This window comes from Myotis yumanensis, unplaced genomic scaffold, assembly GCF_028538775.1.
Source record: "Myotis yumanensis isolate MYYU_CA2020_CCGP unplaced genomic scaffold, mMyoYum1.0.hap1 SCAF_17, whole genome shotgun sequence".
In the NCBI taxonomy this organism is placed as follows: domain Eukaryota; kingdom Metazoa; phylum Chordata; class Mammalia; order Chiroptera; family Vespertilionidae; genus Myotis; species Myotis yumanensis.
This window is the reverse complement of record NW_027223768.1, coordinates 16,626,901-16,771,079: the sequence shown is the minus strand read 5'-3', so window position 1 is coordinate 16,771,079 and position 144,179 is coordinate 16,626,901. Positions and strand designations below refer to the sequence as shown.

Here is a 144,179-nt window from a genome sequence, read left to right as displayed (position 1 = left end):
GATCCTGTTCCCTGACTTTCATGCACTCCTTCTGGAACACTGAGTCCTCAAGTTACAAGGACCCTTCAAAGCCATCTGAACCACCCACACTCCTTTCATCAGTACAGTGTTGCCCAAATCATCTCATAAAGATGGATATGTGTTTCCCATTTTTGAAGGGTCTTCAAGAGACACAGTTATATGAAAGCCTGTTTTGATATTAAATACCCTTCTGTCAGCAAACCTAGCTTGCTCTAAACAACACCATGTCAGGGAAGCCTGTTCCTTTCTATCTGCCTATTGTGGATGTGATTTCCCTCCTAAGTGCTCATTTGGTCTCTGGTCTGGGTATCTTCTGATTGTCCCTCCAGATCCACCCCCAGTCTCCCCACAGTACTGTGTGCCCCAGAGGCTGACCTATATTGACAACATCAGTGGACTCTCTTGCCCTCTGGCTTCTGGTTGGTTTCATCCCATGGGCAGTGCCTGCAGGAGCTTAAAGGATCATGAATAAACTATTTATCCCCCTGACACTTTCCCTGTGGAGATGCTAGAGGCTAACTGCTTCAGATGGTGGAAAGTCATAGCTCCTATCTAGGCATCTTCCCCTCTGATTCCAATAGCTGCTCCCTCCTCTTACTGTTTCAGGCTTTGAGTTAGTGATGCACCAGGCTGTTGCAAACCTTCGAGAAAACCACTACTCCTTGTAATTTCCCTATTTCCCCGCCCTTTATAAACAGTCCCTTTATTAAACTAACTTAAATTCTCAGTTTGTGAATGCCATTCTGTTTCCTAGAAAGACAATGACTACCTTATTACCTGTTTAATTTTCCTAACAAGAAAATCCATAAGAACTCAATATCTATTGGCCCCATCCCATGTGCAACCACTGACCATCCCTTGCCCCAAATACACACACACGCACACACACACACACACACACACACATTATAGTAGACAGTTCTAAAATGGCCCCTAAAGATCACTACCTCCAGCCTCATATGCATGTCTTTGTGTAATCTCCTTTCCTGAATGTGGGCAAGACTTACTGACTCCCTTCTAAACAATAAAATATGGCAAAAGTGATAGATGTCATGTCCAAGATTAGGTCATGAAAAGACTGTCTTGGGCGACTTCTTTTGCTCTTTTGCCTGCGTGCTCTGAGGAAAACCACCTTCCTGTTCTGAGCTCCCCTATGAAGAAGCCCCATGCCAAGGAACTGAAGTCCTTAGTACAACAACCTGGAGGAATTAATTCTTCCACCAACCCTGAGTGAGCTTGGAAGAAGATCCTTCCCCAGTCGAGTTGATAAAAGACCTTGAGCCAGCTAAGCCACACCCAGGTCACTGACCCACAGAAATTAATGTTTGTTCTTTTGTGCAACTGTTGGTGGGAATGCAGGCTGGTGCAGCCTCTATAGAAAACTGTATGGAGTTTCCTCGAAATATTAAAAATGGAACTCCCATTTGATCCAGTGATCCCACTTCTAGGAATATATCCTAAGAAATCAGAAACACTCATCAGAAATAATATACGCACCCCTATGTTCATAGCAGCACAATTCACAATAGCTAAGATTTGGAAACAACCTAAGTGCCCAACAGCAGATGAGTGAATTAAAATAGAATACTATGCAGCCGTAAAAAAAAAAAAAAAAAAAAGAAAGAACTCTTATTATTTGCAACAGCATGGATGGACCTGGAGAGCATTGTGCTAAGCAAAATAAGCCACTCAGAGAAAGCTAAGTATCACATGATCTAGCTCATACGTGGAATCTAATGAGCAGCATAAACTGATGAACAAAAATAGACCCAGAGACATGGAAGCACCAAACAGACTATCAAACATCAGAGGGAAGGCTGGGGAGGGTGGGAAAGAGATCAACCAATGAGCCCAAATGCGTATATGCACAACCCATGGACACAGACAATAGGGTGGTGAAAAACTGGGGTGGAGGGTGGGGGCAGGGTGGTAGAGGTCAATGGGGAAAAAGGGGGCATATGTAATACTTTGAATAATAAAGATTTTTTGAAAAAAAAGAAAATTTTAAATAGTTTGTTACAATGCAGCATAGGATAGCTAATTCACACATATCAGTAAAATATTTTTAAGATGTGGAATCTAACCATGACCTTTAATTTTAATTTGTGTGTTAAATCTTTTACTGGGACAGGATGCCAGGGTTCCATTTGCTTGACTATGACTTATTTACCCATGCTTCTCTTTCCCCATTTCCCCTCTGCCCACCTCCAGGGACAGCCATTTAATTGAGGGTAGGTGGGGATTGCTTCCATCCATGCCTCCAAGAACTGCCCAGATTGCAACCTGAGCTATCCATTTTTTTTTCTTGCCCCAAAAGTGTGTGGTTGATTGATGAGTGCTTCATCCAGTCTTGAGCCAATCCATACATTGGCGTTCCTCCAGCTCCAGAGTTCATTTGAGAGTGGGCACATTATCCAGATCTGTTATTGTTAATGCCAGCTTGAGTTTGGTTTTCTGTGCTAGCAGCATAGAGTCTTATCTAACATAAATACCATCTTGCCTCATTTTTACTCAGTAAATTCTCACAAGGATGGGGATAATGTAGATGATATCAAACAGAACGGGAAAGTTCAAGTTTTTGAATATTTCATGGTGTCAAGAAGGAAGGCCCTTAGCTGGAATATAGAAGATTTGACTGAGAAACTCATTTCTACCGCTCACACACTGGGAACTTTGACAAATTCCCAGACTCTCCGAGCTTCCTTCTTCTGTAGTATGATGATGATAATAGTATACACCTCATGACTGTTACGAGAACTAAATGTATTCTATGTAAAACAGCACAGTACACATTCAATAAATGCTACCTATTAGCATTGTAATCTTTGGGAAAAAGTTGATTAGTTATAGGTCTTGAAAATATTTTGTGTCTCTCTGTCTTGTTGGGTTATATTCAGTGTGAGACTGTCTTTTATGCAACTTTAACATTGCAGATTCCACATACTTAGAAGATTATTTGTACTTCATGCATTTAAGAGTTGAAAGGAAAAGGAATTCAAATGAAATGTGCTTTTAGGGCTCATTCATCTGTTGTTCAGAAATTTCTGTTGCTGTAAGGGAAACTAAGCAGCAGAAGAAGAAAACTAAGGGATCTTCTTTGTTACTTTTATTCATCAATACACCTAACAGGAGGCAGGTTCTTAACCCCAACATTTTAGTGATGTTTAGATAACCTCCCATCTGCTGAGAAGGTCAGGGTGTTAGCTCTGAGGAGAGAAACTGGCAATCGCTGACTCCAGCTACTCAGTATTCGTTATTTGGCGATTGATATTGGCAAGTTTCTCAGTTTTTACAGAACTAATTTTCTTTCATTGTAAAATGGACATTAATTACTTGTTTGGAGATGGATTATTAAGTGATCTGAGATTTCTGTATTTCAGAGCCCTAATTTCTGAGTGGGGAGGAAAGACCGATTGGTTTATACAAAATGCCTTTGTGAGCTTTTGTTTATCTCTATGAGTCAGTTTAGATTTTGTGACTATGTCTTCTTCTGGTGTAGCTTGCATCAGTTTCTGGCTCATTGCATTTGTTTCCTTATGTGAATCATTTTTCTCTCACAGCTGAAATGCTCTATTTGCTACCACCTCATACCACTCTTGACTATATTCATACTGAGTGAATGAGGTTATGCAGTAGATCTCAAGTCTACCACGGGCATCCCTTTTCAAGGCAGGAAAGGAAAACAGTGAAGGTAGAGGAAAGAAATATGACTATAGCAAAAGAAGGTGGACACTCTAAGTTTATCCAGGTTGGTTTGTCTTCTCACAAGGGATCCTTTGGTGAGGAGTAAACTGTTAAAAAATAAATTAGCATGGATAGACACTCAGAAATAAGAATGATAAAGGAATTACAAGAGCCCTATAAAATATGCGTATTCAGTAGTGTGGTAAGCTAAATATTTAGGAAAATCCACTCAATATAAAATATCTATCAAATTGAAATTTCATGATATCGTGAACTGAGGTCAAGAAGATTCCTAGGTAAGCCACTATTTATCTACAATTTATATTACTCAAGACATTTTTCCCTCAAAGAACACTTTTTTAAGTGATCATGATGTGCCTGCTTTTCAGTTCAACAAACAATTGTGCAATACTCTCTTCTACAAGGCAGTGTGTTAGACTCTTGATACAAAATTAAATGTTATTTTCCTGCTGAGAGTAGCATTAACTTGCTGATACTTCTAATGGTAATAGCTAAGTCCTTAAAATAGTAATGCCTACTTAATTCTTTTTTTTAAAATATATTTTATTGATTTTTTACAGAGAAGAAGGGAGAGAGATAGAGAGTTAGAAACATCGATGAGAGAGAAACATCGATCAGCTGCCTCCTGCACATCTCCCACTGGGGATGTGCCCACAACCAAGGTACATGCCCTTGACCGGAATCGAACCCGGGACCCTTCAGTCCGCAGGCCGACGCTCTCTCCACTTAGCCAAACCAGTTTCGGCAGCCAAACCGGTTTCGGCCTTAATTCTTATAACAACCCTAGGAGGTCAGTGATATGCCCATTTTACAAGTGCAGAAAGTGAGGCTTAGAAAGATTAGAATGAATGCAACATCACACAGCAAATATATTCATATTCTAGTTCAAATTTGAATTAGAATCTGAATACTAGTGTGTGTGTGTGTGTGTGTGTGCGCGCGCGCGCGCGCGCGCATGTGTGTGTATAAATTTGGTGGCTGGAATAAAAGTAATATGTCAACAGCTGACTCAGGATTTCCCAGCTCCCAACTCAGGGAGAAAATGAGGTTGAAGCGACCCCGGTGGGATAGGGACGGCCCCAGTGAGGTTGAAACGGCCCTGGTGAGGTCAGGACGGCCAGTGAGGTTGAAACGGCCCCGGTGAGGCTGAGACGGCCCCAGTGAGGTTGGGACTGCTCCAGTGAGGTTGGGACAGATAATGGGGACCAGTATAGACTGATGAACAGGGGTAGATGCAGAGGCAGAGCAACATTGAACAGACTGTCAAACTACAGTGGGAAGCCTGGGGAGGGTTTGGGGGGGGGGGGGATTAAGAGATCAACCGAAGGACTTATATGCATGCATATAAGAATAACCAATGGACACAAGACACCGGGGGGTAGGGGCCGGGGGAATGTCAAGGGGCGGGGGGGGTGGGGAGAGGAGACATATGTTATACTCTTTGTAATACTTTAAGAAATAAAAATTAGAAAAAAAATAAAATGGAGTAAAAAATCAAAATAAATAAAAATACTATATATATATATTGTTTTTTCACTTTTTTAAGATAATAAATTTGTGTTGCTTTATTTAAAAAAAGAAAGAGCTGAAAGAAGAAAGATATAGAGAGAGAGGGAATAGGCCAAAATCAGCATAATTACTGGTAACCTTCAGATAAAATTATCAATGTATGTTCTGATATATAGGTTTTACAGAAAATTAATGGTGAGAATACAGAAAAGATCATTCTTGCCTGAAAAACTTAATGTGTATTTGTGCTAAAATTGACATTTAAGTAGACTTAAAGCTTGGAATGAGATATTAGTATGCAAACTTGTGCAAACAGGCTTCACTGTATGACTCTTAACACAGACCACCAGGCTTACTTCACCCTATGCTGGTCCAACCTGACCTTTGCCTCTTTCTTTCTCACACTTTGTTTAAGAAACAGGCACCTAATCGAAGTTGGCCCTGATTATAATTTGGAAGTCATTAACAAAGCCCATTACCATCATGTGCTTGGAATATATGGTGCAAGAGGAAGTTGAGATGACTGTTTTCACCCACTCGTAGTGCCTCATGGAGAACAGAAAGTCCGTCCATTTGGTATCTGAACCAATCAGATTCAAGGTCAGCAGTCAGGTCTCAACATAACAGTCATTATTAAATGAAAACGGGGCTTGAGATAAATGACCCTTTGCAGCTGAAGAAATACTTAAACCCATAATTTTCAGGTTAAGTCATTCAATTTAACAGACGGAAAGGCTGGAGTGACCCTTGAAGGACTTTTCCTGTCTTATTGAGGAGGGGAGGAATTCAACTGGGCTGCTTGGCTCTCATTAGGGGGTTTGACTTCCCAAGCATTTAGAGTTTTTTAAAAAAATGCATTCACATATTCAATAAGGGGAGTAATGTCCCTGTCTAAAACATCTGTTTGGGATGTGTGTATGTATACTTTTCTCATTTCCTTCATTTATGTTAATTGAAGAAATTATAAAACATGCAAGTTCATTTCAAACATTCTCCTTTAAAATACAACAGTGCTTGATTTCACATACTTTAATATTTCAATATGACTTCAGGTTGGTACAAGTGCATAGAACACTAACTAGGCAAATTAATCTTTGTACATTTTCCCTAACCAAACGACATTAGATAATTATTAATAAAAAAAAATGAAATTATACTTCTTTTTTTCTTTATTTTATTTTCCCATCACCATTTATCCCCTTTATACCCTCCTATAAAATGGGAAAAATTAGTAAGAAAAAAATCTGTTCTGTTATCAGTAAAGTAGCAAGAGAGTCTGATTGTTGCAAAATTTCCACCTCAAATTATTTTGATCGGGTGCTTCTGTAAAGATGAAAAATATACGTATATCGTCAATTAAGCAAGCTGCACCAGGCCCTGGGAAAGCAGACATGAAATGGTGGAGATGGCCGAAGGTTGTCACTGGAGACTAGGGATTAGAACCTGGTCAAAGCAGCAAATAAAAAAAAATTTAAAAAGCTCTTAAAAGAACCTGACAAGGGAAGCTTAAATCTTATTTAAAGGGCTGGGTTGTACTAAGCCTTGAAAAATTCAATCCTCCGGAGGACTATATCTCACTAAGAAAGCTCCATGTAAGTTTATCATGTATCCAACACCTAGACATTGGGCCTCGGAGACCACTAGGATAATATTTCCTCTGGATTAGCACTGAAGCTTGGAAGTGACATTTGTAAGAGGCAGGCTTTAAACTCCAGGGCTTTTCCAATTACAAAATGATCATTCTGGAGGGGGAAAGTGCTTACTGCAGAGAGAAGTTGCTGTGATTTACGTCTTGTAGAATCTTCCTTTTGCACACCAAGTTACTTACTAGAACAGGTATGTTTTGCTTTTCCTTTTGTGCTTTAACTAAAGTTGCCTTTTGATTGATAATAAGGGCGGGGTGTATTTGTTTCAGTGTGTTTTTATTTTTTCAGTCCCGCCGTGTCCAAAAGAATGATGGTGCGAATCCTAGTTACAGGTTATATCAGCAAGTAAACTGTGCACATCATGGGAAATATCATGAAATGCCAACACTGGGCCAATACGGCCTCTGAAGCTTTACTGACAGATCCTTCCCTGTGCAGACTCAGTGGACCTCTCTCCAACGGCTCTCTCTGATGAAAGCCAGACAACAACGAGGTGAGACTGAAAAGTTGTCCCTCCTCTACTTTTGGTCCATCTGTCAATGTCTCTGGGATCTCTGTAAAGTCTCCTATTGTTCCACGTATAAAGGGTACTTTGGATGAATAATATCTAGTGACAGCCAGTGTGATAAACTGCCTGACTCCCCTGGGTCATTTTCCTGGGCTGGTTGTCATAGCTCGTTGGCCAGGATGTATGTTTTGTGCAGTTGCAAACATGGACAGGTTTGGGGAAATACTTTAAAATAGTGTATCTCTTTATTTACGTTTGTGTGCACACATCCAGGGCATCTAGAGAATAAGTAGACAGATTCGCATTTGAAGCCAAAGGAAGTTGGCTAACTTTGGTTTCACTTCAGAACTGCAGGCTGCATACTAATTGACTCATCTATTTTACAAATCTGTAAGACCTGCCGGTAGTGGGACTGAGGAGCAGATCATGGCTGAATCACAGCAAATCCATCACCCCTGGTAGAAAAACAACTCTTAGATTTACTGAGTAGGTCAGTAGAATGAGTGTTACACAGAGAATTCTTCCCTCTCAAAAATAAAATAAATCTTGAAGCCAAATGTCATAAGCCAAATATGAAAAAACAATAATTTTTTTTACATTTCCACATATTTTATAGAATAAGGATTAGAAACCTGGCATGAAGAAATTCCTGGCTTCAACTCACATATCCACTCAGTCCTCACCTCACTTTTTCTTTTTCCATCCTTCATTTCCTGTTCCTATCCTCGTCTCCTGCACTTTTTTCCTCTGGATTCTGAAAGTTTTTATTGAAACCTGAGAGTCATAGTCAGTTCTGGAGTTGTAGGAAACTTCTGCATACACTCAGAGCACTTTTACCAAATTTTACAAAAATGTAGGATATACACATTTTTAGAAAACTGAAAATTGGTGGTTCTTAGGCAACTCTCGAATCACATTTAAAATCAGCATTAACCTAAGTGATAACAGAATTATATAAAATTAATATTAAGAATGGTGATTGAGCCCTGGCCGGTTTGGCTCGGTGGATAGAGCGTCGGCCTGCGGACTGAAAGGTCCCAGGTTTGATTCCGGTCAAGGGCATGTACCTTGGTTGCGAGCACATCCCCACTAGGAGGTGTGCAGGAGGCAGCTGATCGATGTTTCTCTCTCATCGATGTTTCTAACTCTCTATCCCTCTCCCTTCCTCTCTGTAAAAAAATTAATAAAATATATATTTTTTAAAATGGTGATTGAAATAAAATTCCAAATCTGAAGAGCCAGCCACATGAGGCAGCTATTAAGAACAAGAGGAGGACAAACAGAATAGAGGGTATGCAGATCAGCTCTGACTTTATAGAATTTATTGCATCTCATCTAATGGCAGTTGGGAGGGGGGAACACACAAAATTTAAAACACAAACAGTTTGGGGGAACCATGGAACATTAGTGGTGGAATAGATCTAATATAGAATGAAAGCTGATGCCTAAAAACTATACATCCGTTTAACAATAGTCTTTTTTTCCTAATTTTTTATTTTTCAACTACAGTTGATATTGAATATTATTTTGTATTTGTTTCAGGTGTGCAACTTAGTGGTTAGACAATCACCCTACAAAGTGGTCCCCCCAATATTTCACATACCCATCTGCCACCATACATACTTATTACAATATTATTGACCATATTCCTTATGCTGTACTTTACATCCAATGACTATTTTGTAACTACCAAGTTGTAGTTCTTAATCCCTTTATCTTATTTATTCATCCCCTCAACCCCCCACCCTTCTGGCAGTCATCAGTCTGTTCTCTGTCTAAAAGAGTTGTGGTACATATATACAATGGAGTATTATTCAGCCATAAGAAAGAATGAAATTTTAACTATTTGCGACAGCATGGATGGACCTAGAGGGTATTATGCTAAGTGAAATAAGTCAGACAGAGAATGGCAAATACCATATGATTTCATTTATAGGTGGAATCTAAATACCAATATGAATAAACAAAATAGAAACAGGCTCATAGATACAGAGAACACCTACCATGACAGACACTGTACTAAGCACTAGGGGTCAAATAGTGAACAAAACTAATCTCAGTCCCTTACCAACATGAAGCTGACAGTCCAGTTGGGGGAATTAGCAAGCTGACATACTTGGGAAAGCATGCGTCTCTGTGATGAGTGCCAAGGAGAGGCTCACAAGCCATGAGAGCCCGTCAAAGGTGGATAGGCCCTGCTCAGGGAACACTTTCCTGAGAAAGTCAGCCTTGAGCTGAACGAGATTGAGGAATAAGCAGGAGTTAACTAAATCATAATTAGAAGGGAAGAAGGCTGCTCTCTATTAAAGTAAAATTTTGGCAGTGTTTCTGTTGTGTTGTTTTTTCATTAACATAACTCATCGACTTAATAGTTGTTAGGACTAAGATTAAAGGATATTAGAAGCAGCAGTGTGAATGGGTGATAACTTTTTCTTCTGCCCCCAGCTCAGTTGAGGTATAAGTGACCAATAAAAATTGCATATTTTCAAGGTATACAACGTGATGTTTTGGTATTTGTATACATTGTGAAATGTTTACTCGTTGACATAGCAATCATCTCACAGTTTCTTTTTTTGGAGGGGGTGAGAACAGTTCAGATCTAGTCTCTTCACAAATTTCAAGTATACAATACACTGTTATTAACTATAGTCACCCTGCTATACATTAGTTCTCCAGAATTTATTCATCCTGCATATCTAACACTTTGAAATGTTGCCTGTTCACTCCTCTGTTCAAAGGGGCCTGCTCAAGCCGCTTGCAGGGTTTGGTTTCCAGGCTCTCTCCCACTCTTAGGATGTTGCTTTGACCCTAAAGCTTATTAAGCAATGAAAGGATGGAAGAGCATTCCAAGCAGAGAGAACAGCTTGTGCAAAGGCCCTCTGGTTTAGGCAAGAAGCAATCTGTGCTAAGTTTTATAGATTGTGTCAAAGGATTCTGTCTTAATTCTCAAAACACAGAAAGCCATTTAGGGCTTCTGAAGCAGAGGTCAAGAAGACTGACGTCACCAGGCTTGCACTTTGAAAAGATTCTTCTATCTACAATATGGAAAACAGATGGAAGGATGAAAAGTTTGATTGTGAACATAACCTTTGCCTCAGAGATGTTACTAAAATGAAGGCTTCTGTCACATTATTTGGAAGAAAGAGACAATAATCACTTCTCAGTTTATTTATTCAAATGACATTTATTGGGCACCTATGTACTGATTTGGTACTGAGGCTAGATCAGTGACAAAATAAAGTTCTCTGCCCTCCTAGAGCTTACACGATAGACAAAATATAAAAGTAAGTAATATAACTGGGATGATCAAGATAGTCCTCTTTGAGAAGGTGTGTTTTAAGTAAAGACTTGAAAGAAGGAAGGTGTAGCCTTGCAGATGTCTAGGTGAAGAGACTTCCTGGCCAAGGAGCAGTCAGTGCAAAGTTGCTCAGGTGGGAGCCTACCTGGCATGTATGTGGGACAGCTGGGAGGTCAGTAATGGTGGTTCAGATCATCATCTTCTATGCCCTTTCCATGAAGCTTCCCAGAATTAGGCATCTTTGAAACAAGGCAGGATATGGAACAGACAGCACTACTTCAGGTTGTAGCCAAGTATTTAAGACTCTGAGGCAATCTTGGTCTAACTGGTGCCCTATGCACAGATATGAGTAGGATGAAAGGTGAAAAGCCTTAGAATCAAGACCCAACATGAAATAGTAAGAACAAAGTCTTGCATTTGCATAGGAAGTGTTAGTTTACAAAATGTGTTTATAGACAGTTCCCAACTTAGGATGGTTCAACGTAAGACTTTTTGACTTTAAGATGGTGCAGAAGTGATATGCATTCAGTAGAAACCATACTTCACATTTTGAATTCTGCTCTTTTCCCAGGCTAGTTGGGAAATCTGGGCAAAGGGGTGAGCTGCAGCTCCCAGGGAAATACTCCAGAGTGAACAACCAATACTCCACAGTGGACTGTGTTCCCAGTGGTTTTGTATACTGAGCACGTTTAAGGTAGGCTAAGCTAAGCTGTGACATTCAGTATTTTGCATGTATTGTATGAATTTTTTATTTCTGATATTTTCAACTTATGATTAGGTTTATTGGGACATAATCCCATCGTAAGTCAAGAGCCCCTATATATTTATTATCCCAATTCACTACTTCAACAATTGTGTGAGATAAGTAAGACAGAAGTATAGATTTAAAAATTTACAATATGGATAGTGTCTTTAAAAATGTTTTAGCAACAATGTTTGACAGATTTTTTCTTTTATTTCTTCTCCTCTATATTTAGATACCCCAAAGTGACTTTCACCTAAACAGAATTTGAAAGAATTATACATAGTGACATTTCACTATTTACACATTGAGGTCTCATTTAAGCCTAAGGTATACATACACTTGAAAATATTTATATACAAGTAAAGCTAACATAATAAGAAGAAAATATTGTATACCCAATCTTTCTCAAGATTAGTATCAAATCTGCTTACTTCAGAGCTTCCCTACTCTATCTTTTCTAACTTCTTACTATAAGTATTAACACTATGCTTGGAAGCAAAAATTTATCCAGTATGTAAACTTGAGGATGAATGTCTACACAGTAAATCAACTATTTTCCCAGGAGAGGTGGCAGACTTTGAAAGGCAGATCAGCAAGAGAGGAAAAATCCAGAGAAAGCAGAATGTGTGAGCTAAGTTACAGTGAGCATCGTGCCTCTCACGAATTCTTATTGGTACTTGTATCTTGATTTGGTTGGCAGCGCCTTAATTTTATGAAATCATACATAGTACTCCCACAAGGAGTTGTGATGAGAGAATGACAGATACTACACTCACACTTTAAGTTCCTGAAAAAAAATTAAATGATTCATGAATGATGTACTTCAGTCTACTCTGTGTTGAGAAGCACTAGTTAGTACTGGTAAGTGTAATGGGCATTAATAGCATTATAGATATAGAGAGGTACATGTTAAAATATAATCTTTGAAATAAAGTTGTGCTAGACTTGCACTGATTTGGTTTTTATGATGATGTATAAGACCATATGGCTATGACATCATCACCTGAAATTTAAATCTTCAGCACCATGGCCAGCATCTATTTTGCTCATAAACTTCTGTATATGCTAACATTTAATGTCAACGGTTAGGAACTCCTTTGGTCAACCAGTCAACCATCCATTTATTCCCTGAATTTTTTCTTCTTTCATCCAGACTCTGGTTTGAATGATCAACATAATCCTATATTTATAGTAATACTATATGCAATTCACTTTGTGTGTGTGACATGCTATTGATTTGGCCCAACTCCTGGCAACCCTATGAATGAGTGATGCCCACAATGTCCTTTCCTCAATAACCCTGTTTGGTTCCTGTAGACTCATGCCTATGGCTTCTTTTATGGAATCAATCCATCCTGTATTGTCCACTTTGCTAAGCCATTAACATAAAAAAAAACCAAGGTTGATGCAGTCCTATAGTTCAGAAAGAAATGTTTATTCTAAATATGTACCTTTATTTTAGTGTCCAGTATATGCTAGTTTACTTGATTTACTTACTTTACTTATTACAATAACCCTCCATTGAGTGTAAGACAAGCTGCTTTAGGTTTATAGGTACTGAAATGGGCTGAGAAGGAAGAAACAAATGTGAGAAAGACACAATTCTGTATCTCAAAGAATTCATACTCTACTGGGTGATAAATACAAGGGTACAGCAAGCTATAGCACTGTAATTCAGTCTAAACAAAAGTGCTGGGGGAGCCTAGAAAAAGAAGAAATTCATTCTATTTTGAAAATCAATAACTATTTTCCCAGGAAAGGTGACACTAAAAGATAAGTCAAACTTTGAAAGGGAGATAAGCAAGAGAAGAAAAATCCAGAGAAAGCAGACTGTGTGAGCTAAGTTACAGAATAGTGAGAATGCACAGTAATTTGGTATTTTTGAAGCAGTCTTATATGACTTGAAAAGAGAAGTAGTGGCCCGGGCTAAATTGATTCAGTGGATAGGCCTACGGACTGAAAGTCCCAGGTTCAATTTTGGTCAAGGGCACATGCCCAGGTTGTGGGCTGGATCCCCAGTGTAGGATGTGCAGGAGCTAGCCAGTCAATAATTCTCTCCCATCATTGATGTTTCTGTCTCTCTCTCTCTCTCTCTCTTCCTCTCTGAAGTCAATAAAAATATATTTAAAAAAGAGAGAGAGAAGTTGTGGTGGGTAGACTGACAAGATAATGAGGAGAGAGATTGGAAAAGTCCCCCGGTGGCATGCTAACATCTAGCAACCCAATTCGTATTCTGATGAGATTGTGTCCTTGCGAGGATGGGCACCGGAGAGCTCTCTTTCCACATGCATATGCCTTGGACGGGCCATGTGAAAGTGCAGTGAGAAAGTGGCTGTTTACAAACCAGAAAGAGAGTCCTTACAAAGAGCTGACCCTGCCTGACCCTGGTCTGGACCTTAAGCATGGTGAAAATACATTTCTGTTGTTATGAAAATACAACTTCTCTGACTCCAAATTCCAAGCTTTTCTTGTAGTACCAAGTATTTTTAAATCTAGTGATCTAACTGAATAAGAAAAATACACATGAAACAGAGAGGAAAAGACAACAAGTGATAAAATGTTCAACTAATTATAATGAAATGTAAAAGAAGGGGTATTATTAGAGATTTCAGAAGATTAAAGGATTGGTATGACTTTGGCTAGCTAGATGGTAAGGAGATGGTTGGGTGGAAATGGTAGAGAAAATATAGTATAAAAATAGCAGAAATTAGCCTGCAGGTTTGGGCAGAAGGCGCTCATATTTCACAGGAGAACTGGGGTCTGAAGCACGATTAGGGAGGTAAGAGACAAGCTGTGGGCTTGGATGACAGCAGAGCCTAGGGGCCAGCAGGAGAAGTACATCACAGTGGGAATCACCTCCACCCTGAGGAACAGTGGAGATTGGGTTACCCCTAGTAGGATGGAGCGCCTTTACCTCAAGAGCCAACCCTACTTCAAGAGGCTCCTCTGGGACAGGCGTTTTACCAGGGGATACTTCACTGAAAAGGAATGTCTAGCAACGATAGCCATGGCCCAGAGTGAGGAAGCTCTTTAGGAATTAGGAAGCAGAAAGAACTAGAGAGGCTAGGAGCTTACAATAGGGATGGGTGCCACAGTGCATTAAAATGGACCAGGATTTGTTCTAATCAGGTATGGTGAGGCCAGCAGATCAGGAGATGACTGCCATTGAGAAGACAGATTATTCCCTACCATGCCCTAGAAGAGGGGTACTCCCCGGCTTGCAGGGTCCCATGGAGGAAATAAACCAGGAGGTGAAGGAGAAAAGGGAAACTAGAGGAATGAGTGAGGATAAATACACTTAGCTTAGTATCAGATAGTTTGAGTAATTTTGGTGGGCTTGGGCTATAGGGGTGGTCCCTGGTTGTCTGGTCCCTGGCCCTGGGTGACTTAGAGCAGAAAGACTATTGGCTTAATGTATGAGAATATGATCAAGAAAGTGATTGAAGGTATGGGCAAGTATGCTCATAGGCAAGTATGCTATCTCTAGGAACTAGGTAACCCTGGGAGAGGCAGTCCCTCTCTGAGTCCTCAGGACCCCCAAAATGTCAAATGTGGAAAATAAAAAAATATGATTAATATACAAAATACTATCCAAAATGTGCAGGATCAAAGGGTAAACTGAAACAATAGGTAAAGAGTCAGGAGCCAATGTGAGCCTGATATCTGGGTCTTGAAACAGTTGATTTAGCCACTTGGATTCCGACAGATAGATAGATAGGTAGTCCCCCCCCCCCCCCCCCCGCCCGCTTTTATCTTAAAGGGACCATAGCATTCTCAAACTAAGTTTGAGGACAGCCCATAGGTCAGTGGTTGTCAACCTGTGGGTTGCAACCCCTTTGGCGGTCGAACGACCCTTTCACAGGGGTCGCCTAAGACCATCCTGCATATCAGATATTTACATTACGATTCATAACAGTAGTAACATTACAGTTATGAAGTAGCAACGACAATAATTTTATGGTTGGGTCACAACATGAGGAACTGTATTTAAAGGGCCAGAAGGTTGAGAACCACTGCCATAGGTGGTTATGTAAATTTATGAATACATTCAAATAACTGTATTTTCAGAAATTTATGAAGTTATTTAGGCCTAAGGAGGGTGTCATACGTCACCAAATCATCCCTTCGTGGGTTGAAACAATGTGCTTCCAAATTTATAGTTATATTCAGGTATCGACTTACTTAACGTTAATTTCAGTCTCTGGCCCAGTATCTTTTAATTCTGAGCATATATTTAAAACAGATACGATTTTAAACCACATTTTATTAATGGGCTCTGTTTTCAATGAGTTTCTTTGTTTAAGTAATGCTACTTTGTGCTTTACTTGGTTAAAAGCTGTTTAAAATCCCTTGAACCTCGAATGTAGTATTATGTCTTAATGCCATTCTCATTTATGGAAATATATGTGAAATATATTTAACAGAAATATATTTAGCAGAAATATTTATTCCCATTCTTTTTTCTTTTTCTGTTTGGTCCCCCAAAGAGAGCGAATTGCGCTTCTTTAAAGCAAAGTGACAATTTTTGATACAGATTTATTTAATTTTTTTTTAATTACATAGAATAATCAAACATGAGCGTTAACGAGAAACATATGTGAGGCTTCAAATATTCTGGAAATGAATGCAAAGCAACGTTCCAATCAACACGGGTCAGGTTTCCTGGCCTGTTTCTGCACATGCGAAATCAGAGAGCCGAGCGGTGAGCGTAGGTGTGTGACCGTTCATGCCTGAGGGTATATCTGTGTTGTGTTGTGAAAGGCCTCCTTCTGCTGCAGCTCCCAGCAGCCTCGAGAATCAATCTTTTACATGGAGCAAGACACACTCCAGGATATTAACACTCTACCCGTTTCCAAGAGCCTCTGTTCACACCAGCTCCAGAGGAAACACCATGAAAGAAGGAGCCTCAAGCTGCTAAAAAGCACACAAAGCAACAAGGAAAAACAGTTCCAAATCTCATAAAAAGTGGAAAAGTCCTCAAGAACAACTGCCCATTTGTTCCGAGAGCGCCCACAGAGCAGGAGGGTAAATAAAACTCAGTACCTGTTAGATTTATGGGCAAATAATCATTATCTACTACGTGTAGATGAGTGAAGGATAATTTTATGCAAACCACATAAGTAAATTCAAACAGTGCGAACTAAGCCTGCACAGTGAGAGCAGGAAGTTCAGGGAGGGGAAAAAAATAAGGAAATGGCATTTTCCGTGTGGTGTATCACCAACCTGGGAAATCCATTATAGAGCCAAAACCTGGAACAGGATTTTATAAAGGCACTGGTTTGAAATAGAGCTATGCATCCCCTAGGACTTGTACGGTGATTTCATACCTTCAGCAGAAACTCTGCTCCCCAAGATCTAATTACTAATTGGCCTTACGTAGAGGATTATGCAGAATTAGTAAATTGGAGTTTTTACATGACAAGTGTACAGTCCAAATTCCTTGGGGGCCTTCATGGCACATTCAATTTTTCAATGAATCCGTTTCTGTCAAGTATCAGGAGCCAAGCACCCTACCCAATGGAGCTGGGATTTTATGGACTTGTGTCTCAGAACTGTATAGCTTTCTAATCAAAATAGTGGTTTTATACGATTTTTTCAAAAGCAGGACATTTGATTTTAGCCAAGTTTAAAATCTCTTTAAATTTGGTGGGTTTTAAATTGGAAAGTGAAACCAGGGTTTTTCAGGTTTAGATTTCATTTACTCCTTATCGAATGTGGTTCCCTGGGTGGTAGTGGAGATGAAAAGAAGGCTTTTAAAGGATTATATAATGCCTATAAATAGATTCATTAAAATAAGGGCATCAGTTTACCTGATTCCATTTGAAAAGCATGTGAGTATTAAAACACTGAGGGAAATGTTCTTAGAGCAGGACGAGTGTAGGTTTTACTGAAACTAATTTTGTTTAAATGGTTTTGCTGAATTATAAAAACTCCAGTGACTTCACACTTTGGCATAGTAACATAGCATATTAAATGAGATTGCAGAAGCTTTGAAATCACAACAAGTGGGTTTAAATGTAGGCTCTGGAGGAAATAAGGGAGAATCAAAGAAAGGAAAGAAGGGAAGAAGAGAGGGGAGAGGGAGGAAGGATGGAAAGAGCACAAACTCTCTATCCCTCTCCCTTCCTCTCTGTAAAAAATCAATAAAATATATTATTTAAAAAAGAGTATATCTGTGCCAGGCACTTACCAAGGTGCTTTCATGTGTATTTATCTCCTGCTGCTAGCTGTGTGATCTTAGGCAAATAACTTCATTTCCGTGGGCCTCAGGTTCCATATATGCATACATATATATACATATTTGTGTGTGTGTGTGTGTGTATATATATATATATATATATCTATATATATATATATAATCATGATGTTGGCAATAGAACTTTTTGGGCCCTCCAAAATCACCACATTAAATAGGTAGTATCAAAATAATTTTAAAAATTTTAAAAAGAATAAAATTAACTTTTTTTGGTGCTGTTTGCACCAAGAGGGCAAAAATAAAAATCCAACAAAACTGGACAGCAAGGAACAGTGCAAATCTCAAAATACAAGCAGGTAGAGACAAATTACCAATAGCCATAGACTTGCTTGTTATTGGCACCTGGGAGAGAAAAAGCAGGGGGGAATAACAAAGGCATTTGATGATTCTAAGGATAAGGGAACCAAAAAGCACCCAACAGATAATACCTGAATAGTATCACCGGTCAATTTAAGAAGATTGGCTGAATCTGAGAAAGTATTGCTCTCCAGCAGCATACTATATAGTAAAAGGCTAATATGCAAATTGTCCCCTCAACCAAGAGTTCGACCAGGGGGCAGGGCCAGCTGGCCAACCTCCCTTGTCCCCTCCCCCCAGCCAGCCAGGCCCTATCTGCCCAATTGGAGCAGGCGAGCCGGACCCCACCCATGCACAAATTCATGTACCGGGCCTCTAGTGTGAATATAAAGCCCATGTTGTCAGCTCTACTAGGTGAAGCAGTCTACTGTCTAGGAACTCTCAAACCTGACCCATCAGAACAGGGCTCCATAATTTAGCAAGAAAAAGACAATAGAAGTCAAGGAAAGAAGACATAGATAAAAGTGGAGAAGGGGAAGAGAGGTAGGAAATCTCAGGAAACAAGATGCTATATTTTAAACACTGTAGGCAAACAGCAGAAGAGGAATGTCTGTGAAGTGAGAAATGCTACTGTTAATAGTGGAGTTTAACTTTGCTTCTTCCGTTTGGCTAATCAAAAATTCAGAGCCAAGAACTCTAACTCAAGCAGTTTATTTAGAAAATCGAGAGGTAAAAGAAGGACCCTTGGAGCTTAGGAGGAAGAAAACAAAGGTATACCCCAGAGAAAAAAAGGTGTGGGTTTGCTAGAGAGAGAGAAAGAGTGATGAAGAACTTGCCTTAAAGGTTTTTATCTGTATGTTTGTTTTTAATTTTTTAATATATCTTATTTATTTTTTACAGAGAGGAAAAGAGAGGGATAGAGAGTTAGAAACATCGATGAGAGAGAAACATCGATCAGCTGCCTCCTGCACACCCCCTACTGGGGATGTGCCTGCAACCAAGGTACATGCCCTTGACCAGAATCGAACTTGGGACCCTTCAGTCCCCAGGCTAACTCTCTATCCACCGAGCCAAACCAGTTAGGGCTTTATCTGTTTTTTAAAAGCGAGAATTCTACGGGCGGTCTCAGGAGAGGATCTCAATAGAATATTCATCAGCTTTCCAGGTGTGCCTCCTCAGGGTCTTAGTCTCTACTGATTGGTCGGTGGGGTGATTGGTCATTGCATCTGGTCCTGATGTTAGCCATGGCATGACTTCGTCTGGTGTTGCTGCTTTTCTGAGCCTGGAGCTGAAACACAACTGAGGCCTAGGTGTTATCTCTAGTTTGACCAAAACTCTTTCTCTGTGGCTAACAGACCCAAGGTTTTGATCCTAAGATTATTTAATGTTGATTGAACCTCGTTGTCCTGAGGGCTTATTGCTCAAGGTAGTGGTCACACCAGGCCGCATATATATACAAGGGCTTGTATGGGATTCCAGTGAGGCTTGTTCTTCCTCTAAGCAGGAGTTCTAAACTAACAACATGCTAAGGGAAGAAAGGTCACCCTGGAGGTGAGGTCCTAGCCCAGTGATGGCGAACCTATGACACATGTGTCAGAGGTGACACGCGAACTCATTTTTTTGGTTGATTTTTCTTTGTTAAATGGCATTTATATAAAATAAATATCAAAAATATAAATCTTTGTATTACTATGGTTGCAAATATCAAAACATTTCTATATGTGACACAGTACCAGAGTTAAGTTAGGGTTTTTCAGAATGCTGACACGCCGAGCTCAAAAGGTTCGCCATCACTGTACCTAGCCTATAATAGCTGTTTTCTCAAATTTTGCCCATTGCTAGGCATCTGGGACTTTCCACCCTGGCGACATTCTGAACTGAGCCCATGGTTCCTGCTCTGTTCATGCTAACTGTCTACTCTATCACTACTACTTTCTAAACGTTCGGGGGAGCTAATTTCATAAAAAATTAACAATAAAAAAATGTATTGAGCTCAAATCCCATACAATTACAATGAAGTTACACTAGGAAGACATGAAAGAGACAAAAACTGTAACTTATTTTGAAAGAACCCAAACTATATTAATGATATAAACATGAAATAATAACATAAATCCCAAGTAGTAAAGTCAGAAATAAGCCGTTATGAATAGCTTCCCATGACCTGTTTTGCTTTTTCTTTGCTCTGAGTAAACTGACCAGCAAAATGAAATAAGGTCAGAATGGTTGAGTAGAGTGTGTGTCCCTTTAGTTTATATTTGACTTTCCAGTTCAGGCTTTTCATGTTTGTTCAACTTTAATGATATTATAAACTCAAATGTACTGGCAACAGAATAACCTTGGAATCAATCCCAGCCCAACATCTCAAGATTAAAAACAAAAGGTATTCTGGGAGCCATGAAGATATTTACTATGGCAAAATAAAGCCAATCTCACTAAAAATGTTTAAGCTGTCTGTTAATACTTCCTGAACTCAGATGGAGGAATTTTCACCAGCAGATCCTCTTAGTTATGGTGGAGATTATTTGGTAGGGTCCAGTCAAGAGAACATTTAAAAGAAAATGCATATCACTTGAAGAAGAAAAAAAATGTAGTAAATGGACACTCAGCATTTTGTGTACTTTGTTTTGTTTTGGTGATGGTGTTCTAGCGCCCTTTATTCAGAGCAATGTTGATATCCTCTCAACTGACTCCTTTGGAAAGAAAAAAGTTCATGTGCCAGTGAAGGGGAGAGGCAGGAAGAGGATTGTTTTGGGAGAAATATTTTACAATTTGTCAAACTTGGAGTAGCATCATATTTTTCACCTCTCCCTCTTAAAAATAAAAGGCACTGTGAACAAGATATTGATGTAGGAATGAAAACAAAATGAATTTTGAATGTTTTCTCATTAACGCACGCAGGAAAGATTCTGACCTTATTTCAACCATTGCTCAGGGTCTTTGATATACATCTAGTTCCTCTCCTGATATAATAATGACTACCTTGAAGAGACATGGATCTGGCAGGAAATTTCCAAAGTTAGAAGCAATTCTGTTTCCAATATGCGGATATTTTTATGACATAGTGCTGTCTACTCATAAAAAAATGAAAAAAGGAAGGAAAGAAGGAAGAGATGGGTGGGAAAGAGAAAGGAAAGAAAAAAAAAGTTTTAAAATCAAACAACATATGATTTAATTCCTGCCCCGCATATAAAAGGCTGAGATTATATCATCCATTGGAATATAATCTATTTCAACTCTGGGGACACAAACTCATTTCCCACCCACCTTCAAAGTTATTATTATAACTGGCAGTTGTTAGGAAGTGGTCTGGAATGCACTGGCAGTTCTGGTTCTGTTCTTCATGACTCAGAGGGTATGTCACAATGCTTATGTTATGGCTCTATCTTTCTTGAAGAGGTGAGGAGAGACGCTTCTTGGTGACCAAATAGCTGTCAACTCATTCCAGCAGAGGTGTGTATGGCAGTAGTTGCCCTGTGCTTTCCAACTCTAAAAAAAAATTCAAATTCTGCTATTAATGTTTCATAGAAGACACCTGGTTGTTAATTTGGCAATTGCCTGAATTGATCCCATCTAGACTGCTTCTTAGCTCTGAATTGTGCCTGGAACATATAATGTGCACTAAACAAATGTGTGTGGAACAAGAGATTGGGTTTACTTAATATCTCTATCTCAAATGAACAGAACTGAAACTTCTATTATTGTGAGAGTTTATGGATCTGAAGCAATACATTGAAAAGAGATGGTGTGGCAACTTCTTTACAAGAACAAGATCAATAGATTGCCATTATGACAGTCATCAATGTTCATTATTTGTTTACATCCTAGTGACTTTGTGTTCCTTGAAGGCTAAATTAATACCTGTAAAATTATTAAAGAATGATAACGACTTCTGAACTTTTCTTAAGCCTATGCTCAAGTTTAAAGTAACAGAGAAAACACTTGACTTGATATATAGATGTGTGGAAATATGGCTGAGTTACCAATTATTTGTTCTCTGACTGCCTGTTTATGGACTTGAACTACTTTAGGTCAAGGTCTGTGTGTCATTCTCTTATAGCCTAAATTCTCGGATGAGTGCCTTGTGCAGAATAGGCATTAAGTGTCCACATTCATCTCTACAGGAATACATTATAGCTCTATCCAGAATGTATTGTTTCAAATTTCATTTATATATTCACTTTGTGTGTATGACTTTAAGGATCATCAGGTTGGCATATCACACAACTATCTTCTCAAAGTATGGTTCAGGCTGTAAAATAACCTGGGGAAGGAGAAAAGCCCCGAGATCACTTATTCATTTTCCTAGTGGGCCACCCTCTGTCCTGACCTTTGGAGTAACCCAATAATGTTACTATCGTCTTATGTTTTATTAGTTGAAAATAGAGGTTACCACCATCAAGAAGAGGTTGTATTTTAAAGGATCCTTTTAACTGAAATCTCCTTTGTTTTATTAGGATGTGCAGCGTGAACTACAATTAATTTGGAGAGTGAGAAGATGAGTGCGTTACTAGCCAGTGGATGTGGACTCTTTGGACCACAATGGCCATTTGATGACATCCCAAAGGCAGTCACAAGGTAAGAAAGGACTTCCTGAGAACTCTTGAAGCAAATCAGGGTTAACATTTCAAAACAATGCATTTGGAGAATAAAAAACGTAATTCTTACACCTCTGCTCTATGTTGGTGTGTGAATAAAATATAGAACAATCAATATTGCTAAAAGTAATAAATTTCAACATACATCTTTCCTGTATTAAAACACTTCCATGGCTCCTGATGCCTGGAGAAAATTTCCAAATATCACACTTACGTATAGCAAGCCCCCCCACAATTTTGCTCCTCCTGGCTTTTCTAAACTAATTTTTCACTGCTCTCCCACTCAAACCTAATTCTCTAACCATCTCAAATAAATATACAGTGGTGTTTTGTGCATTTGTGTCTTTGTATATACTATTTTCCTCGCCCTAGAATTTCACTGTTGTGCTCTCTACTAAGCAGATTTCTATTCATCCTCTGGAAGCCCTTCTCTGAGCCTCTATCCACCATGACAAGTGGATTATTTCCTCCTTTGTGCCAACATTCTACTTGCTTCATGCGGCCATTATAACAATCATCAGTATGGCCATTATTTGTGTACATACCTGGTGGTTTTGTGTTCCTTGAAGGCTGTCATTGCGTCTGATATAGCAGCAGGTACCAATTATTAGCTTTTACTACGTGCCAAGCACTATGATTAGAAATGTAATTGGAAATCCACAATTTTATACCTTTTGAATCACTCTTACTGGAGAAGATAGAGCTATAAAAAATCATGTCCGTAAAGGACAGTAAGTACAGTAGGAGAACAGAGAAGGCACTTTAAGTGTGGAGCTTAGGGAAAGCTTCCAAGAGGAACAGATTTTGCAGAACAAGCAAACTGTGGAATCAACAGGAAGGCTTCCCAAAGCAGTGCAGCCTGAATCCTATAGCTCCAAAGCTATATTGGTGCATTGCTGGGATTATCTGTATTTAAATTATTCTGTCATAGGTGGTTCTATAACCACTCTGTATTCCTTCTATCCTCATGTTAAATTATAAGATCATGAAGCAATAATAACTTTTCTCAGCATTTTATTTTTTTAATCCTCACCCAAGGATATTTTTTCCTTTGGGGAGGAACGAGGGGAGGGAGGGAAGGAGAAACATTGATGTGAGAGACACGTGGATTGTTTGCCTCCCACAATCTGCCCCTACCTGGGCCAGGGATGGAGCCGGAAACCGAGGTACATACCCTTGACTGGGAATTGAACCCACGACCCTTGGTCCATGGGCCAGCGCTCTAACTACTGAGAAAACTGGCCAGGGCTCTCAGTACTTTTAAACTCCTCACTGCTGCTATCAGATTTTAAAATAAAAGTTGACAAAGTTAAGGATGAAGTTGAAATAATAACTTCTACCATTTTCGTGTAATTGTACAGCCTACAATAGTCTCACAAAATATTAACTCACTTTTTCTTCACCTCCATCTTTTACAGTGGGTATTTATCCCAGTTTTTCCGAATGAAGACACAGAGAGCTTAATTGACTTGTCCAGAGTTACATGATTAATAAACGGTTTTCAAACACCTAGTTGATAACAATTACTAGCATTTAAGTGATAATCACACTGGTATAAATTTATATATGCCCTGTCATTTGACATTGCAATAACTCTAATACCTATGAATTATTATCCTTATTTTATAGATGATAAAACTGAGGCTTATAATGTTTAGCTTGCTCAAGATCAAGAGTAAGTAAATGGTGGATCAGGTACTCTCACACAATTCTGATTCCAGAATTTAGACTCCTAGCCACCACCAAGACTGTTCCAAGTGTTGAATAGGTTGATTTCTTCATTCAAACAATTTATAACCCATTGGGAAGGAGTGGGAAGAAGAAAGAAATGCTAAATTAATACCCATAAAATTATTAAAGAATGATAATGTCTTCTGAACTTTTCAGTTTACGTTTGCAGTTATTTAATTTCATTATACTATATCTAAGCATGAATTTCTCTTGTTTATCCTGCTTAGGATTCATGTCATTGATTAACTCAGGACATTACTCAGTCCTTAAAGTACTGTCTTATCTCTATTCTATTTTTTTTTCTAGAAGGCTTATGGCCCCTTAAATGTTATCCTTTCTATCCCTTAACATCTTCTATTTATAGTCTTTTTCTCTTTATCTCTTTGTGTTATTTCCTCATATTATTCACAAATTTTCTCTTCAATGATATTTAACTTGATATTTAATTCACCCACTTAATTTACTACTTTTTTGCCTTGTTTGTTATAGTCTTTAAAACAACCACATTGAGGAATAATTTACATACAAAAAATGAGTGTGTTTAAGTATATAGCTTGATCAGCTTTGACAAATGTGTCCAAGTCCCCCCACCCCCCACCCAGCCTGACTTCAGTCTCTCCTCCATCTGTGCCAGGAACAAGCCACCACTGTCTGCTCTCTGTCCTAATAGATTAGTTTTTATATTCAAGAACTTCTTATATGAGGAATCAAACCATGATTCCTTTATCATATTTTTTAGATTCATTCATGTTGTTGCATACATCAGTAGTTTGGGATTTATTTTTTTAATGCTGAGTAGTATCCATTATGTGGATATCCCACAATTTGTATCAACTGACTTTGATGTACATTTGGGTTGTTTCCAGTGTTTTGTTATTATGCCTAAAGTTGCCATGAACATTTGTGAACACCAGTGTTTGCGGATGTATGTTTTCATTTCTCTTAGGTAAATATCTAGGGTCATGTGGCAAATGCATGTTTAGCTGCTAAAGAAACTGCCCAACTATTTTCCAAGATGGTTGCATCATTTGCATTCTCACAAGAAATGCAGAACTCTAGTTGCTCCACATTCTTGCCAACATTTGGAATTGTCTGATGTTTTAATAGTAATCATTATAGTGAGTGTTGTGGTAGAAAAAATAAGGAACTCCCCTCCCCCCAAGAAAGATGTTCACATCCCAATCCCTCCTACCCTCTTGCTACAGACTGACAGCCTCTCTAGTTCAGTCCCAGTTTCAGTTTATCTCTTTGTTGCTCTAGTTTTCAGTTCTTTCTTTCTGACTCTGGCATTGCCTCTAAATTACTTGTTGTTGTTGTTTTAAGCTCAGGTATGCTTTTTCTTTTATTCCAAATGTTTATTCAGTACCAACTATAGGAAGGATGCTGTTCTAGGCATATAGAAGTGAACAAAACAAAATCTCCAATCTCAGGGAGCTTACATTGCAAGAATGCTTGTTATCTGATCTGTGCATTTTAATGGATATTGTGGTCTGGCAACTTTAGGTATTGTGGGAGTTTTACAGCAACCTAGCCATGCATGATAATTTCTAAAATGTTATTATCAGTTTTAAGAATGAATATTTGGGAATAAACATAAAATAGGAAGGACAGTTAGGGAAGAACTGCAGTATTCCAAGTAAGGTGTAATTAGACTAGTAGGTAGAAGTGGGGATGAGGAAGAAAAGCTGGATTGCAGGAATATTTTGAAGGAAGAAATGGTAGGATTTTGTCATAGTTAATAAGAGGGCATGATGCCAGGGAAGATGTCAAAGTTAGCTCCAATTATTCTTCCCTGGAAGACTGAAAGAATGACTACAACACTGACATAAATAGTGCTGCTGGTGGGAATGGATGGGCAGTTAAAATAATATATCTTAGTGGGTGTCTATATATTTAGTATTACATGTAGGTCATTGCAGTAACTTACTGTATTTGAAAAAGGCAGTGGAATAACTATGTAGGCATGGTCGTAAGTGACTGAAAATAAAGAACTAGAAGAGAGTGACAGGATTACAGGTGAGGAGAGGGAGTGGAGGTACCTTCTTTGTATCCATAGAGAGCTTGGTTTGGTGTTTGGCACAAAGCTGGGCTTCAATATTTATTGAATAAATTAACATGAGTCATTTGCATAGATGTGACAGCTGAGCGCATAGGATTAGATGTAAAAGCAGACATTTACTTGCTAAGGTTCAAGGACATTCTTTCTTCCCTTTGGTTTGCACTGCCAACAGTTGCCTGCCTAAAAGGAAACAATTCTCAAAGTACCTTGACTTAGGGACAATTACTGGAAGAGGTGGAGTTTCACGCGCTTTTTTGGGGGGTGGGGGTGGAGGGGATGAAAGGGGGGTCATTCTAGATCTAAGATACCAAAGTGGAATGTAAAGATTTGACTCTGAATCAAAGTTGCTGTTCATTTTGCACAAGTGTCAGACTATCTGCATTAGTTAGAGCTTCTCAGTGCAGTCCCTTTTCCACAATGTCCCCCCCAAAATACAAACCTCACTTGACAGGTTATTAACCGAGGGCCGACTGCTCTATAGCATTCTCTAAAGAAAAGGTTAGTGGATTCCCTTTCCCTCTTTTCAAGCTGAGGACCTGAAATTCTAATTTGAATAACTGGGATGATTCTTTTTCATTCCCATCTTCAAGGGGGCGGTGACCAGGACGCCACACCTTAACCATTGACGCCCAAATCTGCTGCAAAAATCTTCACGCTCTGCTCCGGGGTGCGTCAGATTAGTCCCAGGGTCCAGCAGCTCTCACTGCGCCTGCGCCTAATGGCGCTGCAGAGCGGGCGCAGGCGCCTTGAGGCGGAGCTGGGTGAGGCGGGGCTGACTGCGGCGTCTACGAGCCGGCCTGGGCGGCTCCAGTGTTTTGGGGCCTGGGAACTGTGGGAGGAGCCGGCGGCCTCACCTTGGTAACCACATCACTGCCCCGGCTCGGTCTTGCAGGCCTCGGCACTGTCATCGCCTTTGGGGGCCCGGGGACTTTGGCCACCGTTTCCGGAAGTAGCTCTGCAGGCCTCTTTGAGGCACCCCCATCCTCCCCAGGCCGTCGCCGCCGCCGCCGCCATGCAGGGGGAGGACGCCAGATACCTCAAAAGGTGACTCCCCAAGGCACAGCCCCGCCCTCCTGGCCGGGGACCCTGAGACATTCTTAGAGGTTTGGGGGTTGGCCTTGAGGTGTCACTGGGCAAAGCGAGACCTACGCTTCGCAGAGAGGTGGACACGGGAGGAGTCCCAGGAAGGGAAGGGAAGGTGCATTGGGTGAGGGGTTCTGCAGCCGCCCACCTGCCTCCGAGGGGCCGGGAGGACCTCGCGGTAGCTCTGGCGGCGTCCCCGATTTCGGGGGGACGGGGGGGGGGGGGGGCTCAGGACAAGGAACCCGGTTTCCCGTGCCCCCCTCCCCCTTTCCCATTCCAGTTCGGCATTTCCCCTAACAGGGCAATCCCGTGGGGGCCTGGAGATGAGGTCTCCTGGCGCTTATGCCCTCCGCCTCCAGTTTGGGGTTCCCTGCCCCCGGGTTCTCACATGATGAAGGGGAGACAAGTGGTGGCTTTTCACTGACGGAAGGCTGGACTGAGATGTTGCTCTCCAGCCTGTGTCTGCTTTCCTCCTCTGCTTCATCCCTTTGACTGCCATGCATGTGTACAGTGTCCTTTTTATAGGATCGTAATTATCAAGAGGTTCGTCCAGGAGCTTGGCATGGAACAGGCCGTGATTATCTTAATTTCAAAATATTTGTGGTATCAGTGACTCTTTAAAGAACACTGTAAATCTGTGGGATTATTTGTTTGACTCCTGTCAAAGATAAGATCATCCCTGATGAATAGGATACCTCTCAGTGGAACAAGAGTTACTAGTGATCCAATAGAAAAAAAAAAGAAACACCTTATTTAGGACGCTCCATTCTTAAAGTCCCTGTCACATGTATTCTTTTGGACACAGTTTCCTTATATAAAAACGGAAAGCAGGGCAAATATTACCTTATGAGAGGACCAAATGTGAAAATGCTTTTAAGAGATAAAACATGCATGTAAGGTGGTGGTATTGTTATAAGTGACAACATGCTTTTACTGAGTATATTTACCCTGGCATGGCAGGGCCCTTATCATTACAGAAAGATCTCATCTTAAAAGGGATTCAAACAGTTGTATAGTCAACCAACCAATCAGCTAACTGTACTGTCTTTGCAGGACTGGGGCATCTATTACCTGCCCTTCTCATTTTTTAAAAGGATATGTAGTCATAACAAGTATTTATTTCCTCATTGATTACATTGATCTTTTCAATTGAAAATTTGGTGACAGAAGAAAACAAATTCTTTCAACTTTAATATAAGATTGTTCTAGAGCAGTGGTTCTCAACCTTTCTAATGCCGCGACCCTTTATACAGTTCCTCATGTTGTGGTGACCCCCAACCATAAAATTATTTTCGTTGCTACTTCATAACTGTAATGTTGCTACTGTTATGAATCGTCATGTAAATATCTGATATGCAGGATGTATTTTCATTGTTACAAATTGAACATAATTAAAGCATAGTGATTAATCACAAAAACAATATGTAATTATATATGTGTTTTCTGATGGTCTTAGGCGACCCCTGTGAAAGGGTTGATCGACCCACAAAGGGGTCGAGACCCACAGGTTGAGAACCGCTGTTCTAGAGCTAAGAGCCACTGTTACAGCATTAGCTTATTTTCATGTAATAATACCGTTGTGCCAGAAGGTAGTTTTTTTTAAGCATACTTACTAGTATAATTCCACATCAGGGCACATGCCCCGGTTGCAGGCTCCAATCCCCAGTCGAGGGTGTGCAGGAGGCAGCTGGTCAATGATTCTCTCTCATCATTGATGTTTCTCTCTCCCTCTCCTTTCCTCTCTGAAATAAAATATATATATATATGTATATATATATATATATATATATATATATGAATTTTAAAGTATTAGATGAATGAGACATACTTTCCCTGCCTTTATGGTGCTTAAAATGTAGCAGAGAATACATATTTTAAACTGTATATTACCAGAAGTAATTATTTTATTGTATTTATGAGAAGTGATATAAGTATATGATAAATATGTGGTCTGTGTAAAGCTTTTTTCACACAGCATAAATACTCAGCATTTATCCATGTTTCGCATTCATCAATACAGTACTTCATTTCTTTTAATAGCTGAATAATAACATATTTTATGGATACAGCATATTTTGTTTATCCATTCATCTGTTGATGGACATTTAGTCTGTTTCCATCTATTGGCTATTATGAATAAAGCTACTATGAACATTCCAGTACTAGTTTTTGTTTAAACATCTGTTTTCACTCTTTCGGTATATATTCAGTTGTTGCTGGGTCATATGCTAATTACATGTTTAACTTCTTGAGGAACTACTGAACTGTTTTTCACAGTGGCTGCACCATTTTACTTTCCCACCAGCAATGTATGCGGGTTCCAATTCTTCACATCCTTGCTAGCATTTAACTTATTTTTAAAAATGTGGCTATTCTGATGGATGTGAAGTGATATTGTAGTTTTGGTTTACATTTCCCTAATTACTAGTGACATCGAACATCTTCTCATATACTTCTTGGCCATTCTCTGCATTCTTTGGAGAAAAAAATCTTTATATTTTCTGGAAATTGGTTCCCTATCATATCAATGATTTGCAAATATTTTATCCCACTCTGTGGATTGTGTTTTCACTCTCTTCATAGTGTCCGTTCATATGCAAAAGTTTTAAATTCATATTTTGTTTAGTTGCTTTTGCTTTTTTAAAAAGCTTTACATGATCATTGATTTTTAAATTCTAGTCCCTCCCTCCCCTTTGTCAACCCATCAACTCATTCTCTATATCTATGGGTCTGTTTCTGTTTTTGTTTTGTTTTTTTACTTATTTTGCATTTTTAGATTTTTATTGCTGATATGTACCACATCTTCTTTATCCATTCATCTATTGATGGAAACCTAGGTTGCTTCCATATCTTGGATATTGTACATAATGCTGCAGTGAACATAGGGGTGCATATATCTAGTGTTTTTGTTTTCTTCAGACAAATACCCAGAAGTGGAATTGCTGGAAAATATAGCAGTTCTATTTTTTAAGTTTTTGAGGAATTACCATACTATTTTCCATAGTAGCTGCACTAATTTACAATCCCGCCAACAGTGTATGAGGGTTTCCTTTTCTCCTCATCCTTGTCAGCACTTGTTATTTGTTGATAGCACTCTGACAGGTGTGAGGTGATACCTCATTGTAAAGTTTTGATTTGAATTTCCCTGATGATTAGTGATGTTTAGCATCTTTTCATGTCTGTTGGCCATCTGTATGTCCTCTTTGGAGAAATGTCTATTCCAGTCCTCTACCCATTTTTTAAATTGGATTGTTTGTTTTTTGGTGTTCAGTTGTATGAGTTCCTTATATATTTTGGATATTAACCCCTTGTTGGTGTATCATTTGTGAATGTCTTCTCCCATTTAGTAGGTTGTCTTTTTTTTTTTCTTCCCTAGAATGCAAAACCAGCTTTAATAGGTTGTAGAAAAGGAGTTCAAAGATAAGGAGGTTTATTCAGTTCAACCCCATAACATTCGAAAAAGTAAATAGGATTTCAAGATCATTTTATTCTTCCAATTTTTATTTATTTTTATTTTTAATTTTTGAAACATCTTTATTTTTCAAAGTATTACATATGTCCCCCTTTTTCCCCCATTGACCCCTTCTAGCCCACCCCCGAGCTCCACCCCAGGCCTTCACCACCCTATTGTCTGTATCCATGCATTATTGATAGATTCATGCAAGTTCTTTGGTTGATCTTTTCCCACCCACCCTCCTCCACCTTCCCTCTGAGGTTTAACAGTCTGTTCCATGCTTCTATGTCTCTGGATCTATTTTGTTCTTCGATTTCTTTTGTTTATTAGATTCCACATGAGTGAGATCATGTGCTGTTTATCTTTATGACTGTCTTATTTCACTTAGCATAATACTCTTCAAGTCCATCCATGCTGTTGCAAATGGTGTCTTTTCATTTTGTTGATGGTTTTCTTCACTGTACAAAGCTTTAGTTTAATGTAGTTCCATTTGTTTATTGTTTATTTTTTGTTTCCCTTGCCCAAGGAGACATATCCAAAAAGATATTGCTAAGAGCGATGTTGAAGACTTTACTGCCCATGTTTTCTTCTAGGAGTTTTATGATATTAGGTGTTACATTTAAGTCTTTAATCCATTCTGAGTTTATTTTTGTGTAAGGTATAAGGAAGTGGTCCAATTTAATTTTTATCATGTATCTGTCCAGTTTTTCTAACATCACTTATTGAAGAGACTGTCTTTACCCCATTGTATGTTCTTGCCTCCTTTGTCATAGATAAATTGACCTTATAAGTGAGAATTTTCTATTCTCTGGGCTCTGTATTCTATTCCATATATCTATATGTCTGCTTTTATGCCAGTACCATATTGTTTTGATTCTAATAAATGAGCAAGGTATAACCTTCCATTTATTTGTGTTTCGGTTCTTCAGTGTCTTATAATTTTCAAAGTATAAGTTTTTCACCTCTGTGGTTAAATTTATTCCTAGGTATTTTATGCTTTTTGATGCAGTTGTAAATAGAATTGTTTTCTTAAATTCTCCTTCTGATAGGTCATTATTGATATATAGAAACACAATATATTTCTGTATATTGATTCTGTATCCTACAATTTTACTGAATTTATTCATTAGTTCTAATACGGTATTATTGGTTTTTTTGGGGGGAAGGGAGGTCTTTAGGGTTTTGGTTGCTTTTGATGTCATTATTTAAGAAACCATTCTCAAATTCAAGGTCATGAAGTTTTGCCCCTATGTTTTCTTCTAAGAGTTTTTTAGGTTTGGATTTTAAATTTATGTGATCCATTTTGAGTTAATTATGTGCTGTGCAGCAAGGGTTTAATTTCATTATTTTATATGCCCAGTGTCTTGGCACATTTGTTAAAGAGATTGTTCTTTCCCCCAATGAAAGGTTGTCACCTTTGTTGAAATCAATTGATTATATATATAGGAGTTTATTTCTGGGCTCAGTTCTATTCCATTGATCTGTGTGTCTACCTTTCTACTAGTACTTCACTGTTTTGATTACTGTAGCCTTTGTAGTACATTTTGAAATTGGAAAATGTGAGTCTTCCAACTTTGTTTTTCTTTTACAAGATTGTTTTGGCTACTCAGTATCCCTTGTGTTTCCACATGGATTTTATTATCTCTTTTCCATTTCTGTAAAAAAAGCTTTGAGAATTTGATAGTGGTTATATTGAATCTGTAGATCACTTTGGGAATGTTGCCATTTTATGTGAACCTGATTTAAATGCATGTTAACCCAGCTCACTTGTTTTTGGAACTAGAACCTAGATAAGAACCATGGGCATTTTATGAGTTTTTAATCTATCTATGCCTATTTTTATTTTACATTGCAGGAAAGTTAAAGGAGGAAATATTGATGTACATCCATCAGAAAAAGCACTCATTGTTCAATATGAAGTGGAAGCTACCATTCTTGGAGAAATGGGGGATCCCATGTTGGGAGAACGAAAAGAATGCCAAAAAATGTAAGTTTTCTTTCTTTGTGTACATTTTGAAAGTAGTGAACCTTATACAAACTTTGTAGAAATCTGATACTATTTAAATCTGCATAGATGATAAATCTTTATGGCATTCTTCTAGACATACTTCATTTTAGTGAAGCAGAGACAACATTAAACTATAGATGCAGATATATTTAGAGAAAATCATGTCTATGTACATAATGGGAACCTACTAAAAAATACCTATTCTGATTTATTCCATTTAGTAAATGCATATAATAGAATATAAGCTACAACTTGTGAAATCAATTTTAAGATATGCTTATGTGGGACTTTTTAGCTTAATTTAGGAAATTTGTATTTTCAGAGATCCTGTGTTCTTCCTTCTTCCCTGGAATTGCTGAAAGTAGTATGACTTCCAAAATTTCCAAATGGGGCATGCACCTTGAATTCATCCCTTAAAAATCTAGCCCTCTAGAAGATCCTAATAAGACAAGCATTTGCTGACTCAACATATTGAGCTTAAATCTTACAATATCCTACACCCTTTTCTTTCTGCATTTGTAATTCTTTGAGGACCTCCTGGGGAACTGGCCTCTTTCATCAGTCTGCAGTTGTGCTGGTAATGATCTTGAATTCCTTCCATAGTTTTGTGGAAGTAAAGAAGGTCTGAGATTACCTAGTTTTCTCTCCCAGTCTTTTTCCCTCCATAAAAAATTTGGTTTGGGAAGTAGTTAAAAAGAATTTTAGTGTGTTTTGGTGGTATTAAGTGTATTCAGACTGCTAGGAGTGCGTGTGATAGTATTTATAACACTGAAAAGCACTGCATTTTTTCTGTATAGCAGTGGTTCTCAACTGGTTCTGATCCACCCCCCCACCTTCCCACCCCCGTTCCTGAGGTGACATTTGGCAATACCTGAAGACATTTGGGTTGTCATAACTAGAGGGGTGCTAAGGGAATTTAAAGGCTAGAGGCCTGGGTGCTGCTAAGGATCCTATAATGCACAAAATAGCAACCTACAAACAAAGAACTATTTGGCCCAAAACTTTGATATGCTGTAATTGGGAAACTTTGGTGTATAACAGCCCAAAGAGTAGCTGCCTAGTCTATTAATGTTCCTAATTTGTCTTCTTCTTGGGTTAGAAGGAGACTAAATCACACACTGAATTCATTAAAAATAACTGAGTCTTTGGATAATCTGCTAGATTGAAGAGATACACACTTGCATACACACATACACTGTAAATCCTAACTCACATGCTCATACGTTTTTCTGTTTTCTTACACCTTTTCTCTTCCATTTGTGTGCCTGTGATTGCTGCCTGAGTTTTGTACATTGTGAAAAATCCTTTGAGATCTTATTAATTTGCCAAAGACAAGCAAACAGAGCAGAGTTTTTGTCTTTAGAACCTCCTACATCTGCATTTCATGAGAGAAATTTAGATTTTAGTTCTTGAGAATGCAGTCAGTAACCTTATCTACACTAATAAAAGCAAAACATGCAAATTGGTGTCACTCTGCTACGCCCACCAGCCCATCAGGATGAGTATGCAAATTAACCCAACAAAGATGATGGTTGATTTGCATATTCAGGTAAGGAGCGAAGACTGAAGATGACTGAAGACTGAAGAGGCTTGGCTTTTCTGCTGCGGTCAGAGCGGAGAAGCCTCACGGTTTGCCTTCTCTGCTGCGGCCAGAGCTAAGGCCTGGGTCCTGGGTCCCGGGTGCCAGAGGAAAACCGGTGCCAGCAGCAAGGGGAAGGAAGGCCTATTGCACGAATCTCTTCGTGCAATGGGCCTCTAGTTCAACTATAATTAAATGAGAATGTTGTGTTTGAAAATCCAAAGTTTTTCTAGACAAGGGATGCATTCACTAGGGACTCAGCCAGCTGGAAAGAATACTACCTACTGTTGTTGGAGTAAGTGAATTTAAACATCCTTAAGGGGAAGACACAAGGTCCTCAATTTTGGAATACTCCACCCTGGTGCACACGATTTGGAGAGGAATCATGTTGTAGGACCAAAAGCAGAATGTGGACTGTTGATAACTCAAGAGTTTTTATCAATGGCAACAGCTGGGGTGGAGGGGACACTCATAAAGATTGAGATAGGTATGAAGTGAAAATGTCGTTAAATTTGGGTAGTCAGTGCTATGGCCCAGGTCAAGAAGACTTGTATTTCAATCTTCTTTATTTGGCAAAGGAGTGTATAAGCCCATCTTTAAGAGAGTCCCAGTTTTCTGAAAATTTCTTTATGAGAAACTGATGGTTATAGTCCAGAAATAATATGGGTATTTTTCTTGTGAGTTTTTGGTATTATTAATAGATATGGCTGCCTATGAAGATTCTAGTTTTTTATTATAGGAATAATCAGTAAACATACAGGTAACATTTTCTAAAAATTCTACCCCTATCTATTTTTTTCTTTGTCTTTTATAATAAGGAAAGGATTTAGGAGAGACCTATACACTAAAAGAAGAAAACCTGTCTATTACTTTAATGGAAAGAAGATGAATCAAATTACTAATATATGTGTTGGTAAAAAATAGATCTAAAAAGAAATAGAAAAATCTGCTTTATTAGATCAAGATACCACTGTACAATTATTAGAATGGGTAAAATCCAAAACACTGACAGGACCAAATGCTGGTGAGGATGTAAAGCAATAGGAACTCATTCATTGCTGGTAGAAGTATAAAGTGGTACTTTGGAAGACAATTTGGCAGTTTCTTCTAAAGCTAAACATAAACTTACCATATGATCCAACAGTTTTGCTCCTAGATATTAACCCACATGAGTTAGAAATTTATGTATACAAAAACCTGCACATGAATGTGTATAACAGTTTTATTTATAATTGTCAACAGTTGGAGGCAACCAACATGTTTTTCAATTGACAAACAGGTAAGCAAACACTGGTGTGTCCATACAATCAAGTATTATTCAGCACTAAAAAGAAACCGACTATCAAGTTATGAACAGACATGGGGGGATTTAAATGCATATTACTAAGTAAAAGAAGTCAGGCTTGAAAAGCTACATTCTGTATGATTCCAACTACATAACATTCTAGAAACGGAAAAACTAAAGTAAAAAAATTGAGTTTATCAGGGTTTCAGGGGGTGGGAGAGGAAAGAATAGGTGGAGCATGGAGCATGTTTAGGGCAATAAAACTATGCTTTATGATACTATAATGGTGGACACAGGATGCATTTCTCAAAGCCCATAGAACTATACAACACAGTAAATCCTAATGTAAACTGTAGACCTAAATTGATAATGTATCAATATCAGTTCATCAGTTGTAACAAAGGTGGTAATAACAGAAAAAAAACCAAAACTGTATTGGGGTGGTAGTGGGTGTATATATGGGAACTCTGTAATTTATGCACAATTTTTCTGTAAACCTGAAACTGCTCTAAAAAACTAGTAAGAAATTTTAAAAACATGTTTGTAGTGTTTCTATTGTGCCTCATCTTTATTGGATTTCTAGAAACAATCAAGATTTCGAAGTTCCTGATAAAATTAAACATGGAGAGATCTTTTGGGAGTTTTTCTCTTAATGGACTCTCCTTTCTTTCTCTGTCTTCTGGTGTGCAGTAAAATTATACAAAAATAGAATCAAGAATTTAAAAGGTAGGAATATAAACAACCAAAAATTTAAAAATAAAGGAACAGAGTACTTGTTTCTAATGTTGCAAACATTAGAAACCATTGTAGCAAATTTAAATACAGAAGGAATTTATTTAAAGCTATTAGGTAGTTTGTAGAATCTCAAGAGGACCAGACTTAGGGATGACTATATAGCTGTGAGTAATTTCTAAATCACTCTACTGGACTTATTTCTAGAGAGATCATCTTCACCTGAATGATGATTGCACAGATGCTTAGTACAGAACCTTTTTCTGAGATTTCTGTCCCTGCTGCCTTCTAACACCTTGATGTCTCTCCAAATGTCAGCGGTCTTTACCAAGAAATAATTCTATATAATGGCTACTTTCTTATGTTTCTCTTTTTTTTTTAATATATTTTATTGATTTTTCTACAGAGAGGAAGGGAGAGAGGCAGAGAGTTAGGAAACATCGATGAGAGGGAAACATCGATCAGCTGCCTCCTACACACCCCTACTGGGGATGTGCCCACAACCAAGGTACATGCCCTTGACTTTCAGTCCGCAGGCCGATGCTCTATCCACTGAGCCAAACCGGTCGGGGCTATTTCTCTTTTTTAATCTGAGCCTTGTGTGAACATATCTGCTTGAGTCTTCACCCTGCACCTAATTTTATGTTTCCATAGTTCTCCTTGGTGCCATAAATTCATGTAAACGGGCAATTGTTTCCAGACTCTGAATAACCTTTTTTACTTATCTTCCAATGAATCTCCTGGACTAAATTAAAAAGGAGAGAAAAGCTGGTTTATTTATTTTTATTAACATACTAACAAGTATAAAATGTTCTTCAGAATTCCTCATATAGGTCTTAAAATGCATCCTGCTTTTTTTCTTCTTCCTTCTACTATATAATTTCCACGAGAAAAACTGAATCCAAAATAACCAATATTATGTCTTGTTCCTAACTGAAAAACATAAGTGATTTCGTGACTATGGTCAGAAAGTGATTCACTCCTGGTAATATGGATTCTCACATCCAATGACTAGAGACTTCATATGTATTACGTCAGAAGATTGTTTTAAAATTAGGTCTTCCAATATGCTCTTCTGCCTGGAAAGGCTGATGTAGGCTTTATGTTCCTTTTGTTATCTCATTTATCCAGCTCAAAGAAAATCATTGTTTTGCATTGTTCTAAGCCTAATTATACCTAACACTTCATTATATAAGAGTCTATGTAAGGTACATTTAAATGTTTTATAAGTTACTTAATGAAATATTATTTAAGTTACCACTTACTTTAATAATACTTGAATTGGAAAATTCTGATATGCTTGCAGCATTCGTCTTAAGAGTCTCAATGCCAACACAGATATAACTTCCCTGGCACGGAAGGTGGTTGAAGAATGTAAACTCATTCATCCCTCAAAACTAAATGAGGTAGAGCAGCTCTTGTACTATCTCCAGAACCGCCGAGATTCCTTGTCAGGAAAGGGTAAGTAGAAACTTCTGACTTTTTAATGCAAACTGGACTTGTTTGACTGTAGTTTGAGCTTTACATAAATGTGGAGGTTTTTTATTTTGTTTTGTGTTTTGTTTTGCCAGTACTGTGAATAAGTAAACGAAAGAATAGACAAACATATTCGTTTTATACGTGTTGAGCTTTATATTAGGCTAGAGACCCGGTGCATGGCATTCATTCACTGTGGGGGAGGGGGTCGTTCCTCAGCCTGGCCTGTGCCCTCTCGAAGTCCGGAACCCCTCGCTCCTTACCACCTGCCTGCAGTGGAGGCGGGAGAGGCTCTTGCCACTGCCGCTGCACTCACCAGCCATGAGCCCGGCTTCTGGCTGAGCAGCACTCTCCCTGTGGGAGCACACTGACCACCAGGGGGCAGTTCCTGCATTGAACGTCTGCCCCCTGGTGGTCAGTGTGCATCATAGCAACTGGTCCTTCCACCGTTTGGTTGATTTGCATATTAGGGTTTTATTATATAGGACAGTTCTACACAAAATGATGTTTCTATTTCATACTGTGCGTGTGTATGTGCATGTCCACACAAATGCTAAAATAAGAAATAAAAAACAGATATCTGTCATATTGACTCTAGAATAACAATAGGAGAGAATTAGGGGCAGAAAACCTATTTTCTCTACTCCAACTAGATTTATGTTTTCTAAATTTCTCATTGACATTTAGTTTATTATTTGAATGGGTGACTTAATTATTTAAATGTTAAATATATGTCATATGCATTAGACTATCCTAATGTTATGTTTTATGAATCTTTCTTAGGAAAATACTTCCTTTTCATTCCTCAGTGTCTCTATTGTTAACATGCTTCTATTTTCAGTCCCTCAATAAGAACTAAGCCATTAAAATATTAGAACTAAGTGACTGATTATTTATAGAAGGCATTTTCAAATAATCTAAACCAAAAATGAAACAAAATAAAAATACAGACATTTTAATGCAAAATCATCTCAGATTATTGAATGGTTAGTTATTTCATTTCATAGTGTTACATTTACATATCTTTCATCATGGGTAAGTTCCAAAATATGATGCCTTTGAAATGACTTACAAAGGCTTAAGTTTTGATTATACTAAGTAAAACAAATGAAATAGAAAATTTGTTTAAGCCTTTTCAAGTTCGTCTTGTCTTTCTATGAACAGGAAATAAACTGCCTTGTGCCTAATGTATACTTTTATTAGTTAGCCCTAAATAGAGTTACTAACTCACATTGTATAATCAATAGGTATTTGTTGAGTGAATTGGATGCCTATGAACTTATTTAAAAGCAAAATTAAGCTTAACTAATCAGCTGCTGAGAATAAAAATTACTCAGAAATGCTAAAAACCTAGTTCTTCTCATTTAAAAAAAAACACAACTTTTTTTTTTACAGAAAAAAAAGAAAAAACAAGCAAACCTAAAGATCCACCTCCTTTTGAAGGAATGGAGGTAAGACTACATTCTGATCTAACAGAAATATGATTGTAAGGTGTTGCCTTTTACCATCAGTAATTCATACAATCAACATTAAACATATGTATAATTTTTAAAAAGTGATTGAACTTAGAAGTGCCTGAAAAAGGTAGAAAGTCAGTATTTAATTGATAAAGGCAAAAATTATTGGGTATGTTTTTTAGACAATTTATTTTGATAGAAAAATAAGTTGTGAAGTGGTTTAAATATTTTTATTGCAATATGTTTTGAAATATTTATTATAGTGATACAAATTACTTTGAATTATATTTAAAATATTTTATAATTGATAGACCAAGTTTAGAGCTTATATACATCCCATTTTATCATATGGTTTATAATTACTTTTGTATTGAAGTCCTAGCACCCAAAGGTCTAATTTCCCCCTCTATGAGTCCTTTGAAAAACTTATCTATTATTATAAAAGGCAATATATTGATCACAAAATATCATTCCTTTGACAGTGGCTCTGTTAAGCATTATTATTATTTTGGAATACTTTCTTCTTCTTCCTTTGTTTCAGATTGATGAAGTTGCTAACATTAATGATATGGATGAATACATTGAGTTATTGTATGAAGATATACCTGACAAGGTTCGGGGTTCTGCTTTGATCCTGCAACTTGCTCGAAATCCTGATAACTTGGAAGAACTACTATTAAATGGTAACTTATAGTTATAAATATTAAAATTAGAAAAATTATTGTAAAATATTATTTTTAAATTATTATATTAGAGAGTTAAGTTAAAATTATTTATGCTAAACTTAAAAATATACTTTTTCCAGCTCTTTATTACCTTTCTTCAAATTTTTAACATGGGAGCATAACATCTAAATGTTCTCTGGAAAAGTCATCAATCATTTAATAAGGGAAATCAAGCATTATTGGTACTGTATCTTTTCTTCTAATTCGGAATACTTTTTTAAAATATATATTTTTCTTGATTTCAGAGAGGAAGGGAGAGAGAGAGAGAGAGAGAGAGAGAAGAGAGAAAGAAACATCAATGATAAGAGAGAATCATTGATTGGCTGTCTCCTACACACTTCCTACTGGGCATCAAAGCCACAACCCAAGCATGTGCCATGACTGGGAATTGAACTGTGACGGACCTCCTGGTTCATAGATCGACACTCAACCATGGATCCACACCAGCCAGGCTGGAACACTTTTTTATTTTTTCAATTAAGAGGCAATATGAAGCTTTTGACATTTGTATACGTGTCAGCCTGAAGGACTTCCTTTAGTATTTGTCATAGGGGAGTTCTACTATCTTAAGTTTTTGTTTTCCTTCGTGTTTGAAGGATAGTTTTGCTGGATAGAGAATTGTTCGTTGATTGTCTTTCTTTTAGCATTTTGAATATGTCATGCCACTGCTTTCATGTCTCCATGGTTTCTGATGTGAAATCTGCTGTTAATTTTATTGAGGATCCTGTGAACATGTTGAATTGTTTTTCTCTTTCTGCTTTCAACATTTTCTTTGTCTTTGGCTATTACCAGTTTGACTATGATGTGTTTAAGTGTTGATATCTTTGAATTTATCTTACTTGGAATTTGTGGATCTTCTTGGATGTGCAGATTAATGTTTTTCAGCAAACTTGGGAAGTTGTTAGCCATTATTTGTTAAATATTCATTTTGCTCTTTTGTCTTCTTTCCTCTTGGAACTCCCATTTTGTTTATGTTAGTATGCTTGATGTTCCCCAGGTCTTTGAGACTCTGTTTGTTTATTTTTCATTTTTTTCTTTCTGTTCCTGAAACTAGATAATCTTAATTGACCTGCCTTTACATTTGTTCATTCTTTCTTTTTCTAGCTTATATCTGCTGTTAATATTATTAATGAATTTTCATTTCAGATATTGTAATTTGCAATTGCAGAATTTCCACTTGGTTCATTTTTAAATAATATGTATCTCTTTATGATATTTTTTGTTTGTTGAGACATCATTCTCCTACCTTCTCATACTTTTCTTTAATTCTTTCAGTTCTTTTAGTTCTTTTTTTAAAAGATATATTTTTATTGATTTCAGAGAAGAAGGGAGAGGGAGAGAGAGATAGATCAATGATGAGAGAGAATCATTGATTGGCTGTCTCCTGCACACCCCCGACTAGGGATGGAGCCCACAACCCGGGCATGTGCCCTGACCAGGAACCCAACCATGACCTCCAGATTTATAGGTCGCCGCTTAACCACTGAGCCAAACCGGCCGGGCCAGTTCTTTTAGTTCTTTGAATATATTTACAATAGATGATTTTAAATCTCTGTCTCCTAAATTCAACATCTGAGCTTCCTCATGGACAGTTTCTATTGACTCTGTATTTCCTGATTACGAGATATCCTGTCCTGTTTCTTTGCATATCTTTCTATTTTTTATTGTTATTTTGAAATAATTTTGTGGAAACTTTGAAAATCTGATTTCCACTCCCTCCAGGGCCTGTTATTTTTGCTGTTCATTTGTTTAATGAGTTTCCTGGATTATTTCTGTAAAGTCTATATTCTTTGTGCAGCCACTGAATCCTCTGCTCAGTTAGTTTAGTAGTAGCTGATGATTGTATAGAGATTTCCTTAAATGCCTGGCACTACGTGTCCCAACCTTTGCTGAGGGAGCTCTGTGTGTGTGTTTATGTGTGTGTGTGTGTGTGTGGAGGAGGGAGGCTTGTCTTCAGTGCTCAAGCTGGTAGTTTAGAGCCTTATCTTCACTTCCTGCTTGCACATTGCCTTAAGGCAGCTGTTCTCAACCTGTGGGTCGCGACCCCTTTGGCGGTCGAACGACCCTTTCACAGGGGTCACCTAAGACGATCCTGCATATCAGATATTTACATTATGATTCATAACAGTAGCAACATTTCAGTTATGAAGTAGCAACGAAAATAATTTTATGATTGGGTCACAACATGAGGAATTGTATTTAAAGGCCAGAAGGTTGAGAACCACTGCCTTAAGGTTTTCCAGAGATGAGAGATTAGGTCCTTCTCTGGTCTTTCTCTGGCATGTGCATATCCCTGCACATGGAATCCTGGGAATGTGTTGGAGCTTTTCAAAGACCCTGTGAATATCTTTTTCCAGTTATTCCTCTTAAAGATTTAGGTCAGCCTCTTGTTAACTCCAACTGGCAAGGCTGCTGCACATTACTGCCACATCTCAACAAGTAGTTTTCAACAAATGCCCTGGGTGTAAGGCTGCATGGAGCAAGCTCTGAGTCAGGACAAGTAAAGAAAACCCTGGGAATGGAGCTTTTCAGCAAGCATCCAGGTGGATTAGAGAGTGACAGTTCTTTGAGGAGGGATTTGGGAAGCAAGCACCAAACTGTTCTGCCTCCTCCAGTTGCTGTTAGGCTGCTGTTTTTCGCAGATACCATAGTTGTGATTTCCTTGTATATTTTGTACATTTTCGTATGTATTATTTTGAGATCACTTTTGTATATTCTTTAAAAAATTATAATGGAATTTTAATTTTGCCTTCTGTAAACTCTTTAATTTTCTTTGGGCTATTTCTTGATAACGTATGTATAATTCTTGTAGCTGCAATTTCATTGAGATATTTCTCTGTTCTATACTAAAAGAGAAAAATGAAATAAAATTTGAAAAGTGGGTCACTAAACCTTTGCCTAAATCATGGTATTATAGTATATCACTTCCAAAGTATATTCTATGATACCCTATTTCCTCTGGATTATAGTGATGAAATGTCCAGATTCTTTGTTAAGTAGGACTTTTTGGAGCTTTTGCTCTTAATATACTTTGTCTGTCTAATTACTTAATTCTAGAATGATTTTGGAGACCAGTATATATTATACTAGTATGTGCTCTGCATTGTGAATATGAAAAACATGAAATGCCCTTATATGATTGTTTAGTTTGTTAAAAATAATTCTTTCAAAGTGGATTAATATCATAGTGAATTCTTATTGTTTCATAATCTGAATAGCCTGGAAGCTCAAATAAATTGAACACTTCCATTACAATGATAAATACTGATAATGCAGTCCATGGAGTATAATAGATCCTGGGTGCCAAAGAAAGTTAAATGATAAATTATATATAATACACAGATATTCTATTTAATATTTATTATATTAAGAATTGGTAGGCCATATAGCAACACTAATTTGAAAATAGTCTCATTACTTTATGTTTACTTAATATGTGGTAATTCGCATTAATCAATTCATTAATTTCACCTTTCTCATGATAAAAATCTAGCATGGATATTTATTAAACTACCCTGAAGCTAATTTTGCGAAAAATTTTTGTTTTATTTATGTCTATTGGCATCAATTTAACATGATATTAAAATATTAGATTTATTATTTTGTGTATAACTTTTATTTGGTTATTAATTTGCTTTAATGGAGCTAGTGTTAGCCTGCTAAACTGCTCATTATTTTTTTTAGAATTGTTCTAGTTTTTTTTACTTATTCACAAACACCTTAAATCACATGTTAAAAAAGAAAAAAAGGATACTACTGTAGCAAGTGGAAATTCAACTCAAGATATAAATGGTCTTATTATTTTATTGTCACGCAAAATATATTTATATTACTTTATCTAAGTCATATTTTATTTTTCTGTATACAGGAATAGACTTAAAGTTGCATGTTATGAGTTTTTAAGTAAAAGTTGGATTCCAATTTTAAAAATGGCTTTCTGTGTTGGAAAGAAGCATCCTACTTTGTTGTCCCAGTTCTATCTTAGCTTTGTTATTTATTTATAAGCAGACATTTAAAACCAATCACCCTTTATACTAGAGGCAAGACGAATGATTATATTTGCATGTCCCATTTTTATCTAGAAACTGCCCTTGGTGCATTAGCAAGAGTCCTGAGAGAAGACTGGAAGCAAAGTGTTGAGTTAGCCACAAACATAATTTACATCTTTTTCTGTTTTTCCAGGTAAGTATTAAAATTAGGTAATAAAAGCAATAGTCTATCTGTATTTCTCCTTGTGTATGACATTGGTTTAGATTGTAGATCACTGGTTCACTTAGTCCTCTGTGTGTCTGCCCATACTCTATTCTGAACTCTTATTCTGTTTTCTATCCTCTGTCCTCTCCGTTGTTCTGTTTTAATTTAGTCTGTACTCACCCAAGCATGTACATGTGTGCATGCGCATGAATGTGTGCACACCCACCCATTCATGCACCCACCGTTTAAGAGTATGAACTCTTGACGTAGACTGACTGGATTTGAATTTAAGTCCTGCTATTTATTAGCTGTTTGATCTTGGCTCTATTACTTAACTTCTCTGTGCCGTGGTTTCCTCATCTGTAAGCTGTGGATAGTAATAGTAGCACCTTTTAGGTAGCTGTTAGAATAAAGCCTGACCCAGACTAAGTGCAGTAAATGTTATTGTTTACATACACACCTGTTATGTATTCACATGTATTATTTTACACGTGTATTCTTTAGAAAGATGTTTTTTGAGACATTATAAAAAATCTCTAGCTAATTTCTGAAGAATTGCCTTTCTCTAATCTAAAAATGTGTCTAGAATTAGCAAATAAATATTTACTGAATAAGTACTTGGATCATGAATTGTCTAGGACAGTGATGGCGAACCTTTTGAGCTCGGTGTGTCAGCATTTTGAAAACCCTAACTTAACTCTGGTGCCGTGTCACATATAGAAATTTTTTGATATTTGCAACCATAGTAAAACAAAGACTTATATTTTTGATATTTATTTTATATATTTAAATGCCATTTAACAAAGAAAAATCAACCAAAAAAATGAGTTTGCGTGTCACCTCTAACACGCGTGTCATAGGTTCGCCATCACTGGTCTAGGAAACATGCAAAAAACACGATTACTAATAATTATTTTTAATTTTTTTATTGATTGATTTGAGAGAGAGAGAGAGAGAGAGAGAGAGAGAGACATTGATTTGTTGTTCCACTTATTTATGCATTTATTGGTTGATTTTTGCATGGGCACTGACCAAGGATTAAAACCGTAATCTTGACATATCAGGTTGATGCTCTAACCAACTGAGCTGCTGGCCAGGATATGATTGCTAATACTTTACTAGTTTATTCTTTGGTATTAGTTTTATTTAATAACAGTATTGTTATAGTATTGGTTTTGTTAGATGATAGTCTGAAGATTTATTTTGAGGGTATCTGAATAGTTTAAATGGTTTTTAATTATAAATGTGTTTTGTTTAATTTCTAACTTAAAAATAATTTCATTTCAGGTAATAGTAATATCTTAAAATATAATTAAAGGAATCTCAGAATTTCAAGTTTTTCTAGTAAGCTCTATATTTATTTATTGATATGTGTATATCAAATTTATTTTCTATGTTGTTTGTACCAGCGTTTATCCCAAACAATTTCCTGAACCCACAAAATATATTACTTATCACATACTAAAATCTCTTCTTTGAAGCTTTTCTCAGTTTCATGGACTTATCACTCACTATAAAATTGGAGCTTTGTGTATGAATATCATTGATCATGAATTAAAAAGACATGAGCTTTGGCAAGAAGAACTTTCTAAGAAGAAGAAAGCTGATATCCTTTTAGAGTGGCATTTCACCCCACTGTTGTTGGCTATTGCTATGAGCTTTGGATGAATGGGATTTTTTTTTCTCCATTCACAGTACATGAAAAATGCAAGAGTGTTTTAAAGGTTAAGATGAAGATTGAAACTGTCAGAATGAATATAGTTTGACATATACTTTTTATCTCATCTAACTTTGATTAGTTGATGAGATAGAGGGACTTAAATTAGTGGTCTGGATACTGAATTGGTGAATCTCTAAGTAGCTACACGTATGCCTCCTAAGATCCTTTGGTTAGCAGAAGTCTGGCTCACCACTGTTTCCTATGCAGTTCGTTGTGATTTTATTGGAATGGGTGTGGATTTGGTGATTAACCTAGCTTTAAATTATATTTTTCTAATTAAGCACAATAATTCCTTTCTTAGTACATACAAATTTGAGAGGCCTGCAGAATGATAGAACTTATGAAAAGAACCTTAAAAATTATCTATTTTAACCTATCTTTCAACAGAGGAGTCTTTTCTGCAACTTCCCTTACAAATGGGTTATTTAGTCTCTTCTTTAACAATGTCACTGCTTAATGATTTAGCTCATTTTGTGATGTGGTATTCTATTTATTATAATGTTCTTTGCTTACTGCCCTAAAGTCTACTCCTCAATAACTTCTGTCCCTGGGTTGTAATCTTGCATACTGAAGCAATATAGAATAGGATATTTTTTTCAACATCACATTTCTTATATGTAAGGATATTTATCATATTACCTCTACAACTAATTCTTCTAGATCAGTGATGGTGAACCTATGACACACGTGTCAGAGGTGACACGCAAACTCATTTTTTTGGTTGATTTTTCTTTGTTAAATGGCATTTAAATATATAAAATATCAAAAATATAAATCTTCCGAAACCGGTTTGGCTCAGTGGATAGAGCGTCGGCCTGCGGACTGAAAGGTCCCAGGTTCGATTCCGGTCAAGGGCATGTACCTGGGTTGCAGGCACATCCCCAGTGGGAGATGCGCAGAAGGCAGCTGATCGATGTTTCTCTCTCATCGATGTTTCTAACTCTCTATCTCTCTCCCTTCCTCTCTGTAAAAAATCAATAAAATATATAAAAAAAATAAATATAAATCTTTGTTTTACTATGGTTGCAAATATCAACAAATTTCTATATGTGACATGGCACCAGAGTTAAGTTAGGGTTTTTCAAAATGCTGACACGCCGAGCTCAAAAGCTTCGCCATCACTGTTCTAGATTGAGGTCCTGATTTATTCATGTTTGTCCTTATATGACTTCTTTTGCAGATCAACAACCCATTCTGGCGGCTTTTTTTTTCCAACCCAAAATTTATTGATTTCTTTTAAAAAGTTAAAATATGATTCCTATTATGCAGAGTGTTATATGTTTCTTATGTCCCCATCATGGAATCCCTAAGACACTATAAAAATGCACCCTCACACATAAGCTTTGATTTTACTTAGGATCTTTCAAGGTTTAGAAATTTTCTGTGTGTGCTATAAACTTCTGACATCTAGATAAATGTTGCCTTAAACCACATGGACAACTCAAAAATCCTGAATATTTTAGATTATTTCTCGAGTCCCAAGTCTCCTGAATGCACCCAAAATTTATTTAAACTGCAGGGATGCGAAGAGGACCACTAATGGGACTTTTAGCAACCATTAAGTTATACATTTTGATTGGTGATAAGAACTGATATTTTAGGACATATTATATTCCTGTAAGTATCAGATACCATTGATTGTAAGATGTACCATTATTTACAAATAACCAATGAAGAAAAAAATGCTTCCAATTAAACTATGGCACATCATGGATTATAAAACACATCCCAAATTCTGGAGATGTTACCATGTGGGCAAATGTGTCTTAGAATCACTGGATTATAATAACTGAAGGAATATAAAATGACCTATCAGAATTCTGGCCATTTCTCCTAAAATATTGCTATTTTATTAAGTTTTAAGTTTTTGATGCAAGTAGCATTCAATAGAGAATTATTTTTAAGTGCTTAGGGATTTGAAGTCTGACTAAAGTAACTGTTTTCTGCAGGTGTCCAGGGGACTGTTTTGAGGGCCATAAGATGTGATTTTTTAAAAATATTTTTTATTGCTTTTAGAGAGAGGAAGGGAGAGGAATAGAGAGGTAGAAACATTGATGAAAAACATAGATCAGCTGCCTCCTGCACGCCCCTCACCAGGGATTGAGCCCTCAGCTGGGGCATAGGAATCAAACTGTGACCTGGTTCACAGGCCGATATTCAACCACTGAGCAACACCAACTGGGCCATAAGATGTAATTTTTAAATTTCGTTTACCTTTAACTTTGGTATATTTCTTTTTTGACATCTATTCTGAAGAGGGTGCTAAAAAGTTTAAACCTAATAGACATTCTTTGACTATTCTGGGCATCTGTCTGAAGTAGAATCTAGTAGTCTTATTAACAAAATTATTTTTAAGGCAGTAATCATTTTGGTACATGACCTACTTGCTAATCTGTTGAAAGTTAGAGACTTGTGTACATACATAAAATATTTGCTTATGATTTCTGGGGATTCAAGTATTTGGTGAAGCCCAAAAATGTGTTCACCCAAGCACTCGAAGCACATCCTGAACCCTTGGTTAAGAAGTCCTGTTATGACACAATTATTATGCAGAGAATACTATTTTAGTTAAACTATTAGAGAAAATAACTGGATAATATTGCACATACAGTTTAATAGCGCTGTTCTTCATAGTGTTTTTCAGTAGAGTTTCTTCTTTGCTTCAATGAGTATGGAAGATCCTTAACTTGTTTACTTGATGAAGACCCTGAAAACCAAACTTTGAGAAAAGAGTATGAAAAAACCTTTAAAAAATACCAGGGGCTTGTGGTAAAACAGGAACAGCTTTTACGAGGTACGAATTCTTAAACACTAAGAAATACAGCAAAATGCTTACTCTACATTTAGTTTGTTCTATTTTTTGGTAAAGGAAATAGAATAATTGAGAGTTTTATACATTTTAATATGCTACAAATTTTGTGTCTTTTTTTTTTTTTTTTTAAATATATTTTATTGATTTTTTACAGAGAGGAAGGGAGAGAGACAGAGAGTTAGAAACATCGATGAGAGAGAAACATCGATCAGCTGCTTCCTGCACACCTCCTACTGGGGATGTGCCCGCAACCCAGGTACTTGCCCTTGACCGGAATGGAACCTGGGACCCTTCAGTCCGCAGGCCGACGCTCTATCCACTGAGCCAAACCGGTTCTGGCCAAATTTTGTGTCTTTAGCATGGGTAATAATGTTTTAAATTTTACTCTACTATTTTCCAACAAAAAACCCACTCAGTTTTTAAGTGTGTAGATACTTATTTATTTACACAGAGATGACTTTAATCCATTTTGTAACCTTTTCATTAATAAGAATCTTGTCTTTCAATCCCTAATAAACTTAGTGAATTATTTTGTTGCTTTCATAGAAGATTCATATAAAAAATTTTGTAACTTTTCTCTTTAATGAAATAGAGTCTTCTCTGGGGTTATTGAGAGATTTACATGTTCACTAATATGGTTTCTCATTCATAAGATGCAAAATGAGAATGATCTGGGGCTTTCAAGTGTACAATCAATTTCTGCTTTGTAGCTGACTATTGAGGTACAATTGACATATAATAGTGTAAGTTTAAGGTATCAATAGGATAATTTGATTCATGTATATATTGCAAAATGTTTATCACTGTAACTTTAATTAACACATCCTTTACCTCAAGTAATTATGATTTTGTTGTTATTGTTATGGTAATAACATTTAAGTTCTCTCATAGCAACCTTCAACTATACAATACAATAATGTTAACCCTGGTCATCATGGTGTACATTAAATCCCTAGAATTTATTCATCTTATAACTGAAAATTTGCACCATTTGACTAATGTCTTCCCATTCCTCCTGCCCCCACACCCCCCCCACACACACACAACTCAGCTCCTGGTAACCATCAGTCTACTCTCTATTTCTATGAATTCAGTTATTGTAGATTCTACATATAAGCGAGAACTTACAGCATTTGTCTTTCTCTGTCTGACTTATTTCATTTAGCATAATGCCCTCAAAGTCCATCTATGTTGTCACAAATGGCAGATATCCTTCTTTCTTTATAGATAAATAATACTCCATATATATATGATGGTTACCAGAGGGGAAGGGGGAATGGGGGAGAGATAGTAAAGAGTAAAGGGGGCCCTAGCCAGTGTGGCTCAGTGGATAGAGCGTCTGCCTGCGCCATGAAAGGTCCCAGGTTTGATTCTGGTCAAGGGCACATGCCCGGGTTGCAGGCTCGATCCCCAGTAGGGGGCATGCAGGAGGCAACCAATCAGTGATTCTCATCATTGATGTTTCTATCTCTCTCTCCCTCTCCCTTCTCCTCAGAAATCAATAAATATATATATATATTTTTTTAAAAAGATTAAAGGGGGGTCAAATATATGGTGACGGAAGGAGATTTGACTTTGGTGGTAAACACACAATGCAACATACAGATGATGTATTATAGAACTGTATACTTAAAATCTATATAACTTTATTAACCAATGTCACCCTAATCAATTTAATTAAAAAATAAAACAAATGATAATATGTTAGATATAAACCCAAATATATCAGTTATTATATTGCATGTAAGTGGACTAAATACAATTTGGATGCCACTTTAAGAAAAAAAAAATGGGTTACTATTTATATATCAACTAGTATCATCGCTTCTCGGCCTTTTGGCTAAGATCAAGTGTATATATCAACTAGTATAGTGCCTGGCATACAGCCAGTACTTAATTATTGTGAATTACCTTTCCAACTCAAATGTTTGTTAAATAAATTTAATGTTTATGTATATATTTCAATATATTTCATACTTATACATACATTTTTTTCTATTCATAAAGGTTTAGAGATGGTTTATAAGAATACATGAAATTAAATACTAAAAAAAGGATCAAATCAAGGCTATAGGAGAGCCAAAAGATCATATTGACCATAATAGCCTACATAATTCTGGCAGAAAGTGTTCAAGTCTTAACTCTGAAGCTTTCTGTCCATCAAGGCAAAATGTAAAACATTATCTGTTACATAATTCTCACTGTCAAAAGGGAACAATTATATGAGTTATGACAACCTAGTCACTTTTATAACAGATATTTAAAAGAAATTTTACTTAGAACTAGTCGACAGTGACTTCAACTTTGTCTAGTATAACAATTATATTACTGAATTTCATACACATTATTTCCTGTAGTGACTGTCAGAAAATCAGTTTGAAAATGAAAAAGGTTTTAGAATCCTTAGATTCAGCTCAGTTGTACAATACATTTTGGATTATAGCTCTTTTTAACATAGCAGCCCCTAGTTGTTGAAGTTTTACCTTGTTTTCTACATGTAGAAAATTATTTTTCCCCACCTGCCTATTTTATTATTTGCTAACATATTTCTTTAATTTCCATTTGATTACCGTTAAATGCTAAGCTCCAAGAGGGTATGAATCATTGTCTTATTATGGTTATTGTGTCCTTCATAGATAATGTTATTTTATATATGTATATGTGTGTGTGTGTGTGTGTGTGTGTGTGTGTGTGTTTTATATAACACAGCATTTAATAACAATAAATGTTTTCTAATGAATAAATTAATAACTAGTTAAAATTTTCAAAATAATATATTCTCTTCTAAGAACTATGTCTGTTACTTTAGTGAGTAGGAATGATTTATTAAATTACTGATTCAATATGCCAATCTCATCTATTTTACTTTTCTAGTTGCTCTTTATTTGCTTCTGAATCTTGCTGAGGATACGCGCACAGAACTGAAGATGAGGAATAAGAACATAGTTCACATGCTGGTGAAGGCTCTTGATCGGGACAATTTTGAGCTGCTTATTCTAGTTGTGTCATTCTTGAAGAAACTCAGCATTTTTATGGAGAACAAAAATGATATGGTAACTTACATGGAAACAGTCCATATTTGCCATTTTCAAGTTAGAATATTTTGATAAAAAGTAAACACATTATCCCTCTACTGAGATAATGCTGAATGAAAATTAAATAATAACAATAACTCCCTTAAATAGCTTTATTGGGAAATACATTTCAGATTACTTAATACTCCAGATAATTGAAGCTTATAGAAAAATATAAAAATCTTTTTTAATATTATATGGAATGAATGTCTTCATATTAAACAGTATATATATAGAAAGTAATTTAAACTTAAGATTGTGCTTCAGAGTTATCTACCCTTATATTATTTTCCCCTAAAGTATTTTTTTCTCCTGCATTTCAGATATTGTGTGTGGAATTTCAATTTAGCCCAATCTCTTCTGTCTCACTTACTATTCCAGTTGGTAGGCGTAAGCTATTGATTCTGTTCCTTAATATCCCTTCTTTCTATTCCAGGTGCTATTGTACCAGTTCATGCCCACTTTCTTTATACCCTCTTCATTTCTTGTTTGAATTATTGCAGTGGTCTTTGAGGCATACAAATTAATTGTATATTATTTCTCCTTCTGAAAATATGCTTAAGCTTGCCAAAAAGTTTTTAAAAAAACAACAACATAAAATAAAGACAAAAAATACAGAAATATATAAAGATAGAATAAAATTACCTGCCTTTGCTATGTTATTTAAAAGTCTTTGTTAGAACAATGTTACATTTAAAATAGATCAGACATTAACCTTACCTTGATTTCCAATATTTAAGTTTATAATTTTAGCTATTATAAATAACTTCAGTGGACACATTTGTACATGTGTCTTTGTCCATATTTCTGATTATTTTCTTGTGATATAGTTCTAAAAATGGAATTATTGGTTCATTGGTCTGAACTCTGTTGAGAACCATTTTAAAACTATATGCTAATAGAAGTCATTATGTTACTATGTATTATTGGTATAAATGAATTCTTCTTCAGATAGTCTAAATATACAATATTTCTTCCTACTCTTTTTTTCTTCTTTTAAAACAAATGAATTAGGAAGTAGCTTATGTTTATCAAATGACACACCTCTTTGAAAACCTGACTGATTTATCAAATTTATTAAGTGCCTTCAATTCTGATACTTGAAATATAAGAAATTTTATTTTACCCACAGATGTTTAGTATCTGTCATCTTTATCAGTATTAATTATTGATGATCACTGTATGCCTGATATTGCTTTAAGACTGAGTTTACTTAAGAGAAATTAATCAAAAACATTTTTAAACTTATTAACCTTATATTTAAGAAGAATATGATGACATGGTGATGTGTATACTCCTGAGAAATTTGAATGTGGTAAATAGTTGCTTTCCATTGCTCTAAATTGAAGTATAGTCTTCCATTTATGTATTTAGATTAAGTTCACAAAATTTAAATTGATTTATCATCAGTGTGTATCTAGTTTTTGTTGATTAAATTAATATTTATATGTTTATTCAATCAAAAATTACCTCAAGAATATTATTAAAATTATTTTCTGGTAAGATCATAGATTCAGAATATAAATGGTCTCATCAAACCTCATTTTTTATTAAAGAGGAAAAACAAGGTTTAGGAAAGGTAATCCATGCATAAGAATGATTAGCCAGATTTTTGCTGTAGATGATATGCATGTCATCTTTTATTGTGGAAGAAGTGCATTTTATTTAAGGGCATTGTATAGCATCAGGATTTTTAGAGCTTGACCGGACCTTACCTCCATGTTTAGATTTAGTGAATTACCTCCTAATTTTGCAGATGAAGTAGCAGAGGATTGGAGAGGTTAAGTAATTTGCTCAAATATCTCCAGGTCATGTTTCTTGCTCTTTCTCTCTGCCTTTAAGGCAAAAATTTTTTGTCTTTATTTTATGTTGTTGTTTTTTTAAAAACTTTTTGGCAAGCTTAAGTATAAGCAATTTTTAAATAGCTGCCCAGAAACACTAAAAAGAATTACTTAAAGGCTGAAAGAAATTTTCTGATTGTTGATAAGCTGACACTTTACATAGAACATTTAATAAAACAATTACCGTACAGTCCATTTTATAGATATATAATTAAGAGGGCATTTCATGTTGAGACAGTTACTAAATTTAGCTTTAGGGATTGAGCTTTTATAAACCTGAAAGACATGATTAGAAGGCTGTGTCTAGTTTAACTATCTGGTTGGACTACCTGGCAATTTTACATTCCATTTTCTGCAATGGAAATACAAATTAATTTTTTTAAAAAACTCTCCAGATTACATTATTATTAAGTTTTCTATAACACCAGTGTGTAGTGTTGCTTTTTCAAAAGAACAATATTACTTAATATAATTAGTAACAGATGAAGCCTGTGGCAATTTTATTTAAAAGGGGTGGTGGGAGGGATGGCTGATCTATTTGTGAGGTTGTATTATTTATTTAAATAACGTATTTATTTTAGTGTTGATGTGAACTAATACTGACCTTGCTTTTTAGAGTTATATATTTTGAAATTTAGTTTACTTTAAAAATATTTTAATTAATAATTTAAATTGAGATTTTATATTTTAATACAGTATAACAGCCCTAGCCAGTTTGGCTCAGTGGATAGAGAGCCTGCGGACTGAAGGGTCCCGGGTTCGATTCCAGTCAAGGGCATGTACCTTGGTTGCAGGCACATCCCCAGTGGAGGGTGTGCAGGAGGCAGCTGATCGATGTTTCTCTCTCATCGATGTTTCTCTCTCATCAATGTTTCTAACTCTCTATCCCTCTTCCTTCCTCTCTGTAAAAAATCAATAAAATATATATTTTAAAAAATACAGTATAACAAGAAGGTAATAAGTCATATTAGAATATGATTTTAATAGTAACAACATAGAGGATATATATTCCTTGGGTTGCTTTTTTTCTTATTAAATTTTGAGTTTTTTTGTCATATTTTGAATATGTCTTTTATCAATAGTCATGTTTTGCAGATATTTTCTCCTAGTTTCTGTGACTTGTTTTTTCATTCTTCTATGAAGAGCAGAAGGCGGGTTTTGTTTTGTTTTGTTTTGTTTTTATTGATTTCAGAGAGGAAGGGGGAGGGAGAGAGAGATAAAAACATCAATAATGAGAGAGAATCATTGATCAGCTGCCTCCTGCATGCCCCGCATTGGGGATTGAGCCTGCAACCCAGGCATGTGCCCCAACTGGGAATTGAACCGTGACCTCCTGGTTCATAGGTCAACACTCAACCACTTGAGCCACGCAGGCTGGGTGAGAGCAGAAGGTTTTAATTATTATAATGTCCAGTTTTTAAAGAATTTTGTAATGGTTGGTATTTTGGTGTTGTATTTAAGAAATCTTTGCCTAACTTAGGTCACAAAGATGTCTTCCTACTTTCTCTTCAAGTAGGCTTTGTGTTGTTGCTCTTTTGTTTATTAGTCTGTGATCCATCCATCCTTAGTTAATTTTGTATATGGGTCAAGGTATGCATCAAGATTCATGTTTTGAAATGGATATCCAATTGTTCCAGTACCATTTGTTGAAAATACTATTCTTTCTCCACTGAATTGCCTTTACACCATGTTAAAATTGCCTTTGTACCTTTGTTGAAAATCAGTCGGCTATATATGTGTGGTTCTGTTTTTGAACTCTCTCTTTTCTGTTCCATTTACCATGTGTTTGTCTCGATTATTGTAGCTTTACAGTAAGTTTTGAAATTAGGTGGTACATGGCTTCAAATGTTGTTATTCTTTTTTTTAATTATTCTGGCTATTTCATATTCTTTACTTTTTCATGCCCATTTAGAATCATACCCAATCTATTTCTTTAAAAAAATCTTAGAATCTTGATTGGGATTGCATTGAATCTATTGTTAATAATAATATATATTCAATATATTAGCCACATTGGATTTTCCAATCCATGAACATAGTATAGCTCTCCATTTGTTTAGGTCTTTCTTGATTTCTTCCATTATTTCAGTTTTTAGCAAAAAAAAAAAAAAATGTAGCTTAAAAATTGTAGTTTTTATAAAAGAAATTAGTTTTCCATTGTTGATCTGTTATTGAAATATAATTAATATATCCTATTAGTTTCTTTGTACATCATAGAAATTTGATACTTATGTATGTTACAAAATGATCACTGCAGTAAGTCTAGTTACCATCTGTTGTGATTGATAGTATATAGAAATATAGTTGATTCTTGTATATTTGTGCCCTGTGACCTTGCTAAATTCACTTTTTAGTTGTAGTTACTCTTTGTATGTTCTTGGGTTTTTCTAAGTAGAAAATTGTGTTATCTGTAAATAGAAAGTTTTTCTTGTTCCATTCTAATTTGCATGCCTTTTTGTTTTCCTATGCTACTAGAGAGGGGCTCTTTAATATGATGTTAAAACGGAATTCTGTGAATGGACTTTTCTGCCTGGTTACTAATCTTAGTAGGAAAGCAATGTTTTTTACTATTAAGTATAATGTTATCTAGGTTTTTCGTAGATACTCTATCAGTTTAAGTTCTGTTCTATTCCTAGTTTATTGAGACTTAATTATGAATGAATGTTGGATTTTGTCAGATGCTTTTCCTGCATTGGTTGAAATGATAATAGTTTTTCTTCTTGAGACTGTTGGTACAGGGATTTGTATTGATTGACTTTCACATGTTGAGCTGGTCACATTCACGGGGTAAACACCACTTGATCATGATGTATTTTTTATACATGACTATATTTTGTTAGGTAATATATTAGGAGGATTTTTGTATCTATGTTTATGAGGGATTTCTAGTTGATGGTGTTGTACTTAAGAAATCTTTGCCTAACTTAGGTCACAAAAATATCTTATGCCATGGGCTGGTTTTGCTATTATGATAAATGTGGCCTCATAGGATGAATTGGGAAGCATTTTCTTTCCAATTTTTCTGCAAGGGTTTTGTGTAGAGTTGGCATTATTTATACTTGAATGTTTAATAGACTTCACCAGTGAAAAAGTCATCTGGGCCTGGAGTTTTCTTTCTTTAAACTTCTTTAATATCATTAAGACTATTTACGTTATCTATTTCTTTTTGAGTGGTAATGTTGTAGTTTGTGTTTTTCAAGGAATTTATGCATTTCATCTATGCTATCAAATGTATGAGTACAGAATTCTAGGTTGATATATACCTCAGATAATATCAGTTCGTCTTGAAGATTATTTTTCCTCTGAGAAGCCTTCTTTGACAACAACTCACACTGAGATGATCTCAGGTTCAATCTCACAGTACTCTTTTTTTTCTCGTACATAATAGTTATACAATTACAATTAAATAATTGTATAATTGTTGTGGTTTTTTGCTGTATTTCACACCCTCTGGTGTATAAAATCCATGAAGTCAGGAACTGTTTCTTTCCTGTTCATATATATGCATACATATATATCCAGGGCTTATTTAAGAAATATTCGTTGGACGAATAAAGAAATAAATCTGGAAAAGAATGTATTTACTGTAATCAATGAAGCTAGTGACAGAGCCACAGTTTCCTATAAATGTGACAAGTATTTGTCACTGGCCTCTGTGGAAATTGTTTTTGGCAGTTAACAAATGAATGATTGACCCACCCTCTTTAACAGACTAAACTAGGAAAAAGAGAGACCCTAATTAGTGAGTCTTTGGAGATGGATTTGTCCTTTGTAATGAAGAGCTCTCAGATATAACAGCAGTGAGACCATGGAGAGTAGATAGAGTTCTGAAGGCAAAATTGTTGTTTGGTCAATTTAGCATTTTAAAAATTTTAGGTTACTCCCTGGGATGGAATGAAAGGGGAAAAGTATATCTAGGGCTCAATTATTAATGTGGCATTTACAAGGTCAGTGAACAGTTGCAATAAAGATATGGAAAAGGTGGTATAAATAAATGCTTGCTTTATACCTCTACTAAAAGAAAAAGTGCAGCAAGATTTTTCATAAACATTTTGGTAATAATAAAAAATTATGTAGTTATATAGAATTGCTCTCATTTTTAGCCATTGCTTTGTAATAAAGATACGAGATATTTTTATAACCAAATTTTTCTGATTGCTACCTTAAGAAATGTGAATACAGGGCTTACATTACCAAATCAGGTCTGTCCTCTGTGATTTCACACTCTAAAACAAGCTCCCTTGATGCAATTTTATAATCTTCTATGGTTGGGAGGTTAACAAACCTTTTCTGTAAATGACCAGGTAGTCAATATTTTAGGCTTGCAGTTCAATATAGCCTCTGTCCATAACTACTCAGCCCTACTGGTGGAGCATGATAGCAGTCATGGGTAGTCCATAAACAAACTAGAGACCCAGTGCACGAATTCGGGTCCCTCAGCCTGTCCTGCAGGATCAAGCCGAAACCAGCTCTCCAACATCCCTCAAGAGGTCCCGGATTGCGAGAGGGCGCAGGTCAGGCCAAGAGACCCCACCAGTGCACGATCAGGGCCTGGGAGGAACACGAGAGGTTGGCCAGCCGGGGAGGGACCGCGGGAGGGCTCCAGGGCGTGTCCGGCCCATCTCGCTAAGTCCCGATCAGCCGGACCAGCAGCAAGCTAACCTATCAGCCGGAGCGTCTGCCTCCTGGTGGTCAGTGCACATCATAGCGAGTGGTTGAGTGTCCTTGGCTATCATTAGCATATTATACTTTGATTGGTTGAACGGACCAATAATAAAAGCATATTAGGCTTTTATTATATAGGATGAGCATGGCAGTTTTCCCATAAAACTTTATTTATGGAAACTGTAATATTTGAATTTCAAATAATTTTTATGTGTCAAGAAATACTCTTAATTTTTTCAACCATTTAAAAAGGTAAAAGTCGAAAATTAGCTTTAGCTCTTGGGTTTAATTAAATGACCTGTCAGGCCAAATTAGACACACTAGCCATGGTTTTCTGACCCCTGTCCTAAGGTTTCAAATATTACTCGTAAACCAGGCTCTTGAATTTTACAAGATTTCCCAAGATCCACTGAATAGTCATCTAAAATTAAAGATGACAAAAATTAAAATAATTTTGCTCTTCTTGTCATACGCCTATTTTTCAACTTATAAAGCTTAGTTAGTGGCACCTACATCCTCTTTATTGACCGTGTGGAAAAGGGGCCTGAGACTGCTCTTATATAGGCCCTCTCACAAGGTTGGCCATCACTGGTGTCTAGGAACTTGGATTTATGGGGTGTTTTCACTGTTTCCTAACTCATCAGGCTGGTTTACTGTCCCTAAATTGTTTGCTCAAGCAATGTGGTTTATGCTGAACACCTGCTTTCCTTTTGGGAGTCTGGAATTTTAGTCTGAGCTAGGTAGAAGGTACCTATGTGACTTGCCCCCAGTAAAAATCTTGGGCACCAAATCTCAATCTCACTGCAACACTGGAGCACATCCTGTATTCGTCTGTGGGGAGAGGATTCTAGGAAGCTTACACCTGATTTTCTCTGGACTTTGCCTCCATAGGCCTTTTTTCTTTTCTAATTTTACGTTGCATCCTTTCATTGTAATGAATCACAGTCATAAATGTGACTATATGCTGAGTCTTGTGAGTCCTCCTAGCAAATCACCGAACACATTGACGTGTATGCTGATACGCATAACCCATGGGCACAAGCCAGAAACCTGAAAGTCATCTTCAGCGCCTCTTCTTCATTGCTCATTCATGTGATTTGACTATATCTCTTAAATACCTCTCAAATGAGTCTTTCCTCTTCAATCTTTATGTTCTTTTTTTGATTCAAACCCTAATCACAAGGCAATATATTCTTCAGCACTTACCTTCAATCTCTACCTATACAGTGTACCATAAGCACTTGTTTGTATCTTTGTGTGTGTGTGTGTGTGTGTGTGTGTGTGTGTACTGATATGTTTGTTTGTATATTACTCAGTCTGACCATATCACCCTCTGAACCAAAAACCATTCTGGGCACTTTACTGCCTATAGGACAATTTAAACCTCTTCACAGAGCATTAAAAGCTTTTTGTGATCTGTCCAGTGTCTGTCCTGGGCACCTGCCACTCTCCAGCATATACTTTGTATTGTAGTCATCCAAAGCACAGCCATCTCTCAACAAGCTTTTATGCCCTAGTGCCTGACCACTGGCTTTCTCTTCTCTTAACCAGAGAGCAAATTATTACACATTTTAAAGAACTTTGTTTCTAATTTAAAGTCTTTTCTTCTAGGTAGCTTAGTGCTTCCTTCCATGTTGCTTCCAGAGCACTTTATGCATTCCATTTCATCACATTGTATTTAATTATTTGTTCCATTTCTCTGTCCTCTTTCTAGACTGCAATCCTTGAAGGCCAGGACTAGATCTTGTTTGCTCTAGCACAGGGCTGGCACTTAGTAGGTGGCGACCCATGTATTTTCAAGAAACTGGTGTAACTTGTCCTCTAGTTGATTCTATTATGTAAAGGAAGGAAGGGATGATGTGGCAATGTATATTTTCGCCTCAAAAGTTTGCTTTCATGCCAATCAGAAATAATATATGCACCTCTATGTTCACATCAGTGCAATTTGCAATAGCTAAGATCTGGAAATAGCCCAAGTGCCCATCAGTAGATGAGAGGATGAAAAAAGCTCGAGTACATTTACACCATGGGATACTATGCAGCAGTAAAAAAGAAGGATCTCACTCTTTGAGACAGCATGGAGGGACCTGGAGAGTATTATGCAAAGTGAAATAAGCCAATTAGAGAAAGACAAGTATCACATGATCTCACTCATGTGGAATCTAAAGAACAAAATAAACTGATGAACATAATAGATCCAGAGACATAGAAGCATGGAACAGAGGAAAGGCGGTGGTGGATGGGTGGGAAGAGATTAACCAAATAACGTGTATGCTGATATGCATAACCCACGGGCACAAGCAATGGTGTGGTGAAGGCCTGGGGTGGGGGGAACGTAGGGGCCAGAAGAGGTCAATGGGGAATAAAAGAGGACATCTGTAATACTTTGAACAATAAAGATAAAAATAAATAAATTTTTTTAAAGTGTGCTTTTAGAGAAGTTTGTGGATTAAAATGAGTATATAGCTTAACATAATTAGGATACAATGAAAAATTATAGTCTTTTTTTTTGTCTTATTGTGCAACAGAACCTCACTGCATTTGTATTATTATTTTACATAGGTGGAAATGGATATTGTTGAAAAACTGGTAAAAATGGTACCTTGTGAACATGAAGACCTGCTGAATATCACCCTCCGACTTTTATTAAACCTGTCCTTTGACACAGGACTGAGGAATAAGATGGTACAAGTTGGACTGCTCCCCAAACTCACTGCACTCCTAGGTATGCTTTTTAAAAATTCATGATAGTGTTGCTTGGAATTTCCAACATCATTAGAAAATTGAGCAGTGTGTTGAAAAGTCAGCTGAATATATAATCTTTGATTAGGAACTTAAAAATGAACAATGAATGAAAAATGACACATGCCAGGATTCCTTTGGTGCTGTAGAATGCACTGGAATGTTAACTCTGACTTCATTTACCCATGTGAAAGTTAAATCTATGTGCAACTACACAGGGAAGCAAGAGGGAAAATTATTTTCTCTTCATTTTTTTTAAAAGCAGGTATCATTTAAGTTCTTGTATGCTGCCATACTTTTAAAATACTCCTGACAACTACACAAATTTGGTGAGCCTTTTTGTCATTAAGTAAAAAAAAAGGGCATTTTTATATAGTGTGAGTTAGAAAATATTGTATGGGAGGATTCAGTTGATGATACATTTTTCCTTTTAGCTGTTAGAAAGAGATCTACATAGCAAGGATGGATTCAGGTGCTAACGCTTCTGTGTTTTTACATAATGCTTCTTAGCAGGGTATTATTCACCCTTGATCTTCGTCTGTTCAGTGTCTGTCTTTACAGGCAACTACTACTTCCCAGCACATGCTGTATACTGTGTCCTTGCTGAGCCCTCAGAGTTCCCTAAACAAGCTCTTTTTATGCCTATGTGCCTGTTCATCTGCTTTTTCCTTCTACCAGGGATGCCACTGCCTTTACTAACCAGAAAGCTAATTCTCACTTGTCTTTTAAGACTGTTCCTTTGTTTCAGTACCGAAGTTTCATTCTTGTTTTGTAGTGTTCTCCATAGAGTCAAATATTTTGTAACTGTTTCCCATAGTAGTGGGATAGTAGTGGAATGATTTAAAAATATGTTTATTCTTTGCTATCTAATATCTCTTAATGCAATCTCTTGTTGACATCATTATTTTCTTTGTAATACTATTATTAACATTTATTGAACATTTACTGTGCCAGTCATTTAGCTCTGTGCTTTAATTACATTATCTCATGGAATCCATGTCTGAGATCTGTACTCAGGATTACATAGCTGATAAAAAGCAGAGCTCAAATTCCAACTCAGGGCTACCTGCTGCCAAAGTTGGCTTTATTAACTACTATTGTAAACTACTATGTATAGTGATATTAAGTGGGCAATGATTAAATAGACTATGCAGAGCTATAATTTAAAAATCCAGTTCTCCAAGTCTGCTTTAAAAAAAAAGTTGTTTTGGGGTTGTTGTTTTTTGTTTTGGTTTTCTTATAATCCTCACCTGAGGAGTGAGAATATATTTTCCATTGATTCTTCAGAGTAGAAGGAAGATGTAAGAGGAGAGAGAAAGAGAGAGAGACACACACATTGAATGGTTGCCTCCAACACGCACCTTGATCAGGCCCAGGGATTGCACCTTTAATCCAGGTATATACCTTTGACTGGGAATCAAACCTGAGACCTTCCAGTGTACAGGCCGATTCTCTAACCACTGAACATACCAGCCAGGGCTTAGAAATAAGTTTTAACTTATTTCTTGCTCTTTTCTCAGAATAGGAAACTTTTAATCTATTAGTCAATCCAAAAATATTTGGTTAATTGGTAAATCCACAAATATTGCACAGGACTTTTATTACACGTTTTAGAAGAAATTACGTTGAGGAGTACTTTCAAGATTTGCTTTTGGGGAACCAATACAAACATTAGTGAAGAAACAGAAAAACTTTAAAAGTGAAATTGTGTGGCTCAGTGGTTGAGCATTGGCCCATGAACCAGGAGGTTACAATTCAATTCTCTGTCAGGGTACAACCCAGGTTGAGGGTTCGATCCCCAGAAGGGGGCATACAGGAGGCAGCCAATCAATGATTCTCTCTCATCATTGATGTTTCTCTCTCTCTCCCTTCCTCTCTTAAATCAATAAAAAAATATATTTTTTGAAGTGAAATTGATGGGTCTTGCATTTAATGATGTGACCCTCCATTTATCATAATCTAGCAGAATTATATATCAAATGTTATGTCAGATTCTCAGTGTATGAAGATGAATAAATTATAGTCCTTATCCTGAAAGAATTCATAATCTCTTTGGTTTGTTCAATATTCAGTCACCTACCTTTATGAAACACGATTTTAAAGAAATTTTTGGGAAATTACAGAATACTCATTTCATATCTTATTAACAAGTATCCCTCTATTTTATTTCTCACAAATCAGTGAATTTAACTTAAGCAGTTTCTTTTTTTTCAAATATTCATATATCTTTTGCTTAATAACTTTCTTTTTTTATTAAATGTATTGAGATGACATTGGTCAAAATGAACATGTAGGTTTCAGGTGTGGGTTTCTGTGGTACAAAATCTATATATTGTACCATGTGCCCACCACCCAAAGTCAGCTCTTCTCCTGTCACTTAATAACTTTCTTTAGTTCTTCCTTTTCATTCCACTTACAAGCCATGGAAGCAATGGTAGTCATTCATAAGCAGAGAGAGTATCTACTGATCTTCCAGGGTCAAGGAAAGGGAGAAAATGACCATACTGAACAAAAAATCAATACACACTAGAGAAGGAATAGTGCGTTCAACATCTGTGAAGTGCTTCAAAATGTCTACAAGTTTACATCTATTACTTAGTTCTTTTAATTTAATTATTTTAATGGCACTGTTATTTTCTACCCTTTTTTCTTTAAATTATGGGTTTTAATAAGCTTCTGTAAGATATTTATAAGGTGAGCCTATAAAAAAAAATGTTCCAAATTCCAAGTAACTGATTCAATATGAACTTTTGGAACATAAAACCATGTTGTAAACTTTATTTTATCATGTCCCCAAGATGGCCCCTTTTATCCATCACTTCCTAGGAAAAATCTATCTAATAAATATATCAGGAGGACAAGGCTATGATGATTAATAAACAACCCTCAGATCTTAGTAGCTTAAAAAACAACAGTTGTTTATTTCTTGCTCAAATTGCATGAATGAGTGGAAAGTGCTGGTCCATGTTAGCATCAGTCAAGGACACAGTCTGGTAGAACAAGAAAATGGAGAACTGCAAACTTTTCTTAAAGGCTTCCACTTGGAGTGATAAATATTTTTATTTACATTTCTATTGATGAAATTAAGTCACGTGGCCATGCTGTACTTTAAGGGGCTGGATAAGTGCTTGCAAAGATTAGAACTGGAACATTGGTAACAAGCAGCCTAATGATCGTAAAAGGTGTGGTTTCTTTTAATTTTTGGAATTTTAGCTGGGTTTCCAGGATTAACTAGAATCTCTTAAAAAATACACTGTGAGACATTTTAGCAAATACTGCCGTATGTACTATAACTAGCAACTGTAGGTAACACAGCATACTAATTAAAAGCTAGAATTATGGAGCCAGACTATATGACTTTGAATATTGTTGTTATCACTTACTTGCTATGTGATATTTTGCAAATTACTTAACCCATATGATAGTTTTCTCATCTCCAGTATATAGATAATAATTGTACATATTAATAGGGAAAGGTTAATGAGATAATGCAGTAAATGTTAGGGAATTATACATATGTTAAATTACTATAGAAATATGCAGAATACAAATAATAGCTAGAAATGGGTCTTTTTTAAAGTTTTCCAGCTTATACGATTTTATATGCAGGTCTTTTCAAATTGATTACATCCTTTTGTTAAATATATTCTTAAATTTTCCTTAATGACATGAACATAATTTAAATTTTTATTGAGAAGAGTATAGTATACTAGATAAAACTATAGGCTTTGGAGCCAGAGGGCCTGGGTTCAAGTGCTCTATATTAGCTGTTGCTTTTGTTATCATTGATTCAGGTTTGCAATTCTGGAGATAATTTATTATACAAGGCTACAGATGTTACTGTGCTCAAGTATTTCCCCTTGTTGAATGGCCCGTGAATGCCATGTATTTTAATTTTTATATGCAGTTTTCCTGTTTCCCCTCTTGTCCTTGGCTGTCACTTCTCATTTCTTCTGCACTAGCAGCAATTTCATAGCAGCAATTTTCCTCTCCTCTAAAAATACAGTTCTAATCTCCTGTGGTCTTGGAAACCAACAGCTGAACTTATTTGAAGTGTATACTTTGTTAAAAATGAATTCCAAATGAATGCCCGAAGGGTTCTCTTCCTAATGTTCTCTTCCTAGTGATGTTTATTGCATGGACTTTGCAACATTTCTTTTGACTGTGAAGAAACCCATTTTGCTTGATTGTGCTCTCTGCTATGTTCAAAGAAATATTATTCAGTGTATAAATGATTTTCTGATAAGTAATTATTAGGATGGTCATTTTTACATTTGTCAATGTAAATGTTACTTGTGTGGAAAATTAAATCATTAACTCCTAACACAGTAAACTAAGCCTCTCAATTGAGTAATAATATGTTTAATATATCTAATCTTTTACCATTAGGATTATATAGATGTTGTAGTCAGGAAGCATTATAGAGAACAGATTTTAAAGGAATAGGAAATAATTCATCTAGAGCAGAGACTTTCAAACATCTTTTACCCCAGTCTATAGTAAGATACATTTTACATTACACCTGAATACTCACACGTTTATGTGATGTGATGTGTATATGTATGTGCATATATCCATATGTGTATATTAATATACATATTTTAATTATCTATATTATATATTTAGTTTAACAGTGTAATTTTTACACTTGATCTTAGTCAAAAGGCCGAGAAGCGATAACAGTGTAATTTTTAAGTGTTCACAAAGACATATTTACCATTTCTATGTGTAATGCGCTATATTTTCTATTTTTTAATTCTACTTATGACTTACTCATTGATTTTATGTTCTCTGATTGATTTCTATGTTCAGTTGAAAAACATTGAACTAAGGGAGTGATTAGACTTCTTTCCCTTTAAATCTTCAGAACTATTACTGTCTCTGCTGGACTTTTAATGTGTTGATCAGTTGATCATCTAAATTGTTCCAGGTTATTCTTTGACAAATACTTGGAGTTATTACATGGGAATGAAATTTTTTTTGAAGTGGAAAAAATCTTCTGTAAATCAAATAGTTAAAGAATTCGGGCTGCATTTTCTTCACTGTAGTCATGGAGAAGGAATTAAAGAGCAGGCAGTAGAATATGAGTGGCCATTTATTTCATTAGAAATAAATGCATTGTTTAACATATGTTCATGTTGACAGGTGACTGAATTAAAGAATTACCCATTTTATATATAGAAATTACTTATTTTTTTAAAAGATGCAAAAAATGCAAAAGCACTGTTGTAGGGCTATATATGTGGTAGAACTTGTCACAAGTGACTTTTAAGGGATGCTGTTTCAACTGGAAATGCTATCAGATTTTAAGTAGGTTTTTTAGTATTATTTGGGGACCCCATAACTGAAAAATCTTTTTATACTTAATAATAGATTACTTTAACTAGAGTACAATGAATCATGAATCTTTCAGGTTCCAATAAAGCTGTGCTGTGTGAACATTTAATCTCCTTCTCTTGTATCCTGAAACATTTAACTAGTACATTGCGACCCCTGCTGTTGTGAGAATTGCTGAATAACTGAAAAATATATATATGTAATGGAGGAAGGTTTTGAGATCTGAATAATTATTACAGGCAAAGGAGAATTTGTTATGGCTTAGCTCTTTGGCCGTGTGAGGCTCTGAGTGAACAGTAATTCAATATTGCCAAAATTTATTTTAATATTATTTTATCATATAAAGCATTTCATTTAAGAATTTTTATTCCTTTGACATCAGGGACACAAAGAGAAATAAGAAATTTTAGAAATTATTATGTAAATTTTTCTTTCTCAGACTTAATCTTGAAATTGGTTGATTTGAAGAGTTTTTATGTTTTCTGAGACATAGAGAATGGTATTCTCTCTTGAAATGTTTCAAAAATTATATTTGAATTTATAGAAAACCTTTATTGAAATATTCCTTTGTTTTTCTTTTCTTAAATACCACCAAAATTACTCATTTCTTATTTTATTTTTTGATATGTTATTCATAAGGATCCTAAAGTTATCTCTGCCTAGTTCAGTTACAAATCTTTTCGGTTCTTTTCATAGTTACTTATACCTAATAACTTTATGATTTCATTTGGAACACCTATCGTAGCCAATGGTTTATGTCATAGCAAATGTAATTATATGCAAATTGAATTGGACCTAGAAACCTTGGCTTTAACCTATCCAATTGATAGACAGTTTGTTCAGGTTTTTATGATATTGAATTCACTTTTTTAAAGTGCTTAAAGACTTTTTTGGCTCATCTAAGAATCAGATCATTTAAAAATACATTTTCTTGTCATAAGTCCTAAAGCCATTTGACCTTGATGTATCTCAGGAGTGCTTCCTTATGTCAGAGTATTCTGGGTTGGGAGATGGCAAGGAAATTCCTTGTCACACTGTATTCTTCAGTTCCCTGGAGAATGCACTGATAGTGTTTCAAAAGCAGCTTGAAAACTAAATCTTTTTAGCATTTTGTCTGATGCACTAGGCAAATAATGTTTTTGCAACTCTCAGTTGCTTTAGCTGGATATTTCTTAAGCTGAGTATTGTTTGATGTGCTTGGAAATGATTAGCATAGAAGCAAGCATAAATAAACGTACAGTAGAAATGTGTTCTTTGCAACAATCTATTTCATCATGACATTGGTGCATGCATAAAGTGTAAATATCACACAATAGAGACAGTGTATTACAGAGTGTATATTTAATTTTATTTTAAAACTACCAGATTTCACTGGTGAACTCTTTTAGACAATTTTGAGTTTGTTTACATTTTTTTCTTTGTGAATGATAATTGTTTTTTAAATTGAGTAATGTTCCGAGTTTTCATGCCAGCTTTTTAATTTTTAACTTGATTTCAAAGAGATTTAAAAGCCTTATAAAATATACATGTTTCATCAGACATATGTGAATTTTATCATTTGTTAAACTAAAAATTGAATAGGCACAGCCAACCTCATGTTTAGGAATTAGATAGTTGCCTGCAAATTACAGACAGTGACCACTTTCCACAATTTTGCTGCTATTTTCTAAGTCTCCCCTGTTTATGAAGAGATGGTAGGAATTCAGTGGTTAGCACATCCATTTTCAAACTTTTGGTCTCAGGATGCCCCTTCACACTCTTAAAAATTATTGAGGATCCCCCAAGAGCTTTTAATTATGAGGAGTTATATCTATGAATATTTATGGTCTTCAAAATTGAAACTGATAAAAAATTAATACTTACTCATTTAAAAATAACCTGCTACAAGTGGACATAAATATTTTTATGAAAAGTAATTTTTTTTCTAAAAAGAAAGTGAGACTTAATAGACAACAGCTGGCTCGAATATCTTCTTAGCAATCTGTTGTGATATCATATATCATTATGTCATGTATAGCATGTCGTGTAGCTTCTTATTTTAAAAAAATGAGAGTTTTAAAAAGGAAAATAATATATTAGTGTTGTGTTAAAATGGTGTGACTTCGTGGCTCTCCTTCAGGAGTCCTCAGAGCACACTTTGAATTAGAGCGTTCCTTTAAAGCTTTTAATTCCTATTAAATGAAAACACTCCTGGTAATAATAATTCACAAGGAGTCTTAAATTAGCTTCTTAAATGCAGCTAGAGGACATACTTGGTTTTGCCAAACTATATTTTCTTAATCTTCTTTTTGGATTTCTAGGCATTACCCAAGTACTCCCATTACCCTAGGATAACCCTTATTTTCTCTTAATTCTAGACATTTAGTTACATTTCTTACCTTGCTCTTTGGACATCTGCATATTCAGCAACTCACATCTTAGAGTCATTTTTTTGGTGCTTTTTGAAGGGGTTGGAGAGTGCATGACATGGTGTAGGATTGTGAAGATGGAAGACCCTGAGCTCAGAGGGATGGCTGCATACAATAAATTCTGGATAATTAACAATACTAGACTTTTAATGCTGCCCAACAGTCATATTACATTTTCTTTGTCTGGTCATTCCCCCACTCTTTTACATGAGAATTTCATTTCTCTACTTTCTCCTCACAAATCCAACCTCATCCTCATCCTTGTTCTCAGTTCATTACCTTTTTTTGCTTCCCATTTCACTGAGAGGGTAGATGCAGTCAGAAGAGTATGTCCATGAGTTTCTGCTGCCAAACTGTATCTGTCTATACTTTGCTTCCACCCCATTCGCTCTCACCTACTCCAGTTCCTTTCTCCAGAAATTCCACTCTCTTCTCGTTTCATTAATTTTTCCCCACTCTAGTAGATCATTCCCATTCACATACAAATATGCTGTTCCTCTATCTTAATAAAAATTCCTCTTGACTCTCACTGTACTCTTTTACCTTCCAGCTATCATCACATTTCCTTTCTTTCTATCATTACAAGGTGCCTCAAAAGAGTTGTCTTCATTTCCTGTCTCCATTTCTCTTTTTACATACATTTATATCCTTTTCTGTTTGCTGTCTGCTCTCCTCTTCCTCTCTCCCTGTCTCCTGTTCCCTTTCTCTCTCAGTTCCCTCCCTCAGTGTTCTATACTCTTTTTAATCTTTTTTAAAAGTCCTTTTTTTAAAAAAAATTATCTATGGATTTTAGAGAGAGAGAAATATCGATTTGTTGTTCCATTTATTCATGCACTCATTGGTTGCTTCTTTGTATGTGCCCTGACCAGGGATCAAACCTGCAACCTTGGCATATCGGGACCATGCTCTAACAAACCAACTGAGCTACCTAGCTAGTGCTCTTTTTAATCTTCTGCAATCAGGCTTTATACCCATTTTCCCCTATCCTCCCCTCCCCCAAACACACACACACAGCCGATCACACTACTATGATCAAGTTCCAGTGACTTCCACATTACTAAACCCAGTTCACAACATTCACATTCAACTTATGAACAGCATTTGATACAGTTCTCTTCTTTAACCTTTTTCGTTGATTTTCCAGAACACAGGACTCTCTGGTATTCTTCCCAAATAACCATTCCTTCTCAGTCTTCCCTCTGCCTCCACCTCATCTCCCCAATCTCTAAGCATAGAATACCCCCTAAGGCTTCATCCTTAGGCTTTTTCTTTATCTGTACTTACTCCTTTGGTGACTTTATCCATTCCACTTAAATATCCTGCCTTTGCTGAATAAAGATAATTTCAGCCCCTTCTCTGTTTTCTTATTCCAAACATTACCACTTGGATGCCTTATAAGTACATGAGATTCAACACATTCAAAATTATGCTACTGACCCTCCCACCCCCAATCCTCCTTAAAACCTTATTTTCACAGTCTTTTCCATCTTTATAAGTGGAAACTTCCTCTTTCAAGTTAACTGCCCAAAATGGGGGAAGTTTTATCCTTGAATCCTCACTTTTCCTCTGTCCCTACATCTAATCTGTCAGATCAGTCAGCTCTACCTTCAAAATACAGCTGCTTACCACCCTGATCCCAGCCGCTATCATCTCTTTCCTGTTTTAATGCAGTAGCATCCTAACGGGTCTTTGTGCTTCCTCCCTGGCCTTAGTCTTTCTTTAACATAGCACACAGAGTGATCCTATTAAACTTTAAATGAAATAATGTCATTTCTCTGCACAAAACTTTCCATGACTTCCCATCTCAGAGGAAGAACCAAACTCCTTATAAAGGCCAGTAAGAGTTATAGGTTCTCTCCCATCTCCTTACCTCTGAAACTACATCTTGTAGCATTCTCTCTCTTGTTCTTTCTGCTAACGGCACATTGGCCTCTTTGCTATTCCTTAAACCTAGTAGACACTCCTACCTCAGAACTTTTGCACTTCCTGTTCCTGCTGCCTAGAATGTTCTTTCCTAGTTTTTTGCATTGTTTTTCTCACCTCCTTCAGGCTTTGCTTTCAAGTGGCTGTACTTAAAATTTCAATCCCTGGCTCCTGATTCTCTCTCATTTTTTATTTTTCTCTACAACACTTAATCACCACATAATCTATCTGTCATATAATTATCTTATTTCTTGTGTCACTATCCACCCACCATCACCACCATGCCCCAGGCCCCAAAAACTACAAGCTCCATGAAAATGTAGAGTTGTGCCTGGCATAGTGTAGGTTCTCAATAAATATTGCTGGGTGGGTGGATGGATTAGTGTATGAAAGGAACACATGAAAGGAGTGAACTTCAAAAGAGCTGAGCTTGAGTCTTCTTCCTTCCCTTCACTCTTTCTCGAAGTGGCCTTAGGAAAGTAAATTAATCTTCACTGAGCTTTCTGTCTTGTTCAGAAAACAAGGGAATAAAATAAGACCGAGGTCATAGGACTGTTATGTGAAGCAGATGAGAGAATTCATAGAAAGCCTTGTGTAAATGTTAGTTACAACAAGGAGGAAGAAAAGGAAGGGGAAGGCTTTACAGGCTAATGGTTGCTGAATGAAAAGTGTCAGGAGCACAGAAAAAGTCTTCTTGCTTCGTAGTTTTGACTATTTCTAGGGGTTTGTTTCAAACATTGCTGTAATTTCACTTTTATTATTTGACGTAGATATCTTGAGTGAATTGAGGAATCTTCTAATAGAGTGATACTCAAAGTATCACTGGCCTGCAATGAGTAAATCCAGAAATTGAGAATAAGCATTCAGACACCTATAGCAACTTAAATAAAAGTATCTCTTCTGAATATCATAATACAAATTTTGAACTTCTATTTTGCATATCTTTTATTTAATTACATTTTTATTATACTTTACAAAAGTATTGGTCTTTGACACATTTAGAGGAAAAATAAAAAACTGGCCCTACACCACAGATAGTTTGAGAAGCACTATTTAGATGAAATGGTAGGTTTGATCTTGGATTAGCATACTGTTCTTTTAAAGTATTCAAAAGTCTGTGTAATGTTGAAGCCAGCATCACAAATGACCATGCCTTGCCAGACTTGCTTAGTTTATTTATGAGCAGAGATCAGAATGTTTCTAAAAATTGAGGAATTAGTAATGTTACCTAGAGATGTTGCTAAGCTTTTCAGTATTTATAAAGATTGTAATAGCTAAAGGTCAAACTCATACTCAATAAATATTCATCAAGTGCTTAACTTGTATTAGGCACTTTAGCATATAATTTATGAATCTGTGTGCAGGTTAGCTACCAAAGTTAACTATCTCAGACAACTTTGTTAAAGTTGCCCTTTCCTCAGCAGAGCCACACGGTCAGTGTTTATGTATGGCACTGGATATACAGGTATGAACATTTGAGCCACAGTTCAGATCTTGATTCAAATCCCTATCTGTATAAATTTTGACTCTTCTCCATTTGAGGTGTGTCCATACTAATTTGCATGGCTGGTTTTTGCTTCAACCAGTGTTATTGGTGATTGGCAAGAAAATGAGGATTCCCGGGTTCAATAGCACACCGTTATGCCTGCTTCAGAATTCCACATAAATCATTTCGCAAAGGATCCAGACTTTAGTCAGAGTAATAATAGGCTGTATTCTCCTCACTGAAAAATAAATGAGAGTTTCCGAGGTTTTCTAAATTCACATAAATGTTGCTATATTCTGGGATGGGACCCAGCGGGGTTTTGAGAGGAGGAGTGGCACCTGATACACCTTAGACAATCTGGGTTTCAGGACATTTCCACGGCTGTAGAAAGGTTTTGTCGGCATGTCAGGAGTCAGACCAGGTCAAGAGTTAAGTGATAAATGTTTTATTTCTTCCGATTAAGACAAGTCTGATTTCCCTTATTGTTGGAGATGGCCAGAGCTGGACTCTAAACTTAAAAATGAAGGGTTATTTTCTTTGACCATTCTGTCATAGGTCCTTAAAAGAAAATTGGAAAAGTTAAGTTCTGAACATCTTTGCAATTCCTCCATAATGTGAAATTCGCTTTTTTCATTACATATCAGTATGACTTAATTTTTAATTTATCAGAACCATCATAAAATGAAGAAATAAAGCTTACCTTTATTTTGTGAAGAGAGCAATATTTTATAAGTGGCCTTTTCTGACTTGATTATTAAAAACTCTTTGGAAATGGTCAGAATAATGTTTTCCAAATAGGAGGTGTTTTCTTTTTTTAAAAAAACTAGGTTGCCTTTATGAAGGTTTCTTTAAGAAACTTAAAGTAGGTTTTGTTTAATAACTTCATTTAGCCTGTTTATTACAAAACTGTTATGGAATTTCACACATCTGTTTTGGAACGCAGGTCCTCATAGACTACTGCACTGTTTCTCAATTTTAATAGGCCTCATTATCCTATAAATAAACCTACATTTTCTTACCTGATCAAGTGAGCAAACAATAGGGGTTAGATGTGGCAAACGCTTTAACAAAAAGCACATGTCTAGCCGTCAGGGTGAGGTAGAGTCATATCAAGATTGCTTGAAGTTATTAATGGCAGTAAAATTTATGCTTCCTCCTGTTTTCCCAATTAAATCAAGAAGCCTTTTTTCTTAAGATTCTTCTATCACCAGCTGGTTCCAATACTCAGTGTGTGAATATTGCCTGGGGTGTCTCCATTTCTAGATGGTAAAGGCTGACCAAAGCACATTAAGTCAATGATGGGGACCTGTAAAGTAGAAAGCAGGCATTGTTAAGGGCTTTATTTTGGTCCTTATCATTTGTACCACAAGCATGCATATTTTGTAGGATGTATTATAAAGAAGTTGTTGTGGTATGCTCTGGGTGTAATTAAAGAATATTACAGACAAGGTAATAAAATAACTGAAAATATTTTAAAAATAAGCTACATGGCAAAATGTACAGTTTTACATACTAAACAGGAATGAAAATGCATCAAAAGTGTTGGATTTAGAGCACTTATTAAGTGAATGCCTATTAATGTAATAGCTATTGAGCTTAATGGTAGATTTACAATTTCAGTTTCTTAATACTTTTTAAATTAAATCATTGGACACAAAATCATTTATCCATGAATCATTGTTTCACAAAACTATTGTTACACTTGTTTTCATACTGATCATTGTAACCTATAAATTGTCACTCCCCACACCACCTCAACTTATGGTTAAAAATACTTGGTTTTTATCTATTTACCTCAAACCTTTACTAGATTTGATTGTGAACAAGTATATTATAAAATAGGAGACTATCCATATAGTTGCATTCTTAAAAATTGGTCTCTCCAATTTCAAGTTTTAATAGGTAAAACATAAAATTATGTGGACACATGTACCAAAGTTGTTCTAATGTACCTTCAGTATATTTTTAAGTATATTTCACTGTGTTCAATATATATGTTCAATAATTGTTGCAATTATCTTTTAAGTGGTGTTTTTGCCTGTGGCATTTTCACTATATTGATAAAGCTTTAAGGGCTCTGACTCTATAGGAAACTTAAAGACACATGTGATTTTTGAACTATGTTGTATTCACATAGACTTTCTAGGAGTAAAATATGGCCTTGATGCTACTCTATTCTAATAGAAGGGTGCTTATATTGCCACTTCTTTTACCTTTTCATGGAGCTTTGTGACTTCAAAGGGAGTTTTCTACTTTGAATGAAGACATGGAGTGTAGAAGGGAATAAGAATCTGGCTAATGATGTTGCCCATAACTTGTGTTCTCACTCTGTTTTTACAAAGTGTTGGGCTGGGTCTACTGCAGAAGCGGAAATTTGGCCTCGAGTTCTGGTGTTCAGAACTCATATTTCTGCATGACTGAACTGTGAATGGAAAATCCCAAGTGTCTTACAAAATTAGTGGCTAAATGGTGTTTTTACTAATCACTTCAGAGATGAAAAAACTGAAGACATTTTAAAATTCAAAACCCATCAGCATGCGTTTGCCCTTTAATTGGCAGAATATTGATCGTGAGAGCAGCCCGGAGAGCTGATTTTTTCCTCCTTCAGCTGTTCCAGCTGAACTACAGCTGCAATTTCTTTAAAAAGAAAGAAAGAAAGACAAAACCTCTTGACTGTATTTTATAAGAGCAGTAATTCCCACAAAGTCAGTTACTGGAGTTAATGACCAGTTTGTTAAGGCATTAACTGCCCTCAGCTGGGAATGACCAATTTTGGAGGAATGGCTGCACAACTGCTAAGATAATTCAGGAACACTTTCAAATAATGATCCAGCTAATTAACGGTGAATTCCTGTGGAAATCCTATCGAAGTACTTATGACCTCTGCATTTAATAGCCAGTGAGTTCATCATGATTCATGTTTATTACCATAAATACCAAAAGAAGTGTAATGACGAGGCCATTTTTTTTTCCAGCCAGGCCTTATTACTTGAACAGATTTGCCTAATCCACCTCTACTCATTAAGGCCTAGTTCTCAAAATACTCAGTCTTTTCACTGCTCGGCTCAGAACTCACAGGGCCTTTGGTGCTCTGCCAGCATACTATTGGCAGCCTGTTTTTACTTGGGATGCTGTTAGGGAATAATTGATGTCTATAAGTCTTAAAGGAGCCCTTTTGAAATGCCTGCCATTTGTAGGATGTGGAGGAATCATAGCTAGTTAGCTGGAGTTTATAGTTCTCCGTCATGAATTCTTAGGAGAAAATCATCCTTCAGCCCCTCGAATTCATTTAGGATATATAAGATTGTTGGGTGGTGGTTTGTTTGTTGGTGTTTTGTGTTTTGTTTTTGTTATTTTTTGGTTGTTGGTTTTGTTTTGTTTTTAGGTTTTAGGAACTAAGATATCCTTTCTTTCAATAAATAAAGATTATTTACTTATAATAAAGGATAAGCTCTTATTTTACTCGGACCATTTAATCTCTCTTAATGGCTGTTTATTGCTATATGATCTGAAAATTAGCCTTTAAGTAATAATAAGTGTTGGCAGCCAGAAAGCCTCTATTTTCTGTATGCAGCTGTGTTTGAAGAAATGAATTCAGGTTATTTCCAGGTATTCACTCTTCTCTCTCCAGGTATTCATTTTTCTCCTAAAATACTTTGTCTTTTGTTGCAGCTGTCAAATATCTACTAGGCTGTTTTTTATCAAGTTAATCATTTATATAATTATTGAATCAATGAATAAGGTACCTGTGGTTTACATGCTGTAATCGTCACTCATATATTGCAATTCTTTTTTTTTAATATATTTTATTGATTTTTTACAGAGAGGAAGGGAGAGGGATAGAAAGTTAGAAACATCCATGAGAGAGAAACATCCATCCATCAGCTGCCTCCTGCACACCCCCTACTGGGGATGTGCCCGCAACCAAGGTACATGCCCTTGACCGGAATCGAACCTGGGACTCTTCAGTCCACAGGCCGACTCTCTAGCCACTGAGCCAAACTTGTCAGGGCATATATTGCAATTCTTTAGAGGATAAAGGAAATATGTGGCATGTAACAAGATTGAATTAGAATCACCAAGGTAACATCTGGGTAACAATACCATTTATGAATTATTTACATTTTTTTCCTGAATAAAAGGGCAAGTGTCAGTTGAGTCTTTTTTCATTTCTTAAATAAATATAAAAAGAGATGAAAATCAGATTTATAGATATTTGCAAATCGATTGATTAACTTCTAGGGAACCTTTACCCAGACAAAATCTAGAAGACATATCAGCAGCTTGGGTTATATAGACTTCCGAGTACAGTATTGTAGTCCCTTAGGTCTGTCATCACCTCCTTTCACACTTTCCTCAAGGAAAAAATATCTCTGGTGTAGTGCTGGTCATATTCCAGTTTCTTTTGTTCGATTGTGCTCAGCCCAAACAAGGGGGAAACTCCTGTAGGTTTTATTTGCCTGGCACGTGCTACTCGAAGATATATGAAGTAATATAGCTAGTTGGGAGGTTTGTCTTCAGTATTTTCAGACTTCTCTCTCTGTGTCCTTTCATTTTCCTAATAGGCCATCCCCTCCAAGACCATTCCCCACTCTAGGAGAGAAGTTAAGTTCTATTACACCAGGGGTCCTCAAACTTTTTAACGTGGGGGCCAGTTCACTGTCCCTCAGACCGTTGGAGAGCCGGACTATAGTTTAAAAAAAAACTATGAACAAATTCCTATGCACACTGCACATATCTTATTTTGAAGTAAAAAAACAAAACGGGAACAAATACAATGTTTGTATTTGCATGTGGCCCGCGGGCCGTAGTTTGAGGACCCCTGTATTACACCCAAGAAAATTTGAAAGAAGGAAGAGATTCTCATTGTTTGTGGTGGTGGTAGAGGAACATACATTGATGACAATAATCTGTACTGTAATGATTTCCTTTTCTCAAGTTTATTTTTGTTAAGGAGTTTATAACCTGTTGAGAATGAGAGAATAATGAAGAGTTCTTATCAGAACCGAGCCTTGTAATATGGGGTGATTCTCCTAAGCCTGTGCTTCTGGGACAGCAGATCCTTATAGGAAAGTGTTAACATATTTTGATTTAAAAAATAAGGATGAGGTGGTCAACTTTATAGTGGGCTACTGAAAATTATTAATTTTTAGGTTTGGGCCTCATGTTTTATCCAAAAATATATCTTTTAAAATATACATTATCTCTTGGAAGTTTATAATATTTCACAGATAGTTTGTTCCAGACTTGGGAATTGAAATAGGGAGCTTGAAATATTTTCTAGAAGAGCTTGGAGTCAGTAGTTTAAAATTTTTAATCCATTAATTGGAGTGAGTTATACCAAAAAATTTAATCATATAATTATCAATCACCATTTCTATGATTTCTTATTCCCAGGCAATGAAAACTACAAACAGATAGCAATGTGTGTACTTTACCACATAAGCATGGATGACCGCTTTAAATCAATGTTCGCATATACTGACTGTATACCACAGGTAGGTCGTTTCAGTGTTCTTAAAAACTACACTCAAAAAATTTTTTTTCATTTTTCTCTTATTTCCAAGATGCCCTTTTCCTAAAAATAAATTTTTAATCCATTATAATATAAATTTGGTATAAGTACAGAAGAGTATAAAATGAAAATAACTGTTATCCCAAATGCAGAGATAATCATTTAATATTTTGGTACATTTCCTTTACATTGTTAAAAAATAATATATTGGGATTATATGCTCTATATAATTACACATTGTTTTATTTACCGAACAGACTATAAGTATTCTCCCGTGTTATTGAATGTTCTTCAAAATTTTCTAATAGTTGTATAACATTGTTGCATAAATGTGCCATAATTTAAATATTGTTAAATTGTATGTTTAGTTTTTTTCTATTTTATCACATAAAAACAGAAGTAAAGGTGTGTAAGCAACTGAAAAAATGTGGGATAAATATTATAGTATACAAATGTTTATTCATATCTCTGATTTTTCTTTAGTTTAAATTCCTAAAAGTAGAATTACTAGGTCAAAAAGCATGAACACTTTTGTATTTGACGTATTGTGGCTAAATTACCTTCTAAAAAGACATAAATTTATATTTCCAGCTAACATTTCACTTTTAGTAACACTGGGTATTATCATTTCTCTAAAAATGAAGTGTCTTTTTATTTACATTTCTATGATGAGATTGAACATTTTTTATGTTTTGTATCCATATTATGTTATAAATTATTCCTTCATGTCTCTTGCCAGTTTTTTCATTGTCGTGTTAATATTTTCATGATTAGTAAATAAGATATAGATACATAGATAACTATTTGAACTCTGTCATATTACAAACATTTCCCAACTTTGCCAATTGCCCTTAATTCTATTATGGTTGATGGTTTTAAGTGCTTTGCATTCGCTGATGGGAAAGTGCTTCATAAAAATTATTTTTATAGCACTGTTCTCAGTTGCTTGATGCATTTCATTTCATATGTTAAAGTCTACTTGAAAGAGTTTAATGATTTTTTTTTTGTTTGCATGGACTGTAAGGGTAGAGATTCTATACATATGATTTTACTCTTAGGGAATTTACATTCATAGAATAACTAGTGTTCCATTAATCTTTATTAAACTGAGCTCCAGTAATTTGATTATCTGTTTTAAAACACTGGTTGGGCTGATTTTAATATTACATTATTTTCTATAAAATGTTTTTCTAAAATAGATAAAGGAAAATTATAGGATATATAATGCACAATAAAATAACACTTTTAAAAGCACTTTAGAATATGAATAATAGTTTATACTTATTAAAAGTAATTGCTCTTAAGCCTCCTAAAAGGCACTTTCTCGTTAGCATAATGTAAGTTATTAACTTTGTATTATTAGGAAAGTAATAAATAATAAAAATAAACCATAATTTCTTTGTTCATTAATTGAACGTCCTTCTGTTCATCCCAAATCAGTAAGAAAATTCTAAAATTGAATTTTATATTCCAGAATTTTAACACTTTATCTACATACAATTAAAAACTGATAAACTCTCAAGGATAACTTCTTAGCCTTTTATGTCAGGAGATAAGCTAGTTATGTGTGTTTATAGGAAATAGACTTCCTTTAAAGAATATATAGCATATTTTATCTAACAAGGCAAGACTTCTTACAAAGATAACGCATGTCAGACTGTAGCCAATGCGAAGTGTAATCAAGCTTTTTGTCAAACAAGTTTTCAATAAAAGAGTAGCCATGTCAGAGGGAGATTACAGGTGATTTACTACAGTTTCACTCCACATGTTCCCAGGGTCTCTGCTTTGCAGTTTCAAAGGGTGTTCCTTTTTCAATCCCATTTAGTGTCAGAACTTCATTGACTACAGGATATGAATTGGAAAGCAGCCAAAAAAGAATAATATTCATGCCTAGATTGACTTTTTATCCAGATTATAGTTTTTAAAAAAAATAAAATTAAATAAAGGAGAGAAATCTAAACTAAAAGGGGATGGAAAAGTTATTTTGTTGAATCTTGAATTTGGAGTTACCCTTCTCTCTTAGAATGTATAATCTCAGACATAAAATATAAAACTTTCTTTTAAATAAAGAATCATAAATAAAAGCCTATTTTGTTCACCTTGGAGACATTTTATTATCTATTTGTTGACAACTTTATGTGTAGAAAATTCTCTCAGACCTTTTAGAACAATATTGATGCATGTTTTCTTGCCAGATAATTTCCTAACATCAAACATTTTTGCAATAAGGTTTTCAGAACATTTATGATGTATATTTTATTAACAGAATCTTCTTAAACTCACTTAGTATTTAACATTTTATCTTTTTAAAACTTCAATCCTAATAGGGTTAGGTGAGGTTACATTATCAAATTATGTCATAAACATCCTGAAGCTTTTTAGTATGAGGTCACATTATGAGAAACCAAATGATACTCTAGAATATACTTGTTCCTAAAGTGCTATCCAGCCTATAACTTGTACTTTTACAGGACTCAGTTTTGACATATTTAGGGAAAAGTTGACATGGCTTGATATGCCACCCAGTTCCAGGTTCATTATAAAATAAAAGAATCATCGGAAGCATATCTGGAATTCAATTTAATTCCTCCAGGAGTCAAAAAGATAGTCCTTTCATAGTTATTGGCTTTTTGAATTAATGTTTAAAACACCAGTAAAGCTTTAAGCTTCTTTGTGACAACAAATTTATTATTTATTTAAATAAAATTATATCTGAGGTTCAGAATATTTTAGAGTTAATACAATACTCTATTCACTTTGAGATTATGCATATTTTTTATTTAGTGAAGATGGTAAAAAAAAAAAAAGAAGATGGTCAAGTATTGCAAATAAATTTTTCAAAGAGAAGGCTAAAATCACTTTGAAAATGGGAAAGCAAAGATTCAGTACTCATTCATATCAGTGATTACAGTATGTAGTATGTCATATTCTTTCATTAAACTAGAGATATATTAAGGAGCTTTTCTAAGCTGTAAAACACTAAGTAAGGTATTATTAGTAAAATAGCCGATCTTTTTCTCATTATTTTGGATCCATTCATAGTCCAATTGAAATACTGCTCTTTTTATATGTGTTTTATAGGTTAAACCTATAATTAGATTAGAGTTCACTTTTGAAAATTAACATTCAGCGTAGTTGATTATATATACAGTGTGTCCTATAATGTCTTTCAATATTATGTTGCTTTGCTTCTTTTGTACTTTTTTACTGCCTCTAATTATCCAATATATTCTAATTTTTTTCCTATTATGTCAGTATTCTGCAAAATTTTGGGGCCAGGGCAAGTCTTTTCTTTACGTATGATCTTAATGGTCTCAGTGGGTAAATTGTCTTAGGTCAGCATACTTGGATAACCAGGAGTTAATAGTTGTATTCTAATAATAGTTAAAAGTACACATTAACAGTTCATTGTTATTTAGACCTCTGAGATGCATGTTTTGTTTAAATAGGTGCAAATGCCAACCAGATGCTTATAAAAGTATTTATTGGTAATAGAGTGGCCAATCAAAGTACATGTTTAGGTAATGATGTCATGGTGTTATTTAATATTTTACCCTAGAACAGTGTTCAGGGATCTTCATAGTGATCCACATGTTTTCCACCACAGTTGTCCTGTTTGGCCCCTCTTTGATCTACATGCTTCTTTTTAGCTGAATGCTGGTAAACGTCCTTTCTGACAGCCCCCTTTGCTCCTGCCTGCCATTATCTGCTGAAGTTCAGAAACCAGAGCATCACTTCAAACAGCAGAGCTAGGGAGTAGCCAGTCAGAAGAGATTCCTGAGGCATGCAAAGTTCTGCCATAATCATTCAAAGATGTTTGGGCAGGGGGTTGGGGCTGGTAGAGGTGTATGTGAATACAGAGAGCTGTGGGGGTTGGCCTCTGGTCACTGGTAAATAAGTAAAGTCAGGTGCCAGAGAGTCTAGACACAGTGATTTCAGTCGTGGGTCTTTGGTATCTGATACTCAATATGGGACTTGTCTGATTGAGCACTATTGCCTCTTCATTGCACAGGCTGAAGCCCTTATAGTGCCTTCTAGTTAAATTAGTAAAAGATGACAATGGACATAGTTAAAGCAGAACAAATCTAGTTTTAATATTTCCTAGTTGTCAGCAATTACACTTACTTTTGAAGTGCCATGGGTAGCAATCAAATTAAAGACATCATATTGCACATGGAGTTTGAACTAAACTATTATTTTAAAATGTGAGTGCTTTAATTAAAATTGAAGTGTTTCTCTTTCTTATTATGAAAAACTAATTCTATATCATGATACATTTAATTCACATTTAGTCCTGATTTCTCTTGATCTTGGGGGGTGGGTGTTGGATAAGATTTCAAATCATACCTTATTTTTTTTAAATCTAGCTCCTGATTATTTCACCACAGGATGTAACATGGAAATTACAAAAATTAAAAACCCTCAATTTCTAAACATATCACCTGTAACTCCATTTTCTAAGGGCAGTTTTCATACCGCAAGGTTAATTTCAAGAAGATAACAACAGATATTTTGCCTTCTTAAAGATTTGCTTTGATATAACATATTTTGTTATTACAAAAAGCTTCTTATATCAGTAAAAGTTTAGAAAAAAAATCTATAGTAGGTTCTTAATGAATATGACAAACATAGTAATTTCATTAACTAGAGGATTGTCACCTATATTTTTATTAAATTATAATGTAATTTTAATTGGCAGTTAATTTATAGAAAAGTTGCAAAATCTGTTAAATGTATATTCAATAAATTTAGATTACTTTATTTTTGCCATAGAATTTTTTTAGCCTATAACATTATTAAGTGTTTAATGATTTTTTTTACCCAAAGATTCCAGTAGCAGTATTTGGGTTAAAGAGTTGCCCTCTGGGAAAAGGCATGATACATGCCAACCTGCTTTAGTATTTTGTAGTTTCCAGTGTATAGCAAATTATATTTACATAGAGTTTTGTTAGAATTATACATAAGTATTTTATTTTTGGAGTAATTATAAGTGGATTTGTGTTTTTTATTTTGCTCTCCAATTGTTCATTGCTCGCACATAGAAACACATGATTTTGTGTGTTGACTGTGTATCCTTCTTACAACTTAGACATTATCTGGAACTAACATAGAGAATAACCAAAACAAGATTTAACAGAATAGGGTCTAACCCAGGGGTCCTCAAACTACTGCCCGCGGGCCACATGCAAATACAAATATTGTATTTGTTCCTGTTTTTTTTTTTACTTCAAAATAAGATATGTGCAGTATGCATAGGAATTTGTTCATAGTTTTTTTTTAAACTATAGTCCGGCCCTCCAACGGTCTGAGGGACAGTGAACTGGCCCCCTGTTTAAAAAGTTTGAGGACCCCTGGTCTAACCAGTCAACAAATAGTTAATATTCACTTATCCTATATAATAAAGAGGTAATATGCAAATTGACCATCACTCCAACACAAGATGGCCGCCCCCATGTGGACACAAATGGTCAGCAGGGGCGGGCAGTTGTGGGTGATCAGGTCACAGGGGAGGGCAGTTGGGAGGGACCAGGCCTTCAGGGGAGGGCAGTTAGAGGTGACTGGACTGGCAGAGGAGGGCAGTTGGGGGTGACCAGGCCTGCAGGGGAGGACAGTTGGGGGGGACCAGGCCTGTAGGGGAGGGCAGTTGGGGGCGACCGTGCTGGCAGGGGAGGGCAGTTGGGGGCGACCAGGCTGGCAAGGGAGGGCAGTTGGGGGCAACTGGGCTGGCAGGGGAGGGCAGTTGGGGGCGATCGGGCCGGCAGGGGAGCAGTTAGGCGTCAGTCGGGCTGCCATGGGAATGGTTAAGGGGTGATCAGGCTGGCAGGCAGAAATGATTAGAGGCAATCAGGCAGGTAGGCGAGTGGTTGGGAGCTAGCAGTCCCGGATTGTGAGAGGGATGTTCAACCCCGAGAGGTCCCAGATTGGAGAGGGTGCAGCCTGGGCTGAGGGACACCCCCCCACAAGTGCACGAATTTTGTGCACCAGGCTTCTAGTAGAATAATAAAAGCCTAATATGCTAAGTGCCCAGTTGTCCATTTGGCCGTTCAACCAGTCAAAGCATAATGTGCTAATGATATGCTAAGGCCGCTCAACCGCTCACTGAGATGTGCACTGACCACCAGGGGGCAGACAGTCAACGCAGAAGCTGCCCCCTGATGGTCAATGCGCTCCCACAGGGAAACGCTGCTTGCACCCGCTCCTAGTGCCAGCTGGGCTCAGGGCTGGGAGCACAATGCTAAGGATGTCCGACTGCTGGCTTAGGCCTGCTCCCCCATTTGTTTTAGCTGGCAGAGAGCTCCTGAACTGTGAGAGGGCGCAGGCCAGGCTGAGGGACTGCCTTGAGTGCTCAAATTTCGTGCACCAGGTCTCTAGTATATAGATAATATACACTAACTTAATTTTCTGATTTACTAATAATAGAAGACTAGCTTTTCAAAACTACAACACAAAGTTTGTTCATTTCTCCTTTATGATAGCCTCTATCTCTTATGAAAAATCTAGATTACTGCTGAATGGCATAGGTAGCCTACCTTTTCCTTTCTACTTTTCTGTCTGCTGCTTCTCTGACCCTCTCCCTTTTTTCTTAACCTTAAATAGAATTCTTTTCTTATTTTATACCCATGCCCAAATAGTTGGATCCAGCCTGTAGCTTCAGTTATCAAGAATACTAGAGGCCCAGTGCACGAAATTGGTGCATGGGTAGGGTTCCTAGGTCTGGCCGGCAATCAAGGCTGATTGGGGCCTTCCGGCTGCCGGCCAGGGCCTTCCTTCCCCAGCTGCTGGCTTCCAGCCCGGGCCTTCCTTCGTTTCGCGCCACCCCCTGGTGGTCAGCACACATCATAGTGAGCGATCAAACTCCTGGTCAAACTCCCGAGGGGACAATTTGCATATTAGGCTTTTATATAGAGATGTGGCAGTTCCTATAATTATACCTCCAGTCCAAACATTTCTTCTAAATTCAGGCTTGCCGTTATTATCTTCATTGAATAGCTGTACTAGACTCTTAAATTGGCTGCTTAAACTCAACATATCTAAAACCAAAATTACTATCTTCCCTTTAACGTGCCTACTTTAGTTTCTCTTTTTTGGTAAATGTTGGCACCACCATCCATGTTGATGCAGAAACCAGGAGTCATCTTTGACCCTTCCTCTCCAATAATCCCAACATCTAGTCAGTTATTCAATCCCATTTTGATTCTTTTTCCTAAATATAGATCTAGCCTTCCTTTTACCTCTATCTCCCCTACTCTCCCTAGTCCAAGAAGCCATCATCTACCTGCATGTTTCCTCTAGCCTTCTAGCTGATTTTCCTGTGGTTTTCTTACCCTGTTTCAGTCTATTTTCTACACTGGCCAGATATTTTTAAAACCCGGATCTTATCCTGACACTTTCCTTATTTAGAATCTTTTAATGGCTTTCCATTATCTTTAGAAGCCCTAAATCCTTAACATGTACTTCAAGACCCTGTGATCTGGCTTTTACCATCTTATCTCTCAACACTGTTTCCCTCACTCCAACCATGCTTTATCTTCTTTTAGTTCTTCAGTGGAATCATGTTCTTTCCTGTCTTGTAAATTTGGCCAAGGTGTTTTCTTTGCTCAGAATGCTCTATGTCTGCACAATTTTAAATTCCTTAAATGCATAGGCTTTATTTAATATTTCTTCTGTATCCTCCACTTTACTTGGAAGTTTATATTTAATGCAGTTGTTCATTAACCATTTATTCATTTAGTTATTCAATAGTCAGTGTGCCACAGCTATGTACTGAAAATGTAATTGTGTTATATTATTTCCAACATGCAATCTAAGTTAACACATTGTGATAAAATGGTGATTCGGGGTTTTTTTCTATCTTTTTGAGTAAAAATATTCCCTGTGCTTCTTAATAGTTAATGAAGATGCTCTTTGAATGTTCAGATGAACGAATTGACTTGGAACTGATTTCTTTCTGCATTAATCTTGCTGCTAATAAAAGGAATGTACAACTTATCTGTGAAGGTTAGTGCCTTTGAGCTTCATAGATAACCTCTATCATATGGCAATTGGCATATGATAGAAAATAGGTAATAAGGAAGTAAAATTATAGCTATAACCCTAAAAGGTCAGATAGACTCAGAATATTCTGATAATCATGAGTAGAAAAACCCTTCAGTAATAAGGTCAGTTACCCTTAATTGAAATTTGATTTTTAAAAATACTTTCTATATGAAAAAAAAACTTTTAATTTGCAGAGTAATTCATTGCAATGTAAGATAGTATAATACAAAAGTGTTAGGTATTTGTTTCTATAGAATCTTTGCAAAATTGCTTGTCATGCATTATGATATTGCAGAGTCCCCTTGATAGTTTTTTTCTTATTTGAAAAGTATACATGTTTGTTACAAAAAATACAAATAAGCAGATAGGAAAAAATTAAGTGTTTACTCTCCCTATTTAGAGGTAATCATAGGTAAAATTTTGATGCAATGCTTCTATATATTTTTAATTTTTTGTATATTTTTATTGATTTCAAAGAGAAAGGGAGAATCAGAGAGAGAGAAATATTAATAATGAGAGAATCATCAATCGGCCGCCTCCTGCACGTCCCACACTGGGGATCGAGCCCACAACCTGGGCATATGCCCTGACCGGGAATCAAGCCGTGACCTTCTGGTTTATAGGTCTATGCTCAACCACTCAGCCATGCCAGCTAGGCTGCTTCTATATATTTTTAAATTAAAATGGGGTTCTTCTCTATGTATGGTGATAGTCTTTAAGTTAATAATATATGAAATATCATTCCATGTGGTTAAATACTTTTATAAAACATACTTACCAATAGCTACAAAATAATCCATTGAATGATTTTCCATAGTTTAATCTGCTAATTTGGTTGTTTAATTTGCTACCACTTCTTTTCTGTGACAAACAACAATGCAGTGATTTTCCCTTTTCTGAGGTTTTCCACATTTTCATTTGTATATTCTTAGGATGAATTCCTAGAAGTAGTTTTTCTAGGTCAACTAGCATGTACATTTTTAAAATATGTGGCCCATATTCTGTACACAAAAGAGCCCATACTCTGTGATTACATTTATGTAAAATTCTAGAATAAGCAAAATTAATCTCTGTTTAATAAGAAGAAAGAGAAGGAATAGAAGAGAAGAAAAGTGATTGAATTTGGGGAATAATATTGGCTGGGCATAGGGGATTCTGGAGCAAATAGAAATATTGTTGTGTGTGTGAATTACATAGCAGTATATGTTTATCAAAATGAATCTATTGGAGGCCCAGCTAGGGTGGCTCAGAGGTTGAGTGTCAACCTGTGAACCAGGAGGTCACAGTTCAATTTCTGGTCTTCAATTCCCAGTCAGGCATATATCATATGTCCGGGTTGCAAGTTTGATCCCCAGTGGGGGGCATGCAGAAGGCAGCCGATCAATGATTCTCTCTCATCATTGGTATTTCTATCTCTCTCTCCCCCACCCTCTCCCATCCTCTCTGAAATCAATAAAAATATTTTTTAAATTAATCTATTGGAGCCCTGGCCAGTATGCTAAGTGGTTAGAGCATTGGCCTGAACATGAAGGGACATAGGCTCGATTCCCAGTAAAGGGCATGTACCTGGCTTGCAGGCTTAATTCCCAAACCCGATCAGATACGTGCAGGAGGCAACCAATTGATGTGTCTCTCACAGTGATGTTCCTCTTTCTCTCTGTCTCACCCTCTCTCTCCCTTCCATTCCTTCTAAAAATCAATGGAAAAAATATCCTCAGGTGTAGTTTAACCCCACCACCACCACCAAAATCTATTGGACATTTAAAGTTTATGCACGTTACTGCATATAAATTATGGAATTTTTGTGAACTAAAAGCAAAAAAAAAATTATTTAACTTAGTGAGCCTTATTTTTACTGGGGAATCTTTGGTGTTTCTGTACCAGGAAATGGGCTAAAGATGCTCATGAAGAGAGCTCTGAAGTTCAAGGACCCACTGCTAATGAAAATGATTAGGAACATTTCTCAGCACGATGGACCAACTAAAAACTTATTTATTGTAAGTATAATTTTTGACCTGTCTATTGTAATGGCCTTTAAAATGGAAGCTTTAAAATGATCCATTTGGAAATATAACTTTTACTGAGCTCTCATCAACTATTAACTCATGACACAAGTTGGCCTTCTATCAACAACTTCTTTGTAAGAATAACTCCTAGAAATTTAAACCTAGGTTTTTATGATGTTTTTGTTTTATGATCCCTACCCCTAACCCTTTCGTCCTCACTCCAGTTTTCTTGTCTTAAACCAGTTCACCATAGGCTCCCCTAGTAATTCAGCTCAAAATTATTAAAACAAGGGAGTCACATTTGATACTTATTTTTCTTTCCAAAGGGTTGAATTATTAGAGTGGTTCTTCTGCAGAAATCATTTTATATTTGTATTAAAATCATTTTTTCTACAGGATTATGTTGGGGATCTTGCAGCCCAGATCTCTAATGATGAAGAGGAGGAGTTTGTGATTGAGTGTTTGGGAACACTTGCAAACTTGACCATTCCAGACTTAGACTGGGAATTGGTGCTGAAGGAGTACAAGCTGGTTCCATACCTTAAGGATAAACTAAAACCAGGTCTCTGCTGATCATCTCACTTTAGTCTTACCGTAAAGTTATTTCTTTATGTTGTGGATAAGGCTGCTAGAGCATTATTTTGTGGCCATTATTATAGTGACAAATTTTCTCCCATACCTCAAGTTCTAGTTTCTTTTCTTTCTTTCTTTTTTTAACATATTTTATTGATTACAGAGAGGAAAGGAGAGAGTGAGAGAGAAATAAAACATTAATTATGAAGGAAAATCATTGATCAGCTGCCTCCTGCATGCCCCACACTGGGGATCGAGACTGCAACCCAGGCATGTGCCCTGACCAGAATCAAACTGTGCCCTCCTGGTTCATAGGTTGATGCTTAATCACAGAGCCAAGCCAGCCGGCTCAAGTTCTAGTTTCTTTTTCCCAGTAAGGTGGTCACTCTTATATGTATGTATTCTTTTTTCCTAACAATAAATATTAGTTTCCCGTTCCCATTCTGCCTTCTTTCTTATTTTTTTAATCCTGCCTTTTTGAAATGACAAAATGCCATTCCTTTCTGCAAACCATGTACATACACACACACAAAGTTCTTCAGACCGTTCAAGTGAGTCTTCTACTTTCTGTGTTTAAATTGTCATTCACTTTTATTTCCAAAGAGTAATTTCTATGTCTCTGCTGCCCTCCCCTCCCACCACAAACTATCATCAATAAACATGGAAATTTGGAAAAAGACAGATATATAACCATCTTAAGGATTCATAAGAATTGATTTAGCTTTCAGTATCTTTTATTTTTTCTGTGAATGAAAATGTTCTGTGATCTGACTTTATCAGGTACTGCAGAAGATGACCTCGTTTTGGAAGTAGTGATAATGATTGGAACTGTGTCTATGGATGACTCTTGTGCTGCATTGCTAGCCAAGTCTGGGATAATCCCTGCACTCATTGAACTGCTGAATGGTGAATTATAATTTATCTTAATTTATTTGTATGCTAATATATTAATAGGTTATTAGTTTAAATTTTTAAATATGAATAGAATTTGGAATCATAATGTTCTTTAACTTGGTACATTAATGATCTTATAGCAACTTAAGTTATATAGTTATGAAAAATGAATTAAATATAACTCTTACTGGGATTAGCTAGAGCAGCGGTTCTCAACCTGTGGGTCCCGACCCCTTTGGGGGTCGAACGACCATTTCACAGGGGTCACATAAGACCATCGGAAAACACATACATAATTATATATTGTTTTTGTGATTAATCACTATGCTTTAATTATGTTCAATTTGTAACAATGAAAATACATCCTGCATATCAGATATTTACATTACGATCCATAACAGTAGCAAAATGACAGTTATGAAGTAGCAATGAAAATAATTTTATGGTTGGGGGTCACCACAACATGAGGAACTGTATTAAAGGGTTGCGGCATTAGGAAGGTTGAGAACTACTGAGCTAGAGTAATATCAAAGAGTTGACAACGTTGCTGTGTTGAATTTTACCTTAATCTAGGACACTCACTTGTGAGCATTTTCCTTTCTGAACCCAAATAGATCACTAGTAAATCCAGGTTTCTAATTTTAGAGTCCTTACTATTATTGTCTACCATATCAAAGACTCTCCCTCATATCTTTGTTATTTCTGGTCCAGTCTTATAAATACAAATTTATGCATGCTGCCGAAACCGGTTTGGCTCAGTGGATAGAGCGTCGGCCTGCGGACTGAAAGGTCCCAGGTTTGATTCCGGTCAAGGGCATGTATCTGGGTTGCGGGCACATCCCCAGTAGGAGATGTGCAGGAGGCAGCTGGTCGATGTTTCTCTCTCATCGATGTTTCTAACTCTCTATCTCTCTCCCTTCCTGTCTGTAAATAATCAATAAAATATATTTTAAAAAAAAAAATTTATGCATGTATATGCTTAACCTTCTTAGATTATTCACATCCTTAACTACTATCCAAAAGATTTTCTAACCAGGACAGGTATAGGGTGGACAGGGTCAATGTGGAAAAAGGGAAACATCTGTAATACTTTAACAATAAAGATAAATTTTTTTAAAAAGGAAAAGAAATTCAGGACCATTTTAGATATTGCCTTCTTCTCATCAGCCTTGAACAACTAATATTTCGTCATTTCTTCTTCCTGTTGAACTTTGTATTTGGATCTCCTATGTTGTGCAAATCCTTTTTAATATTTTGATTTCTAATCAGGAATGTTTATTTGGAAGTTAATTCTAAGTATCATAATCCCTCCTAGTTCCAGACACAGTATTGTCCTCTAAACTTTCTTCAGTGAAGATAATGTTCTCTGTCTATGCTGTCCATCACATGATGTAGCTATTGTGTGAGCTGGAATTTTAATTCTATTACATTTTAATTTAATTAGACACAGTGGCTTATGGTTACAAGAATGGACAGTGGAGGCCTAGGTAGAGCCTTCCCCTTCCCCTTGTATTCCTCTTAACGGGTTTATTGTTCTCCATATTGGGCACAAAATTTGTCTGAATCTAATATTATTTTACTAGAGTCACATTTTTTGGGACCTTATATTAGCCTGCTCTTGTGGCCATTAACTAAGTTCCACAGGCTGGTTGTCTGAAACAGACATTTCTGGAGACTGGGAAGTCCAAGATCAAGCTATCAGCCTATTTGGTTCCTGGTGAGGAAAATAGAACCAAATTTATTTCACAAATTAGAGTTGTTTAAATAATGCTTATGACAGACAAGAAATAAAACAAGTGGAGATGTGTTGCCATTTTACATTATGGCTAATTTAATCAATTTCTTCATACCTGGTGGCAAAAGACAGTGTAAACTATCAAGAAGCACTGTTACTATTCTCTTAAAACAATCTTGTTCCTCAGTTGTCCAACCTGGGCTTTTGAGATAAGTAATCTCATGTAGTCTGGTTTAAACTCAGATATGATATAATTTCTCTTTTTCAAAATCTTATTTTTTTATCTTTATATTCCAAAGTAATTTAGCCTATTTAGTTTACAACCAAATTTACTAAAACTTCTGAAAACATATTATTAAAAAATTCCTCACTGTTATCATCATGTAATTTAGAAAAACACCTAAGACATAAGTGACATGTGCCACCCATATATTATAAGTAATTTAAACTAGTTGTCTTTTATTAGTCTCCTTGGCACTTTTAGGTTTTTTATTCAGTGTTTTTTAATTTGTATATAAACATAATATTCTTTTATTGAAAGTTTTCTGTTTCCTTCAGCTCAACAAGAAGATGATGAATTTGTGTGCCAGATAATTTATGTCTTCTATCAGATGGTTTTCCACCAAGCCACAAGAGATGTCATAATTAAAGAAACACGTATCCTTTCAATGTTTACAATAAATAATGACATTATATATATATTAAGAAGAGATGCATCTTTAGGTATCTTTTTTCTTGCAAATATTCAAATAATGTAGAAAATATCAAGCTCTGAAATACATTTATAAGGCAAGCTATATTTCATGGAAGCATAGTATGGTGTAGCTTAAGAATCGTTATAATCACATAATCCTAAAGGTAATTTTTAATTACCTTTTACTACTTATTAGCTGCAGGACCTTGGATACACTACTTAACCTGCTTGAACATACAATCTTGCATCTATAAAATGGCCATAATATTACTAAACTAGAGGCCTGGTGCATGAATTTGTGCACAGATGGGGTCCGGCCGGCCCGCCCTGATCAGGGCCGATTGGGCCAGGCTGGCTGAGGGGGAGGGGCCACGGGTGGTTGGCCAGCCCTCGATTGGGGTGGGGGAGCCAATCAGGGGTGGGGACAGGGCTGGCGGGGGGGGTGGGGGAGGGAAGGGCCACAGCGGTTGGCTGGCCAGCCCCTCCCCCTGGTCAAACTCCCAGTCGAACTTCCGGTCAAGGGGACAATTTGCATATTAGCCTTTTATTATATAGGATAGAAAGAAGACCTTCATTATAGAATTGTTATAAGTACTAATGAATTTAATGTGCTATAATAGTTCCCAGCACAGAGATTTACTCAGTAAGTGGTAGTTTATCATTATTGCATCTAAAAGGATTCCAGATATCGCCAACATCTTCACCTGAAAAACAGCCTACCGCCTGTATTCACAGTGGGTAATAACAGTATTATCCTCCCAGTCCCATAGCTGAAAATTTTGTGTCTGCTGTCTCTTTTACCATACACATCTAATCATTTATTCTACAAATATATATCTAGTGCTGACCATATAACAATGTTTTAAGCGTTGAATGTACTCAAGGACTTTATAGACTATTGGAGAGTTAGACAATTAAATAAGAAATATAAAATTATACTCCAGTTTTCTTGAATTATAGTTTTTATTATTTGTCCTGTCCTATTGCTTTGGTTGTCTTCTTGAGATTTGTTGTGTTGGATCGTCTTTGCCCACCTTTAATATCTGTTTCTAATTGTTCTCTCTTTTCATTTATTCTTTAATTTTAAAAGATATGTGCCCAGTACACAGGAGAAGATATATAACCAAGTCTGGGGATGTCATGAAAGGATGGCAATGGAAAATGGAAGTGGTATCTAAGCTGAATTTTTGTCTTTTTTTTTGTGGTGGTCTGCTTTTGTGGACCAAAAGTAAAAATTAAAATATCTTCTTTAGAAATCCACTGCATAAAATTTTTCATTACCCATGTGAAAAATCTAAATTCTTTGGCTTAGCATACATAGCTCTTTATAACCTGACCTTACCCAAATTTTCCAAAGTTCCCTGTTTAACCTTACTATACATAGTTTTCTCTTAGCACACCAAATTTCTCATCATTTATCAAACATGACCCACCTTGTCAAAACTTACTGCCTCTTCAGGTGCCATGTCAACCTCAAAAATATTCCTCTCCTTTTTTTACCTGACAATCTCCAACTTAGCAAACATTAATAAGGTTATAAGCCATCTTCTGAGTTAAGCCTTGTGCCTCCCTTCTTCCCATTAGGAGTAATAATTAGTTTTCCCTCTTTAATCATAATTTAGCAGAATATGAACTTCTAGCTTGCCAGTTATTTCCCTCAGCACTTGGAAGGTATTTTTCCACTGTCTTCTGGCCTGAATTGCTGCCAATGAGAAATCTGTAGTCTACTAATTATTAGTATCTGTCATAAAGTCTGATGACAACTTACTTTTGTTTCCATTCTAAGTGAGTCAGTCTTTTTCCTAGGAAGACCAAAGGAATGTTTTCTCATTCTTTAAAGCCAAGTAATTGTATTAGAATTTGACTTGGTATTTATCATCCCTGCTTGATTTTTCCAAGTATGCAAATGTGTTCATTCAGTATGTAGTTTTGTCTTATTTTTTTATTTCAGGAAAGTTTTCTTGAATTATAGTTTTTATTATTTGTCCTGTCCTATTGCTTTGGTTGTCTTCTTGAGATTTGTTGTGTTGGATCGTCTTTGCCTACCTTTAATATCTGTTTCTGTTTGTTCTCTCTTTTCATTTATTCTTTAATTTTTAATTTTTTCTTTCTTTTTACCTTCTATTTCTCCTAAAGTTTTATCTATTATTTTTATTTACTCTTGTGCTGTTATAAATTTAGTTTTTTTATACCTTAAATGATTTTTATTTCTTTCCTGAATTATTTCAAAGTTTTCTAATTTTGACATATATTCTTTCATATACTATTGTTTTCTCTAATTATTTTATCTCTCTTTGGGATATTGGATTGCAGTTTTTATTTTCTATGTAAAAATGTTTTGTTTTCTTTTTCTTATAATAACCATATATGGAATTTGACTGATTCTTTTCTGTTGCTCTTTTACTGTGAAATTCACTCCCTGGACTTTTAGCAGGGCCAGATAGATCAAGAAAGCTTTTATAGCTACACAGCTGTAGAGCTACCTTTTTAGCTATTTTCATGTTTTCAAAAATATGGCCTTGTATTTTCTAAAATTTACTGGCTGTTTTTCTTGCCCATTTTTACCTAGTTGGGTTTTTTTTCTTTCTCATTCTTGTTTTTTAAACAAATGAAATATAAAATGTTTCTGGCCATCTTTTATTAATGATTTTATTTTAAAATTTGCAGTTAAATTTTTAGTTATCATTTGAATTTTGTGAAATTCGAGATTTTCTAATAGGATTGAATAGCCTCAGTCTCAAATGTCATTTGTATCTTTAACCACTTTATTCAGAGGCTCCAGCATATCTGATAGATCTGATGCATGATAAAAATAATGAAATCCGAAAGGTCTGTGATAATACATTAGATATTATAGCGGTAAGTAATTTATCTTTCTACACAAATTATAATAGCCTTCATTTGGGGAGAAAAAAGACATTGTACACCTATTTAGAACATTGCATTCAATATAAAGACAAATTTGTCTTTTGGTAAATCTCAGAAAATACAGTAATAAAAAATTCATTTTTAAAACATTTTTAAGACTTTTGGCTCTTAACTTTTTTAAAAATATGTTTTTATTGATTTTAGAGAGAAAAGGAGGGAGGAAGGGAGGGAAGGAAACATCAATCGGTTGCCTCCTGCACTCACCCCCACTGGGGACCAAACCAGCAACCTGGACATGTGCCCTGACTAGGAATTGAACTGGCAACCTTTTGGTGCATGGGATGTGCCAGATACCAGATTACTTTAAATATTTTTTTCACATATAACAGATAGTGCTACATGCAAACTGCTTGCTTCCTTCTTTGAACTGTATTTATACTTTTATTTTGGCTCACCCAAAATAAAATATTTTAAATATCTTTAAAATATTAAAGATAGTTTAATATAGACTATTCAGTAGTTTTCAGAGTTAAACTTAAGTATTTTAAAAGGATCAGAATATTATTCAAAGTTCTTTAACAATTTTATTGCAAATTTTCTGAGTTGACATTTCTGCTAGTGATCTCATTATGATATTGGACAACCACCAGCAGATACTTTTTGTCAGTTTCCCATATTTTATTTCAGAAATTCATCTTATTTTATATCATCTGCTCTTTGGATTTGACTGATTATATCATTATTGGTTTAAAACTAAATGAGTACATTGAAATTTTAGCTTTGCTCTCTAAATTACAATAGGGAAACTTTAATGTTAAAGCCATGTTTTATCAGGATGTTTCATACATGTGGGCCACTGGTCACAGGATTTATGAACAGAGACTGTTTATTACTCCTAGAGAACAATTTCATGACTCGTACTTTTTTCTACTAGATCACTGATGTCATTATTATATACTAGAGGCCTGGTGCATGAAATTCAAATGGGTCCCTCAGCCCGGCCTGCGCCTCTTGCAGTTCCAGAGCCCTCGGGGGATGTCCCACTGACAGCAGTGGGACATCCTTAGCGCTGCCGCAGAAGCTGGAGAAGCTCCCACCACTGTAGCTGCACTGGCCAGCCATGAGCCGGGCTACTGGCTGAGCGGTGCTCCCCCTGTGGGAGCACACTAACCACCAGGGGGCAGCTCCTGCGTTGAGCATCTGCCCCCTGGTGGTCAATGCGCATCATAGTGACCAGTCCTTCCTCCGAGGAAGTATGGGCAAATCGAAATGGTGATAGATCAGCTACTATATAAGGCTCCCTGTGATGCTGTCTGATCACTTGAATCAGTTTTCAAAAACTGTGAACAAGTAATCCGAAGGTTCATATTCATGTGATTTGAAGTGCTGCTGTGCCAGTCAACTGAGTCATTTTCATAGCTGAATCTTTTAGAAGAGAGGTTATCCGGTGCAGCTCGTAGAAGGGCACCAGCTCTGAAAACTGCCATGTTCTGCTGGAAGGATGTTTCTTTACCTTTGTCTGTTATACACCTAAAAAGATTCAAGGCCCTGGTTCAGTTTTAGCTTGATAGTTGGGAACAGCACCAGTGGGAGCAGCTTCTTTCCAAAACATTTTTCTCCTCTTCTCAGTTGGGTTGGGGTTCTGATTTTAACTTTTGGCCTCTGTGAAGTGGCAGCTTCGTCTTGTTGACATTGCATCTAGAATACAACTGACTCAAGTGCTCCCACCTGCTGAATAATCTCAGGCAATTTATTTAACTTTGTGACGATTCCGTTTACAGTGACTCCTGAGGATTAGAGAATTACTGTAAGGAATGGAGAAGATGTATATGAAGCATCTACCATATGATAGTCACTCAATATGCTGTTTTCAGACTAGACCAAGACTCAGATCTAGTTAAGTTTATATGTAGATTAAATCTCTGGATCAACATTTCACTTTTTTTAGTACAGATAATTAGGCTATTTTCTGTTCATTTTAATTTTTAAAATGGTATGGGGAGCTAATCTGTTCACTGTTTGGATTTTAAGTGTGGGAAGTTATTTGGAGTATATATTTTAGTCGGACATATTACTATGTCCGGCATTTAAAGTTATCCTGCAAATGGCTGAATTTGCATTTTAAAAGTTCATATCAGAACAATTAATTGAATAGGGCAATTAGCTAAAAGACACGGTTAGGAGAGTGTCTTAAAGAGGGAGCAGCCTTTTCCAGTACAGAAGTGCCTCATCTGTTCAGTTACTCGTGTTCTGAACTGTGGTAACTTATTTGGGTTTGAACTCAATTTATCAGCTAACCTCAGACCACAGTTACACTCCTAGCTCACTGGACCTCTGTATTTGGGAGAAATTTGAGGAGTGGGCATTTTAACGCATCAGTAAAAAGACAGCTTCTCAAGCCACTTGGGACATAGCTGCCAGTCTTAGGTTCTTTGAGCCCAGACTCTATTACTGATCATGACTCAGGGTCTATTTGCTTGTCCTGAATCTTTTTCAAGAGCAAAACAAGAGGAAATTGACTTAATTTGAAACAGGGGAAACTTTGATTAGGCGCAGCAACGATGATGAAACACTAGAAATGGGCTGTCAGGGAGAATGTGAAGTCTCTGTCCAGTTACATCAGTAAGAACCAAATAACCACAGCCTAGGATGGAAGTGGATGATCTCTTACGACTCTTTTTACCTCTAGATTTTGATTTCCTAGTATCTCAGCATGACTATGTCCTAAACTAATAAAAAATACCCCAAAATAAGAATTTTATAGCTTAAAGCAACTTATCTTTAAGAGAACAAACTTCTTTTTCACTTAAGACAGTGTAGAATAATACTAAGAAAAATTAGATGCCTTACAACTATTAAGGAAATATGCCTACTGCAATTAAGTACTTGTCCCCATAATTATGGAAATGTTATGTTAGTGATGATTTGTTTAATATATTTGGGCCCAAGGCCTGAATTGGTGAACTAAAACAGATGTGTAGTGATAGAAGTCTTTGTACCATGGAGTATTACATATTTGGTGGTGTGGTCTCTGTGGCCTCATCAGCAAGTTGTCGCCTGTCTGACTAGGGCCTTACATGTAGTTTCATGAGGCAGAGACTCTTCCAAGCTTTGGGAATCTTGAAGGGAAGAACAAAACCCTCTATACATAGAGAGCTCCTAAAAACTCAGATAGATTTTTACACTTCAGTGCTTCCTCAACTTTGAAGTATTTGAGAACCACATAAATTCTTCCCTAGTTGCCAAGTGAATTCCTCCCCTGATATTACTGGGTTTTCATACATGTAATACATGTTTATAAAGCACATACTGTGTTCCAGACACTAAGGTAGACACAGGGACCACAGAACTCCACAACATAAAGTCCCTAAAATGTAAAAGTTTACCATTGGGAAACTATAGAACACGAGAGTTCTAGATGTGAGCTGGCCTTCCGGGAGCAGCACAACTACATGGCCCTGCCCATACATGTTCCATACCAATGGCACATTGTGGCTACAGGATGTTAACAGGAAGAGGAATGTACCGAGTTCTCTAGTAAAGATTAATGTTTGTTGTCCATAGTCAGCCACAGGCCCAAGTGATTTGGTACTAACACAGGCTTGCATTGCTGACATTTTCAGTGGCGACCCTTTTTCTTTTAGGAACTCTGTGATCATGGGCAGATTGTGTGTATTTCAATTATCTGGAATTAATAGCTAGCTCCAGTATTTTATTTTTTTAAAAATATATTTTATTGATTTTTCACAGAGAGGAAGGGAGAGGGATAGAGAGTTAGAAACATCGATCAGCTGCCTCCTGCTCACACCCTACTGGGGCTGTGCCTGCAACCAAGGTACATGCCCTTGACCGGAAGCGAACCCGGGACCCTTGAGTCCACAGGCCGACGCTCTATCCACTGAGCCAAACCGGTTAGGGCTAGCTCCAGTATTTAAACTTGGAAAACAAGGTGCTGTCTTCATTCCAGGATAGACAAAATCATCTACACTAATAAAAGAGAAACATGGTAATTGGCGTACGACCGCTACCCTTCTGATTGGCTAATCAGCGTATCCTTATGCAAATTAAGTGTCAGCCAAGATGGCGGCCGGCAGCCATGCACTGAAGCGAACATGAGGCTTCCTTGCTCCAGTGACTGCAGACTGCAACGTTCCCCACCTGACTTGCAGGCCTCTCAGCTGGCAGTTTGAAACATTCTAACAAATATAGCGGGCTGGGATCTCAGAGCTGAAGTTATACATTGTTTCGATTATAGAACGGCAAACAAACCAGCAGTGGAAGCCTCAGAGCTAGAGCCAGAGCTAAAGCTGGCCCAGAAGAAAAAAGAAAAAGAAAAAAAGGAGTGGTTGGGAGCTTCCCACCAGCCTGAAAGCAGTCAAAACCGCCAGCCTGAAAGCAGCCCTCAGCCCCTCACCCAGACTGGCCAGGCACCCCAGTGGGGACCCCCACCCTGAAGGGTGTGTGACCAGATGCAAACAGCCCTCAGCCCCTCACCCAGACTGGCCAGGCACCCCAGTGGGGACCCCCACCCTGATCCAGGACACCCTTCAGGGCAAACCAGCCGGCCCCCAGGCCTCTATCCTATATAGTAAAAGGGTAATATGCTTCCCAGCACCGGGATCAGTGGAGCCTCGAGGCCTCCTGGCACTGGATCAGCGTGACGGGGGCAGCGCCCAAACCCCCTGATCGCCCTACGGCTCTGTGTGTGACAGGGGGTGGAGCCCCAACCCCCTGATCGGCCCTGCTCTGTGTGTGACAGGGTGCGGCGCCCAAACTCCCCCCCCCCCCCCTCCACGGGCCCTGCTCTGTGTGTGACAGGGTAGAGCCATAACCTCCCCATCGGCCCTGCCCTGAGTGTGACAGTGGTGGCGCCCAAACCCCCTGATCCGCCCTGCTCTGTGTGTGATAGAGGGCGGTGCCCCAACCCCCTGATCCGCCCTGCTCTGTGCGTGACAGGGGGCGGTGCCCCAACTCCCCTATTGGCCCTACTCTGTGCGTGACAGGGAGGAGCTCCCCAACCCCCTGATGGGCCCTGCTCTGTGCGTGACGGGGGGGGGGGGGGGGGGGGCGAGGGGGGGGCAGTGCCCCAACCCCCTGATTGGCCCTGCTCTGTGAGTGACAGGGGGCAGCGCCCCAACCTCCTGATTGGCCCTGCTCTGTGCGTGACGGGGTGGCACCACAACCTCCCCATCGACCCTGCCTTAAGTGTGACAGGGGGCGGTGCCCCAACCCCCCAATCAGCCCTACCCTGAGCATGACTGAGGGTGGCATCACAACCTCCCAATCCGCCCTGCTCTGTGCATGACGGGGCGGCGCCCCAACTCCCCAATCAGCCCTGCTCTGAGCCCGACCAGGGGCTGCACCTAGGGATTGGGCCTGCCCTCTGCCACCCAAGAGCAGGCCTAAGCCAGCAGGTCGTTATCTCCCGAGGGGTCCCAGACTTCGAGAGGGCACAGGCCGGGCTGAGGGACCCCCCCTTCCCCCCCGAGTGCACAAATTTTTGTGCACCGGGCCTCTAGTATTAAATAAGACTGGTGTATTGAAATGAGATAAATCAATGTAGGCTTACATGTAACTTCTAAGACCTCAATTGTTATGGTCTCCATAAAAATGACCAGGAAAGCTTGTGTCAGACAGAAAAGCTGTGTTTATTAATAGTCTTTACAGCAAGGGAGAGTATTTTAAAAATGCCTCCTATATCTTTAAAAGGGAAGTTACAGAGGAAGCTTCATAGGGATAGGAAGAGGGTTAGCTTTAGAAGTTAGGTTATTTCAGGACAGGCTTTCAAAAGCAGTGAGTGGGTAGTAATTGAGTAAAATGAGTAGAGAGTAGTCACTGTTAATTGACTTGCAGGTTGGTTATAGGCACAGAGCAGATTTCTAAGTTGTTGACAGAAACTTCTAAGATGTTCTTTCTAGAGTAAGTGGAGTTGGTTCTTCTTTGTTTCACAATCTTGGCAAATATTAATTTCTCATATTTATAAGTTTGACTTTTATGTCTCAGTTTCATACAGTCAAATTGGGTTTAATGAGATAAGTTTGGCTAGCCCTCTTTTGGAGTTCATTTTTACATTGCATAAACGTGAAAGGCAGACATTAGGATATTTTTTCCAGCTTTTTAGAATCTACACACACACACACACACACACACACACACAAACACACACCAGATCCTCAAATAATGTCATTTCCTTCAAAGTCCTTTCTTTCTTTCTTTATTTTATTTTTTTAAATATATTTTATTGATTTTTTACAGAGAGGAAGGGAGAGGGATAGCGAGTCAGAAACATCGATGAGTGAGAAACATCGATTCAGCTGCCTCTTGCACCCCCCCTACTGGGGATGTGCCCGCAACCCAGGTACATGCCCTTGACCGGAATCGAACCTGGGACCCTTGAGTCCGCAGGCCGACGCTCTATCCGCTGAGCCAAACCAGCTAGGGCCAAAGTCCTTTCTTTATAACATTGAGGAGATGCCCTAGGAACTTAACTCTTGTTTATATCCATTAAACTACAGTACAGTTGGTTTAGTATGATGTTTCAATTACATTCATAAAACATATCGACGACATTAAGTGAGGACCTACTGTATGTTTTATATGTGTGTGTGTGTGTGTGTGTGTGTGTGTGTGTGTGAATGTGTGTATATCCCTGCCAGTCCTATGCATTTATTGATTTTTTTAGTTGGCAACAGTTAGATTTAAAAGAACCCAAGCATAGTATGAAAGATAAGGATCATGATTTCTTGCTTAACTACGTTCTGTACAGTTATATCTTTTCTTTTGTGGTCTGATTGGACATAATATTTAAAGTGATATTGCACATATGAGCCCCCTCGGTGCTTTAAACAAATTGAAGAGATAATTCTACTGTGAGGTCTGGTTAGAAAATGCCATCCATAGTCAAGACTAAAGGGCAGCAGTGGGAATAGTATTATTGCAGAATAGGCAATATGTGAATAAAAGTCAGCATCTCTATTATGTACGTATTTAATTATGTGTATCTACATATACATATCACATACATATCATTATGAGAAGTCATTTCTAAGATATAAAAGGCATCTTTTTAGCAGCTACTAACTTAACCTTAATGAGCAACTGAATTACTCTAGATCTGCTTTAATTTAGTATGAAGAATTGTATTAAATAAACCATATTACATTCTCACTTAGGGGGCTGCCACATTAAAGGAGAAAGGAAAGTCTGTTTTCCATCAAGAATTTTAGGACACAGAGCAGATCTATGTAGCTCTATGTTATCCTGTATTGTGTTAATCAGATACAAGGTGTGACGGAAGCCAGTGACAGAGTTTTCCTGATAGTGAACAGGCTCTGATAATAGGCTGGCTAAGGCTTCATACTGTTTCAGGGGTTAAGTAGTAAACAACAATATAGGACTTCAAAAAGGATGGCACATTCCATAGAAAGTCAAACCATAAGTTCTTCATGACACTTTAGAATTTATGGAAACTGAGCCCTTAAGATCATGATGTCAGGAGCTGAGAAGAAAATAAAAGACATAGTGTTGTGTACCTTTAAATATTAGACAAACTCAAGTCTCAAAAGTGCGGCTGTCAGGGTGCACTCCTTGTGAAAAGAAGCATTTGAAAAATAAGGAGAAAACAACTACAGGGTGTCCTCCAAAAATGTAAACACACTGTAACAGCTGATAGCTCAATTTTGATGATGAAATGTATTTTAATAAACACTGCCTTTATAATTATTCAAAGTGTGTGTATACATTTTTGGGGGGACACTCTATATATTCCTAGAGTATTTCCACAATGGCTTGATGTATTTTTATATGTCTTAGCTGTGGCTTAGCTATGACATCCCTCAGTTACTTTCTGATAACGAGGGGTGATAATAGGAGAGCAAAGTAGACATTTGGAGCAGAGAGGTTAAAGGGAATAGACTTAATTGATATATGTTGAATTTATTAAATTTTTGACACAGAATATTCATTTAGAGTTGCCATTTAACTTTTTAAAATAAACTTATACTGCCAGTATTCTTTAGTTTTGGGGGAATAATTATTTCAACAACTTTATAAGTAATGGTATTAATCATAGATTTTTATTTATAAAATGTTACAACTTAAATAAATCTTAGCTTTGTTTCATTTTAGAAATGAAGAATCTGAGCCAAAAGATATTAAAATACCTTAATATCTTAAAAGGTTACATACTTTTCTTAGTATCAGAGTCAGAATCAGAACCCAGGTCTCCTAGCCCAATGTTCTTTGCATTATACCATGCCATATTATTAATATACGTAAATTCAGACTCTGAGACACAGAGAAACTATGATTTTGCCATGGATGCTAAACTGTGCTCATTGAAGATAACATAGAAGTTGGCTGAGGCCTGGGATTCCAGAACGCTGGCCATGGGAGTAGGGTAAAGCTCTATGTGTTTCACCAAAGTGGAGGAGAAATACAAAATGGAGAGAGAGAGAGAGAGAGAGAGAGAGAGAGAAACAGATGCATGCAGAGAGACCACGGCTGGGAAGAGTTGCAAATGTAAAGTTGTTAACATGTTTTGTCTTTGGAAAGTATATGTCTATTTTCAGATTATCTTATATTTTTAGTGTTAAAATGATCTTTCTTTTCTAAAATAACAATAGTAGATGGCAGTTGATTTACATTTAATGGCAATTCCCAACATTTACTTTTGAACCTTCTTGAAGTCTAAAACTCTTGGAACCACAGTATTAGCCTATTAACTACACTTGCTGAATAAACAGTCAACAACCATTAGCTAAAATATTTTATTTTCAAGAAATCTGGAACATAAAAATCAGTGTCAGAGAAGCATAAAGATCCAAGGCCAGCATCATATAGCAAAACAATACTATCTCATTTGTCTCTAACCAGTGTTTACCACTAAGGAAAAGAGAAATTAATTCTTTAAAAGAATTTTGTGTTCCTCATAACAAACGTGCTTCATCCCTAGATACTACATTTGGTAAACTCCTGAATACCTGGGGCTGTATATCACAAAGTAGCACAAGTACAATATCTTGATAATTTTTATACTTAGCCTCTGAACTTAATTATATATATTTTAAAATATTTTCCAAAGTTAGCTGTTAATACTGGAATTTAAATCAATGGAAACTGGTTCTTTTTTATTGTGGTTCTAACTAAGTAAAGGGACTATGGGTATTTCTATAATTTTCTACTTTCAATACTGAAACAGTTTTATAATCATAAAATGCCAAATGTTTTTTTAAAGTCCTGGTATAACTGCTTGAGACTTTAATGACTTGATACTGCTTGGTCAAGGGTTTTGTTGTTTTCTTCGCTATGGTCTGTAACAACAAGCCACACATACCTATCAAATCTCAAGGCCACTCTCATGAAAACTCCACTTGTCATTGTAGTGGATTCATTATAGCAGGAATCTGTAGTCATTGTTGGATCTTTCACAAAATATAATTTCCTATATCCTAAATGATCACACAGCTTGGTGTAGAATAACATATTCTGTCTCATGTTTACTGAAGGAAAAGCTGGGAGAAGGGGATTGTTTTGTTTTGTGTTTGAAAAGCTGAAGAGACAACCATATGTTTTCATTGTGGTATCCTGTAAACAGCAACGCACCTGTTAACCTTGTTAGTCACAGAGAGTTAGATCCATGGCTTTATAGTACAAAAACATTTAAAACCAAAATAAAGTTATTTTTAATAAGGAAAGTGACACTACAATCTATATCAGTGCTACTCAAACTTTTTGGCTCTACAATGTTAAGAGATGCCCTGGTTCTAAGGGTTTACATATATATATAAAAAGCCTAAGCGGCCTTTATGACTGGACAACTGGACTATAGCTATGATGCGTACTGACCCCCAGGGGGCAGAGGCTCAATGCAGGAGCTACCCCCTGGTAGTCTGTGCACTCCTATAGTCAACCTCCTACAGCCAGCCAACTTCCCGCATTCCCTCCCCTCAGCCAGCCAGCCAACCTCCCACGGTCCATCCCCCAATCCCGGTCGGCCCCAACTGTGACTGGGCGAGACAGCTCAATGGGCCCCAATCGCTGGCCAGGCCAAGGGACCCCACCCGTGCACAAAGTCATGCACCGAGCCTCTAGTTCAGTCATAAACTTATAAAGAAGATGAAACTTTAAAGGAATTCAGACTAGCCTAAGGATAGTCTTATTACATTTGATACTAGGTCTGTGCCCAAGACACTAACCAGTCATGCTTGCGTGTCAAATGTTAACCACTGATGCTCACAGATATTTTTGGTTTCTGTGTTTGCATGGAGTGCGGGCAGTCTTTATTTAAAAACTCAGGTATGCATGTGTAGGTTCATTAAGAACATTGCTGTAAACTTGAAAGGCAATAAGAAGGCTTAATTAGAAGGGCTGTTTGTGAAGAAAACTACATCTTTGTTACACATTTACACATTTATTAAATATATTTTATTATTAAATTACAATAGTACAATTTTACGGGAAGGGTATAAGATGATAACTCATAGAATAAGCATGAATTTGTGTGTATGTGTGTGCAGAGCATTACTTACTAGACTAAGTACACTTTATGGATATGTGGTTTAAGGATTTACTTTTTGAATTATACCTACCTCTGACATTTCACAGTTATTAGTAAAGAGGCAAGTTTTACTCTTAATAGAATAGCAAACCCTGTATTTTATAGGCTTTGGGCTCTTGACTGGGGTTTTTTTGTTGTTAATACTAACCCGAGGATATTTTTTCCGTTGATTTTTTTTTTAAGCGAGAGAGAGAGAAAGGAGAGAAAAATCAATGTGAGAGAGAGACAGCGAATGGTTGCCTCCTGAAGGCACTCTTGGGGTTGGGGAATGAACCTACATACCCTTGAGGGGAATCGGACCCTCAACCCTTTGGTGCGCAGGCTGATGCTCTAACACTGAGCCACAAGGGCCAGGGCACTTGACTGGGTTTTAACTATTGTTCTTACACTAGGAATCCAAATGCTTGAACTTAAATTATAATAAAACAGTCAAATTATGTGGGGTTTTTTAATCATCTTCCTTGAATACTTCTTCATTCAGATAATCAGATTTTAAGTTCTTCTACCAAAATGAAAAGTTAGTTTTATACCTCTTGCCAAATGAAACAAGCTAGTATCCATAAAGAAACAATACCACTTAAATTAGTTCCAGTATTTAATGTAGATTTCATAGGATTTTTGGTATTATAAGGCATATATCCTGGGAGTTTTGGTGACTTGTGACTAACTTATCTTTTAGAAAAAAGGCCAGTTAGAATTTCTTGCCCAAAATATCATCTTGCTTTTTTGTTTATGCAGTAAATTCTTTACCTTAATGGATAGTAAGTTCATCCTTTTCTTCTATAAGTGTATACGTGATCATTCTTAAATTATTTGGCCACTTTTAATATGACTGTAATATTTCTTTGCAGCTAACTTTGCCACATGTGGAACCAAAAATTATATACTGTGCTTTTGAAGTCATATACTTTAAAGAGATTCAAAGTTATATTTAGCATTTGGGCTAAATTATTTTAAAGCTAATCACGGTGTTCATATTGCATAATTAGCACCACTTAGTATTTTATTTAATTTTGGAAAACCAAAGTGATCTACTAGAATCTGTAGACAATGAAACTACTTGTAACAACATTTCTGTGCTATTATTTTTTTCAACTCCCCTTTTCCCTAACACCCTCCTATGTGTGGCCAGGTCAAGAAAACATGATTGAGAATACAGTGTGTAATATACTTACCAGACCAGAAGCTACTTGCTTGGTCAACAATTCGACCCCTTCATAAAAATCTTAGAGCTGAAAGTTGACCTTGGAAGTCATTTATTATATGCATTCACTGAAGAATCCATTCTACAGTGACCCTGCCAAGTGTTCATTTATTCTGTATTTAACTGCCTTTTCAGCATTTATGCTGCCCAAAGTTACTTCAGTGTTCTGGGCCTCATTTTCTCATTTGTAAAATGGCAATAAGAATAGTATCTAAGTGCCCTAACCGATCTGGCTCAGTGGATAGAGCATCGGCCTGCAGACTGAAAGGTCCCAGGTTTGATTATGGCCAATGGCATATACCTTGGTTGCGGGCACATCCCCAGTAGGAGGTGTGCAGGAGGCAGCTGATCGATGTTTCTCTCTCATCGATATTTCTAACTATCCTTCTCCTTTCCTCTCTGTGAAAAATCAATAAAATATATTTTAAAAAAAGAGAATAGTATCTAAGTTAGAGAGCCGTTACTTCAATTAATTAACAGTAATGATGAACATTAAGTGTTTTCAATATAGGTTTACAGGTTTTCTAAATGCTTATCTGCATTTTCTCATTTTATCAGAGCAACTTGTGTGTGATCAACAATTGGATGATTGTTTAAATGATTGTATCTAATCACTGTGAGGATTTAGGATGTATTGTTTATATCTAAATTGTCAATTTTAAATATAGGTTAGCATTGAAAATATAACTTCGAATAAAAAAATCTCCTTCAGTGATTTAAGTATTGAAATTGTAACAGTTGAATTGGTGAGGGCATGAGCATGGGGCGGGGGGAGGCAATGGGGTGATAAGGACACATGTAATACCTTAATAAAGAAAAATAAATGTTATTTTTTTAAAGTAAAATGTAATAATGTTTATCATAGCTCTACTTCTATATAATTTAATTTTAAATAATTATATTTGGAAATAAATTGACAGCTATTAAGGATATTAATAGAAAACCATTAGAAAGAAGAAAAGTTTTATAATTCAGTGGCCAGGTTGCCATTAGCAGTACCATAGCCCAGAATATCTCCTACCTCCACCAACCTCAGTTGTAAAAGAACATTTATATAGTTTCAAAGGTGACAGTCTGAAAGCTGATACCACTAAAAGATTTAGTGATACTGTGAAACTTTTAAAAAATTAACAGGTAAATTATTAATAAGAAAGTAATTACCTTTATTATAAAATTTCAGATTATTCTTACATCCCAGAAATTCATTTTATGATGACAATTTTTGACTTGAGCCTCAACTTTGGATGAAAATTGCTCAATAATTTGACTAAAATGTATCTTTGGTCTACCTCTGTTATCTTAATTGTATTGACTGTTGGAGGACGGTACTATTAGCTGGCACTTTTCCAACTCCTTTTTAGATGACTATAAACAAAAGGGTCAAAAAGGTAACAGAGGGATTTAAAACTAAGAACTCTAGCATTAGGATAAGAAATACCTGAATCCTTTTTTTTTTTCATCTATGCCATCAGTGGTACTGTCCATTAATTGTTAAGTGAATACATTAGTCAGAAGTAGCCATAATCTGTGGAAAGAGCTGAAAGCTAGATAACTTCAGCTGAAGTTTATAATAACTTGCCTTTTGTCCTTCAAAATATGCACCAAAGCTGTTCTCTGTGAACAGGTATTACAGGTACAGCGGTGAATAAGGCAGTCTCACTCCTTAGGAATTCATAGCTGGAGCAGGAGATAGACATATAAATACATAATTATGACTAAATACGATAACATTATTATTTTGTTTTTCATAGTAACCATTTCAGTAGTAGGAGAAATACTTTACTAGTGCTTTTTCTTCCTACTGAAAACTGTTATCTAAACAGAAAGACAGAGCAAAAGATGTAATTTTAATGCTTCACTACCTGTCATTAGTGCCACAAATAATAGCCACAAAACTCTTTGGAAGCTGAAGTCTGCTTCCCTACCTAAGGTCTAGAGATAATTTGTGAAATTTAAGATTTTTCCAATTTTTGACATTGCCATTAGCAACTGGTAATCCAAAAAGAAATGTCTTTAATATATGTATTTACTTATTTTATTTTTATTGATTATTATATAAAAAAATTCTGAACAGGTATTTTAAATGTTTCCTCTGACCCCCACCCCCCACCCCCAATTCTCACAAGATAAAAGTACTGTTATCTGAGTGTCAAAGGAGTTCCTTCCTAGGCTTACATAGTAATAATTGACTATTTGTTTTCGATAGGAATATGATGAAGAATGGGCTAAGAAAATTCAGAGTGAAAAGTTCCGCTGGCATAACTCTCAGTGGCTGGAAATGGTAGAGAGTCGTCAGATGGATGAGAGTGAGCAATATTTGTATGGTGATGATCGAATTGAGCCTTACATCCATGAAGGAGATATTCTTGAAAGACCTGACCTTTTCTACAGCTCAGGTAAGAGGGTAACCAATTGTCTGCATTCTAGTTTGATCTGCCAGCCTTGCTCATTCCCAAGCTTTGTAAGCACTTCTTTTAGAGTATAAATGTCTTCTGCTAATCATTTCAGACATAACATCAATACTCACCAGGCAAACCTAATAACTCACTGTTATTTTTCCAAAATAATAACTTTTTTATTATGTGATCTCAATAAAAAAGGCCATGGCCAGGAAAATTAATTGCTCTTAATTGATTACATTCTAGAATATATAACTTAAAATGACATCTTCAAGACTTCTGACTTCTGTTTGAAAGTGTAATATGTATTTTTCTTTCTTTATTTAAATGTATAACTTATTAATTTATGTTTTGTTTTCCCTGTATTTCATTTTAACACTACTTTTGCCATAGTTTTGCTTTATTTTCAAAGTAGTAAACTATTTGATGACTCTTATTTGGTTGGGATGATGTAGATACTTTATAGTAATAAATTTTTCCTTCTAAACTTGGCTAGTGTTTTCAAGGTAAATCTTACATATGTTATAACCTTGTTGATTCTGCCATACTGCCTTTTTCCAGGGATGAGTTTGCCACAAAGATTGGTACGTTTTTCCATATTTTGGCTTTTAATGTGTTTCACAGTTGCCAGTATTAATATTACTTCGTTCAAGTAATTTAGTTGACGAGTGGAAGGGAAGGATTTCTAATTAACCCCTAGAGTGCCGGGGAGCGCGATGGCGCTCCTCCTGTCCTTCACCGAAAGTGCTGGGAGCACTATCAAAGCTTCGAAATGGCGTCCAGTTCTAAGTCTGCTTTTATTAGTGATGATGATATTGCTAAATATGTCAATGTAGTAAAGGTTTCCTTATGTTTTTGAATATGTAACTTCATTTACTTGCGATTCATAATTTTTTTCCTAAACTGTAAAATCAGCAAAAATGCCTTGGCAATTTTAGCATAGTTCCTAGGATATTGGTTGGCACTCAAAGGGTTAAGATCTGTAGCAAGTTAGAAATAAAAAGCATGAAAGTAATTATATCTAAATTAATGGCTCACCTTTTTCCTACTATGTATTAATTCATGTGTATTCATAATTGGGTATTGTGCAAATTGCCCATAAACACTGCATTATTTTTATATTTCATATAGTTATTTGAATCCTAGAAAATTGATACTTTACTTTGAAAATCAAATAGATTTCTTCCTAACTGAACTTTACAGTAGTTATGAAATACTGCTTTGTGTTTCAAACCAGATGGTGTAGATCATTAATTTCAACCAACCGAAATTTCTTAGTTCAGTAATGGCAAGCAGCTGTTCCTTACATATTCAGATATTCATGAAGTAAAATGATGTAAAATATATATGATATGAATTTTTTTGTTAATAGAAATCAGAATTTCTTGGAGTCAGATTTCTTGCTTTGAAGATTGATAGCTACTTTTCAGTGTGAATCATAGTTTTCAAACCAAATAAAACTTTTAACCACCACAGTATTCAACTTTGTTGTTTTAATACAATTAGAATTTTAGAACAGATTTCTAAAAAGTTAAAGCACAGCGATCAACCAAAAGACTTGTATGCATGCATATAAGCATAACCAATGGACACAGACACCAGGGGGGTGAGGGCATGAATGAGAGTGGGGTGGGGGGGCAATGGGGGGATTAGGACACATATGTAATACCTTAATCAATAAAGAAAAAAAATTTAAAAAGAAGAAAAAAGAAAGTATATGTGGACATTTAGTACATAATAGAAGTAGCATTTTATATCAATGGGAATAAGATAAATTATTAAATAAATGATCTTGAAAGGAAAAAAAAGAAGAAGAAAAAATATTCAGTTTGCTGAGAGGACTTCGCTGTAATTAAATAAAAGTCTTATCTATACCCTTAAAAAAAAAAGTTAAAGCACATTTCCAAAAATTAATTTATTTAAATTAACCTCTTAAATGAAAATCATAAACATTTTATGTAAGATAGTTTATAATTAAAATGTACAACTTAGGCTTTTGTGGAAAATCTAAATTAAATTAAATAAATTTATAGCAAAATTTAGAAACAGCCACCACTGATGGAAAAGTAAATTTAAACATTTGAGGGGTGGAATATTATCATTAGATATACTCATGGTGGTTTTTTAATACCTGTGGTCTGATGACAGGGTGGAGATTACATTGCTGTGATTTTAAAGATATAGTTCTTATATCAAGCCATCTATTTTATTAGTGTATTAATATTTTACCTAGTTCATTTTCCATGAATAGTTCATCTACTAAATGAATCTCTGTGATATTTCTTGATATGTGTCATGGAAACCTAGATAATGCCAGCCTCTTTTCTCGTATTGTGTGCCATTGTATCTTCAGAAACTCCAGAGAAATTGGTAATTCTACGGATTTGAAAGCCATCTTATTTAAGTCCCTGGTCTCCATGGAACGTTAGGCTTCTTCCAAAAAAAGCAGGGTCAGTAGCTTTTTAGCCACAGAGGTTAAGCTTAGTGGCCCATAACTCTCTGGGTTTTCTCTTTTACTTTAAATGAAATATCATTTGCTACTTGGTAGTCATTAGTATTGCCTTCTGTATATTCAGACTGTTAAATATGTCAAAATGTATATGTTTCTCTCTTGCTTTTATTTTTTTAAAGGATTTTAATATTGTTATATAAAATAGGAATCTAGCATTTCCTTTAGTTACAATATTTTTTTCTTGAAGTCTAAAATTATTATGATTGTAATCACTGACTAACTCCTTTTCTGTCATGAAAATTATGCTGTTTGCTGTAGAACATTTACCAACAGAGGAAGCATATTGTCACTTAGAGTAAAGCTGTACTACTACCACTGCCCACTACTAAATGACTTTACTTTTTTGTTTTTCTTCATCAATTTTGGTGAATCTTATTCCTAGCATTTGACATGTAAATACATTTCTGGAATATGAAGCTTAAAATGGTTTGCTTCTGTCTCAGAATCATTGTAAAACTACAGTTTTCATTTCCATATGTGTTTCTATGGTTTGTCTTATCAGAGACAGCCAAATAAGTTATGATTTATCTATTTGAGTCATTTCTTTTTCTCATTTTCTCCATTATTGATATCTATTTTCTCCCACACAATCACAATTTCACTTTTAGCTGGTTCACCAAAGAGCCCAATATTATGTTTTCATTTGACTTTAAAAAATGAAGTTTATTTAAGTAACAATATATAAGATAGTGTTTTTGTATTTGTTCCTTTTGTTCACAATGTGCATACGCCAGTTTTTTAACTGACTTCCAGAAATCAGAAGGCTGATAAATTACCTGTGCTGACAATCAATTTGCTTTGATTTCACCCTTATTCCAGTACATACCCCTTTTACTTATAAGCATATTTACCATCATTACTCAGAACACCTCAGAAAGGTGTGTTGGATGTAACCATGGCATAAAGGCCTCATATAATTTAATAACCTAAATGTAAATAATGCTCTGCAGCTTACAACATGCTCTGGTGTATGTCACCTGCCTTCTGTTTGTTCTCTGGTTATTTAAAAGGGACATGGAATTCTTCGGTTCCTTGAATAAGAAACAAGGTTAGAGTAAAATACTACTAGATTTATCTGGAGTTTGTAATCAAGAATAAATGATTCCTCTGTAGTATTTCTAGAAAACAGTTATTTTGGGGTTCAGAATGCTGAGAAACAGTTCGAAGAAGTTGGGGTGCTTGAATGGAAGATTTAAGGTATAATTTAACTTTTATTAAGTTATAAATAAATTCTAGGAAAGAGAGATTGCTCACATATCAGAGTTGCCTAACTTTTGTCAAGCCATGAAGGGCACTGTAGCAGCTGTGGTTCACAGAATGAGCTGCAGTATCCTAGAAGTATTAAAAAATAAGTTCAGAAATATAAATTTGCTCTTTTTTACTCACATGATATCAGGCTTATTTTCTTGTTAAACTAGTTGAGTTCTGGGTTTATAAAATTTCTGGTTGAATCTTTAAGCTGAAAATATTTAGTTTGATATCTGATGAGCTCCCAGTTTATAGTTCCACTCTGTGTTCCATTTATCCTTTTGCTCCTCATTTTTCCCTTTGAAGACAGTGGGAGCTCTGATCACAATGACGCTATTGAGAATTTGACATTTAGTTTCTTCCTAATCTGGCTCACGTCACTAGGTCATGTTTCATGTAATAATTTTTAAAATATTATTCCGTTATCTTTTTATTTAGTGTATTTATATCTGAAGTATTTCTGAGTGTAGAATCTTTTCTTCTACTGGCATGCTGAATATCTTTGTATTCATTTTCAAACTGTGGTATACATTTTATTTTGGCATTTTACTTAGCTTTGTTCCTCTAAAATTGGCAGATTTCTTGAACTCTGATCCTCAATTATTTGGTTTTCATTTAGCAGAGGAGCTTGTTGATTTTTGTGGCTTTAACCTTATTTTTAGCCACACTTTCACAGTGTTAGATCCATATAAAGTTAATTTTTTTAGCTGTTCAACTCTTCATGGAATCTTGGCATTCCCCACACCTCTGCTTCCCTTCCTTCCTCCCCAAGTAGGATTCTCTAAGCCCTGCAGACACACAGTCCTGCTGCAGCTTTTTGTCTCCAGTGCTCATTTGGTACATATACCCAATCCCATTGTATATTATTTATTAATGAAATGTGTTACTTAATTGCATCTTAAGTGTTTGTCCTTTATTTCATGTAACATAAGAATCTTGAAAACAGAAATTATCTATTGTAATTTTTGTATTGACCACAGGACCCAGGAAAGTATTGTTACGCATATAAGTGTAAAATGGTCCTCTGGTGTCGGAGTAATTGACTTACCATGTCCCAAATGTGTAAACAGTCCTGTGAGTGTGACCTAGCCAATATCTATCTAGAGGTCACTTAATCCAGAATACTTTCAAAATAGGAAACTTCTCAGAACTTTTCAAATAGTCATTACAAAAGCCATAGGTTATCTGGATTCTTAGTTTAGAGCAAATAAGAAAATAGACTCAAAAATTAGTAAGAAGTAATAATGCAGACCTGGATTTAGGAAAAGAAGCACTTTATAACCAACAGAAAAGAACTCAAAAAGCATAGTAGTGTAGAGCCATTTAGTATAAGTAGTCAAATATATCTAACCACCTAGGGCTTGCTACATGATAATTGATGCTTATAATGAAGATTGAGTCATCAAGAACCATTTAAATATATTCTGTACACTTCATAAAAACTCAGGGAGTGTAAAATATATTCACAAAGATTTCTAACCCAAGTTTGTGTATTGTTTTAAGGTTTGTCAAGCATTGCTTATTTAGAAATTCACTTACTTGAAGTATCTAATTTCCTAATCATGTTACCAGTACACAAATGAAGCTGTGTGGGTATAAAATGCAGGACATACTAACTAAAATTTTGCACTTTACTGACAGTGTGCTATTTAATGTCTCCTTATCTTCAGTCATTCCATTTCCTTGCTGTCTGTCCCCCCTTACCTCGCCTCACCCATGTCCTCTTCTGTCTTTGTGAGCCACCTGAAGGCAGAGATTGTCTTACTCACCTCTGCACTAGTATAGTACTGCCATATAGTAGATGCTCAATAAATGTTCAAGCTTTGTGCTGGATTGTTTTAAAAGAAAACATGTATGTATGTATGGTCTTCTGTTCATATTCCCAAGAGAAGAGCATGTCATGCTAACATTTTATTTCCAGATTAAATATACAGGTTATTTGCTATTGTGTTGCTTGATAGAATAGTTTCCTTTTTATTCCCTACAAATATGTTTTACTAGTTACCATCTTCCTTTTTTGTAGATGGGCTAATTGCCTCTGAAGGAGCCATAAGTCCAGATTTCTTCAATGATTATCACCTTCAAAATGGAGATGTGGTTGGGCAGCATTCATTTCCTGGCAGGTAAACAATCTTTCCAAGAAAATTTGTTTCCCCTGTTTTTAAAAGCTAGAATTCTCTTCATTTCCCATTTTTCTATCTTTGTTCATTAAAGAGGAAAAAATACTCAGTATTTTCATGATTATACTTGCTTGATTTTAAATTATTTCTGAAGTTATATTTTCTATGTAAAAAAAGAAAGGACACCACAGATCTGGAAAACATATATGCTTCATCACTGATTTTCAAAATCCAGGCTTTCTTTTGAAAGAGACAGTACTTTTGTCAAATTAATGAACCCAGATTGTTTTCCAAAGCTCTTAAAATATAAAATAAAATAAGGATTCAATGCATGTATTTTACCAATTATTCAGACATCACTGTTTTGAAAAGTTGATGCTTTGATTAAAAACTTTTCCTCCTTGGATGGCATGCAAATAAAACATTTAAGGGGGGGAAATCTGACATGTCAGCATTGTTCTACAATTGATTTATAAAATTTTAACAGAATGTTTAAACAATATTTTCTCCGTCATATCATTCCTTGTGACGTAATATTTGATTTTAGACTGACGATTGAAATTCCATATCAAATTAGTCTCATGAATAGGTGTAGTCTTATTTGCTGTTAAGACTATTTTTCCTTTAAATTATTTTTTTTCTTATACATTTGTACTTTTCATTAACATGAACTGTTTTCTGTTTGGAGGATATATCTAGGCATTATTTAATTGAAAGGATACAATTATGACTAATATTTTATAACTCTTATTGATCACTTGAAATAAGCCATTTGATTCAACAGTAATTATTTACAACCATTATTGATCATCTATTGTGTATAATCTATTTTACAAATATTCATTATGTTTATTTTAATCTGCTCAGCAATATTTTAAGACAAGTATTGTTATAGCCATTTTACAGATGAAGAAATCAAGGCTCTAAGAATTTAAGTAACCAACTCATACTAGTAGGATATTACTGAAAAAATTTGAACTCAGATCTATATGTCTCCAAAGTTTATGTTCTTGCAAACATGATGCTTAATTTGGAAGGAAACAACATACTATATGACTTCTAAGCATTTGGGGGTTTTTACCACAACCCCATTAAGAAATACCTTTCATATTGCAACCCAATGCACACATACACATTTGTTTATATATATGTATATACCTGTATATATGTAGAACAAAAACTTCTTAAAACAGTAATTACTTTTACTATCTGTAATGCACAATGATAAATTCTGTTTTATTCTATTACTTCATGTTTGAAATGCACATTGCAACCCACTATATTGTTTCACAACTCATTGATGATCATGACTCAAAGTTTAAAAGCATGGTGGAAAATGTAGTATTACATGAAATATGATCCCTGATATGTAGTTCAGTATTCTGTAGTGGACTTTAAATAAATAATAGCACTTTCTAAATAGTTTTATTGTTATACTGGATGTCACGGTAAGAAACTCCTTACCTTAGGAAATAAAAGTTAAACATGGTTACATACCAGAAAGCATATGGCTTTTGATTACTTCTGATGTTTCTGTCTATATTAGCCATAATCATTTAAATAGAGGCTCTGTTTAATCATAACTACTATACTCCATCATGGGATAATTCCTTATACAAATGTTTTCTGAAATATAATTGGAAAAGAAAGAAATGATTTGGGTTTATAATCCTAATATTTATATGAAAGATTTTTGCTGATGGCATTTACAAGATTAATTCTGCCATTTATGTTTCATTGTGAAGAAAACATTATTTTTGTATCTCCTTCAGATACTGCCAATCTCCAGTGTAAAGAAAACAGACAGATACTAATTATGCATTACTTACTCCAGAAAGACTTGCTTTCATTTTTTTAAGAACCCGAACATTTTCATTAAAATTGGATGTACAAAACAATGAATTTATGAGCTCAGTTCAGCAAAATTTCTCATCTGGTTTTCAAAATGGTCATTTTATAAAACAATAAATATGTTTTGAGCGACAGCTGTACTCAGTGACTAAATTATGCACTGTGTCCAAAGATTTCAGGGTTCTATTTCTTAATTCTGTTAATAACTCTTTAAAAATGACAGAAAATTCTCTTACCTTTGTACCTTCAGTTTCTTTACAAAGGTAAAAATATGATCATCTATTGTGTATAATCTATTTTACAAATATTCATTATATTTATTTTAATCTGCCCAGCAATATTTTAAGACAAGTATTGTTATAGCCATTTTACAGATGAAGAAATCAAGGCTCTAATTTGGGTAGTGTTTTATATATCTAAAAGGCACATCAGAATAATGTTGGCTTAAATTACTAGTTAATAAAACGTACTATAGACTATTTTCAAATCAAAAGAGTGATATTTATTATAATCATTTTGATTTGGGAATTATTTACCCTTTAAAAAGAACTTCCCCTGAGGAAGTTGTCTTTCATCTCCTGTCTTTTGTAATTTTTCAGACCTTAAATCATGTAACTGTATCTTTTTCTTTTTTTATTTCCAGGAGAAATAATTTACAATGAATTTCCTTGGGTTTTTTTTTGGGGGGGGGGGGTGGTTAGGTAATAGATCAAATAAGAAGGAACTTTCAATGAGATCAGCAGAGATACAGAGAAAGTCTACAGTGTAGCCCAAAGTCGGTTGTTTTTTTCTGCATTTCCTACTCTGGAATCATTTACTCTTGCTTTTGTTCAATCATTTTTGATTGGTTAGGATTCTCTTTTAATAGGATTTCTATGCTCTTCTTTGATAGTAACAAACCATAGATCTTATCTGGCTTATTTTTTAATTCTGCAAAGATTTAAACATTTTAAATTGCTACATAATTATTCACATATTTTGGCATGAAAATTTGCCACAAAATGTCCCAGATGTGAAATTTTAAACTAATGGCTACCTTTCAGCTTCTGATATCCAGTAGGTAAATTCAAAGCCTGTTAGATCAAATAACATTGACTGAAAATACTATTTTGAAAATTTTTATTTTAAGCAAAATAGTATTTTTTTAGAACTATAAACAGAAGATGTTAAACTCTTATTCTTCATCTTCGCTGTGGAAATAAGATTAAGCAGACCTAATGGACAACTTGAAGAATTTGGGTTAGTTATGAAAAAAAAACTCTTGATTGAATTTTAAATACTGAAAAAGCTGATTTTTAAATACTTTTAAAAAAAGAAAATGTTATATGTTCTGAGTTGGTTTTTGAACAGGGAAATTGTTCAGATGACTTAAAAATTCTTTCCCTGTTCCTTTTCATATATCTTTGATAAGTAAGCACTGTCAAGTTATCTGAAAAAATAATAATAAATTAATGTATAGCCTAGCCGGTTTGGATCAGTGGATAGAGCATAGGCCTGGGAACTGAGGCGTCCCAGGTTAGATTCCAGTCAAGAGCACATGCCTGGGTTGTAGGCTTGATCCCCAGTGGAAAGCATGCAGGAGGCAGTCAATCAATGATTCTCGTCATTGATGTTTCTCTCTCTCCCTCTCCCTTCCTCTCTGAAATCACTAAAAATATATTTTAAAAATTAATGTATAAAATGTAAATTTTTTAAATCATTGTCATTGTTTTTAACATGAAACAGTATGGCAGTGCCAGGTGGCATGCTCTTTAGCCAATACTCGTGGCTTTTTGGTCTTTGGGGTTTTAACATACCCGTTTCACTGGGTTCCAGTCAATTGATGATCCCAAGTTCCTTTGAGGGAAAGAATACATTTCTAATTTTTATAAGAGTTTTTTTTATTTGTTCAAAGAAAAACCCTTCACTTTCTTCCTAAAATGGCAAAACTTAGTAATAGGGCATATCTATTAAAATGCAGAAACCAAGCCAGATTTAGAGAACAGTTAAAATTAGTCTTTTTCTTAACATCCAAGTCAGGGGCCCTGCTTAATCTGAATGCCTGCATTTTTGTAATATAACAAGGCCGTGTAAATGGAAATATTGAAAACTGTAAACTCATCTATCCTATTCTACAAGGGAGATTGGATATCTGATAAAATAGATGTGGCAGTTGGACAGCGAATCCTGGGTTTTAGACATGCCTCCCTATCAGTCTGAACCTCTGGGCGCCAGAATTCCCCGACATTTAGAGGTAATGCAAAATGCATTAGGGCTTCAAGGCATTAGCTACACAGTTGCCAATCCCAGAGGGTCAGATGTAAATCTCCCCCTCCCCAAATCTGAACTGGTGTTAAAAGTGGAACTTGCTATTGAAGCTAATTAAAAATAATAGGAGTAAGACTAGCTTTCTCCCCCTTTTTACCATGTATCCGTACCATATTTTTGGACCGTTTTTTATTATAACTCTTACTTTTCAAGACTAACAAGAACCTCATGTTGAGTATTTTTAAACTGCTTCCAGCTTTTACAAATCAGTTTTTGTTGCAGTAAAAATGGTCCATTTTTCTTTTATAGGAATCCAATTTTCATAAACTGGAAAAAAATTACAGAGGCTGCTTAGGTTTCCTTGGGGCTTTGAACAATGTTCTTCAGAGGGAGGGCCTGGAGTTCTTTGTGGTTGCCACAGTGATGTCATTTACTGACCATCTCACTGGAGCCGGGGATAAACTAGATGTGTCGTTATCTGAGCCATCTGATTCTTACACTTTCATTTTCTGTGTCTGTTAGACAGCCCGTCTCTTTTTCCTTCTTTCTTAGAATATGTTGGCATGAACTTTCTGTGCATTATATGAATTATATATTACCAATATGCACCTTTTATTCTGTTCACTCAATTTATTTTTTTCAAACATTAACTCACAGTTGAAATGTTAGTTGTACTTCTAAAAATCATACTGAATATACCTAACAAATTACATACTTCCTTAATATATAAGAAATAATCTTTTATTCAAATTTTTAAATGTATATTTTTACCTAAAACAAGGACTCTACATGTAAAAACTAGACATTTCTTTAGTTATTAGGCCACCTTGATTTTACTCAGCTATTTACTCAGTTTTTTCACTTGAGAAAAGCACCTCAAATTTACATATTCCCTGTCTAAAGTGCATTGTGCAATGTTTACAGAACTACATATTATTTCTAGAACTCTTGGATTAGATTTTTCAAAGTAGTTACTCAAGGAAGAAATGAAATTATTGTCTGTTATAACTCTTAATTTGGCCAGTGCAAAACTTCTTTTATATTGAGAAGGAAGTAAATATGCCTATAAAACCCATTCTCCGAGAAGTCCTTTATCCATATTTAATTGATAACCCAAACTCTCCCATTTGTTCTGATAGCTGAAGTTTTAGTAACCATTATTACTGTGGCAGTAGTATAGACAGTATATGAAAGGATCCAAAAATAGTGACAAGAACCTTCAGGAAATACTTCCTTTGATAAACATTGAGACCAATTATTTTTGTTCAGCAGTATTGTAAGAACTAAATGTATTGGCAAATACTTATGAAATCTTTTAAAAATAAACATTAACTAAAACACTGCTTTATTTAATGTTATTAAATTTTTATCAAAAATGAACATAGCCTTTTTGTTATTTATTAATGTCTTCTATTTTTCTCAGTAGAGAACATGCTTCATGAAGTCTGTAAAAAAAAAACTCTTGACTTTAGTAATTTTTCCAGACACAGTGGTTACAAAATAAAGCACCCAATTTCCATTTTTGCCTAGCAATTGACAAGGATTTTTAATGCTAATACCCACGTATTGACTGGAGCAAAGAGGTATTCTGATCACCTCCTGTAAGAATTTAAATGGATGAAACCATTGTGGGATATATTTGGTAACAGAGAACAGGAGCCTTAAATTGTTCACTTCCTTTCAGTCTGTAACTTCATTTCTAACACTTTATCCTTATGAAGTAATCAAAGATAAATCCTGCATAAATGAATAAATGATTGTTTATGTCAAAGAAAATAGATCCACTGAGTGTAGTGAGGTACACTTGCCTAATTGTGGAATAAACATTATTTTCAGCACCTACTTTTATGCCACATGATATTGTCCACATATTAGATTATATTATATCAGTGTTCTGGTTTAAGTGAATATGAAAGTCAAAATAGGTAAAAATAGATACATTTAGTAATATATATTTACTTAACATAAAATTCTTAACTTTTTTAAGAGTTGACCACAGACATTTTATAGTTTGCTTCTTCCTTATTGAAAATTCTTTTTTTGATAAAAAACATTACTCACCTGTGATGTTTTGATAAAATTGAGTACATCATTGCCATATCTGTAATTTCAGTAGTGAAAGTCTACAGTATGTTTGGAACATGTAGTCATTCCATGTATTTTCATTTACATGTATGAAAACATTAGGACAACAGATTATTTGATTTAATCTTAATGTGTAAATATATTTTTATTTTAAGACAAAACTATTATCAATCAACATACAAAATTAAAAAACAAAAACTTACTGAATGCTTATGCAAGATACTTAGACATTTTATTTCCTCTTTGTTCATGATTTACATAGGTCTCTAATACTTGTTCTCAGCTGTACTTAGTTTGGGAGATTTGCAAGTGTTGCTTCTCTGTTTTAATGAAATTTTGTTAAACCATGATTAAAACACATAGAGTACAACCTCTTTATAGGAACAGTAGGATTAAGTAACAAGACAATATTCTGTTTACTTTTAAAAGTTGCTCTGTTTCAGAGTATATTATTTCATCTGAAAATATCCAAATCTCTGAAATTTTTGTTACAATTGTATTTGGTTATCCAAATAACATTGTTTTTAATGTAAGTAAAATATATATTTCAAATTCAGTAATAAGTGCTATACCTCGGTATAATCAATAGAAATAATTTTAAGTTCTTTCCACCTTCATCAGTATTAACCAATCAGAAATGAGTGGTAAAATTTCTTGAAATGAATAAAACCATTCATAAAAAATAATACTAAATGACAGGGAAAATTATATCTAAGGTAATGAAGTGGTCATTTTACTCAAACTTGGGGGATAGTGAAAACAGGAAAACAAGAATGGCAATAGACCTATAACACAGTTCTGATGAGAAAATCAAACCAATGCAAATAAATGATTTTCACACTATAAGACTCTTGTTCTAACATAATCCTTATATCAAATTGCATTTTTCTTTCTAAATACTCCTATAGCAATTCTGCCAGTTCCTTTTTTTATTATTTCAGAAGATGGTCTGTCTTAGGAGCTTTCTAAAAGTTTCAAAGAATAAAATGTTTAAGGCTTTTTTTGGTCTAAATCTAAGTATACAAAGACTAATACTAGTAACTTTCATTTAGCTAGCATTTATATCTCATTTGATCCTCAACAAGTGTGTGAGTTAGATAAGGCAAAGAATAATAGTATTGTCCCTGTTTTAACAAATGTAGAAATTAAGTCTAAGGGATTTTTAAGGGACAAGCCCCAAACCAGATAGCTAATAAATAGTGAAGCCTTTAAATTTGGCAAGAGCCAGCACTCTTAGTATTACACCATTACTGCCTCCAAATGGCAAGCCATTATCTTTATCTCACAGTGAACTGTGCTTAGAAACTTTCAAAGTAAATCTTATTACAATTCAGAGTAAGATATGTAGGTCTCATTGTACAACACAACATGTTTATCTATTTTGCTTTAATACATTTGACACGATTTACTGCAAATTGGTGCTTCAAATTATAAGAAAGTTGCTACAAAGTATTAATACCTTAATTAGTTCGCTACTATTAATTTGTCCTAAGTAGTTAAGTCATAAAGTCCTCTACAGATTAATACAGTTGTATAAACAAATTCGGATGAAATGAGTGGGATAATCTCAGTCTAGAAGGGTTAATGTCTCATGCAAATAGTTTATTTAGCTAATTAACTAATGTCAGTTTATATATATGATACTATTATTTTACACCTGTAAATGAATCCTTATATTAGTCTTATCTTATTTGTTTACTTTTTATTGTGACAACTTCTTTGTAGTCTTGAAATCGCAAGAAACGTTGGTTCTACTGTTAGAACACTAATGATTTGCATTTCCCAAGGAGAATTGAATTAGGTTTTATTAGCAAATTGGGCCTATAACTTTAAGGCCAAATTTTATTAGATTATCACACATCAGCATTAGCAAATTATAAACTTTACTGAAATATAGAAATAGAAGCCAAAAATCAAGGCTTAGAATTCTGGAAACTTCAGAAGATGTTTTATCCTAGAGAAATTACACTACTGACTTGGAAAAAATGTTTAAGTGATTTATTTTCCTTTGAAATTTAGAAGGAATAGAAGTTGGCAACAGAGCTGCCCTCATAAAGTTTGTGTTAATTTTCAATCTGGTGATCTGAGCAGAGTTTTTGGAGGCATGCATGTTGGCTGTATATAAAGTCCAAAGGTGCTCCCAAAGAAAACCAGATTTTAAATCGAATTTATTATCACTTTCTTAGGACTTCATTTAGGAGAAGAAATTCAGCATAACTTAGTCTATAAACAGAAAAGTAATCTGAATATGACTAAATCCTATAAAAATGTTAACACATTAATTATGGTGTAGCTTTGTACTAGAAGAAATGACATGGGAATTAATCCAGTCGTGACTGAGAAGTTAATTATATCACCACCATTAAGAGCAATTATCTAGTGTTAAAGTTCATACATTTTTATATGTATTAATTGCATTTTTGTTGGCTGTACAGATATATAAAAATTAGTTGTAAATTTAAATGGAAAGAAAATAGAAAGTCCTTCAGCAAAGATGACTGCTTTTATAACATATTTGACCTATGGAATGCTCTTATTTTCAAAAAAAATATGAGGTGGTTTTTTTTTAAGGGAATAGTATGCAAATTGCCATTATAAAGGCTTGCTTAATCACATGCTAATGATAAGATCCAAATTGTAAGCAATTTGATTGATAAGCACCACCACCCATCCAAGAAAATAAGAGAGGAAAAGAGAGCATGTCATCTTTTATTTCCTTTAAGTCTGGATTCAATGATACTGAGCTTACTCCTAAACTAGGGGATATTTTCTAATTTAAGGTTGATTTATTCTGGCCCGTCTGTGTTTTGATTGATTTAACAATGTGATTTAAGTATTTATGAACAATTTTAAAATTTTTATGTTAGAAATGTTAAACCAAATATTTTTTCTCAAATATTTTTTGAAAAAACAGATGAAACTTAGAGCCTAAAGGTTTTTAAATGTAATATTAATTAATTCCCATATTCTCCATAGTCCTTCCAGATGTGCCATTACCAAATAGCTCAGTTCTCACATATGAGCCATGTGGGTTCTGTAAACTGATTTGCACTTATTTTGAATAGGAATTATACAGATTATTGATGAATTATTAAAGTTAATGTATTGCCAAATAAATCTAAGAGCAAAATATTAAACTGTAGTAAATGAGAAAGGAATGTGCAAATGAAGACCTGCCTGCTTTAATAAGTTTAGCAGTTACCTTCTCAGTTTCAACCAAAAGAAAAAAGTTTCTTTTTTTTTTTTGTTTTGTTATTGTGTTAAAAAAAAAAAAGGGGGGGTGGTCTATAAAACTGCTTGCAGCAGTATCTAAGACAAAAACAAGGAAATATAATGTTCTAAACTCAGCCGGTCCAAACCACTTGAGCTGCTATGACAGCTCATAAAACAGAGTAGTTTTTAACTGGGCTCTGTTTTACATTGCCAAAGTGAATTTTCCTTGCAGGAAGTAGCCAGAGGGTTTATTTAGTTTCCAGTCCATGGCTTTGATCTTTCTGTACTGTCACATCTCGGGTTACATAGCTCTTTTTCACTGCAGTAAATCTGCAACAGTTAATGAGAATAAAATTTCCTCCTCCTTACTGATCACATGCTGTTAAATGCCAAACCACAGCCAACTGCATATTTGCAGAGTTTCAGCTACAATGTATGAAAATGGTGCAGTCGGTTTAATCTTGTCGTCTTTGTAATTCATTTTATTGGGCTTGCTTGCTTTTTAAGTGACCTACTTTATCAAGTAAGTGGTTAAAAGGCCCAACGTGGGAGGAAGATTTAGAATGTTAACAAACAGAGGAGAAAGGTGTGCATGTGTTGAGGAGGTGGACTGAGGGAGTCGTGCGCATGCAACGTGTGCTCGCATTAAGATTCAAAGTGGGTCTACGACAGTGCTTTTGAAAGACCAGGCCATTCGTTCTCTTCAAATAAAATTAACTAGTTTGTCAAGTCTTTGATTGTGTTGTATGTTCAGTTTCAACATAAATTTGCACTTAGTATTTATTTAATAAGTCAGAACATTATTTTTAACTTTTGATTAAAGAGTCCATATTATTTAATGGAATTTAAAGAATTTCAAAAAAACTTGATCTCTACATTATAAGAGCTATTCTTAAAGTAAAAATAGCATTGTTATAAGCAAGCACTGAAGCATCCTATCAAAAGGGGCTGTATACATATTGGAAATATTATAAATATTTGTAAAATAAATCGAAGGATTTTAAAGCAAACTATTTTATACACCATTAAACATATGTATCTTCATGCTGAATTACAATAAAATCTCATATTTTTATTTGCTTTTTTTTGCTACAATTAGACCTTATGATTGAGGAATTATTTGATTCAATTAATATATGTTGTTAAATTTATTTTTCACTTACACCTTTTTTCTTTTTTTATTGTCTTATTTTGTGGTTGGTAACTGGAACTTATCTCTGTCCAGAAATTCACTCTCAGAAGGCCATTTTAGATGATAGCCATTGATAAATATATTCTAGTAATATTATACACTTATATAGATCATAATAACATATAAATATGAAGTATTATAAAATAAAATATATAAAAGAAATAAATCAGTTCTAGTTTTTCACCATTGAAGTCACACATTATCTTATTGCCATCTGATTCCACAGAAGAAATCACTTATATTCTCATAAAAATCAAAATGTTGGGTATAAATTAATCCTCCTATATAATAAAAGGCTAATATGCAAATTGTCCCTGACCGGGAGTTCTACTGCTCGCTATGATGTGAGCTGACCACCAGGGGCTGGCGCGGAACAAAGGAAGGCCCTAGCTAGCATCCGGCAGCCAGGGAAGGAAGGCCCCGGCCAGCAGCCAGAAGGCCCTGATCGGCCCTGTTCACCGGCCAGGCCTAGGGACCCTACCCGTGCACAAATCTCGTGCACCAGGCCTCTAGTAGTATATAAAACCCATTTATTGATTTAAATAACTATCATAAAAACAACAACTAAAATTACATTGAAATTTAGGGTAATATTTCTAAATTTATCAAGATTTCCTGATAAAACAGAGGACTCACTTGGAGAAGTGCCTATTTTTAGTTACCCCAATGAGAAAAGAGTGACTTGAAAATTTTAAAAGACAGAGAGGTGCAGGAGTCTTTTCGGAATGTGTTAAATATAATGTAGAAATGTTGAACTTTAAAATAAGCCAGTCTATGTGTACTTAAACTGAAACATCATCGTTTCCATGTGGAGGAAAATGGTGGAGGCTAACACAGAATTTTAGACTCTGTATCTGGGGTAGGGTGGGGCACTGTTCTGTAGTTTGCTTCTTCATTTTTCTGTAACATTAAATCTGTCAGACCATTAGTCTATAATCCATCCAATGTTCTGGATTTGAAAGTCCACAAAAATTTCTGCACAGAATAAACATTAATTTTGTTAAGTTTTTATTATTCTTCAAAAAATAAGCAAAAATGCTCAAAAAAAGTTTGTTTCTGGAACATGAACTGTCCAGTCCAGTTTTAAATGAAATTACTGGAAAGAATTAGAAACAATTCAGGCTTCAATGTCATATAGATTTAATCTTTATCCTAATTCAGTTACATGAAATGTTCTCTAAAATAGTTTCACTTCCTCCTACAATCTGAGATCTGTTGATTAATAATAATGATGGCAATTATTGAAATACTAGAGGCCTGGTGCACAAAATTCATTCACAGGTAGGATCCCTAGGCCTGGCTGGCAATCAGGGCCGATCAGGGCCTTCCTTCCCCAGCTGCCAGCTGCCGGCTGGGGCCTTCATTCATTCCTCGCTGCCCCCTGGCTGTCAGTGCACGTCATAGGGAGCAATTGAACTCCTGGTCTCGCAGTCGAACTCCCGAGGGGACACTTTGCATATTAGCCATATATATGTATATATATATGCCTTGAGTGCCAGGCAGTATGCTCATTGCTATTTATTACATCCCTATCTAATACAATCTTCACAACAGCTCAGGCAAGGAGCCATTCATAGTAAGAAAACTGAAGCTTATCAAGTTAAGCAACTTGCCCACAGTTATCTTCCTGCTACCCAATGTCTACTTCTATTCCTACCCATCTTTCTCCCCCTGCTACACTGAAGAAAGTGGCCTTTTTGCGTAGTCCAGCCAGTCCGTTTTGCTCGAGCCCCATCCCTGTTGTTTCTCAAGGATTTCTTTGCTGTCATCTCTCTTCCCTTCCACTGGATCATTCTGTCATCTTATGAACGTTATCTGGAATCTCCAAAGTTAAACTCACATTGGCCCCACATCACATTCCAACTACTGCCCATTTTTCACTTCCCATCATACATGCTTCTCAGAAGACTCCTCTTCACTCTTCACTTTCCCGTCTTGTCAAGATTGCCAGTGGTCTTCACATCGCCACATCCAGTGGCCTTCCTTGTCCTTCATTCTCAGCAGTGTCTGGGTCCTGCTTTGTGAAACTCCCCTTTTGTATTATTTTCTGTATGAACAACTCAAGTATCTCAGCTCAGGTATCACTCCCTCCAGAGCCTTTTCCTGACAAAACTATCAAAGAAGCTCCTTCCCCTTCCTCTAATTTCTGTCTGTGTTAGCACCCCCGTCATTTATTTATCTAAATTCTTCCACAAGAGGTTAGTCTCCAGAAGACCAAGAACTTTGTCGTATTCAAAGTTGTGCCTACAGTGTCTGGCACAGTAGGTTCTCAATAGATGTTTGTTTAATAAATGAGTTATAAGGGTCACAGCCAGTGTTCAAACATTTATGTGTCTTCCTCTATTTCCTAGTCTGTATTTTATTTTCAATGTTAATTTTTTTTAACAGTGTCTTAAATTTATATATAATCTTTACTATTTCAGCATCCTTTCAAATGTACAATGTATAGTACATGGTGGAGCAAAAGTAGCTTTACAGTTGTTCATATAGAAAATAATATAATAATTGACAAACAATAATACAAGAATAAACAGTTTCATGTATTCACACTGTAAACCTACTTTTGCCCCATCCTGTATTTATTATAGACTCAAGATATATATATATACACACACACATGCACATATATAGTATTATATGCTTATATTACAACATTGTTGGTAGGAACCTATGCTATGTGGGAAATTTTTTAATAACCTATATAAGATCAAATGTCTTTTAAATTGCAGTATTTTATGTAGATGAAGATGCATGCCTTCATAGTTAAAATTGAGTTAAGAAATTCTTAGTACACATGTATTATGCTATAACATATCTCATTGAAGCACTTCTCATATATATATGTATACACACATATACACACACAAACACACATGAGAAGTACTTACCTTACCGAATATCAGCATTCTTTATCATTAAAAAATATTTATTATTGGGAAAAGAAACTTTTAATGTCCCAGTATTAACCAGTTTTACATTTTTCATTATCAAATAGCCTATGTTCTGTAGAAATAAATTATATGCTATACTTAAAATGAATAAAGAGTTTCCTTAACCGTATTTTTTTCCTATTACTGGGTCTTAACTAATGACCTGTTAGTAACTAGTAAATCAGAAGGATAGCATATGTGCTGTTGGAGATTGTCATTTCCAAAAGATATTTTAACTGCTAAAGTTTCTGTGATGACAAATTAAATTAACTTTATAGAATATAAAATAAAGATGTAATCAAGGTAAGGATGTGCGTTTAATGTTTTCTTTTAACACTTAATGTTTTCTTTATGTAGTAACCTTTCTAACTGACAAGGACTTGGATGGGCCCCAGGGATACAGAAACAATTCTTTTTCCCTTAAGAAACTTATAGTTCAGGATTAAAATGTAATTATTTGAGATGACTTAAAGCATAATTATTATTCCTTATTTCAACTTTCTCTTTTTGAAAATATTTAAGATTCATAGTATTATTTGGCTTAGAAAAGGAATTAAGGAATCAATACTAAGTACTTTGTCAGCTTTGGGACATCAGTGGTCTTGTAACTGGACAACCAAGGGGTCCGGGCTGCCTGTCACTACTTCAGCCAGTTAAGCAGAGACAGAGTTGACTCGTTTATCCCAATGATGCCGGCAGTGTGGGAGAGCAGCAGGTCATCCACAGAAATCTGCTCCGCACCCTACATAAGCCAGCTGCTTTTGTTGGGTAGAAGGGACAAAGATTACATGGGCAAGTAGGAATTACAGGTATGGGAAAGTGGGCATGGTTTAATCATTACAGATTACAAGTCATGAGGACTCAGGGGAGTCACAGAGAGCGGGCGCCTTCAGGCACCCGGGGACCAGATTACAAGTAATAGGGGGTTTTAAAGATCAGGTGCCTCAGGACTAGGTGCCAGGCGGTTGTAAACCTGTCCATAATGATAGGCAGTTCTCAGAAGAAGGATGGACTGCATTCCAATGTTAGCTCTCAAGTCCTAGGGCGTTTATCTCCCAGCAAGGTTAGAATGTGCTTTCTGTAATCAGAACAGAACCATCATGGTTAGCAGAGCATGATTAATATTTCTTATAATTGCAGCTGCTCCCAAATATTTTATTTCTGCCCTTAACAGTCTTCTACATGTTCCTGCCTACTTTTGTGTTATTCCAACACCTTGATTAAATGTGCGTGCATGCATATGAGTATTACAATGAAATAAACATCTTAAACAGTTCTGAATTGTCCTTAATCTTAAGAGGACACAAAATCAATCATCTTTGAAAAAGAATGCCATGCTATGTTAAATGATAAACACTGGGGTTTTGTTTTTTTTGTTTTTTTTCATTTTATGCCTATCAGTGCAATTTTTTAATTTTTTTTTTTTTATTTCAGAGAGCAAGGGAGAGGGAGAGAGAGATCGAAACATCAATGATGAGAATCATTGATCGGCTGCCTCCTGCATGCCCCCTACTGGGGATCAAGCCCGCAACCCAGTCATGTGCCCTTCAGTCAAACCTGGGACCCTTCAGTCCACGGGTTGACACTCTATCCACTGAGCCAAACCAGCTAGGGCACAGTGCAATTTTTGACAAAGAATCACATTATCATTGAAATACAGTTCCTGAATTACATAGGTTGTTTAATAAAATACTGCATTGTGATGGTAAATCACTAGAATTTTTATACAACAGTAAATTCTTCATTATAACAGTAAGCTCTTTGGAGGGATGAGTCCAGAAGGCAACTCATTGTGGCTTTGTACTAGAGATAATGCTTCTTTAAAAACACATCTATGTCCTTCAAAACATAATTTAAATAACCGTGAGATTTGAGGAAAGCTGTTATATCAGTGAGTTTATTGCAAATGTTGATTTTGTTGGTGCTTCCCATCTCAAAAACAAAGATATATTGAATAGAAACTTTCCATTTTATAAAGGAAGGGAGGAAGGGAGGGAGGCAGGGAATAGCTAGTGATGAATCCTCAAAACATTTAATAGAGTTTTAGATTACAAAGATTTGTTCAAATGGATCTGGTTTTCTCATTTTAAACACAATAAACCTCCATTGATGATTATTTGAAAATGGAGACGATGTCTGGAGTTAAGGGGATTAATTATGGACTATAGTTTTGTAGATTTTACCTGTAGGAATTTTAGGACAATATACAGTCTTTCAGTAGTAGCCCAAGTCACTTGGTAATCTCTTAACTACTTAGTGCTTTCATCAATTAAACAGAACTCAGAGCTATTTCAGAGAGACAAGTGTGGCTCTATAATAGAATCTAATTTCAAATGCTATTTGTTTTTATATTCTAGAAGAATATTAGTAATTTTCTAAACTTTATACTTACGTTATTAAAGTGAATTATTGGCCATTATAAATTCTATGTATGTTTATGCCAGTTTTTATGTAAAAGCTACATATTTCTATGGCCTCATTTTAGACTAGTGAGGTACAATGGCACAATCAACAAATGCTTTTTATGCCCTTGATTAAGTTAAAGATTAAAGTCTTTTTAATAGATTTATAAACAAGAGCATAATTAATGACTTCTTGAATATCTTCTCTTTTGTGGACATAAGTCAGCATCCTATCTCATGTAATGTAACATACACACACATAACACATATTTTTTAAGCCTATTTTTTTTGTTTATCTTTACCTAAAGTTGATACATCCCACTTTTTCAGATATTCTTTCCTTTTCAGGTTTTTCCAGCCAAAATGAACGCACCTTCATATTGGCCGGTCAGAAATTAAAAGGCAAAAGCAATCTTAAAAATGAATCCAAATTGGTGTGGACAGTATCGAGTGACTAATTTAGAGCCCCTCAAATGAGAAAGGAGAGGTGGAGGCTTCTCGGAGCATAGTTAGGCAAATAAATTTTTAAATTGCAACTGTAACTTAAAATTACATCTTTTCAAATTGATACAAGAAACCCATAAAGCTGTGTTTACATGGGTATTAAAACTTCATGCTGAGATAGCTTTGAGGTGGTAAATGAACAGGAATTCTTAAAAGTCTCTAAAACATTTTTTAAAGGTTTTTGGGTCTTAAGGACTTTATAAATATTGAATTATTATAATTAACTTATTCTCTGTGTACACAAAGAGGAAAAAGAAACTATTACAACTTATTACTGTTGCAACTTGCCTATTTCTCTCAAAGTCTGGGGGAGGGACGTATTGTTTGCCATCAGCAAGTGGGTACCATAGTCATTTAAAATAAATCAGTTTGTAATCTTTCCTCGTTCTGCATGCTTGAAATAACTAGTATAGATATACAGTTGACCCTTGAACAATGCAGGGGTTAGGGGCACCAATCTCCAAGGCAGTCAAAAATCTGCATATAACTACAGTCAGCCCTGCACATACGCAGGTTCCCACCGGGAATTTATCCTTGAACAACACAGTTCCAACGTGCTGGTCCATTGAAAAACACGTGTGACCAATCCGCGCAGTTCAGACCCGTGTCGTTCAAGGGTCAAGGCACCTGTGTGTGTTTGAAATTCCACCTAAAACCCTGTTCTGCCCTTAATCTCAAGAATGTACGCTGCATTCCCATCTCCAAGGAGAGTTCTCCTCACCCTTGCCCAGCTTTGCTTGTAAGTCCCAGTTTGTTGGGTTGTCACAACCCCAAAACAATGAACATCCCAAAATGAAAACACCCCTCTTGAAGTACTTCTGTGCCCTTTTCAAAGAGAAGCCAACACTATAGCAGTCAACCTGGGAACAGGAGTGTGTGCAAGGTGAGAAGTGATGATTTCTGTCAAATAACCAAAAATCTTGCCCTTGATCAGCTACTTTCAAAGTAAAATCACTGAATATAAAAGATGAGAAAGCATGTAAAGAGTATTTTTCATTGCTAAAGGTGTTGTACCATTTGCATTAGTCATAACACAGAATCCCACTTATACAAGCCATCCACTCTCCCTATGGTAAAAGGAAGGTATGATTGGCTGTGGCATTATTTTGGTGCAACAACAATTAGTCGCCTGTGCATAGGCATAACTCTCTATGAATTATGTAAGAGCCCCGGGGGCCAAACAAAAAGCATGCATGAGAAGTGTGCCAGGTATGATAAGGATCTTTTCACTCTCTAGATTATATGGCAGGAGCCAGGACTTCCTAGGTATTTTTAGGGAAGGTTCTATTATTTTCATATGTCAGAACAGTAACAACACCAACTGTATAAGAGTCACCATCCTGTTCTTGTAAGAGACTTGGAAATATAATCTCAAGGCAGACATGTTAAAAGGGATAGCCATTATTCTTATTTTACAAAAATAATCATGACAAAGAAAGTTACGATAGAGACTGAAAGAAGTTATCAATAGAGACAGAAATCTTACTCAGATATTGTTTCTGAAGTCATTGCACCCAACTGACTTTTAAAAATTCAGGAGTTAAGTTCATATTTAAATTAATGTTGTTGAATTTAATAAACATTTGCCTCAGATAGATGTAAGTAGAAAATGAATTCATCTTGGGATGGTTTGTTTGTTCGTTTGTTTGTTTGTTTTTACAGATCCCTAACATAGCATATTCTCAAGGACCAAGAGAACTTGTAAAATTTAAGAGTGGAGGTTTACTTTAGTACCTATTCTTCCAGTGCCACATGCAGTGTTGGTTCACTGCACAGTATACTGAGGCGAACCTTTAGAGCTCGGCGTGTCAGCATTTTGAAAAACCCTAACTTAACTCTGGTGCCGTGTCACATATAGAAATTTTTTGATATTTGCAACCATAGTAAAACAAAGACTTATATTTTTGATATTTATTTTATATATTTAAATGCCATTTAACCAAGAAAAATCAACCAAACAAATGAGTTCGCATGTCACCTCTGACACGCGTGTCATAGGTTCGCCATCACTGCTCTAGAGGGCACCATGTAGCTATGAAATATTTATCTGGCGGTGCTGACTACTGAAATTGCTGAGTTAGTGACTGAAAGCATTTGCATCACACTGTCCAATACAGAGGTTTAAAATGTTATCATAACCCAAGAAAATGCTTTTTTGTTGTACTAGTATATTTGATAGCATAAACTTACTGAGAATCAAAATTTCAAACTTTCATGCTTTGCTGTTTTAAATCATACACTTTCAGTTTGTTTAAATACTATTTCTATTATCCATTCTTGTACCCGCAATTTTGGAAATATGTTACTTAGTTTGATTTAGCTACAAACAAGTCTTAACTTTTCAACCACCATTTTGTTTTTATCAGCCAAAGGTAATTTGTAGATTATTTAATCTAAATATTGGGACAAGTAAATGAATAAGTAGACATGACATAAATTGGAAACTTTACATTAAGCTTCTTATATTTGATAAGACTTTTGAGTTTTTTTACAACAAACATTTATCCCCCTCTTATGTAAGATGATAAAAGAAAGTGAAAAGTTTTAAAACTATATCGAAATATTCCTAAACTATGTTCTTTATTTAAGCACTTTGGAGACAAGGTTTTAACAGAAGCTTAACCATAATTTTCCATTTATGAGAAACTGGTATGTCACTAGGGGTAGTGTGCACGTTAGGTAGCCATATTACCTCATTGACTATGTCCATATGTCAGGTTGCTGTGTTTTATGAAGAAAGATACAGTCCATTTTGTTACAGTACTCATGACAATTTTAGATTCTCTTCCATCTCTTGAACTTGTTCATTTTGATAGTGCATTATCGCTTTAAGATTCTGGTTGCTGCTTAAATTACAGTAACTGGAGGTCATTATTCATATTTTAACTGGACTCAAAAGTTTTTAGTACCAGCATTAACTTTTGAATTATGCTCAAGGTCTCAGACTTTACAGCATGTTTAGTTTCTTTTCATTTCTTATTCGTATTTTTCAGTACCTAATAGTCTCCGGCTCCCACCTCCAACAAGAACTCTCCTTTCTGTTCAACATCAGAAACATTTTCCTCTTTGGCATGTGCTTTCTAGTTCCCCAAGCAGTAGAAGCAAATTGGAAAGTGCAGCTGTCATTCTCGGAAGGTCATAGATCACACTGGCAGCCTGAGTAATCCAAGAGGTTTTAAGTATCATAGCACTGAGTTTAAAGTGAAATTCGCTCTGACAGGGCTGGCAGGCCAATAGGAAAAAGAAATATTTGTGCTTGGAGAAGTGCATATGTAGAGACCAAGGGTATAACTGATGGCTGGAAGTGATTTCAGTCTAAAAAAACAAATCATTAAGAGAGTGCATAGGGGTAAAATACACAGTTCATATTTTAAAGAGTCTCAAAATGAACCAGCAACTAAGGTTAGCATTACAGAGTAATTAGCTGCGGTGTTCGGGCTTTAACTCACTCAGTACCAGACAGGACAGTTAAACCATCACTGTGAAAACATTGCTACTTACATTATAGTCTCTATGTTAAGCCTACAGCAGTCATTTTTGTACCTTAAAAAACCAAGGTATTATGACAGATTATATAAATGTTGAAGCAGTAACAGACAAACAGTTATTCAAAGGAGGTGCTAATGACTCAGTTTATTGACCTAGGGGTTGCTTAAGCAGCACAGTGCGCTCCCCGCACGTTTGGCGGTGTGAAATGAGGCATTGCTCGATATTACATAACTGCCAGCGTCAGCAGCCTTGTGCTTCATTGAAAAAGTGGAAGTTAAAGATACCTTCATTAAAAGATTGCTGTAAAAAGTTGGAGACCATTATAAATTGGAGTAAATATTCACATCAGCTTGATAACCACATCTGACAGCTTCCACCAGGCATCTATTAGGGTATTTTTTCTGTTAATTGCTGCAAATAAGGAAAAAGAAAACATCTTCTAATGGCTCAGTTGTTTCTTCTAAATCCTTGTTCTCTTCAAGAAAGCCAATTTTGAGTTCAGAAATATAAAGCTTATAAATTCTTTCCTTGAATATGCAGAGCAGATAAAAAGTGTAAAATGGAAGGGGACTTCCAGCAAGATGGTAGACTGAGCTGTCTTGGAAGGGCATCCTCCCATATAAATGCATAGAAAAGGTGGGCGAAATAGAACAACAATTTATAATTCATGGCCAAGTTCACAAAAATTCACAAAGATAGGAAACACCCCCAGTGACACACATGCACACAAGAAAGAATCACCCACAAGAATACTGAATTGGATATAGGTTTTGTGGTATATAGGAGGGTGGCACTGAATTCCCTATATAAAGTTGGGAACTTCGGTTGAAAAGAGATCTCCTGGTTTTAATTCACCAGCTTGTTCCATATACATGAGTGGGTTCAGAATTTAGACTGTATAGTATAACTGAGGGAACCCCAAATCCAGAAATCATTAAAATTGCTTCAAGACAGTGAAATCAGCAGGGCCTTGAAATTATGAGCAAATACAGAACCTCTCTGTAGAAATATTTCCAAGCTCAAGGGCCAACAGATAGGCAAAAAATAAATAAATACACCTGAACTTGAACATAAAAAATTACAGTGCTCATAAGGCAACGACCGTCATGAAGAATTGTCAGATGCAACAGTAAGAGTCAGGATGCCCAAGAATAGCATTAATAGTGAGGCTATAAAATGTAGGAAAAGTAAAAGGATAGAAAACTTAATGCAGTATTTGTATAATATGAAAAGATAACAAATGTAACATCTCCACATTAAAGTAGACCCTGGAGATGGTTAAACAACAAATTAAGATGTATAATGAAAGAAGTGTAAATTGAATGATATTACAGGAGCATCAATAAAATAGATTTTCTTTCATTTGGAATAAGTTCATGACTATTTTACACATGCTTCCCTCATTAGTACAGATTAGTTTTTCTCAGAAGCAGCTCAGTATAGTAACTAAATTAAAAGGATCTGTCAATGGTACTTTTCCCATCAGAACTGACATATGTCTTTTTTTTTTTTTAAGTAAATTTCACATGAGTACTTTAAACACAACTTCCCACTACTCATATCATTTGTCCCTGATTTTGGGGGGAAATATTACTTAGATTTCACTAAAAATATGATTCTTTAGTATTCTTAGGCATTTAGTTTTAAAATAAAAGGAAAATTGATAATCACACATATAAAAAATTAAAAGAAAACTAAATGGAAAATTACAGCTAAACTTGATATATATTAGTGAAGCTCATTAAAAGACTGCTTACCTGCTCATTTTCTCAATAATACAAAGACTCAAGTCCAAAGCAATAAGTAACACCTTCGAGCAACCCAAAATATATATTTATTACATATAAATTTGTAGGAATGAGACTCTGTCGACAGTTCAATGAACATAACAGAAGCCATTCTACAACAGTAGTGCCTTAGCATTCATGTACATTTTTCAGTGTCCAAGACAGCGTCTTCCTAGCCTTTTCATAGGCCCTAGTTACAGCACTTTGCATATGCCTGATATTCCTATTTAGCTCTAGGTAAATTATTTCACACTTACAAAATGAAGACATCAATTATATCAGAGAGCAATGTAAGCCACATTTTGTCGAAGGTAAATAGCTGAAAATTTTAAATTTTATAAAGCTTGCTTTCTAACTTTGCAAAAGGGCAATACTCAGTGATAAGACAAGCCCTCCATCTAGTGGTTGGTCTGAAAATTACGAACGTTTAGATCTTGATTTAGTAATACTATATCACTATACAAACATTAGGTAAAATTTTATAGGCATTGTCTCATTTGATCAACACTTCTCTTGTGACTATAATAATAAAAGGATAATATGCTAATTAGACCAGACAGCCGAACGACCTTCCGGACGAAGCTGCGGTGGGGGCCGAGGCAGAGGCGGTTAGGAGCATCAGGCAGGCAGGAGAGCAGTTAGGGGCGATCAGGCAGACAGGCAAGTGGTTAGGGGCGATCAGGCAGGCAGGCAAGCGGTTAGGGATGATCAGGCAGGCAGGCAGAGTGGTTGGGGTGATCAGGCAGGCAGAGGCGGTTAAGGGCGATCAGGCAGACAGGCCGAGTGGTTAGGGGGCAGCAGTTCTAGATTGCGAGAAGGATGTCTGACGGCCAGTTTAAGCCCGATCCCGAAGGAAGTAGGCCTAAACCAGCAGTCGGACATCCCTCGAGGGGTCCCAGATTGTGAGAGGGTGGAGGCCGGGCTGAGGGACACCCCCCCCCCTTCTCTGTGCACGAATTTGTGCAGCGGGCCTCTAGTATATAAGAATGTCAAAAAAAAATGTTCGCTTCTGTCAGGACAATTCAGCCCTTTCTATTGAATTCAGAGGCAAACTACTGATTTCATCTACGTGGCATGCCACAGCCTCTAGTTATTGCATGAAGCATATTCCCATATTAAAGGGGCAAAATTTGTTTTGTTCCCAATTAACTATAACTTCTAAAATTTTCAGCCAATTTTTATATTCTTTCCCTTGATTCTCAGTTCCCAAATAGTAATAGTAAACCATACACATTTTAAAAGAAAAAAATACTATTTTTTTGGTTTGAAATATAGCATATTTTATCATTGTTTTTCTGCCAATGTCTCTCCCGGCTCTCATTAATGACTTCACGTGTGGACAGCCATAATATGCTCTTAAATGTTCCCCATGCTCTGGCCTCTCAACGCCTTTTGTTACCACAATTATCCCTCTAAAGAACAGAAGTAAATTGTTCCCCTTCTTAAAAACCATGACTACTCTCACATTTTAGAGAGCAAATGTAATGGTAAAGATTTTAGAGACCATATCAGGAGGAAAGATTAATCAGGAGTTGTAAAATAGATATTAAAGAAGAATAAGACTTCTCATGTGGCTCCAGAGGGTAAATCTAGGACTGATAGAAGCAGATCTCAGAGCGGTGTAACAAGGAACTTTCTACCCGTCTGACGTGGCATGAACTGCCTCCACAGTGGAGTGAGACCTGCATTTCAGAGGTGTTCCCACAAGAATGGGATAGACCCTGTTAAGGATGCTGTTGTGGATGAAAGTGTAGACTATAGCTGATTTCTGGAAATGTGTCCAACAAAGATTCTGTGAAAGAGAACATGGCTGGAAATTTTCTTTTGTAGCATCCACTAATACATTCACTATTTACTCTGCATTCATTTTGCTTACTTGGGAATTTCAAAGAAGAAAAAAAAGTCTTGTATTGCTTTTATCTAATTTTAATAAAATAACGATAATACTTTTCACTTATGCAGCACTTTTCATCCAAGGATTTCAAAGTGCTTTACAAACATGCACTAATTAAACCTCCCAAACAGCCAGAGGTAGGTGGCTTTCCTCCCTTTCTTTGGGAATGTCAACTCTGGCCCAAAGTTCAGTGAGAGCGTCCGAGGGCCTGGGGCTGCTCCCCGGCTGCTGTCCCCGTGTACAGTGCTGCATGTGATGCGTCACCTGTCATGTCTGGGTCCCCCTCCCCCCATCATCTCGAGTTTAGAATTCTAATGAATGCTGTTAAAAATTTATTTGAAGCCTTGCTAATATTACAGGAAATTGAGTCTCCTGCTTGCTGAATGCTAATAAGAGCTCTAAGTGTTTTTATAAAGTAAAACCTAGGTGTAGTTTTTATATTTGTTTTTGGATTTTAAATATAAATGTTTTGTTTATGAAGAATTTGTCATTTTCCTGTCTGGATGCCCCAAAATCTTGGTTCTTGAATCATAAAACTTAATAGCAGGTGGGGTTGGAGCCTTCACCTTTCCTAGTTGTCTTTTCACAACAAATAGTAACCATTTTCATTGAACCAAAATTATATATTTTCAAGAAGAGATCTTGCATTTTGGTATTTTTCTAATTTAAAGTTCCAGAGTATGATATCTAGACCTGAGGATGCAGGTCAAATGACACTATATTACTAGTCCTGGAAAGGAAGAGTGGTCTAGTTGTACTTATTATGATCTAAAGGGACACACCACTTCTGTGTGTAGGTCAGCAGTACCAGGACGAGGACATGCACATGCACACACACACATGCAGTGCGGGATTAAGGTACCGTATAAACAGCCAACTGCACACACTTACCTGAAGCAGAACAGTCACACCGGCAAGGGCAGCTGCACATCTCACAGCTTCGTCTTCCTTGGTTCTCAGGGTCCCTTGTGAGAGCGTGCAAGTGCCTTTCATACTGTTGACTCCCATGGGAGAAAGAGTAAATAAATGTCCACATGTCCCAAAAGAATAGAAGTGGCTTCAAATTTTCCTCCTCCTATGGAAAATCAAGACATTTTGTCCTTGACATTGTACTACACAGAGATGTCTCCGTGTAAACAGGAAACCTGCAGGCTCAGAAACAAACTCATCAGTTCTAGGTTACGTCTTACTTTCACTGACTGGGTACAAATTCTTACCAGCAATGTGACTGACATTTCAAAAAAACATAATACCCACCTGTCTCCTTACTATGGAAAGAAAAAACATCAGGCAAATCAGGTGTCTGTTTATTCTTTACCCGTTAGCAAGCCCCATGAGGAAACAGTGATCAGAAGTTTGCCTGTTGGTCATAGAAAGAAAAAAATGGAAGGTTTTGCAGTTTGAATGTATAATGACCTCAGCTTCTCAGAGCCTTTATTGAGGCTCCTTCCTCACTGAGGACAAGCCTGTCAGAGCAGTCAGGTGTTGTTAGAGGTCCCCCCAAGAAATTGCTTGGGTTGGTTCTACCAGCATTGCCTCAGGAGCTTGTGGGCAAACTGCCTTCTGAAGCTCCTCCCCCTCTTTTAGATAGAATCAGTCATATTGTCACGGTTCTGTGAGAGGTTCAGTGTTCAAGGTGCTTTTGTACAATTCTTCACTGATCTGCTGTGTGCTTCTCATTTCCAAGTTCTTGAAAGAGATCTCACAACAGCCCCTAGATTGAGAAACAAAGACAACATTAAGTTGAGTTTAACCTAAGTCTGCTGCTGCTTGGCCTCAGAAGAGATGCTAAAATATGTAGGAAGTGGCATAAGTACAAAGATGAAACAGGAAGGAGTTGAAAGCCACAGCTATCCCATCACTCTTTATATGGTGGAGAGTTGTTCAGATACATATTTGTTAGCCTTAGTGCTTCAGGGGAAAAATTTCTACAGCAATTTTCCTCTGATTCCAAAATGATAACAGATACAGCTGAGCTCATGGACTCCACTAGTTTCTGAGACATCTTTAAAAGCTGCCTTTAGGCTAGTATTTATCTTCATCATAAAATTTAACCTTCCCATAGGACCAAGGTAGAGGGGGCGTGCTAATATTTTGCCATTGTAAGATAAAATTCAAACTTAAAAATTTCAATCAACTTTCAGAAATTATAGATGGAGCCCAAAAGTTTGACTTATCCAGCATCACTCATTATAAATGCTAACCTAGACTTAGGTTTCAGAAATCCCATTCCCTTGGGAGGTAGATGCACATGACTAATATGCCCTATATGTATTATGACTCTACATTTAGCTCTAAGTCCTATCCCAGTACACACACACACACACACACACACTATTTAAAAACCTTGATATTTTAAATTATAAAGTGTTTTCATCTCATTTTGAGCTGTGAGAGTAAGTTAGTGGCTATTTGGATATATTGTTTAATCATATTGAGATTTAGCTTATAAGAGAAAAGTATTTTCCATCTAATAACATGATCTTAAATCATTCCAATATATTTATTTTTTCAGAGCTTACATTTCTGCATTATAAACCCTTTCCTTTTACTGGAAACGAGCTCACTGGCATTCACTGCATGAGCTGTGCATGAGCATGTTGCAGCTGCCATATCTGCCTGGCAAAGCTCGTGATTTTGCTAAGTGTTGGGTAATTCTCTGAACCTTAAAAGGTGCTCTGGAGAACAGATTCGCTTCTAAATAGTTTACTAATGGATGAATAATTTGTTTAAGGTAGTATTCAAAGTCATCCGTTATCAAGTTATTTTTATAACTGAAGGTTATCTTTGGACTTCTATTTCCATGGAATAAATTGAATCAAAATGTATAATTAACTTTCTGTTACTCAAACATGCACTACTAAGTAAATGTTTGCACTGAGGAGTCCGAAGAAGGATTGCAGATCAAATCTGGCTCACTTTGAAATTCTACAAAATGCCCTGTCTTCTTCCTTTACTCACATGCTTAGTGTGCAATTTGGCCCTAAGTGAAAAGCAAACTGCTGTCCTTATAACAGTGGATCAGTCCTACATCTTCATATGAAGGAGATCTCAATAGAAACAGCAAAACTCATTTTTCTACAGTTTTAGCATTCCCTCGCATTGTATTTCTGATCATTGCTAGCATGTAAAATCTTTTCATATTCTGGCATAAAAGCCATATATGCATGTAATTTATTGACACTTTTCTGATCTGTCCTCCTCTTTATCTTTAATGGTTTTACCCTGATAACAGTGGTTCCCAACATTTTTAACGCACATCATTAGAAGTGAATATTTATCATATACATTTTATGGCTATATTGGTTTTTTTAAAGGATTGGTAATATCCACATCAATCACTTCCACTACTAGGAAGAGAATCTTGAAGGTGTAAAGTTCCAGGCCTCTTACTTGACCTGCATTGTGGGTGTGTGATGAAAAATATAACATATTTCTTTTTCTCTTTCTAGCCTTGGAATGGATGGCTTTGGCCAGCCCATTGGCATTCTTGGACGCCCAGCCACAGCGTATGGATTCCGCCCTGATGAACCTTACTACTATGGCTATGGATCTCGATAAAGTTGTCCCTTTCCATATGTGCTCTTAGCTTAGAAGAAACCTGTGTGGGTTGGGTTGACTTGGAATATTGAGCTAATAATGCATGTTGATGCTATTGCAGGTCTGTGCTTGTTTTTTATTGTTTCATGTTGTTAGCTGCAGGTTAACTGCAACCCTATGTCCCCTGTTAAGTGAGTGAATGCCTGACACTGTTCATCATCGAGCCATATTTTGATGCTGGATAACATTTCCCTTGAGACTCAGAAGTAGATGCTGAAAAGCAACTAGACTGGAAAACAAACACTACATTATGTACATTAAGTGACTAATTTAATTTCTATTAAAAAGAAACATAAAGTACAAATGAATTAGAGAAAGTCATGTGTTTCTATTTAATGTGTTTCATTAGGAGTTACATGCTTATATAGGGTGCATATGAATTTTATTTTTCCCTGCCTCTTTTTCCCCCTTGTAAACTCTTGAGTATTTCATGTGGCATATGCTTCCCTGAAAATTTATAAAAAGACGTCACCTTTTTATTCCATGCCATGTGCCTGAAAGGTTGCTTCCCAGAGTTATTAACTATGAGTTTTCAATTAACAATGGAACATATGCCGTATGTTGTTGTATATGAGTATAGTCTCTTCAACCATTTGCATTCATGTCTTTCTGATTTTAATATAGAAAGTCTGGGACATCTATTAGTATGCATGAAACTAGATTAGTATTGGGCTTTTAAATTTTATGATTTGTGAAATTTAAAGTATGGAAAAGCTAATTTTCCTCTCTTGAGGAAAATTAAGAACAATATTTTGCTCACTAAGATACTTGTTTCCCTTTTGTTCACTTATTGTTATAAGATAGATTTAGGTAGTAAGAAATGGAAAGACTTTATAATTAATCATGAGTTTTGAAAATAGCTCAATGTTATAATGCTTAAAATTTACTTAAGCAAGTAAAATAGCAATAATCTGTAGCTATTTCCTTGAGCACTTGCTGTGGAAGGAATTATGTAAGGCTTTGAAGGGAATGCATAGATCAAAGACAACTTCTGTCCTTGAGTTTTAGATCTCATTGATCTACTGCACTATTTATTGGCTTGATTTATATTTAAGGAACAGTAGAGCTGGAAAGAGCCTTTGAAATAACTCAGTCTATCTACCTATTTGAGAAACCAATCACATAAAAATGTTCAATATAATCAACAGATTTTTAAACTACTGCTTATGTCTAAGAATATGATACTTCTGAGGGAATATGTAACTCTGAAATATGATTTGTGTCTTTGAACTTACAACCTAATTGATCTTTCTGAAAACATACATTTGTCTTAGTTTCTATTTCAATCATAGAATATTAAAACTGGAAAAGGCCCTAAAAGCAACCCTGTCAGATTCTTTCAGTTGAAAAAACTGTGGCCAGGAGAGATGAAATGATTTGCCCAAGCTTATCTATTTGGTCAGTGACATAATCTATCTCCCTGCTTCCAACCCAGTAATCTCAACATTAAGCATTTTGCCTTGTTATTTGTCATATGTACAAAGATTAAATACACATAATAAGTGACATTAATGGAAAGACAAAGCAAACATGCTAAAGCTTAACTTCCCACATATAATTTCAAAGTGATTTAGGAAGAACATCATATGAAGTATCTAACACAGTAAGTACTAAACACGTGTTAGTTAGTCTTATTACATTAACTTGTTTTATTTTTTTCATAGAATTTACATTGGCTGAACTTATCTTTGTTCATTTGTATGCTTATTTGTCTCTCTGTCCCCCTAACCCCCAAGATGTGAGGTCTGTTGAGAGCAGGGAAGTTTTTTGTGCTGGTGTCTCCCTTGTCTGTAGAGAGGAAGCTGGCGCACAGTGAGTCCTTCACAATGAACAAGGAGCGAATGTCAGGGAAAATGTAGACTCATTTAGCTCAGGTCCAGATCCACAGACAGTAGCAGTAGTTAAACATTAGTGTGGGGCAGGCATTTTGAAAAACTAAAATAACATTCCTAGGACTACGGTACTAGCCCATCTTCAACCCCTTAAACAAAAAAGGGAAAAAGCTTTATTTGGGCCCCTCAAACAACCCACTTTTCTGTAACGATTGTTCCTTCTTTTCTTAGTGGTCAGCACAATGCATGGCACAGAAAGGGTGTGTGTTAAATACCTGTGGAATAAATATAGTCTGTAACATGAGGTTACAAGTTCTAGAACATTTATAGTGTCTAAAACACAGGGCAGTTTTTCTTATAGCAACATGGGTGTCACGATGTCTGTGGTTGACTTTAAATTTTCTCAGCATAGGCAG

At 36.0% G+C, this 144,179-nt stretch overlaps 1 protein-coding gene across 2 annotated transcripts; it reads left to right on the top strand.

Moving 5' to 3' along the window:
• The first annotated feature begins 27,162 nt into the window (after positions 1-27,162).
• KIFAP3 (kinesin associated protein 3) lies at positions 27,163-142,239 on the top strand. 2 transcript variants are annotated; one of them, XM_070395722.1, is made up of 20 exons: positions 27,163-27,417; positions 32,766-32,897; positions 37,821-37,975; positions 39,386-39,441; positions 39,989-40,130; positions 44,255-44,354; positions 45,848-45,972; positions 48,782-48,880; positions 51,773-51,951; positions 61,041-61,203; positions 77,772-77,872; positions 85,779-85,887; positions 87,811-87,923; positions 88,329-88,494; positions 89,286-89,411; positions 91,693-91,791; positions 94,602-94,687; positions 108,665-108,854; positions 114,641-114,740; positions 141,784-142,239. In XM_070395722.1, the coding sequence occupies exons 1-20, from the start codon at positions 27,386-27,388 to the stop codon at positions 141,890-141,892; spliced, it is 2,382 nt and encodes a 793-aa protein (XP_070251823.1). In that variant the 5' UTR covers positions 27,163-27,385; the 3' UTR covers positions 141,893-142,239. The 2 variants fall into 2 exon arrangements, with proteins under 2 accessions (XP_070251823.1, XP_070251824.1); XM_070395723.1 differs by lacking the exon at positions 27,163-27,417 and adding an exon at positions 138,400-138,468 and having other exon boundaries at positions 141,784-141,871.
• Positions 142,240-144,179: the final 1,940 nt, after the last annotated feature.

What these genes read in the sequence shown, in the direction of transcription:
- KIFAP3 (XM_070395722.1), top strand. Translation starts at nt 27,386, where the DNA reads ATGCAGGGGGAGGACGCCAGATACCTCAAAAG. An exon ending in GGAAGAACTACTATTAAATG is followed by an intron (nt 40,131 to 44,254) that starts GTAACTTATAGT and finishes ATTTTTATCTAG; the next exon opens with AAACTGCCCTTGGTGCATTA. An exon ending in CAACTAAAAACTTATTTATT is followed by an intron (nt 87,924 to 88,328) that starts GTAAGTATAATT and finishes TTTTTTCTACAG; the next exon opens with GATTATGTTGGGGATCTTGC.